Source organism: Sparus aurata, chromosome 1 (genome assembly GCF_900880675.1).
Source record: "Sparus aurata chromosome 1, fSpaAur1.1, whole genome shotgun sequence".
Classification (NCBI taxonomy): Eukaryota; Metazoa; Chordata; class Actinopteri; order Spariformes; family Sparidae; genus Sparus; species Sparus aurata.
This window is the reverse complement of record NC_044187.1, coordinates 16,320,709-16,463,325: the sequence shown is the minus strand read 5'-3', so window position 1 is coordinate 16,463,325 and position 142,617 is coordinate 16,320,709. Positions and strand designations below refer to the sequence as shown.

The 142,617-nt window shown below is 41.6% G+C and overlaps 9 protein-coding genes across 13 annotated transcripts in view; 4 read left to right on the top strand and 5 right to left on the bottom strand.

Moving 5' to 3' along the window:
• Positions 1 to 6,750, bottom strand: part of mogs (mannosyl-oligosaccharide glucosidase) — a 7,810-nt gene extending 1,060 nt beyond the window's left edge. The window contains exons 1-5 of the mRNA XM_030432955.1: positions 6,647 to 6,750; positions 4,255 to 4,618; positions 3,232 to 3,455; positions 2,932 to 3,125; positions 1 to 1,840 (exon numbers count right to left, since the gene is read on the bottom strand). The exon at positions 1 to 1,840 is cut by the window's left edge and continues 1,060 nt beyond it. Of these exons, the coding sequence (XP_030288815.1) occupies positions 70 to 1,840; positions 2,932 to 3,125; positions 3,232 to 3,455; positions 4,255 to 4,603 (2,538 nt within the window). The 5' untranslated portion in view covers positions 4,604 to 4,618; positions 6,647 to 6,750 and the 3' untranslated portion in view covers positions 1 to 69. The remainder of the gene's footprint in view (positions 1,841 to 2,931; positions 3,126 to 3,231; positions 3,456 to 4,254; positions 4,619 to 6,646) is intronic.
• A 133-nt stretch (positions 6,751 to 6,883) lies between these two features.
• Positions 6,884 to 25,382, bottom strand: pdcd4a (programmed cell death 4a). The gene is made up of 11 exons (XM_030420421.1): positions 24,868 to 25,382; positions 16,973 to 17,275; positions 16,747 to 16,844; positions 13,837 to 13,950; positions 13,460 to 13,681; positions 13,161 to 13,258; positions 12,818 to 12,932; positions 11,213 to 11,320; positions 10,122 to 10,232; positions 9,862 to 10,001; positions 6,884 to 8,682 (listed from the first exon to the last, which is right to left on the bottom strand). Exons 1-11 carry the CDS (start codon positions 24,911 to 24,913, stop codon positions 8,631 to 8,633), a joined length of 1,407 nt encoding a protein of 468 aa, XP_030276281.1. The 5' UTR covers positions 24,914 to 25,382; the 3' UTR covers positions 6,884 to 8,630.
• Positions 25,383 to 27,473: 2,091 nt separating this feature from the next.
• Positions 27,474 to 40,729, bottom strand: LOC115582629 (uncharacterized). Its single transcript, XM_030418702.1, has 6 exons — positions 40,323 to 40,729; positions 36,989 to 37,033; positions 36,570 to 36,614; positions 35,657 to 35,801; positions 34,191 to 34,352; positions 27,474 to 34,072 (listed from the first exon to the last, which is right to left on the bottom strand). Exons 1-6 carry the CDS (start codon positions 40,371 to 40,373, stop codon positions 32,976 to 32,978), a joined length of 1,545 nt encoding a protein of 514 aa, XP_030274562.1. The 5' UTR covers positions 40,374 to 40,729; the 3' UTR covers positions 27,474 to 32,975.
• Positions 40,730 to 64,782: 24,053 nt separating this feature from the next.
• On the top strand, positions 64,783 to 90,344 carry mxd4 (MAX dimerization protein 4). 2 transcript variants are annotated; one of them, XR_003984848.1, is made up of 7 exons: positions 64,783 to 65,034; positions 65,662 to 65,761; positions 69,609 to 69,638; positions 81,898 to 82,012; positions 82,508 to 82,655; positions 83,720 to 83,882; positions 85,125 to 85,259. XR_003984848.1 is itself a non-coding variant. In XM_030425097.1 (6 exons), exons 1-6 carry the CDS (start codon positions 64,971 to 64,973, stop codon positions 85,289 to 85,291), a joined length of 639 nt encoding a protein of 212 aa, XP_030280957.1. In that variant the 5' UTR covers positions 64,793 to 64,970; the 3' UTR covers positions 85,292 to 90,344. The 2 variants fall into 2 exon arrangements, 1 of the variants encoding a protein (XP_030280957.1); XM_030425097.1 differs by lacking the exon at positions 82,508 to 82,655 and having other exon boundaries at positions 64,793 to 65,034; positions 85,125 to 90,344.
• Positions 90,345 to 91,276: 932 nt separating this feature from the next.
• On the bottom strand, positions 91,277 to 110,941 carry LOC115591350 (PRELI domain-containing protein 1, mitochondrial-like). Of its 3 annotated transcripts, XM_030433328.1 has the most exons (7): positions 103,535 to 103,774; positions 101,823 to 102,029; positions 100,361 to 100,586; positions 98,291 to 98,404; positions 97,713 to 97,791; positions 96,015 to 96,036; positions 92,578 to 92,697 (listed from the first exon to the last, which is right to left on the bottom strand). In XM_030433328.1, the coding sequence occupies exons 2-6, from the start codon at positions 101,912 to 101,914 to the stop codon at positions 96,023 to 96,025; spliced, it is 525 nt and encodes a 174-aa protein (XP_030289188.1). In that variant the 5' UTR covers positions 101,915 to 102,029; positions 103,535 to 103,774; the 3' UTR covers positions 92,578 to 92,697; positions 96,015 to 96,022. The 3 variants fall into 3 exon arrangements, with proteins under 3 accessions (XP_030289179.1, XP_030289171.1, XP_030289188.1); XM_030433319.1 differs by lacking the exons at positions 96,015 to 96,036; positions 103,535 to 103,774 and adding an exon at positions 110,829 to 110,941 and having other exon boundaries at positions 91,277 to 92,697; XM_030433311.1 differs by lacking the exon at positions 96,015 to 96,036 and having other exon boundaries at positions 91,277 to 92,697; positions 103,535 to 103,770.
• On the top strand, positions 106,274 to 109,659 carry ndufb6 (NADH:ubiquinone oxidoreductase subunit B). Its single transcript, XM_030433341.1, has 4 exons — positions 106,274 to 107,308; positions 108,845 to 108,937; positions 109,238 to 109,282; positions 109,516 to 109,659. The coding sequence occupies exons 1-4, from the start codon at positions 107,129 to 107,131 to the stop codon at positions 109,579 to 109,581; spliced, it is 384 nt and encodes a 127-aa protein (XP_030289201.1). The 5' UTR covers positions 106,274 to 107,128; the 3' UTR covers positions 109,582 to 109,659.
• On the top strand, positions 110,244 to 114,807 carry toporsa (topoisomerase I binding, arginine/serine-rich a). 2 transcript variants are annotated; one of them, XM_030433276.1, is made up of 2 exons: positions 110,244 to 110,439; positions 111,790 to 114,807. In XM_030433276.1, the coding sequence occupies exon 2, from the start codon at positions 111,793 to 111,795 to the stop codon at positions 114,241 to 114,243; it is 2,451 nt and encodes an 816-aa protein (XP_030289136.1). In that variant the 5' UTR covers positions 110,244 to 110,439; positions 111,790 to 111,792; the 3' UTR covers positions 114,244 to 114,807. The 2 variants fall into 2 exon arrangements, with proteins under 2 accessions (XP_030289136.1, XP_030289143.1); XM_030433283.1 differs by lacking the exon at positions 110,244 to 110,439 and adding an exon at positions 110,816 to 110,948.
• Positions 114,808 to 116,245: 1,438 nt separating this feature from the next.
• mtap (methylthioadenosine phosphorylase) lies at positions 116,246 to 129,674 on the top strand. The gene is made up of 8 exons (XM_030433298.1): positions 116,246 to 116,398; positions 117,430 to 117,516; positions 117,939 to 117,997; positions 118,259 to 118,426; positions 122,104 to 122,206; positions 122,655 to 122,894; positions 126,420 to 126,542; positions 128,117 to 129,674. Exons 1-8 carry the CDS (start codon positions 116,375 to 116,377, stop codon positions 128,153 to 128,155), a joined length of 843 nt encoding a protein of 280 aa, XP_030289158.1. The 5' UTR covers positions 116,246 to 116,374; the 3' UTR covers positions 128,156 to 129,674.
• A 389-nt stretch (positions 129,675 to 130,063) lies between these two features.
• Positions 130,064 to 132,853, bottom strand: cdkn2a/b (cyclin-dependent kinase inhibitor 2A/B (p15, inhibits CDK4)). Its single transcript, XM_030433352.1, has 2 exons — positions 132,381 to 132,853; positions 130,064 to 131,170 (listed from the first exon to the last, which is right to left on the bottom strand). The coding sequence occupies exons 1-2, from the start codon at positions 132,501 to 132,503 to the stop codon at positions 130,919 to 130,921; spliced, it is 375 nt and encodes a 124-aa protein (XP_030289212.1). The 5' UTR covers positions 132,504 to 132,853; the 3' UTR covers positions 130,064 to 130,918.
• Between the last annotated feature and the right edge of the window lie 9,764 nt (positions 132,854 to 142,617).

Sequence of the window (142,617 nt, the reverse complement as noted above, 5' to 3'; positions counted from 1 at the left end):
TGTTGTCTCAATCGCATCCAGTTACATGAAGGCCAATATCTTAGAAAAGATGAGATGCATTCAACAGTGTCAGTACTGTTCAGCCATCATTAATACTGTAAGTGCTGACCAGCCGGTGAAGGGGTGGCTTCCTTGGCCCCTGCCACTGCTGTCACTGTACTGTTCCCAGATATACCCTGTTTCAATGTACTGTCTATAAACATTATCTATGATGTTAGTCCTGAGTTCCTCATAAAGGGCAGTGGCCTTCTCTTGGTATGGCCCTTCTGTGTTGCTATAGTGGTGGAGGGCCCTGACTGCCAAGTAGTTGATGTTAATCCATATTGGTCCCCTCCAGTAGGGGGCGTCGTGCTCTGTGTTTCTCTGCATATACAGTTTATCGGCCTTGGAGAGAGAACGCAGGCCATAGGGTGTCCACAGCTTGTTGGAGTCTCTCATGTCACGGAGGATATGCTCTAGTTTGGGAGAGTCTGGTGACAGAATGTGCAGTAAGAAAGGGAACAGGCTGACGTAACCCAGAGCATTAACATACTGCGGCTTGGGGGGCCGGAGGACTGAGCGCACGAGGCGCGCGACAGGGAACTGATGACGAGGTTGTCCAGGAGGCACGTAAACCTTCTCCTTCTGCAAGGCCACCATCTGGGTGTGGTTCCCCCAGTCACTGAAAGCACGAAGTTGTTCTGACCAGTGGAGCTCATTCAGCAGGTTGTTGTCACTGAGCACCTGATGGGAGAGTTCATAGTCCTGATGGGGCTCGCCTAGAAGCTGGGCTATACTTGCCATGATGCCTGAGGACAAAGCCATCCAGCAGTGTAAGTCCACATGGCGTTCCTCTGCTGACGGGTGTGAGGCCCGAGGGTAGTCATCCAGCCCAGAAGTCAGCGTTTTTGGATTGAGGAAAAGATTTGTGTCCTTGTCACGTCCACGCCAGCGATAAGAGTTTGGTCGCGGCCCTTTCTGTGTGGTGTTGTACCATTCAAACCAGGTTTTCAATCTTGGGAAGAGCCGTCGCAGGAAAGGCAAGGTCAGCTGAGTTTCAACCTTCTCTGGATTTGAAGAGAACTGCTCAATAAGTTCCTGAAGGGCTAAGAAAAGAGTGGGTGGGTTGGCATTCTCATTATGCTGAACTACAAACTCTGCTGGGACTTTACTGCGAGCCTCGTCACCTAGGATCTGCTCACGGGGGATCCAGCCCTCAATATTGATCAGGTCTATCCAGTGGGCAATGGCCTCCCTTGTAACCTGTGGATCCCATTTGCTCAGCAACAGCTGATGAAAGCCCTCATCCCAAAGGAACCCTCTGGGAAAAAATGAGCGTGACGGTACAGCGGTGAATAAAGCACCTTCAGGGTACAAGAGTGGGTATTCATTGTAGACTGACTGTACCACTGACTGGCCATAGAAGTAGCCCATTCCACCCAGCATGTTGCTCAGCGCTGCCTTGCCAAACTTAACATGTGCCTGGCTGAAACCCTTGCTCTCAAGCCCAAAGGTCTTCTCGAACCTTGCGTCAAACTCAGCCTTCCGCTTCTCCAGCTCCTGAGTCATGATGGAGCCCACAAGTTGGTTGGGACGGTTGTGAAAGCTCCCAGATTCAAACAAAACTTCGATCTGGAACGGTGTCTGGACGGTCACCTGGTAAACCACAAAATCGCCCTCTTTCCTTGTGTCAGCGGGTTTCTGCTGGTTTGGGTGGTGAGGGGGCTTGTAGGTGTCTACAGCTATGTAATGCCTTTTCTCACCAGAAGGAGGGCTGTAGACAAACCTGCGGTTCAAACTGTGCTTCACAATGTCAGTCAGCTTCTCCAAACCAGGAGATTTAGTCTGTAGATAGTTGTAACTGAAAAGAGAAGGAACTATTGTTAACACAAACCTCACACAAACCCCGAGAGTACTCTGAGAGACTTTAATGACACACAAGTGATCTGACTACACTAGCTATGTTTGTGAAGCCTTAGCATGCTTTGTCATAACCTGAAACTGGAGCATATTGTTTTGATGACTCAGAGGTTGTCACAGTAAAATTCAACTTTAAGCTCCCACTTACTCTTCATCATCCATCTTCCTACAATAGACCATAATCTGAACAGTTCTAATCCTTTCTATCAGTACATACTGTACCTTAATTTTATGCTATGCTGGTCTTCTCTGGCCCTCATGAAAGTGTAAAATATCGGTGCTCCCTGTGAGTGCTGCTAGCAGAGACTTCTGATCCAGCCAAAACAAAAATGCTGCGACGACTGCTCTTTCTGAAGGCGGATAAACACCTTCACTGATTAAATGACAGCTGCGCTGTTGCAGGAAAAGACTATGAGCCTTATGGAAAGGCTCTGCTTTTCTTTGGCTTTTCAAACATTACATACAGCAATATCAGTAAGTTCTTCCTACTATAATGTGTACCACAACTTTTAGAATTAAGAAAACTTAATTCCTTAGATGTTTTACTTGACTGATGAAACAAAAGCTGAAAATCCTGCTTTTGCTGCCATCAAGTGGTTGGACTTTATTTTAAGCTCACTAATAATGTCAGTGATCACACAACTGATTCAGGGAATCAAGAGCGGTGCAACAGACCTCAACTTTTAGGGTCATACAGATAGAGCTTTTCTTCTGTAAAATATTTAGTGATTCATTACGTTTTATGTCACCACATGCACGAATTTGTACATGGATCTTTGGCATAAATGCAGTTTAAACAGCCTGTCTCCTCACTTTTATCCCATATGAGCACTGCAAACTAAAACTATATTCTATTCATCTAAACTATCTAGTGAACCAAATTCTTTGTGTCAGCAGTTGCAGGCAATGCTTAATTGTTCATTTTCTTTGCTGCATATCTAGCAGTTATTCAACAGTATATTCTCTTGTCCTTGATCATTCTCTTTGAAACTGCTGCTGACTTAAATGTCACACCTGTATTCATGCATTTACCTTGCATATTTAGCACCAGATAATTCCCCCGTAACTGGCTTTCTGAAGGTGATCTTGAAGTTACCAAGCTCCTCTGAGAAACCAGTGATGGATGCAAGACGGTTTCTCTCCTCAACTTGAGCCTCCAGTGAGCCCTGTGTGTCTGCTGCTGCGTAAAACATCAGGGAGATGACTGGAGCTTGAGGAGCAGAGCTCTGGTGGGTAAAAACAGAAATAACACATAAGAAATAAGTTTAATTGCTTGTTAAGTTTTTAAAAAAATGGTACACTTTCACCACACAAAAAAAAGTCAGCACTCACATGCTGTTTGGCAGTGATCCTCCACGTCCAGTCTCCTCCGTGATCCCCTCCCATCCTCTTGACAAATTCTGTGGTTAGAGTGAAATCATTGTCTCGGATTTCCTGGACGCCAAAGGTAATCCCATCATGCATCAGCCACCCATAGCCTTGCAATCGATCACCTTGCTCACATGTGTGTCTCAGGTTTACATCCACGTCTGAGAACTGACGCATCCACATCATGCCTGCACAAACCAAAGTAATTACCATTAGTTGTGTAGCACAAAAGATGCACAAATGAATCATTTGAAAAATAACTAGTCAACAGTGCCACACAAAAGGTAAGTCCCAAATCTCACTGGCTATATGCAGCATGTATCCTGCCAAATGGGTTTTGAGAACAGCAGTGCTTTAACTAACTGTTATTGGAAACTGTAGTGCACTCTGTGTCTTCAACTAATTAACAATATTGGTCATCCAAATTGGACAGTCCTAGAAACTGTGGCCAAAATTACTTGAAATTGACGAGTGTCTGGGCTTGTCTCCCACCCTGTCCCCGATCCAAAGCAATTAAATGTTGAAGATTTGATTAACGCAGCAAAGCAAGTATTTGATGAACACAAACGATTAAATACAAAAATGGAAATCCATCCTCAAACAGAATTTCTATTGTGGTATTCCTATTAAATTGTCTTTGTATGATCTACGACAGTATAAACAAAACAGAAAACTGCTGATATATTCACATTTGTACAAAAGTCTTCTAATTCCAAACTGTCTGTCAGTATTATATATTTATGTATCATTATACATATATATATTTCAACTCATTGAAGCGCTATGATATTTCCGCTGAGTTAGGGATGGCACTATGTCGATATTATATCTTATTATGATTTCAGACTATATTGTACTTGTGTTTTTTGTTTTATGATTTGATTGAGGGACCCCTAGCACTAGAAATAAAATACTCTGTGTTTAACTGTTTTGCCACAGATTTATTTGGCAGCCAGCTTAGTCTTGACTCTGATCGTGTCAGCCTACCTGTCACGATCGACCTAGGACTCCGGGTTTTCATCCCAAAGTAGACCTGAGGCCTGTATGAACCCCAGAACCTCGCCGGGGAAACCTTGGCACTGCTGCTGTTGGCATCCAGGACAGGAGGCGACGGGTGCAGGGTCACCACACGTTTGGCAAGACCGGACCGCATGTAGAGGGCGTAAAAGAACCAGATCAGGCTGAATATGCAGAGGCCAATGGAGATGTTGATGAAGACTTTGCCGATATCGACTTTCTTTTTCTTTTCTTTGCGGTGAAATGCAGAGGGCTTCTCATCCTTCCTCGGAGGGGGAGCAGCTTCACCAGTGACCACCCTCTTCCTCTGCCTGCCCATCCTGCTCTTCTGAAGCTAGAGAATAGAAGAGAGGAAGATGTTTTTACTTAATAGTAAACAGTACAGTACAAAACGACAGGATCCGATTAATTATTTCATTTGATATCCCCTACGTATGCAGTACTTTAGCAGAATTCAGTTTAGGTACTTCACATCTTTTGAACTGAATGAAACGCCAACAGCCCTCAACCTTGAGTCTTTCATTCCCATTCGAAATTTTGACGATTAATTATCTGATCTGTTTTATGACTCTTGTGATGGGTTCTATTAAATACAATATCTGTCTGTTGATTAGCAATGAACTCTCTTAAACTGCTCAGTTGACATGTACACTTATCCATGCCAGTTTATTAGGTACACCTAGCAAAAACTATTACACCTAAAGCAACAGACAGGAAATACATTTGAAGAGTGCCGTTTCATCTTTATGGTAATTTTGGAGGTTCATATTTATATCTACCCTCACTCACATAATTAGACTAAACTATCAGGTAGACTAGACATCAGATCCACCAAAACACAAAAATAAAGTTTAATCATAACAGGTTCACAAAATGCTGGATGTTTCTCCTTTCTGGATATAAAAAAAGAGCACAAAACAAGTCTTATCTAAATAGAGATCCATAAGCCATACATATAGTAAAGCACTTTGAGGTACATATATAATTTGTGCTTTTGGCTTTATCATGATGAAACCATCTGGTGAATCTGAATCCATGATCACAACCATTCAGTATTTCAATTTGATGGTTAATCTTTTATATTACTGTATATCATTGTAAATTAGTGGCTGTGCTCTGTAAGATCTACTTGAAATTGACTTTCTTGAGTGCTAGCTGGTTGACTTTAACTGTTTTTCTCTTAAGTCTCTCTTTAATCAGCTTAATCAGACTCCTTGGTGAAATAAAAAATTACACAAGTTGACAAAATTGTAGTTTATTTAGAGCAAAAAAAAAAAAAAAAACAGAAAAAAGGCAGGTGTCCGATAGGGCTAGATGGATACTCAGCATTTTCCAGTTATCAGTATCTGCAATTTTTCTGTTAGATTGCCAATATAATATAAACTAATCTAAAATTGTGCTACTTCTTCTCTGATGCAACATCCTCTCACCGGAAGTCCACAACATTATCTGATTGATAACACCTCACAATTTTATAGCCTATAAACACTGAATAATCTGCCCCCCCTCTCCAAACAAACCACCAGTCATCCCTTGATATGCAACAAAAACACAAACAGGAATAACGTTACAGGTTTAACAGCTTCTCTGTTTACACTTTCCACTAAGGTTACACTCAGTGTCCAGTTTATACACAAGCATGCACTAAACTCATTGAGACTGTATTAACTATTCATTTGTTGTTGTAACAGTTTTAAAGACATATGGATATGACTGAAATCATGTGTGGTGCATCAAGGATGAGGTGAACAAAATATATGAAACGCTTCTTCAACATCTGAACATGTTAAATTCAAAGATAGGAGGATTTATTGCAGCGCTGTTGTATTGGTCTGTTTTAGCTTTGAGTGTAGTTTTTTCCGTTAACCCCTCGCATCAGGAAAAACACTAATATAACTCGAGTATATCCAGTATTGGATTATAATGACACATGAGTTTAGACTATAACGTTACGCCCGTGAGTCCTGAAGGAGCGCGTTAAGTTCGCGTCACCTAGCTTAGGTTAACGCTAACCTTGCGTGGTGTATGATGGCAGAAAATGCGTTAATGCGTCGCCGACCAATTTATAAACTGAGCTCGGCTTCAGTTGAAAGTGTCTCCGATTTGATAAGCCACCACTAGACACCTGTTTATTACCCCGAGCACATGCAGTTCTCGCCGCTACGCCCCGGCGATGCACCGTTCCCTCCGGGCTGCACGCTACTTCGCTAGTTTTAATGTCGTAATGCTAACGTTAGCTCTTTTTTTTGCGAAACCGGCCGACTGCCGCAATATAATATGGCTTTAAATAGTCGGCGGCTGTTAAAATATGGAGTCAACTCGCAGTTCTAGCGTAATGTTCATTGAGCAAATGGTTACCGACCTGTCAAAATACCCGAATCTCAGCTGCTCATTATCCGGTGCTAGCTTGCTAGCTACTTCCTGGTTACTACTCGTTACCACTGACGTGTTCTTCGCTCAGTAGTGTATGTGTGTGACGTCATCAACCCCCTTGCTGCCCTGCTCATCACACCACACAAAATATGTATAATGATTAATATATCTAAATACATTAAAGGATATATTCAAATATCACGAAAAAAAATGCAAATATGACATCTTAGAGGGAAATATGTCATTTTATTGAAATATATAATATGAAGTTCTTATGCAGGGGATAGTGTTGTCAACAGTTTGCTGATCGAAAATATGTCAAGAGTACAAAGATTGACTATAGTAATACAAAACACTAACATTATAGCCTCTATTCGACAGTGGACAGCTGCATGCATGAAAGAATGTGTGAATGACACCACCAATTTCCAAATGTGAACCATATAACATAAATTCCCTCGACCAGTTATTTACACTGTAGGCATAATAAAGCTCTGCTATGATGACATATAGCCAAGTATCTTAGATGTACCATAAATGGGGAGTCAGAGCCTTTGGTGACAAAAAAAAAAAGAAAATCCAACCTTTGGCCTTAAACTGCTTTTCAGTTACAGGTTAAAATGCTTACACCTGCTCTGAACATTAGTCGAGAGAAAGACGGGACATGACACAAACTGACAGGTGAAATATACATCAAAAGATCACAAATGATGACTGATGTTCATCTCTACTACCTTTGCCCAATCACTTATCCTTGTTACCCTTTCATCAGCACTGCTGACATGAGCAAAAACAAAATCAAACAAACAAAAAACAAAAACATCATTTTGTTTCATTATTTTTTCTTTTTTAATGAATGCAATATATTTCTTAGCCACATAAACTTTGGTCAACATGTAAAACTGTTACAGACAGTTGCAAAAAAAAGTCTGAATATGCTTAACAAGTCGTCTTCCAAGGTTGCCATTAAACAGACATTAACCAGATTCATTTTTTCCAAGGTAACTCCATAATAATTCTGCCCTCTACAGAAGGTTTCGCTTTCTATTGTAAAGGTTACTGGTTCAGAGTCATTTATTGACAGTGTAGATGTAGATTAATTAACTGCAAGCAAGATCAGAAATATTGCTTTTTTTTTTTTTTTTTTTAATACATTCCAATTTATTCTTTTTTTTTTCGTAAAGAAGTACATTTGCCAAAATGAAAGTTTCAAATAAACACCAAAATAATTACCAAAACACTTGTTTTGACTGCTTGACTGAAGCAAACATTTTGCGTCAGAGACCAAGAACCAAAGAAAAGAACAAAATAATCTGTTCATAAAGGATCGTTAAGAACCAGTTGAACCAGAAGCTACAAAGAAATTTGAAATTATTTTCAAATAAATTGCGGCAGCTAAATTTACTAAGTGCTCATTGGCTGTACAGTATGCTCTGTCTTTTAAGTGCCATTTCCATTTGTAGTCGCATTGCATGAACAAAAAAAATAAAAAAAAAAAAATAAAATTACAGACATGGCAACAGGTGAAGCAAAGCAAGAGATAAAACACCCTGAATCATCTCCCACACTCCCCTGCCCATCCCCCCCATCATTCTGCCGCTCTGACTTGAATTATTCTTAAGAAACCGGTACAAAGACAGAGGCAAGAGGGGCGTATCAACCCCAGAAATAAAGAATATTCTTACAAAGAAAAAAAAAAGAAAAAATGAGTCAAAAACAGTGATTAACAAGATGAAGAGAACTGAAGGCCCAGGCCACTCTTCAGCCTACTTTCACCGAACGTCAACGCTGGTTTGTGTAATGACAACATTATCAAGAGAGGAACAAGGAAACGTTAGACTGCCAGCATGACCGGTTTCAGAGGACACATGCTGGAGTGGAAACAGGGTGCAAGAACCTGAAGACACCCCTCCCCCTGCTCCTCCTCCTCCTTTTGCTGCCGCTGCCGTAGTTCTTGCTCTTCCTCTTGTCGATTAGTTCTTGATCACGCCTCCGTCGCCTTCGCTTACGAAACGCTTCCGCCCTCTGGTGGAAGAAAAGACAGTTTGAGAGCAGTGTTGGGAAGATTTTGGGTGACTTGCAACATTAGATTTTCCTTATTGTGGACAAATCTAAAATCTATTGACCCGAATAACATGTTGAGGCCAAAGGAACCTGATGTAGCATAAAGAAATCAATTGAAAAGACAAAATGGATCATGGGGATTTTTGCACATATGTATGAATAACTATCGCTTAGCAATTGACAAACAACTGAACACTGACTACAACAGAGAGCTTCTTCTCAAGCTGTTACTATAGTTGCCATCACTGGCAGGATGCTCAGACCTGAGATACACATGATGCTTTAAAATCCAAAAAGGTAGCAGTAATGATAATGCTAGACTGTGGGCAACAAATTTGTGTTAAAAATTCCATAAATCTGCAGGAATGCTAGTTAGCGAGTTAGCTGTTAGCAGCTGGTGAGCAGCAGAGTCCTGCGGTGCGTTCGGCCAACGGAGCTAACAGCTAATGGAGCTAAGCGCACAGCAGAACATGAAGCATTAAACTGAACGGCAGTTCAATGTACAGTACTGTACAGTAAACAAATGTACTGAATTAGTTCAGCTGAGCTTACATAGCAAGTACTTGAAATGCTCATACTTTTAGCTAAGAACGATAGTTGCTAACAAAGAAACAACATTTATGATTTTGGGTCCGTTGACTCACACTCACTTAAGGACAGTTAAAAGTGTTTTTAAAAGACGGTGGTATAAAAAGTTGGTCTGGGGCTGCGATAACTGCCAAAATGGGTGCTGCAGCTTAACTTGAATCAATGCCACATACACCATCTGCCAGTGCCCCATAATATGTATCAATCCACGACTGAAAATAGTTCCCAAAGTGCACATTTTACTCACTTTGAGAGTCAAAAACATGGAACATTCAGAACCACGCTAATAAAATAGTTGTTTTTGGTCTTTTCGGGAGATTGTTGACAATAAGAATAAGTGCGGCCATCAATTATGATCCAATGAGTTATGAGAACAGCTTGCCTTGCACACATACTAAAACATCCAATAACATGTAGACACTAAAGATGTAGATGAGTAATACATAAAATAAGAATAAAATGCAAAATATATAAAATATTCCGAGGGGGGTCAGTGGAAAAAAGGAATCTATAAGAAGTCAAATCTTCAGGTGCTTATTGATGCTAACTAACCTGGAGGGACAGGCATCTCTCAGCTGTTTGGTGATGACAGCCTCCTGGTAGCAGAGGTCCACAAAGGTCTCCATGATGGAGTGGGCATGTGGCACATCGAGGTTGATTTCAGGGAGCTCGGTATAGACACGCTGGAAGCCCTACATTGAAAACATGGAGGAACATGGACAAAAATGTCAAAACACACATGAATTTTCGTTTGAAATGTCTATTTTAAGCTTCATTTCGGTTAAAAACTGGTAAGCTAAAAAGGCACCGACCCTGTTCATCTGATCCACAGTGATGAGGCCCGTCTTCCAGAAGGACTGCAGCAGCTTTATCATCATATGACTGGCGGTGTCTCCTTTTGACTCCAGCACCATCACCACAGCCTGAAAAAAAAAAAAACAATTTAATACTAGAAAAAGACGTGAGCAGCCATCATCTAATAATAAAAAAGGCAAAGAACAGTAGAATCAACAAGTACTGACGAAAAACAACCTGACGGAGACAGCTGCTCATTTCGCCACATGGTGGCAGCGTTTGCCATTTGACATTAGTTTAGACCGAGAGGAGAAGCAGTAGTTTCCCAATTGTGAACACATAAAAAAGGGTTTTTGTTTTAATTTGTGGTAAATTTGTTAGACAATAACAAAGTCTAATGAGAAAGCCAGAAAGTCCAGCCGGGTGAGTTGTTCAGTCTGTGCTGCACATGAACAACAAACAGCAGCAGGCTCCAGAACAACACAGCACACTGTGTACATACAAAATATCAAAATCCAACCGGACATTTGGCAGCCAACTCATCATCTGTTGTCACTTACAAAAGGAGACGTCACAGAGAGAAATGTCCATTTTCTTTACTGAAATTAGCACAAATACATTCATCATTTGATTCTTTACTGAATCACAGAGCAGTGACATTTGTGTGGTGGATGGACAGCTCCATGATTTGCAACGAGATTCGCCATTTTGGATCTATTGATCTGGACGGGGCTCTGTTAATTAAAACGGAGAGCAAATGAGAGAACATCTCTGACACACACACACACACACACACACACACACACACACACACACACACACACACACACACACACACACACACACACACACACACACACACACACACACACACACACACACACACACACACACACACACACACACACCTCAGCAGGAAACAGAATTAATGGTCACCAGTAGGAATTCGTTTTTTAACCAGTTGTCCTCTGGAGTCGACGTGACCGAGCACTAGGAAGTGAAAAACACATCAAAAACTTCCCTTTCTAAATACATAAGGTCCTCTAGTAATATTACTCCTGTACGAATAGGGCTCAAGACTGATACAACACCATCAAGTCTTAAATACCTCATAGACCAGCTCGTGGTGGAAGTGTGGGACTTCAAGGTCTCGCAGACAGCGCTCTGCCTCCGCCTTGTCTCCTGATATCAGGTACTCCTTGAGCAGGAGGTTCATCTGGAACGAGGACACACAAACACAAAGAAAACATTCATTTAGATTTTCTGCATGAACACAGAACTCCTAAACACAGCTGGGATGAAGTGCGACCTGTGACGACTGACAGTGGAGGGAGTTGTTCTGCCTTAACGTCGGTCACATGTCGGAAATAATAGCAAGGAATTTCTGTGAGAACCACGCGGAGAGGCACGTCAAATCTTGGGTCACTTTCTGTTAAAAAGGAGTGATGGTTGGAGGTATGACTATTGATGAAATAATACTACATAAACACACCGTTAATTTTATTTAGCACCGCTGCCTTTATCGAGGAGAAAGACTTTATTTGTTCTAACAGACGCTGGATTAATATGATTGTACTCACAAGACTGGATACTGAGAGTTCAGCAACACCCTTAAAAATACATGTCTCCTAAAACTATTCCATCAAGCCGCTGTACATATGAAAGGGATTTACTCCAGCAATAACCTGACTTCCCTGGGAAATAAAATTGGCACACGTGTCTGACGTGCCTGACAAATGGAAGGCAGCTAGAACATTTCTTCCTCTCTTAGTCGCGGCTTCTTTTGCTAGCATCGTTTGGTTATGTCACTCTCGCTGATGAGCTGCACACACATCAACCATTTTGCCTCAAAATGTATTTATGGCGCAATTACTCATTCCGCTTGAGATTTGAGAGGCGCTCGGTTGATGCAACAAGTTAAAAAGCCCTCAAAGCGAGACCGAATCTTGACGTGAGTCAGCTCTGGGTCTAATTCACTGAGCCGGGGGAATGTGTGGTCCTCTGAGCATAAGAGGGCGGGGACTAAAGAACACGAGGGGGCGTGATATGTTTAGGCAGGGCGGCGACGAGGGAGAGGACGAGGAAAACTGAGAGGATTAGAAGAATCTGCGAGCGAGAGCACAGCAACAGGGCGAATCAGAGAGTCAAAAATGCCTCTTGCAGTGTTCCCCCTGAGGCTGCACACAAGCAGGCAGGAAATCAAAACTGGACAGGAGAGCCCGCGGTCTGAGGGTTACGCAACGCTACATAACTGACAGACCACTCTCCCATTTTTGAAACATGCAAAAAATCCCTTCCAATGTTGCATAACTTACAATTGACAAGATGTGCACTTGAAAACTCCCACACTCACACGCCCACATCAGCACAAATAATTCCAGAAAATCAAGATCATGGAACAATAATTATAAACAAAGACAAAGCATGCATGCATGCATGCGTGTGTGTGCATTTCAGTTAAAGTCCAGGGTGTGTATCTGTGTCAGCCCCTCCTGCGCCCTCGTTTTTTGCTATTCCCATTTCTCAGGGGAGAGGAGCGCTCTGCTGACACAGCACCATAGCAGAGGGCTGGGCCTGCTGCTCTCTACCCAGCATGCATTCCTGCCTTCTGTTTATGTGTAGGACATTATATCAATAAAGACGCGGAGCTTGTCAATACATACGCTCCTCACCTCACAAAGTGTAACGTTCTACAAGTTTGGCCTGAGCTCACCTCTTTGACGAGATGTTTGACAGGTCTCTGGCCTCCGCCCACGCCCCACACGTTATCTAGACGAACCATCTTCCTCTTCATGGTCAGCAGCACGGCAGCGCGATCTAAAGCCACTCTGGAAAAAATATCCACAAATAAAAGTTTGTTTTGTTTTTTTTTTTGCAAGGAAATTAAAAAATAGTGTGACTAATACAAAAATAACACCACAACAGTGATTTGATTTTTAACATTATCAGATAAAAACACTGTCCTACTGGAATAGATGACATCTGTTTCACTGTTTAAAAAGATTGTTTTCCAGAATAAGCTGCTGTATCTGCTAATTGTTCATGTCTTTGCTCACCTGGCATGGTCACAGTCCACCTTGCCCTTGTAACAGTCCAGGAAAGACATGGGGAGGATGTGGTCTGCTATGGCTCTGGCAATGAACTGGCCTAACATCTGGGAGACAACAGGACCCACATCATGTACTTTTTAGCCCAACACATACGGCACTGTGACAAAATATATACATTACGAAACTCCACTTAATACTTCTTTAATAGACGTTGACTTAAAGAACACCTTTTCCTGAATTACGCTTTAAAAACTGAACAATTTACGCAAATCTGTGGCTGTGACTGCCACCGCTGCAAAGTCTACCTGTGGAGCCTCTGGTGTGTCCAGTATGAGTTCCGGCAGCTCTTTGAGCATCTTGTCGAAGGCGCGGGCCATGTCGCTTTGTGACAGCATCTTGCCCGACAGGTCCGACAGCAGGCGGGAGGTCAGCTCCCTGTGGCTGGCCTTGCCTTCCAGGGACAGGGACACAGCCAGAGAGGAAAACTCGTACTTATGTGGGCCCAGGTTGAGCTCCTTCAGCAGCATCTGACGAGAGGGAGGACAAAGTAAACTGTATAATACACAGAGTTAACAGAGCTATACAGGTATGGTTCATCCATCCATCCATCCACCCATCCATCCATCCATCCATCCATCCATCCTGGTCAACAGGCATCAACTGGAGTGAAGCGATCGCTCACCTGGACCTCTTTTGTGTCTCCGTGTTCAAAGTACTCCTGTACAATTGGGTTGACCATCTTTTCCAGTTCCTTCTCATCTACCTCTGGCACAACTGTTGCATATACTGTGTCTCCCTGTGAGGAAAAAAAAAACAAAACACACCATCATTCTAAACTATGCACAAAAAAGTTAATTTGCATTACTTATTGTAGGACTTAGTGGCCACTGTAGGGGAGGGGTGTTCAGTTGGTTGCAATCCTCAACCACACCACTGGATGCAACTTAAATCGTACAAACTGGACCTTTTCATTTGTTGCATTTTCATATCCAGAATTCTTCTTGTTTTTACTTCGCAATATTTAGCATTCCACATCTTTGTCTTTTCACTGTCTACTAAAATTGAAGCGCTGCAACTCAATTAAAAAGGTGCGATTTGTAGAATATGGCGAGAGTTCAAAGGTAGCTGCAAAGACATAGGGGGCAGCATATAACCACAGTAAATTCCAACTGCTGCTCTTTGCTAGCTATCCTCGGCTGTAGCTAGCTGCTGTCGGCTACCGCGGCTCACTGGGAGAGTGAGGAGTGTTTCGTAGTAAGTAAACAAGTCAAATGAGCGCGTTTAAGTTTGGTATAGAGAGAAACTTGAATTCAGAAGGTTGTAGAAGATATCATAATTCATGCCGTGGGATGCTGTGAGGTTTTTTTGTTCATTTATTATGCCAACATAGGGGTTATCAGACCACCGCCTCCTGCTAGTACAAAGTGGTTTTACGAGACAGGTTGGGGCAGGGCTAGCTCGTTAGCATGCTAACGCAATACACTATATACATGGACGTACATTCTTTAAAGGTTTTAAACTGAAATTCTGGCCATTTAAAGGAGCACAAAACTGCTCCTTTAAATGGCCGATATCAATCAGAGCCATCTCTTCTCAAAAGAGCAGAAAAGTTACAATTCACACTATCAAGATTTTATGGTGCTGGATAACAATTTCAGAATTCTTTAACTGAGATTTCTTTGATTGTGCCCGTTGTTATCGGTCCATTTTCTACCCTTCTGTGATAGTGTAACACAGACTTTTCTCTTTCTTTCAAACACTTGCATCATCGCCTTCATCAATTGCCAAGAATGTCAGTACAAACCTGACCAGTTAACTTGTCAGGTGTGGTTCTGCTAGACCTGGAGAACAATAGTGTGCATTGACAAACTATTAATCTTCGCACAGATTAGATAGATTATCGGCCTACAAACTATAAAAAAAAACGAGAATAACTGCTTTGACTTTTAACGTCCTGTCAAAGTGAGAGCATGATAAATAAAGAGTAAATTGTCTCGACCTATTCTGAAAAGCCAAAGTTCATGCAACAGGAATACAAATATTAGTAGAAAGAAGGGCTGTAGCCAAGAGTCCACAACTCTGATTCACTTCCTGTTTTCTGCTCATGTTGCATGAAGGTGTCTGCAGACTGTGAGGGTGATGCAAGAGAACCAAAACAATCTTTTATGGCCAAGCACAAGCAAACAAATGAACTTCCTGCGCAAGATCTTTGTTTCTGATTCAACGCGCAGGCCAGTTATAGTGAAACCAAGGATCGGTCAAAGGAGAGCAGGAGGGTTTTCTCAAGCAAATTTATTCTTGTTATTCTTTATTCTTCTCATTCTGATTCAAAGAGTACCGTCTGCACATGCTACTTTTCTGTACCACTCTGACCCAGTTCCCTGATAACACACTGACCTTTTTCCACTACGCTCCCTCAACATCCAAGGCCAAATCACACCGGCTTCTCTGAGCCGTTCCCCAAACCATTATCACCTTCTTACAGACAGAAGCTCAATTCCCACTCCAGGAGTCGGACAGCGCAACAGGAGACAAACAAACTTATGCATCGCTCGGAGCGTTTGTTTGATAACGGGGTTAAAGATTGAAAAAACTGTTGATTGTGATGGGACGGAGCCATCTGGATGAATCATACAAGTAGGCGTTTTTTTTTTCTTCTTTTTTATGAGCTTCAGCCAGATCATGTGGACTTTGATAAGAAACACATTTCCCAATATAATAACCACACGGTTTAATTACAAAATTGTCTTTGATCTTATGCAAGACATTCTGTTTGTCGCAAGAGAGTAACACACTTCGTGAACCATTACAGATGCAGGAGTGCATACGCTCGCTGTCTGAGTGTGGACAGTCATTATCTTGTTCACAGAGCGAAGCCTCGTTCATATTCAGTGTGTTTCAGCAGCAGCCCTTCAACATCAGCACGTTTGTTTGACACAAGACATAAAAGCTGTGAGCCAGTCGAAGCGGCTTTGATCAGTGGGCCTCTTTGGAACAAAAAGCTGCGGCGCACACCAGGTCAGAGCAACAACAACTGCCACAAACTAACCTCTGCTGCTGATGCTGTTTCACTGGTGGCGAAAACAGTTTGGAGCAGGTGTGTGTGTGTGTGTTTGTGTATACACAGGTTGCTGATGCACAGGTAATGCAAACACTAAAAAGAAGACCTTTCCCTTTAATATGTTGAGTTGTAACGATAAATCGATTAGTTGGTTATAATCTGCAAATAGTTTGATCTATTCATCTCTATTCTCATTTTTCAGTCTAAAGTGAACAAAACAAGCAGTTTGAAAATGTCTCCATGGAAAAAAAATTGCATGACCCCATGATCAATCAATTAAATGAGAGAATAAGTCAAGTGGATTCCTTAGCCTGAGAGCATTACAGTTTAAATAAAGCACTTTCCAAATGAGACTTCTGGTCCTCACGAGCGACGACGCCACCAGATCACATCCCAGCAGGGACCTTTGTTGCATTCAGTTCATCCCTTTCTCTCACCCCTTGTTTCCCGCCACCCCTCTAATTAAGAGAAAATGGATAAATTACTCTATGAAGAGATCAAAATCCAGACTGGTCTGCTACACTCACTCACCTGAGCAGCTTCATCATAGTTTGGGTCCCGTACATCAGGCTCCTCGACTTCATAAACCAGCCCAGCAGCCCCCCAAACTCCTTTACCACCTGCCCCACCTGCACACAAGCAGACAAATCACCAATCAGATACTGTCACGTAAGCTGCTTCTCCTTCACTGTAACTGTAAAAAAAAAAAAAAAAAAATCTGTGGCAGAAAGCAGAAAGCTGCATACAGCAAACATACCTTTTTTGGGAAGGCCTCGGCCTTTGCCCGTCCTGGACTTGCGGTCATTGGTGTTGACCTTGCCCTTTGGACTGTTGGGGTCACCCCCTGCCACATCTCCCGACTCGGAGAAGGACTCGCTGGTAGAGTTGCGGGACGAGGATTTGCGGAGGCGGCGCTTGGCTTTGGCTTTGAGGCGCGCCTCGTGGAGCGCCTTCTCCTGAGGCGTCCAGTTGCCGTTCACCTCTGCGTCATTCAGCGCATCTTCGTCACCGCTGTAGGCACGGTTAGGGTCTGCCAGTTTCTCGTCGAAAGAGAACATCCCTGCAGTCAGAAAATAAGAAAAGATTATGTTTGTTATTATACTGTCATAAAACTGTGCAAGTCAGTGGAGACATCATTTGTACACTGTGTGGCTAAACGTTGACACAACAGCAACAGTTTCGGGAACAAATAAAAATGCCATCACAGACTATGTTTAGTCCAAAAATAAATGTTTTTTGGTGTGGAAGAACCCAACTGTCTGGCTCACAGCACTGACCTCCACCCCATCCAACGCATCTGAGGTTGTGGTCATGATGAATCAGCTGCGCTGGACCTCAACGATCCTCTTAAGGCTGAATAGGAGCAAATGCTTTTGGCCAGTTTTTCAATCTTATGGAAAGCCTTCCAGGAAGAATGGCAGCTTTTTCAGTCAAATGGGTGTATGTTCAGGTGTTCACATAGTTTGTGTTAGGGGTCTGGTTTTTGCCTTATAGTGTATACCTACACTGATCAGCCACAGCATTAATAGGACTATGAGGCAACTGATCATCTTGTTACAATGCAGTGCTCTGCTGGGACACCTTGGGATGCCACAAGCAGACCATGGAGGCCACACCATGGATTGAACTTGGCTCTGACCCATCAAGACCTGGACGCAGGACCTCTATGGGTGTCATGTGGTGTCTAGCAGCAGGTCGTTGGTTGGGGATGCTTATAGTCCTGTAGGTTGGGGAGGGGTGGAGCCTCCATTGGATTGGTCTTGTTCTGGCACGTCTCACAGATGTCTGATCAGAATGGGATTTGGAGAATTTGAAGGCTGAGGCCTTGAGCTCTTTGTCATGTTATCTGGGCCATTTCTCAGCAGGTTTTTGTGGTCTGGCCAGGACACATTGTCCTTAAGTAGTGCTGTTGTCGTAAGGGGTATATTTGCTCTGCAATGTCATTTGGATTGGAGGTGCATCCAAATGAATGCCAGGAAGGTTTCCCAGCAGAACACTGTATTTAACGACATGATCACTGTTTTCCACTTCACTGGTTAGTCCTTTTAATGTCATGGCTGATCGAGCCAAATGGCGTATTTAGTCAGAAATGTGCGCATTACTCCCAGAGATAATTTTTTCTCCATGTATAAAAAATAGTTATAATTAGTGGTCAAATAAGGACTTGGATCAATACCACACTTTTTCAAGTGTCACACTAAACCGACATAAAATGAACTAGCTGCGACAAAGGCAGACTGGTGCGTTGCCTCACGTCTCCTGTATCTCAACCAAAAAGCTGCACATGAACAAACTGCAAAGGCTAAAGCTGTCGGCCAACAAGCTTGTACGTTCTGCGCCTGTGTGATAACAATGACGTCCCTGCCGATATACAAACAGTTATGACTTAGCAGCTTTTTTTTTTTGACACCAAGTTGCCACTGGCGAAGAGGCAGAGGAGGAAAATAAGGACAAACCGTGCTCAACAGGTGAAATCATGGATGTTTCAGGACCTTTAGTCCTGCATTCAAATGTTAATTTAAGCAAAAGTACAAAAGTATTAACATCAATAGATACTTGCTTGTCCAGAATGGCCCATTTCATAATAAGGTTTACTATATTATTAGATTAAATCTTTTCATGCATTAATGAGTTGAAAAGTGCAGAAAAATGCAGAATATCGGCCCTGATAACCGTCTACCCCCATAAAGTAGCATTAAATTGAAATACTCAAGTATACCCAAGTACCTCAAATAATAGAAATACTACATTATTTACTCCAATACTGCTAATAATCTTAATTATATTTCAGATGATCCAGAGAGAGACTTTATCTCATCTACACTAGTCAATGGATTTCAGAAGTTTGCCATTTTTACCGCTTCTGAAACAGTGACCGCATTCTGCATATTATTTCTGTACATTAAAACATTCAGCTCTTATCTATGATGACACAACTCTCGTTTGTGTTCAACAAGCTTATGTTGTTTAGCCTTGATCATCTGCACCCACAGGTCTTCTCAGCACATTCAGCACAACTGCACAAAACACCTCCACACAACAGCAACACTGGTTCAAGGTGTGACAACAATGCTGTCCCACTGCATGTGCTCCAGCCGCCTCCAGATGTCACGGCCATGTTTTGCACGTCGAGCCAAAGGTCGCATAGCACCCGCAGCATAACACAAGAAGATGGCAGCACAAATTCACACATGCGTTCTTGTGACACTATCAGCAGGCGTTATAGGTTGGACAAAGTGTCAAGTAACTTTTAACAAAACTTTTTTTCTACTCTTCTGTGGGCGTGTAGAAAACACTGTATTTATTCATAAAACGGCTACCCAGGTGGCCTCTTACAGAGACAGAAACAACAACAAGTGGCACTGGAGCGCTCCTGCAGGCATGGGAGGAGGCAGAGAGGGAGCAAAGGGGAACACATGGCGCAGAAATGCTGACACCACATTTTTCCCTAGCACTCCTCCGTCTTCTTGCGATCGCTCCGCGGCGGCCAGAGTGGACCTGACTACATATGGCATGGTTGGGTCCATGAGTGGTCACATGACACGGGGCTGTCGGAGAGAGGGGAAAAGCAGGAGGAGGAGGAGGAATGTCTGAGGGTGTAATGAATACTTGCATGGGCCGCAAATGGCAGTTTGAGGAGTTATGGCCCTATAGATTACAGGACATGCAGAAAACACACAGAGCGAGGAGAGGGGAAAAGGTTTCCAAGCCACGGATAAAACTAAAAACCTGAAGAAAAAAAAACAAAAACAAAAAACCAGTCTGTGTGCTACAAACATTACAAGAAGTGTTAATACTTCTGGCATACTTCTGGTGTAGAAAAAGAAAAAGTAAATCTCCTCAACAGATTTCAGACTTCAGCTCTGGTGATCAACAAGTGAAAGGAAGCACCTTTGAGTAAAAGCAGGATGCCTCCCTGCATTAACCTGTCGCAGTAAGACCAGCACCACACCCTTGGCCTTCCCAATCTGTAAACAGGCAACCATGTGTCATCTCCCTCCGCTCCTCCTCTTCCCACCTAAGTAGGCCACGGTGCCAAACACACAACCGGCCAATCAGGAAGGAGCAAAAAAAAAATAGAAAAATGGGGAGGCAGAAAAAGTCAGGAGGTGTTTGCCAAGACAAGGAGTTGCAAAATAAGCAGAACAAAATGCAGCCAAACTTAGTTGCTATCGTGTGCCTCCGTTACGCAGAGCTCGCTTGCGACGCGTTGTTGCTTTAAGGGCTGTAAGGGCAAAGTTTCTTATAGCAGCAGCGACAAACTCACTCTGCTGTCTTTAACCCTGCACGCCCACCACAGCACACCAAAATGAACACCAAACCCCACAACGCTGTCACGATGGTTTTCAAAACCGCCCACACAGTTAACCAGCTTTTCAAACACAGTCAGCTGCAGACCAGCAGGGGACCTCTGGCCTATATGCCGTGTGGGAGCTCTCCACAGTGTGTCAAGGTGTTTCGCTTCAGGTCCCCGTACAGTAGCAGCGTTTATAAGGGAGATGGAGGTCAGTGGAGCACATTCCTCCTCAGGTCCAGGCCTAGTCTACAAGACTGTAACAGTATCTTTAACTATGTAGTGTTCATTTTTGGGTGAATTACTAAAATTCAGCAACATTTTTTGTCTCTCCATGATTTATGAGAAGAGCTTTCGAACTTAAACTTACTTGTCCAATGAACTACTTTCAATGAACTAAAAAGTTCCCTCAGTGTGTTGTTGTCATCGTTTCCCCCACAGTGAACAACGCTGGTCCATTTGTTATATGCAACTGGTTTGAAACATCCTAAAAGCTCTTACACTGTTTTAAAGTACTCCCCCTCCAAACAGGGATTTTTTGAAGGGTTAAATAATGTCCCTGGAACTCAATTTAGATCCTGGTCTTTGCGGAGGAAACGCAACAGTTCCCTCCTAAGGTTCCTCCTTGACCTTGGATAGGTCAGACATAGTGAAATACTTTCCTTCTCGCGGACGGTCTTGTTTGCTTATGTAGGCCGTATTGAGGAGTCAGTATTAAATTGAGATTCTTTCATAGATAGTTAATGGACTGGAGGATTTCGATTATTACGCGGATGAGACAACATTGTTTGGCCTTCTGTCAAAAAAAACATACTTGCAAAGTGCTTTGATTTAGATTCAGTCGGCTTTCGAAATCCCTGTGCATCTCAACAAATATCTCACGAAACTGCCAGCGACTTGGGCAACAGATCAACTGTTGATGGGATGTCTGTGTAAACTGTTTAAAGTTAGACGTTAGCAGTAAGTGATCCGACTCGCACAGACTGCAGAAAGTTGTCTGCAAGGACGTGTTGTACCATCGTAGCTCAGACACAACTCTCGATCTCAGTTGATCATCCTGGTTAAAACAAGGGTCAGCGGGGTAAAACCAAGATCTAATAACAGAGATCCTGCTCTGTCAACCCACGCACAGACCCAACTTAAGTACAAACATGTGTGGTGTCCTCAACGGTCAAGCGAGCATCTGCACAATGATAAGGGAACAAAAAAGAACACAGCCCTGCTGCATGTGGTCCTGCGGTGGTTAGCTATCAAAGGAGAACAGGGTGTGGATGTCTCGGGGGGGGTTTAACTGTCATTTCATTTAATGAAAGGAGACTTAAGGCTTAAAAACAAGGTTCAGACGCACCACCTTAACTCGTGCGCATGTGGTGATTAAGCGTTTAAATATACAAGGGTAAGATGAGCCGAGGAAGTGGCCACACACGCGGGGTTGCCACATATGAATCTATCTCTTTATGCCGTTTTGCTGACTGTGCTCCTGTAGCAGCTGCAAACAACAACACTGATAAAAGTGCATACAAGAGATTAGAGCCACGCAGATAAAGTGACTAGCTCAGGTCTGATAACATGTTATATTTTTCTTCATATAAATCAGCCATCGCACCGCACGGATGCACTATAAAACACTGCTATGCACGGGTGGTTTGATTGTTTTTTCCCAACTGAAGAACTTAATGCAGGCGGACGGTGTGAGCAAACACGTTTTCATGAATGTATGTGGGAGGGAGGAGGTTTGAACAAAAGAGGAGCGGGGCCAGAGACCATAACATAATGTGTACTCAGCAGGCCACGAACAGATCTGGCTTGACATTTACTTCCGTGGGTTTTCTTCCATGATGCTCTTAACGCATGTGTTTACTGAAGGAGTTATGCAAATGCTCTCACAGGTGGGGCTCTAGACAGGCTTTAAATCTGCACATATCGTCTGTTTATCAAAGAACAGACCCGCTCTGTGTCGCTCTGAAAATCCACCGAGGCCGAATAGGTCATCTGTGGTGAAACGTACCTCGATAAGTCAATAAATTATGTGCAATTTCCGAGACTTCAATTTGTGCGTCCTTCAAGTCAAAATACAGAATTTGCATCCAAAAATAAACTCATATTTGTAGGATTTTTGTGCTTCTAACGGCAAAGAAAAGTATCATAGTCCTGAACAATGGGTACCAAGGTACAACTGTATGTCAGAACTATGCAACTACCCATCAGGGGCTTGTTATGTGTTGGCAATCAAGCAAATGCCATCTACTGCAACACCATGTAATTGCGAGTGATTCTGAGGAAAGATTGTTGAGTTCAATTTCCCAGGTTGTGAAATGCCAACAACTCGAAATGGTAACTTGGGTACATTTTGGTAAACTGGTGAACCGTCCCTGGCGTACCACGCAACCAATGTTAGTGGGGATTTTTTTTTTCCTCCAGGCGATACTTCTTATAAATCAAGGACAATGAAAACACTATATTTGGTGCCAAACTAATATGTAACTCTTTGTGTCAACATGCGATGGAATAAACCCGAGTTCTGTCCCTAAGAAAAATGTGTCAGGTGCTTTACGTGGGCATTTTCTTCTGCTTAATACTTCCTCTACATTTAGTTTCTAGTCCCTTTGCAGATTCAGATTATTCAGTGTTTACAGGCTATTAGCTGTGACATGTTACTGATCAGATGGTGTCGGTGGGACTTAGTTAAAAATATCTGATCCCTAACAAACTGAAAGGTTTAAGTGAATTCGGTTTATTTTCTGAACAAACTTAGCTTTTACTTGGAAGTTTTAGGAATATAGTTGGAGAGGATAATCGGGACAAGGATCTACATTTTCAAGACATTGTAAGGTTTACATATTTCCCACACTGTTGAGTTCAGCGTCCAGGCTTGCCCCACAACATATGGAGGAGTTGTTTGCCCCCTTTTTTTTCTCCTCCAGGACAAAAGAGTCTTTGACAGCGTGTGTGTGTGTGTGTGTGACCACCTCATCGACACGGACAGCTTGATCAAGCGTGGGTGACCTTCCTTGAGAAACGGGCCGGCCGAGCTTGTGCAGAAAAAGCCCATCTGTGCAATGAAGCATGGGCTGGCTTTTTCTACAACAACAACACACACACACACACACACACACACACACACACACACACACACACACACACACACACACACACACACTATGACATCCCAGATACCATGCGGTGTGCGTGCGTGTGGCGTGCACAGATTCACCTCTGTGTCACCTCAACTGAATCTATTGCGGGCAAACACAATTTAGGGCTTAATCCCACATGTGGGATGTCAGATTGACACATCAGGACAGGTTTCTAACTATACACTTGTGCCACTTATGTAAGCTTTAAATACACAACAGGGCAGAGATTATGTAAGGCTTTCCCATTGGCTCTTATAGTAGGCTATACATGTCGACGTCATCGCCAGGCTCTCTGAGAGAGAGAGAGAGAGAGAGAGCGCACGTACGGAACTGAGTGTGCTGTGAGCTCGGATGTCAGTCAGGAAGAGCCACTGTGGCACGGTTTTGCGCATCACCCTCACACTGCACGCATTAAAAGACGAGTGTGTAACAAGAGAATCGATCCACTGCCGATCATTGCCGCCCATTGCCACCTTGATCCATCGAGTTATAAATCGAATTAACACCCCATTTCTTGCGTTTCTCGTCGGCGAGACTGGCTGCCCGTCTGTTGTGTGATGGAGGCGTCTGCTCGACAAAAAAGAGGGGCGTGTGGTGTGATCCTGGCTGCACAGAAGGCTTCACGACGGCTGACAAAAAAAATAAAAGTGGTGACACACAAGTATGTGATTGAGGAACAATAACACCCCCACCAGAAAAAAAAATGAAGAAAAAAAAAAAACAGGAAGTAAAACAGCTCAATCTCACTCATGCATGTACACAAGAAGTGAACACATAGGACAAGTGCGTGTGTGTGTGTGTGTGTATAAGAATGCACTCAGCGTGCACACACACACAGGCGGAAGTAAGCGTTATGTCCTCGTCCAATCAGAAACGCGAAAGGGTTAAATGTAGGGGCAGCACAACAACAACACACATCGAGCACAAGCTGCTAAAATGCCACAAAAAGCAAATGGAGTTCGGCGCGAGGTGCAAGCGCTAAGTGCAAAGCCAGCGGTCCGCGCGCACCGATTGTTGCTCCAGTGCTCGATGTGTGTGTGCGTGTGCGCGTGCGTGTGTGAGTGTGTTTTTTAGCAGAGCACATGGTGGAGCATGGTTAGCTCTGCAGCCCATCCCATGCAGGGACAATGGATCGCACGCCAGCAGGCCCAGCGGCAGCTCCGTGAGACTTCACGCCGATGCAGGCTGCACAAAGCGTGAAGGCCGAGTTCAGTCACTCACCGTCGGCTTGTGGCGCGGTGGACCACGTCTCCACTTCGGTCGCCATGGCTCTCTCTCTTTCTCTCGCTCTCTCTCTCTCTCTTCCGACGGCTCGAATACAAAAAATCCTCCTCGCCGTGCGCTCCTCCTTTTCCAGCAACAAATCCCCCCCCCCAGAAAAAAAACAAAAAAAGACTGCAAGTCAAACGTCTGCAGAACGAGATGTTCAGAGATCTTTTGACAAACAGGAGGAAAAAAACGGGAGTCCTCACTCGTGTTTTTATCGTACAGCTGAAGAAAACACACACACACAAAATAACGCTCAGGTTGAACTACAAAGAGAGCAGAAATGCTATGTGCAGGAGATAAATGCAAAAAAGGAAAAAGAAAAGGTTTCACGCTCTTCTCCGCGTGGACGGCCGGGAGAGAGTCGAGGCTGAGGAGAGACAGCAGGTTAACTGGTCGGAGGGAGCATGTCAAACAAACAGCCCTGCAAGATAAACAAAAGTCTGTTTTTAACTTTGCAAGAAGCGATCCGAGTCACGTGGGGGCGAAACACGGACGGGGACTGGTCGGGAGAGGGGGGTGGGTGCTGGTCCCTCCCGGCCAATCACAGAGCAGGGTAAACCTGTCTGCTGGAGAATGAAAAATACCCTCAAAATGTGGAGCGCCTCTGTTTGAATGACCTCATTGATGGTCCGATATGTTTGCTTTTACGCACCATATGCCAGTTTATGTCCCCGAACATAGTCTTTCATTAATTATTGATTGGTGGAGCTGAATGGAAAAAATACTGCTGTTGTTGTCCAACCACCTTTAATTTGGGCTTTTTCTCTGATTGATCATCTCATTATCAGCGCTTTCTTTTCCAAACATGACCCCTTAAATACCCCCCCCAACACCACTTAAATTTAGAGCTAGATTTGCTGTACATTTGAAAACCTTGTAATCCTCATTGAAGTATTTTTGTCATCCAAAGTCTCACCACCAGGTGGCGCTGAAAACACATGCAGCCGAGCAGCATTCAGGTAGTAACTGAGCAGCCTCAGCCAACTCTTTATATTTTAAAAAAACATTGTGGAAGCTGCTTGGGAAGCTTTACTCTAAAAGGTCTGCAGAAAGTTTACTCCAGGCCCCTTGTGGACTGTATAGATGGTGGCTTTCGGACAGAACTCGCAGACTTCACTCAAATTAAGCCGCAAAGTCTGTGAGCGAAGGCCGGACATTTGAATTCAGCCAAAGGCATAAAAAGACAACTTACTAAGTGAGTGAATATGCCACTGAATGCACCAAAAACGATGTTGAAAATATATTTGGGCAGTAATTAATTTACAAACTGTGGCATAAATTCATATTTTTGTTCCTTTGCGTCTGTATTTCTTTTAATTGTGTAAAATTTCCCCTAATTTATTTACTTTCCAGTGTAATTTTCCACTTTATTTCTGTGTTTTATTTTTGGGGATTTCATGTGTGTATTATTTTACCTCACCCTTTGAATGCCTCATATTAAAAAAAAATCACTACATTTAAAAAAAAAAAACCTCAGCAACGCGTCTGTCTTTCTCACAATAGATTCAATATAAATCAAACTGTATGAAATCTTCCTTCATTCGTAGTCGTTATGAAGTTGTTCTTGGTTGTTATAATGTGAGGAACAGAACAGAGTGTAACATGGTGCATGGCCCCAGCAGGTGCTCCAAACAAGTGTGTGAAGTGTGGCTGTTCACTTAAAGGGGCAGTATGTGGTTTTGAAGTGGAAATTCAAATTCAGAAATTGAGCATTTACAATATTGATGTGGTGATAATATAAACTCAGAACTCAGTATTTGTTTATTTATTCCATATTCCATGACTGAATAAACAAGCTGTCCTCAGAGGAAAATAAGGTCCCCAGAACACTGTTTGAAGCTAGACAGGTGGCAGGGTCCGCCACATATAAACAAAGTACAACAGTATAAGGATATGTTTTCCTTTAAGGTCAGTTTGTTTATTTAGTTAAATTCTTTTAAATGTGAGCCGTTTGTCATATTTGTATCTCACAGGGCTGTTTGACGACTCTTTTGTTTTTTGGGAGGGGGGGATCATCAAAAAGGTTTCTTTAATTAGAGGCCTTGTTTCTTTTCTGAACCTGAATCTGTCTTCTTAACCAGGCAAACTCGAGGATGCACATTTCGGCTCCACGTCGTAACAATAACTAATGGTTCTAGGGAGACGGCAAATTCTGAGAGTGAGAGGAACGGATTCAAACAGACGGGTCTTGTCGAGGCATCTGGTAGCAGGTTGGTATATAATGAGAACGTAAGACAACAAAAGACGGATAATCTTCTCGTGTTGCATGTTGTGATTGTTCCCACTGATACACACTGCTGAGACAGAACTTAATCTCATTTTTCCCCCGTGGTCTCCTCCTGAAAAGATGAAGCTTTCAGAGTGGCGAGTGGTGCCCGGTGATTCATCCTGAGTCACAGTGACAGCTACTCATGAGTGGGTGGTTTTTTTAAGCTCGTTTTCCCTGCTTCAATCAAATGTGAGTGCCGTGTTGCAAAGCAGAACATTCTCTGGTACCGGCAGACGCTGCACATACAGATGTGTATAAAAAGTTGAGAAAAAAAAAGCACAGACATGTGTTTGGTAGCACTTGTTTAGCATTTATTTTGACACAAAATCCACAGTTTCTTGTCGAATAAAGTAGCGTCGATGTCCAACGTGGCGGAATCTCAGTGAAAAAAAAAACCTCAACTGGAAGAAAACCTAAATACAACCTCACCTCCTGGGAAAAAAACAAAAACAAAAAAAAACAGAAGCACCTGGATATGTGCAACCAAACAAAGGTTTAAAAAGTGTGAGAGCGTCTCGTTGTTTGGAGTTTACATCAGAAATCTCTATGCTATACACCGAGATATAAAAAATCAACTTCGCAAGGACATAAAAATGTTTGGATATTCATATCGACAAGTATCATGTTAACAAATACCAACGACAGTCAACTTTGGCCTCATAATAACAAGCGGCAATGATTTAACACCACGACAACACGGCCGACGATAAACTCTCTCACACATGCGTACGACACACTGAAGAGCTGCAGGTAAGAATTGCACAAGGATACCCTCAAAGAACACCACAGTTTGTAGTAATATTAATCTGAACTACTCCACATACAATCACATATAGATTACCCTTTTTTTTTTTTTTTTCTATAAATCCTGCTGCCTCGTAGCTGCAGGAGGAAAAATGTGAACGCTTCGTTTCCCCCGGGGAGTCGAACAGTCGAGAGTGTTTTGTTTGTTTGTTTTTTCCCTGGCAAAAAACGGAGTTCAGCTATGCCGATGTGGGCTCTGTGAGTTTTTCTCTTTTTTTGTTTTCTTCTCAATTCTTTAATACTTGGCATTACAAAATAAAGTCAGTACAAATATAGAGTAAATACTATCTGGATAAGGAGAAGTAAACAGTCCTTTGCAGTCAAAACTCAGCGAGGTAACAGTCTTATATCAGGCCTTGGCCTTCAGTGGCATTGAGGGTAGCGTTTGGGGATTTTATCTGTACATACTAGCTGCTGACAAGGAAAAAGAAAATCAAACCGGCTGTATATACACTGAACTCGGATCAGTTTGGCTTCTATGTGAAAGCAGAGTTTGGAGTGGAACTAGCCTCCGTCTGTGCCTCTTGTGTATCGCGGTCTTTGAAAAAAAGGTGATTTAACTACACTTTCAGACTCCTCGAGTGACTGTTTAAAACATCTGGATACACAAATATTCAGTCTGCTGCATGAGGAAAAGGTTCTCCTTCAACTCTCTCCCTCTTTCTTAAGTCCAGACTTAGACGAGCAGGTTCTCTAATGTTTAGTATTAACAGTTCATCGTTATATATCATAAATACATCCTAAAAGATGCTACAAATTCAATAAAGATCACCTTAAGAATGCTGCTTATACATATTCAAACGAAAGTCTCAAAGTGCAGCGACCAACTTGAGCTATTTTTGAGTTTTTTTAAGCTTTCATGTCTATAAAAAAAAATAATACAAATAATAGTCAAATACTAACAAAAAAATGTAGAGGAAAAATCTGAATAAATAATGATAAGATAATCAACCCTTCTTTTTTCCTTCTGAGACAAACTCGACGCAGCCATTCCATTTTTAATCAGCTGGGTAACTTCATAATATTTTCATGGGTTTGTGGAGCCTTTTCATGTTTCACTGAGACTCACATATCTTCATAGTGTCTACAACACGAAGGGAAGCGGGACTCACTTCCCACTTCCCCCAAATAACACTACTGACTACTCAGATGTTATTTCTGAATGTGCATAAACACGACGGGACATATGACTGAGGGTCAAATGATTAAATTCTCAGTATGAAAATATAAACAGTCGGAGAGAAACACCAATATAGAAAAATCTAACAAATAATGGTGCTTTTACAGTTTGGCTCACATCGTACACGTGGAGAAAGGACAGGAGACGTTATCTCCAGCTTGCACCTTTGAGTGCAAGAAAAAACCTTTTACATCAGCAGAAGGATGTTTGGTTTTATCCAAAAAAAGTCTTTAAGGAACCTGGAAACACCTACAGAACAGCGGTAAGTGTCGTCCCTTCTTTTTTTTTTTTTTTTTTTTTTTATGCTTAACTCTGTGACCTGAACGTGATGTTAACACATGAGAGGCACAAAATGAGGCTAAAGTAAAAACCAGATCATCCGAGTTTGCACTTGGGAGAAACCTTAAGCCGAAGGCATTTAAAAATGCAGTGTTATGTACAATCACAGGCCTCTGCCCAGCACAGCTCACAGATCAGTTGTAAAGAGGTAAATGTCTTTTTTTTTTTCACAACAGCTAATTTCCTATCGACCAGCATCAACTAGAGTAAGGAAAAAAGTGTGAATACTATTGCTAAATACTATTTTTGCAGGTCTCACATGTACTACATACTGCGTATATTTTATAAAGAGACTGCTAAGCACTGCTAGAAAATGTTTGCCCGTTTCATGTACGACTATACACAATTTACAGAAAACACGCACGCACGCGCGCTCACACGCACACACTCACATAGCAGCAGTAAACTATAGATTGCCTAACAGAAAAGTCTATTCTCATCTAGGCACCATTTACTTTGAGAAACACACATTAGCGAGACCCCAATGAGGAAAAAAAAAAAACAACAACTGTCCATTCTCAAGCCAAAAAATTGTACAGGAGCTGAAAAAAGCCGTTCCTGACGATATGTTCAGAGGATAAAGAGTCAGAGCGTTAGTTACCTCTGAGACACACCGTCAGTCGTCGCAGAAGAGCTTTGAGCGGAGATGGTCAGAAGACGTCAACGTGACCTTCGTGACCCCACAACACAAACCCGTCATTTGTCGAGCATCTCGATTCAAAAGTGTCAGGACGCTGTGTGAAAACGCCACACGCTAACCTGCTGACCCCTAAACTCTGTCATGGTCTCTGTTTTCACTTGGTTATTTCCTGGTTTATTTTGTAGTTGTATCGTCTTGTGTCTCGTTGTCACTTTCTACTTCCTGCTCACAGTGTTCCCAGTGTTGTCTTCCTGCTGCTCTCCTCCAATCTGAATCTCCACCTGACACCTGTCTCACACCAGCCTTGTTAGTCTAGTCTGTATTGTTGTTCCCTCACTCTTTGTCGATTCGTCCGTTTCCGTCCACACGTTCCTCATGTGTTCCCTGTGTTCACAATTTGCTCCTTGTTATTTTTCTTCTTCTCCCTCAGTTTTGTATCTCTCTTCAGTTTTTCTCCTGGGACATTCCTTTCTTTTATTACTTGCTTTTTTGGATTTTGGTTTTTGGACTTTATTAGACATCAGCTCATTAAAGCTCACTGTTTTTTAACTTGCCTGCCTCTCTGAGTTCACATGATTGTGGAAAAAAAAAGAAAAAAAAAGGATATTACTAAATTAGCTCAGGAACACTTCTTAAAAGGTTATTTGCAAATGATTGTATTCTGTTTCAATGTATGTATTACACAGCGTCCCAACCTTTTTTTTTGTATCTGGGTTGTATAACTAATAAAGGTGTTATGGAGCTGAACCAAGAGTTTTCTGTCCACACAACTCTAAATGAGTTGAAAGCTTTGCCTTCAGGCATTAGACAATTAAGTCGGCTCTTTGCTGAGTCAAGGACACGACAAAGTGGCCTCTACATGTACATAAATGTGATGCGAGACATTCTTTCTTTCTAAAACTTGTTCTATGCTTCAGTACATTTTGTACTGTGAATCAAATACAAGAGAGTACATGTGTGCTATTCCCACGACCAAGACCAGGAAGTACAGAGCATCAATCAAGGGCATCGACCGGCTGAGGCAGAGACTTCTCTCGGTGTGAAACGAACTGTAAAACTGGACATCGACTGACACGTTACTTCACATCCGAAAAACAGGATCAACCAGGACACATTTAGAGAAAAAAGCACGTGTGACCACATCTTTAGCCACAGCGAGAATTAACTGCATTATCCTGACTTTAAACCCTCACTCCAAACATTTCGCAAGCGTTTACTCAACTCAGACGGACATTACAATGGGCACTTCATTTCAAAGTGTCTGCTCAAAGCCTGCACTCAATGCAGTTTTTGGACACTTTTCCAGAGGTTCTCAGTCGAGCGTCATGCTATAAAAATTCTCCGTAAACGATTTAAGTATATATATATTTTGTTGCTGCGATGCATAACCTTTTACATTCATTATCAGTGATGAGATTAGGCTTAAAGTTTCTGCCTCGTAAAAACTCAACAGTCCGTCTGTGGAGGAATCAAGGTTTACATTGCCTTGCAAAAAATGGCAACAACCAACCAGGGAGCGTGTTCAGACACCTCAAATCCAAAGTCAAACAGTCAGTTAATTAAACAGCATAATCATGTAACAATCTGATACATCAACGTATAATCATTACACCATCGTAAAGCTTTGCCCCCTACACATTTTAATCAAAGTTTGTACCTCCTTTTCTGTAGGGAGCAACATAAGACACAATGTATAAAACACACTTATAGTAGTTGCCTTTTTCTCATGATTCCCTCTGATGAACAGAGAGAAGTAGGCTGGTGAAAGCAAAAATTCACCCCACGACAACAAAAAGGCCACAGGTTAGTCCTGTGACCTCCAACCATGGAGCTGTAATCCCCTTTCAAGAGTTAAAAAGTAAATAAAGTGATCCACGCACACATCTGTTTGAGCTGCTCTTTTGAGAAATGAATTGTTCAGCAATCTTACTTCATAAACTCCTAGAATATATATATATATATATATATATATATATATATATATATATATATATATATATATATATATATATATATAAATATATATATATTTTTTTTCTTCACCTCAAGAAGATGTCAGTTAATGGTAAACAGTCATGGTCATTTCTGATTCTTGTTTATGCTAAATCAGGCGGTGGTTCCCAACCTTGTTGCTGTGTGACCCTTTAAAACGAAAGGACATACTGATGTGACCACATCACGCATTGCATATGTCAACACCTTGTGAGCAGTTCCCCCAAAGATTGATTTCCACCTCTTAGATGATCAGATTGTTTCATTTGAATGTCCGAAGAGGTCAGACAATCCATAATTAGATTAGAGAAACATCAAAAAATGAGCATGTGATTTTGTTCAAGTTAATCATTTAACTTTGAATCCTCAGACGGGTCCTTTCTCAAAGGTTGGGAACCACTGGCTATAAGGAAAATTCATTTCAAGAGCTAAAATGCGATTTCAGCAATGTTGCGTCATGCAGACAGCGAAAGGAGAGATCAGAAGTAAACGGGAGAGGGTTTGTAGGGAGAAACAGATTTGGTCAGCACATGGGAAGATGGAGACAGAGAAAGAGAATCTCGTTCGCATTTTCATCACGCTAGAGAAAAAGATATGCCTTCTCCTGAACCACAAATAAATTAACTACAAAATAGGACTTTCAGGTGTCAGCTTATCTGGAGTTAGAATACAGAGAAAAAAACAAAGAGGACGCATTCCTCTTTGTGTTTAAGACCTACAAGACTTTCCTTCAGTGATTCAACTTTTCACCTACTAGTCTTGATCTACGTGGATGCTATCAAGCATCAGCATCTCACCATTTCCACTTGCGCGACTACATCGCCCTAGCCATCAGCTTACGAGGACTCCACAGTGATGATGGCCTCGCTTGTCTTCTGGATGATCCCGGAGGACGAGGAGTCGTCCAGGAGTGGCGACTGAGCGGCGACCTTCGCTCGGAGGGAACAGTCCACGCTGTCGTGCAGCATGTCTGCCCTCTCCGTCTCCTTCACAGCCTCTTTCCTTCCTTTACCAAATGGCCCCTTCTGCAGTTCCTCTTCCTCTCGCTCCTCTCTCTTCACGTGGCAGCGGCACACCTCGATGCCCGAGTCGCCCGTTAGCCGCCGATGCCGGAAGTGGTCCTCCTCGTCGTCGTCTTCTTCCTCCTCCTCCTCTTCTTTTTTGTGCTCCTCTTTGTTGTCGCAATGCACGAAAACTGCCACATTTGAGGAGAAGAGAGCTTGCTTTGGGGGAGACAGAGCGGGTCTGGGGATCGGACCGCAGAGCGAGGCCTCTTCTTCCCGCTCTTTCTGGACGGCCACTGCTCCGAGCGGGTCTGAGAGGACGCGAGGATAGATCTGACCGGTAGGGAGGGAGGACAACAGAATGAGAGGAGAAAGAGGGAGACGAGAGGGGTGTGGGGGACGAGAGTGTAAAGGAAGAGAGAGTGGTGGAGCCAAGGGTGAGACTCCTTCGCTGCCACTTGAGGACCGTCTCTGTACGGGTATGACATCAGGAGTCACTGCGGGTATGACATCGGGTGGAACTTGTGTCGGTGACGTCGGGGAAGGTGTCGCGGTGAAGTGGGCCACACCCCTCGGCAGGACAACGCACTCGCCCCCCGCTTCGCTGGGCGTGGAGATGTGGCTGCTGTCGTATGTTTCGTCCGTCACCTGGACAGAGAAGGAGGTGCTGCAGGGGGAGGTGAGAGAGCACGACTCGCAGGAGCAGCTCGTGTAGTTGTCAGAGCTCTGGGAGGAGGTCAGGGCACTTGGCCCGGGGCCCAGATAGGGAGGGCAGGGGTGACGGTGGTGGTGGTGATGGGGGTAAGCGGAGCTAGGACCTCCCATGGCACCTCCCTGCAGGGCGAAGACGGAGCTGTAAGGCGGAGGAGGGGTGCTGGGCTGTGCCGCCACCTCCTCATAGGAGGGCAGCTTGAAGGAAGCCAGAAAACCTGTGACGAAAAGACGTATGTCAGGTCAAACGTGCAGTGCGCTACTTGGCTCGTTAAAGGAACAGTTCACCCCCAAATTATATGTAAATAAATAAATATGTAGAGTAAGTAAACGCACTGAGGTCCAGCATTGAGGAAGGGTAGTTGCAGGCTCCATTGTAGGCGATCAGGTTGATCTCCCTCTGTCTCTGCTGCTGTTGGATCCTCAGCTTGGCCCGGCGGTGGCGATAAGCACAGAAACAGCTAAAGAGGATCAGCACCGTCCACAGCAGCCAGAACCCTGCAGCAAACAGGAAACGAATCCATGAACATGAACCCAGCATTCATCATCATAAAAAACTAATGTTAAACTGTTGACCTGATATCTGAATTACACTCTCAGATCTACTCAAGACTACATTCAGGCTAACGCTGTTTTAAATTGGCAGTAATGGTGGTTTTATATAAAGGGACAGGTAATTCATTCCAGCCCATAAGTTGCTGCTTTTATTTTTTACCATATGTGTGCATGGTTGAGGTCTCGTCTTCACTAGCCAGACACTTGGAGGAGAGGCAAAAATAAATCCTTTAATGTCAAACTTAACTTTAATCTTATCTGGAAATGTCTTTCTTTTTTATATGATCCTCTGATCTGACAAAGAAAAACAAACAGTTCCAGATGTGATTTCAAAAGGGATTTGTAAGATCTAATAATCAGATTCAATTAGAGAGTGTTGCAACATGTAGCCTAAAACAGTTGTTTGGTGCCTCCTAGTGGTTATTGAAAATACTTGACCGTGGCAGTACAGTATTTTTTTGTTGTTGTTGTTGTTTAGAGTTAAAATTAAACAAATGGCATGCAATGATGGTAAAGCGCAAAAAGAGCTTATTCATCACTTACAATTAAATGATTGGATGCAATATTCAATATGTCAAACACTGACAGGCTAGAAAAAAACAAAGTCATGTAACAACCGTTGATGTCTTTATACACATGCTCTGTAAAATGTGGATTTCATTATAACCAAATGAGAAAACGAGTTCCATATGTTCAACGTCACATCCGCTACCTCTTTTACCGTTTGGAAGAATACAAATTTTGTCTAACGAAGAAGAGTGAATTTCTAGAAAAAGGGACGCTTAATGATTTTGACATCGTCCCTCTGTGAAATTCCTCCTCTGCTTGTCTGCATATTATGTTTCATATAACCGGTCACACTGACTGAAATCAAATCACGAGGCGAACCAAAACACTGTTATAAGCTCTTCTCAATATGGAGCAGCAATTTAAGTTAAATATCATCTTTGTCTGGACTCAAAGTGTCCTCAAGATTCAAGATTCAATTTACTTGAATTTCTTTGTGTACTTGCATACGGAAAAAAAAGCCCATAGCAGTGTGATGGACCAATACATACCTAAAATATTCCTATCTAAAAATGGTACCACAAGGTTGGTTACGTAAAAACACGGCAATTAGCAGCACAGTGTTTTAAAGTGCATATAAAGTCCTGGCAGCACTGCACGATAAATGTCACAAATTACAGCCTTAACCTCGGGGAGCCCGTCTATGCTGCAGAGGAGAAGAAGTCAGTCGGGCGACTCACACCAGAGTTCATAGTAGTAGGTACAGCAGCCCGTCTCTCCGCAGCAGTGCCCAGTTTCACACAGGTAACCTGGATTGTTCACCCCAGGACAGTACTTGGGGCTGACAACAGGCCGGCTACCAGAACCCCCCTGATGCTTCACCACCTAGTGGACAGAACACAGCATCACACATCACCACAGTGAAGACAACAGGCTCAGTGTGAGTCTTAAAGTTTGTTCATGACCCTCGCAAAAGTAGCTTGACAAAATACTCGACTTGACTTGAGTGACACACTTGACTTATGATCCTTATCTTTTATTTAAAGGTTTTAATCCGGATAAAGCAGAAAAGGACACAGACATCTCCTCCCTCCTCACCTGTTATCATCTGACTGAACTTATGTAAAGCACAAAATCTGTATTTATGGCACTAGAATTTATTTGGAGTCCTGTTTCTCATATTGTGTTTTAGCTCGGTTTAAATATCTAGCTGCTCAATCCTTGGTTGTGAGCTTTAAAACCAAAATTTTGAGATTCAAAAGGCCAATATGCTCCACAGCGGGTGATAATTCTGTACAACACATGACATACTTAATCCATCTGTAACATAAAAGTATCAATTAATGCAGGGTTTAAGGGTTGACCTCTTGGCAAAAATGGAAAATAATATTTAGAATTACGTTTTCTTTAGTGTTTAATCGTGCGAAATTGAGAACTGTTGTGTTTCTGCAATAGCCAAGAACTAAATGACACTAGAATGACTCTAGAGGAAAGTCGGATGAGGGGTGTTCAGTTGGTTGCAGTGTGCAACCTCACTGCCCGATGCCACCAAATCCTACACACGGGACCTTTGAGGTCATTTTGTCGGATGACGGTATGTTTGTGTGCAGCCACATGTTGAGGTTAAATGTGGGGGAAAAAAAAATCTTGCACCTTATTAACTGTGCGCATGTCAGCTTCCTTCTGAGGAACCGCCACCTAAGAATGAGAAATGAAAGGACCTCTGAGAATTTTTACAGTGACATCTTAAATCATTAGCAAGTCAGTGCGAGGGCGAGAAAGCAAGTGGTGAATCAAACGCCGACGTTGAGAGTCGTCACACTTCAACGCTTGGGGAGAAGAGATAGGCACCATAAACTACGACAGTCATGCAGCAAGAAGAAGAGGTTTCTAAATCTGTTATGTACATAGTTACCACACATGAGGCTGAGAAGTGCTAACTAATAATTATGCATTGCCATGACAACCACCGCGGTTACGCTCTGAGGCTTTTTTCTACTCGTGTGGACAATGCTTTATATTATCCAGTGGTATGAAATGTTTAGCTGTGGTTGAAGGTCGAGCTCCCTTACCGTAGCAGCTTCAGTCCCATCCAGCCCCTGCAGGGACATGGTCATCTGGCCAAAGACAGAGACGCACAGTGATAAAGATACAGCAGGGGAGAGAGTGAGAAAAATGATACAGTGAATAATAAACAGAAGATCTGCGCTACGTGTTTCATCTGACAAGGGCACCGGCTTCACAAGAAACAAATTACGCTGCCACAATCAAGCATGACGAGAGAAAAAGGCCACTAAAGGCCCCTGTTCTCTCCAGCCTGAAGACGCTGGCTCTTCAAAGAGATGGGAAGGTCAATGGCTTTTTAACAAAACCCATTTCTCCTCTGTGGGTCGAGACGAGCAGACAGAAAAGCGCCAATTCCCACTCACGCTCCTAAAACCTTGTCAGCTCTCTCTCTCAGAACGCAGGCTAAAAGGTACCTCACCTCTGAAACTGAATCCAACCAGTCGAAGGTTGCAACGATGGATCGTTTTCATTAGTGATTTGTCTCCGGACTAAACGTTTAATCTGTGAAAATGTCTGGAAAATGGCCGTGCACTCTCCAAGTCCAAGATGTTCGAGTAGCTGGTTTTGTCTGCACAACAGTGGAACACTCACAGATCTTCATTTAACGATTCGAAACGACAAAAAAAAGAAACAGAAATCTCAAACATTTGTGAGCTTGAAAACGGACTCATTTTCTGTTGGCCTGCCAATCGACGAGGCTCACACACACACACACACACACACACACACACACACACACAAGCATGAAACATCAAGTCATTTTGACAAAAAACTCAAAAACTAAAACCAAAAATTCTGCGTGTCACTCACACCTCTGCAAATGTCACTCAGGCTCACTGTGAGTAAAAAGGGGAAGAAAAAAAATGCCAGTGTGTGTGCTGCTGGCTGTGAGGCCACCGTCACAAACAATGTGAACACACACACACACACACACACACACACACCGAGGGGCTCGCTGGCTTGTTGCGCTCCAGGCCCGCAGCAATGTAAATGAGACCTCCTTTGTTAACAACTGGCTGCTGGTTATGTACTCTGCATGGGGAACAATGTCGGCCCTACAACTGCAGTGTGTGTCTGTACATGCATACAAGCCAGTGCACACACAGCTATTAGCAGGTCCAGGACAAAAAAATGTAAAAAGGGGACAAAATTCAACAAGCAGCCAAATCCACGCACTGCCCCGAGGCTGTGCAATGTGCAAAAAAAAGTAGCTCTAAGTTAGCCTGAGACAAAGACATCCACTGTGGTCTATCACAAACAACTATATATGTACTTATTTAACAGCTGATGCATCCACAAGGTCACAGTTCCATATATCGATTTAAATTTCGTCATTCTATGCATTTTTTCCCACAAATTCAACCTGTTGAATTTGATATTTCTGGAAAAGGTTGGCACCTTGTATAGAATTTGAGATTATTTCCTGTGGGTTTTGAAGAACGCTCGTCCACGCAACCTGCGGCTGTAACGACAGAGCAGTCGTGGGATCCAGCGGGGTTATGGGGTTTTTAACAATGTCGTACTTTTATTTAAGCAACAACGATTTTAAATGAGAGACCATCTGATCGAAGAATAAGTGGAGTTCTGACGATCTACTTTTAGCTTCAAGATTCAACAATTAAATCAGCTGATACTCGCTTTGTCGACTGCAACCAGCTTATCGGCGAATAAGATGACAGATAAACATCGACCAGTAGCAGTGGCTGACGTTTATCTGTTGTGACGCATCAATTTCCCACGTCGTGCCGGCTCGTTACACATCAGCAATGTAGCCTATGATTTCTTGGTTTTCCGTGGCACAACAGGGGGAATAAACAACCACAATAAACATTGATATCAGCCAAATGGTTATTTTAAACATCCGTTTCAGTATTTCTCATTTACACTGCTACTGCGAACTCAGTCAGGAGGGGAAGTGTCGCTATCGAGCTGAGTTCCTGTGGTTAAACCCACCACACAGCGCTGAAGACAGGCACAGCGGTGTGAAGTGATCATTCAGACTTCCCCAGAGACCACGGACCAAACCACGAATAACTTCCACCCTCCCCCCCCCCACCGGGTCCCAAATGTATCCAGGGGACCGCCACACACACATATACCTTCACTATACCCCTGCTGCACAAGAGCAACGAAGAACATGATGCTAGAAAGCGAGACAACATTAGAAAAAAAGTCCATATAGATGTAAATTATAAAAACTAACAAGAATATCAGTTTATATTTTGTTTAGGGGTTAAGACTCCTCAATCTGAGAATGTTTTAGCAAACTGTTGTCGTCCTGCAGGTTCTAAGAAATTCAATTTCAGCGTCAGATTCGATTCAAGACGACAAATAAGTTCAAAAAACAAGAAGTCTTTGACTAGAAAAAAAAAGCTCGGGGGGGGAAAAACATCTGTTATGTCCTCAAACTGTCTCTTTCTTCTTTGTTGATGAAATATCAAACTCGAACTGTAAATCTAGTACCACCTGTTTGGCATTGCAGTGCTTAATCATGGTTATTATGCCACTAATGCATATTTCGTAGTGGCAGAGGCTTTGTGGTCTATGTTGTGTTTTACATGTCACAGCAACAGGCGGGACACAGACGTCTCCCCGACTTTTTTAAAGTTTCCACATTGTGAGTCATCGCCATTTTTTCGCTGTGGTGTCTACATACTTACAGACAACAAAAACAGACTTTAAGTAGGAAACATTATCTTCCAGCGCTGAATCAGCAGTATTTTAGTTCTTGAGCCAGACAGGAAATTGTACATTAGATGTATTAGGCTGTAATGATCTGGCAGTAAAAACCTACTTTAATGCATTATCACCGACTTTCAAGGGATCCACTTGAAATCAAATTGCAGCTTCAGCAACACAAACCAACAAGTCACAACTCCTGAAGTCCTCTTAGGGCAGCAATCTGGTTCATTTGGGAACAAAATGAGTATTCCCATGATATTCTTTTGGCATGGTGACAACTCTACAACTTCTCGCGTGTTCTGCATCGACTACAAGCATCCTTCCACTGAGCACAACAGTGCAAACACAAACCAAACCTGGCTGACTTTAGTGCTCACAAAACATTTGCTGCAGTGGTGATAAATAAATAAATAAATAAATAAATAAATAAATAAATAAAACAAATGCACCCATCGTTTCCAAGAAATATATCAACAGATTGCAAAGACTAAGAGGTGAAGATGTGAGGAGACAGATGGGAGAGCCCACTGTTTGTCGTCAACAACAACAACAACAACACAGGCCGAGGGGGAAGCGTGTTGCTCTGCAGGAGAGCTGAAGCCCAGCTGTTGGCCAGCGGTGCGTGTGTGTGTGTGCGCGTGTGTGCAGCGCATTTACCTCCTCCGCCTTCAGCCCGAGGCAGAAAGTCAACGTTTTCTCTGGATCCATGGCGACAGCTGAATACCAAGCTACACAGAGAAAAGGATGAAGTGCAGAGGTGGGATGTTATTCTGCTGAGCCCCCATCACCGCTGTCCCGCTCCACAGACACGGTGGCCTCCCCATCCGCCATTGCCCGGACGGACAAGACGGACGCCCCTCCCCAGACTCCGCTGCGCACACCGGGGGGGCGACCAGCGCGGTGTTTTTAACGGATGGCGGTGGGGATGTCACAGTGCGGACGGTCCCGTCGTCGGCTGCTGTCTGCTGTAGTGAGATGAGGTTGTTTCACGCTTTGTTTTCGCGGAGAGGGTTGGAGCTGTGCATGATGTCATGCTCCTCCAGCCCCCAAACTACTTGTACGGGAGCTGCCGCGGCTTTGATTGGCCGGAGCTCCCAGCAACAGCCGCACAGAGGCCTCCTCCACCGGGCTGCCACACACACACACACACACACACACTGTTGCTTTATTAACTACAGCCAGGACCGCAACACGTGTCTGTTGCGTTAAATGTAGTAAAAACACAACCATGATGTCTGATAGTGTGTGTGGCTTTTACAAACGTCAGCTTTGCCAGGTAGTGATTTGTAAAACGTAGTCTACACTAAACTCTGGATACATAATTCACACTGAATAATGATAATAATAATAATAATAATAATAATAATAATAATAATAATAATAATAATAATATGTGCATCTGAAGCTGAGATCTTCATTCAAGTTTGGATATAGTTGCTGGTTAACAGAAAATAAACAATGATCCTAACACTTAAATTACCCAAATTAAATGTGCATAAGAAATGAGTGAGCAGGTGGCAGAAACAATCAAAGGTTACAAAATAAAATCAACAAAAAATAGTACATCTTGTGTTTATAATTAAAAATTGTTGAAAAACATGGTTGCATTATGTACACATCATATTTACTGTTGCAAATGCTAAGATAAGTGAAGCTAAGTCTGAATTTATTAAGTTGTTTAAAAATACATTTTATAAATTGATAGATAGATAGAATTACTTTAATGATCCCAGACTGGGAAATTATTTATTATTATTATATTATTATTATATTATATTATTATTTAAATTGGAATCAGATTTGGATTCCTTTTATACTTTGATTCCTTTTTTAATGATTTTTTTTTTTTTTTTTTTTAAAGTTACCCTGCTGGGAAAAACCAGCATAGACAAGCACCAAAACACAACATATGCTGGTCTTGCTGGTGACTGGTAAAATATGTTGTGTTTTGGTGCTGGTTTTGGGTATCATTGCCCTCTGAAATACACATTCAATATAAACTAGTTACTTTAAAACTGGATGTAAACCAACAGACTTAGATGGCAGACTTTCAACCGAAGCAGTGAATAATTTAAAAAACACTATTGTTTAAACAAACTTGTGTATCATCATTAGTTTGCCAAACAGCCTCATGCAGGAAGGTCTTGCGAGCTAATGCTAACCAGCTTATAAAGTGTCACATCTAGAGTCACACCTCTGATCCTGGCCCTGGAGTCGCCAACGTCCTTTACCTCAGAGCTGAGCCTCCGCTCATCCTGGACCTCTGCTCTGACCATGAGTGTTTTTCCCTCAGATGTTAGCTGTAACGTCAACTCTTCATTGAGGATGTTTTAGTTGTGGAATCAGATTGGTTCTTTGGAGCTTCTCAGTTCTTTGTGGGGCTCCTGGTTGAAGGCCTCAGCATGTTGTTGTACAGAAATGTTATAGGTTGTTTCCTACGCTTTGAAACATAGGCCCACTGTTTTATGTTTTTGTTTTTTTTAATGTTTCTGAACCTTTGTGTCATCGTCAAAGTCACTGTAAGCTAAACATTTAAAAAACAAAAACAAATCCTGGCCAATTGATAGCCTATATATTTATCCATTCCAAGCCTGTATGTGCTCATGCATAATATCTGATTTTCCATGATTTATTTTGCTGTCTTGACCAGGACACAAAAATTAATAAATCGCTGAAGTACATTCTGAAATATAGGTGTAATAGGCTTTATTATAATCATTATTTATTATTTTTGTCCTTCATGGCATCTACAGGAAGTGGTTTACTGTCATGTGTCTTGATAGATAAGCTAAAACCTACCAGGGCAGGTTCCAGCATCATGCATCAGAAAACAGTTATTAGTGCTCGTCACAAGAGGGCAGCAGACTACACGCTTTTGAACTTGCTTTTTAGAGTCATTTCACTGCACAAAGGCCCTGAAGTAGCATGAGTGACCCATAGTAGACACATAAGACCTGAACATAGAGTTACAGTTGTGTTTATTTATAATTATTAATCTATATCTCATTAATTAACTAATTATTTAATCATCTGTGTGTGTGTGTGTGTGTGTGTGTGTGTGAACCCCTCTTCACATCTAAGGGGAACAAGGAAGCTAAAGTATTTCCACCGCCCCGCCTATTGTTTTCCCCACATGTCTTGCTCACCAGTTTCGTTTGTGCATTTGAGGGTCAACCCATTGAACCACCTGGATTAAAAGGAAACACAAATAAACAGGGTGTGTTAACAGCTTAAAGGCATTGTGGTTAACTAGCAATTGGTGTTAATTGGTTGGCAACCATAACACGTTGCATACCAGGTCAATGAGCCACATGGAAACAGGAATTTAGAAAAGAACAATTCTGATGTGTGGAAAAAGCTGTTTGGTAGATTTTTCACTGACAGTTCAATGATCAATGAATGCGATTGGGCTGATTCAATAAGCTGATGTACTGTAATTTTCCGACGCATTAGAGATGACACGTGTGGTCAACTTGTCTGCTCGCCCACGTAATGACACAGTGTGACAAAACACACTTCCTCTGACCCGTCTTAGCACGTACACATGCACGCCCGCGCGCAGACACGTACAAACAACCGACTCAGTAAATACTGTAAATACAAGCTGGCGACAGAAGTTTCTATTTTTAAATTAGTTTTAGTTCAAATTAAGTGGACATAAATGCACTAGGCATGAGAAGAGAGCCCATTCTCTGCAGTGTAGTTTAGAAGAGACTTAAAAATGAGGCTCTTTCTATGTTGTATTTTTCCTTCATGTCATCTATGCAGTAATGAATTCAGCTTTGCAATCACTCATTTGTAGCCTTAAGGAATATGTAGGTCGTGCAAATTGCATGCTGGCACTGGGTATTGTGAGATGTGGCCTTGCAGCACGTCTCTGCCTCTCTCTTATCTCACATCACAGTCATCTCCCTTCTTTGGAGCCACAGAGAGGGAGTAGCTTCAGCAACAGCTACACATCAATAAATACATTAAAACGTAAATGACATATAAAAATGTTTCATAAAGGAGGTTTGTGTGTGTTTTAGGGTTGCTCTAACATTTGTTTTTTGTTTTTTTACTCAAACAGATACTATTCAGGGGGGGGGGGGGGGGACAGTTTAAAGTGACAGTTTAGGGGAGACTTTGATCAAAGTTTGTTTGGCACCGAATCCTCCTGAGCCAGCAGGCACACGTGACGTTCAAAAGGCATGGTTACAACCACCAAAGCATTCTCTTGGCACGGGCTTGATATATTTTCCTCTCTCCAGAAAAGCAGACAGTGTCAAGAGCAGTCGTTAAAGTGGCTCAACATATTACGGACCTCTAAAAATAAGTCATCGCGTCCTGTAAACTGAAAATGAAGTTGCATGAATTTTAATTCACCTGTAGTAATATGACTTAGTTATATGCACAATGTATTATTCTTGATTAGTTTGTTGGTATAAAATGTAGTTACATATACATTATAGTAGACATGCGTCACTGTTCTCCAACTCCGCCTGAAATGCTCTGTTTTAGCTCCTGTCTCTTTAAGCCCCCCCTCTCTCCTCTGATTGGTCAGCTCACACATGCCTGACCCAGCATAACTAACTAACTAACTAACTAACTAACTAATGAACTAACTAACAGAGCAGCTGCAATAAATCAATTCTTAAGAGCAAAAACAACATTAATTCTACACGTGTGACCTGGTGACGTAGCGTGATATCACAAAGTCACGGAAACTAAAGGCGGGACTACTGACGAGGCATTTCAGGAGCAGTGCATTCTATAGGAGAGAGGAGCTTTAACCTTTTTAACTTTCCAGATCTTTTACATGCACAAGAACATTTATTAAGCACCGATGGAGAGGAAGAAACCAAAAAAAGCACAATAGGTATCCTTTAAAATACGTTAGTTGCCTCTTCATTCCACCTTCTGATAAAATCTCACCTGCACAGCCAACATACTGTTAGCGCTTGTATGGAAATCCACTGTCATATCTACAGCTGGGTGTGGTGGGTGGATGGTGGGATGACAAAACACAGGTTGTTTTGTGAGAGATTAGCTGCAGCCTTTACCTGAACTCAAGAGTTCATGGAGACTTTGACACAGTTGTCAAAACTAAAGCCCTCGCAAGACAGCAAAAGAATGTTTCCTGTGGATACGTTGTTGCTTAAAACCTGTCCATCAGACGATTCACGCACCAACGTCTTTAAAATGATGTCAGTCTGGAAAAGCTGATCAGGAGAAAAGCAACTCAGCACTTCCCTTTTCTCTCTAAATGCCCAAAAAGTCCACAAATCAGCCGCCAAAGCTTAATGATTTGCTAATGCCGGGAAATGCAAAGTGGTCTGGTGCTGCAAAAACAGCACGCATCTGCCTGCACTTACCACACTGTCAAGTCACATCCTGTGCCTCGTGGACATGTGACATTTAAAAATGCCACTGTAAATGACAGCACAGCGCACGATGGGTCCCTGAAGGGGAGAGAAAAAATTCCATATACTTTGCGTTATTACCAGCCATTTTCCAAGGCGCTGAGGAGCACGGAGCTTTTTATGCACATCTGCATATAAAATTACAGCCACTTATGTGTGTCTTTTTTTTGTGCTCGTCAGAAAACCCTTTTTATTATCTGCTGGGACATAACCTCTGTTCTCTTTATGTTGCTTCTTCCCCTGCGTGGAAGCCTGATTTGCACTGAATTTGACTTGGTACTCTAAAGCATGCAAAGCGAAAAGGTTATTTATTTACTGCCAAGCGAGAGATCTCCAGGTAAAGATTCAAATCAGTGTTGAACTCCAACACACCTCGACTGAGAGTCAACAAAATCTTATTCTACGTCTTCTGTTCTTGCTTTTTATAATTTTTTTTTATCTTGAACGAATTGCTTAACCGCCCTAAAAAGTAATTTTCCTAATCAGCTTATAATAAATAGGCTCTCACATGAACACAACATTGTCTGTTAAAATGATACCAGTTATTTTCAGATCAAATATTTCCATATATGTATTTATTTTATTTTATATATTTGTATTTGTCTTACTGGTTGAAGAGCCCAGGACCAGTCAGAATGCAACAGTACGGGAAAAAGACAGATCTATAGATGTGGTGAGGACTCTACATAAATCTGAGGCGTCACCAGAGGATTAAAACGATAAAGAAAGTAAATTAAGTCAATTTCTTTTCTAACTTTTAACTGCAAAATTCTATTTTGTAATGTTTCAGGGCATTATATGGTTCTTAGATTTCGAGTTAGAAGTAATTTAAGTGCACTATATAGTGAACAGGAAGTGATTTCATAAGACGCGTAAGCATAGGAATGTGAGTTTTGTTTAGGTGAGTTGTTTTGTCGCCGGGGAGATGTCACTGTTGTCTCTGTTTAAACCACGCCCACACAGTCCTGATGATGCAGAGTCTTTGAGCGCTCACAGTACAGGTATAACTTGTAATGTTTTCACATTCAAATGTCTAAAAATGACTTGACCTTTGCTCTTTATCTTGCTGAGTTTTCTACTCACATTGTCCAAAATGTTTGCTATGTTCAACCCCACAGAAATCTGTACCTTTATTCTGTCAATGGTGCAGCCCTTCCTCGCCAGAAACACGACTGTATGTTGGTCGTCTTTGCCAACACCTTAGGCATATATTGACATACGTTGTTAGGCCACGACCTCCAGTAGCAGGAGTAATTATGAGAAGAGAAAAGGAGGCAATTAGGTGACATATAGCGACAATGTCTGTGCAAGGAAAAGTTGAGGTTGACTGGGATTTTTAAACTAAGGTAACATACGTAACCTAGGCGAAATAACGTAACTGAGATATGTTTTATATGAAACCCTAACCCTAACCCTTATAGATTTCAGCCCAAACCATGAGCTTTTCCTAAACCTAACCAAGTAGTTTTTGTGATTGAACCTAACCAAACTGTGGCCGTTTCAATATATTCACCACGTCTTATGAGAACCGTCACGTCTGTCATCCTGGTAGTCATTGACAAGCGACCTATTCAGTCGTTTAGGTATAAGGACGTGTTGCAACAGTGTTACATCCCGGAAACAGGCAAAGGAAATGTGTGTTTGTACAGCGCCAGTTCACAGCAAGTCCCCTCATGACACTCTCCAAATTTAGCAGGTCTAGACAGTATTCTTAATCTATTAATCTATTTACAGAGGCCCAACACGATGTCATTAAACTCAATCACATGCTGTGCATTAAACTATTGTGTGTGTAGTCTGTATCTGGTGTTATAAACTACTCTAATCTTTTGATCATTGCTTTAAATGTTTTATAAAGATAAAAAACAAAAGTGCTTTAAACCTTGTCAACTACGACGTGTACTTAGACACATCGTCATCACTTGCCCCGGCGATCAAGCCCCTGCCAGTGATACCTGACGTCCAGCCTGAGGCCTTCACATGCCCCCTAGAAGATCCCTCCACCAGCTGTCACTGGTTAAGGCGGACCAAGTCACTGGATCAGTGTCTTTGGCCTCTTTTGTTTGAAGTACGACTGCAGTGTGTTATCATCAGTGTTGTAAATCAGCTGTCCGTGTGCTAATATACTACAGCTGTCAAACAGAAAGGGGACACATACACAAAGCTATTCCTCTGATGTTTGTCGAAGGATCACGCGACTAATCCGGCTGCAAACATTTGACATTATGAGGTGCAGCCCTACACAAACCGCACGCAAACCAAACACAGGAAAAACACAATGCGGCGCTTAATGTCAGTACAGAGAGATGCGACGGGGCCTCGCTGCTCACAGGTTTCTGCTGTCCCACTTTATGATGCATCGTCATGTGAGCAGACATCATGCGATATTCTGTGGGAACCGTGTTTTAAAATTTTTTTTGCTGATGTGTGCCCAATCAATGTGCGGTATTTTGCTTCCACAGAGACATGACAGTTGTATCAATGTGAGTCACTATCCGTCCTGCTAAAAAGTGCACACTGCTAAATAATGAGCCGCTGGTGACGATCTGCTGTTCGCTGGACAAAGTTCTTCCCCGACACAGAACAAAGATGTCCTGTCCTAATGTTTTTAAAGTTCCTAACCTGAGCTTTTGTTGTTAATAAAAGTTTTGTTTTCAACACGAGAGCGGTCGGAGCAAAACGTAACATATTGCTCACGAGGAAACAAACTCTGGTTCCCACTCAGACAGAAAGCACATGTGACTGACAGGCTGTTTTGCACCCTGCTCTCCTGTTCCTCTCTTTGACAGCGGATTAGACTGACTGCCCCCCCCCCCCCCCCCCCCCTCCTCTTCCTCCTCCTCCTCCAACCACCCCAACACACACACACACACACACACACACACACACACACTGTCTGGAACCACAGGACAAACAGAGGTTCATGACAAGTCCTGGCAAGTCATCCGTAGTTAACTTAATGAGGGTAGTAGAGCCCTAGATGCACACACACACACACACACACGAGCACTTGCCATCAAACATGATTATCATGCCGTTGAGTGAAACGACCAAAACATCATATGAGAAGGCTTGTATCAGGTTACCTCACGCTGCTGCTTGTAGCTGCACATCGGAGGATGATAAGCGAAGAACACAAGCAAATGAGGTCATATTGATAACATTTTTACGTAGGCAAAATATTTTTTTAAATAATACATCTACAGAGCTTGTGGAGAGGTGCAAGATAAAATCTCTTTTCATCAAAAACATTATTATGATTACTGAGGATTACTTATATTAAAAATGTTGTCAGGTCTGAAACTGGTGATTGTTTTTGTTTATGTCTGTGTAAAAATTCTGACGGCTGGTTCCAGCTTCTAACAAGGTTTGTGAGTCAATTGTATGACGCCATTGCTAACACGTGGTATCTGTGTTTTTATTAGTTGCCAGTTTGTGGGAAAAAAAAACTAAAAATGGCTGATTTGTACAATATGCACCCAGCATGCTGTACTGCCCTAACATTATCTGTGTCTGAGAATTCAAAGGTATCTCAAAAAGCATAGGTGGGCAGTATATCACCAGAGTGACGGACAACAGCTGCCCTTGCTGTCTAGCTATCCGTAGCTGTAGCTAGCGACCAACCATTAGCTAATTAGCTCATGGCTCAGTTAGCCATGAAGCTGATAAGTTGTATCTTTCTGTTTAGTAAGGAAAATAGTTGGAGCAGGAAGTAAGATTATTTATTTATATTTCATTTTCTTTGTCATTTTGTGAGTTGAAACAAAAAAAAACAACGACAAAAGTGACATTAAGAGACAGGAGAACTATGGCTAGCTTGTTAGCATGCTAACTCCTGTAGACATTCCACATCTTCCTCTTGCTAATGTTGGTTTTTCCATTTGTTGTTTTGGCCATATCTTACAAACTGCTCTTTTAAATAATAAAAAAAAAAACAACAACAGTAGTGAGTAACAGTGGAGGTTAGTTTGCAAGCAACACAAACTAACCTTCATTGCTCTCCATTCATGCACTTGCACGAACAGAGAGCAATAATGTTTGTGACTCCCTGATGTAATAAAGGAGAATTAATGGTCCCATTAGATCTATGCTGCTTTTATCCAGTCTATTTCTGATACAGTCTAATGTGTACACAGCAGTGACACAAACAACAGTGGTTTACCCTGCTGAGTGCTGGAGAAACACAATATATCAAAGACAAAGGAGATTAAACCAGCCATTGGAATCAAAGCTTCCATCCCTTCCAAATGAATTACCCATGGAGGGGTCAGACTTAGGCCCAAAAGTTAAGACTCTGGTTAGAATAACTTAAACACTGGACGACATGCGGGCAGGGAATTGAGAGAACCACAGAGGAAAAACAAAGGAGAAAAATTCATGAATAAGTAAAAAAAAAAAAAAAAGCCTCCATATCAGCACAGTTCCTCCCTTTATCCCCCTGCTGATTCCACTCCCTCTGCAGGACCACGGTGGCTTTCTTTGGTGTTCGGTGCTGCTGCTGACACAAGGCTTTTGTCTCGGCCCGGCACAATAACAAGAGGAACCCGGAGGACCATCAGGGCCCAGAGAGGAACAGAGAAGCACGAGCAGGACAACAAGTGCAGCAAGCCGAGTTGCACCACCGACCGTCAGCAGAGGAAACTCCAGCACAAGCGGAAAAGCTGGTTCCCAGTGCATGTCTGCAATGTGTCTGTTTCCCCATCTGCATGTCCTATTTGAGTTCAGTGACGCTGTTTGAAAGAGGACCAACTGATTCAAGTGTCTGTCGCCACAGAAACATGCACGAAGAGAAAAACAAGTTTTCTGTTTTCCACAGCCTGTTGCATCGTGAGAAGCTGTTAATATGGCGTCTATAAAAAGGGACTGACTGATACTGAAACATGCCCCTTTGTGCTATATTGCAAACAGCTTTTTGAGGCTTGCACTTTTCTGTGTCACACCTGTTTTGGGTGACACAAGATGAAACCCTGCGTACGAGGAGTGACGCCTCTGCAAACACTTATTTGTCATTTTCTCTCATTCTGACTCAGTAAAAACATCTCTCAGCTAATGCTGTGCTTCGTCCTCGTCCTCGTCCTCTCCTTGCGTATTTGTTGCTGCACATTTCAATCCAGTGAATAGTTGGCTGGCCGGCGTCCACCACTGACTCTCTCTCTCTCTCTCTCTCTCTCTCTCTCAGTTTTCCCTTCTCCTCTGCTCTGCTGCTCTCTATTTTCTTTCTTTTTTTTTTCTAGAGTCCTGAGACACAGTGACCCACTTCCAGTTCCTTCCTCTCTCTCTCTCCGTAGCGGTGTGTGTGCGTAAATGTTAAAGCTAACGGTTTTTGTTTTTGCAGCATTTTTTATTCCGAAGCCCCCCCACCCCACCCCTCCCATTTCTCTTTCTCCCATACAACGCACCCACCCCCACCACTCGCTCGCACTCTCTGCGTGACCCAGGGAAGCGTCCTGTTTGCAAGTGGGAGTGGATAGGGATCTTTGCCATGAGTCATTACCAGGGGACCCCTGGCACTCGGGTGTACCCCTCCTCTGCATGCAAGGAATGCTAGCTAGATGCACTCCAGCCTTAATGAAAGGGGGCACTCATTCAGATGCAGACAGCAGAACTTTATGAAAGTTTGATAGACAGCAGGGTGTTGACAAAGAGAAAGCAATTTTGAAAAGATGAGGATTTTCCGAGTGTTACAAGTCCATCCAGAGGACCAGAAAATTGATGGTCAGGCGTTTTTTATGAGTTTTTTTTCCCCCCTCTTTTTTTTTTTTTTCTTTTTTAGGTGTGCACAGCTGCACTTTAGGGATGTGGAAACATTCGCAGGCACACACAGAGCTTTGGCTCTCCGACAAACTCTGTCATTAAACATGCATGCACGCCACACAACCCATGTCAGACCTGTACCTGCAAAATCCATTACAACATAAAGGCAGAAAAAGAAAGTAAAAAAAAAAAAAAAAATCCTTTTTCTCATCTTTTTTCCCTTGTTGTTTCTTTTACCCCTCTTGACTCCAGCCTCTCCTCCCTCTTGTTTTTCTCCCTCATTCCCTCTACCTTCCCCCATGGCTGAGTCTAGCAGGGCCACGGGTTCAAAGACGTGCAAGCACCAGAATGTAGGTCAGCCATCGGTGCTGAGTTACCGATTAGAAACAGCTGTGCGTTTGTGGGCCATTCTCTCTGTCTGCTGAGGCCAGCAGCTATCGCAGAGCCTTACTGGGCTCGAACTGAATGCCGTTCAATTGCCCCCCTGCTCCGAAAACCCCTGCACTCCGTTCCACTTTCCTCCTGTAAAAAATGATGAATAAGGGGATTGCATGAGGTCTTTTGGTCAGCTCTTATGAAACACACTCCGAACAGATCTTGTGAATCCTGTGCATCACTGTTGTCCCACCGATCTCTGTGCATGCAGAGGACTTTAAAAAAAAAAATGCATTAGCATGTTTCTGTCTTTCCCAACATGCATTTTTTCCTCTCTTGTTGCTCTTTCAGTTCCTTCATAAAAACACCCCTGGAGGTTCATTGCCCTCCTTTTCTCCGAGCCCCTTCAAAACAGCCGGGCATATCTGTGGTTCTGCCTATTGTTTTCTGATGAAAACATTGCTCAACTACAGAATGTGTTTCCCTCCTGCTGCTCCGAACAATAGCTGATGTGTAACATGAATTAACCAGCGAGTGCCTGAGTTGAATTCAAAGCCGCGGTGGTCCTGAAGGTGACACCATTCCAGCATGTCTGGATTAGCCCTCGATGCCCCTCCAGACCTGCCCTAATTGCCAGCGCTGGTTCTTATATACATATATACACGAACAGCACCTGGGGGTAATTACCTGCCCCGGCCCACGGGGACACCACCTGTCAGGGGCCTTGCCATGTGTACGGAGGGAAAGAAAGATGGCTTATTTTTGTGGAGTGGAGCGCCGCACGCATCAATCTTCACATTCAGTATTACACAAGAACACAAAGAGACCCCTCCCCAAAGCCGGGGACGAAACCACACAAGCATGAAAACACACCACTGAAGTTGTGCGAGCCAATGGAAGAGTGCAGCAGGAAGAGAGGGCCGTGATGACTCTCCTCAGCCTGGACCCTTTAGCACCCCTCCCTCCCTCCGCTGCCAGCTCAGCACCGGATATGAGCCAAACCCTGTACCTTGCAGCTGCGGGCCGAAAATGCCAGATGGGCAAAATAATGCACACAGACTACATATAACACACTCACAATGCAAGTGTGCGTGCCGGCACACAAAGAGTATAAACAAAGCGTCACATGCAATCATTCACAAAAACACATGTCACGCTATATGAGAGATGGTAGTAATTACAGTGGCGTGCTGCCTCTGACATTTGTCCCTGCCACGCCCTTTTACCACTTGTGAGCTGTCTGATGAGAAGCTTAAGCTCGACATTCCAGCAGCGCAGGTATTCACACACGCACGCATCCAGTTATTGGTGGAGCGCGTGGGCACATTGCTCTCTTCCAGCTAAGAAACTGAGCGAAACTTCAACCACAGTTTCTCCAAAATAAAAATACATATTTTGTGGATGTTTTAATTAGTGTTTCTCCGTGTGATGACTGTTTTGCGTGACTGAATTGTCTTGTTGTGATGTTTTAAAGAGTATGTGTAATTTGTTTCTCAGGCCTGCAGCATATTTAGCCATATTTAGGCGAGAACGTTGGGTCACGCTGCAGGAGTGGTTGGAGAAGTTTGTCACATTTTCGCTCCCTTGCTGAGACTTACAGGTGTAATTCGTAGAATACTGCCAGAAGTTGAAGGGAGCTCCAGATACACAGAGAGCAGCGACAACTGCTGCTCTTTGCTAGCCATCCTCGGCTGTAGCTAGCTACCATTAGCTAATTAGCTCATGGTTCAGTTTGACAACAGTGGATAAAGTACAGAGGTGATTTACAGCAGCTCTGACCAAGACTATGACTTTGGGGACAATTTCTGAGCTGTAGATGTCACTTATGTTTTTTTTCTGCATTCAGTCTCTATGCTTATATTTAGGGCTATAAAATCTTTAAACTCTGAGTGATGAAAATCCAAACTGACCACTGCTACTGTTTTTCAGAAAAACTCCAAAACTCCAAAGCCCCCTTTCAAGTCTCCAGTGGCTGATATCCAAAGAAGGATTTAGGGTGGAGTAGCACGTCCCTGAATGCACGGAAATGCACAGTAAACAAGGTTGGACGCAAAGGCACGGCAGGGATTTGTAAATCCAGACATCCTGACAAGGACTCTCAGTGGGATATCAGACTCGAGTCTTAAACCAGGACTGGGCCTTCACTTGTGCCTCTTGTTTCATCTGGAGAGTGCTTTCATTTTCTAAAATTCATCCATTATCAGAGGAGAATGACATCCATTGGTGGGTGGTCTGTCACCATCCTTCTCGGCTGCCCACCCACTGGAGAAGATAGGCCTGGTTTGCATATTTATAGGGAGGATGTTTGTTGTTAGAGACCCGCTGTTTGAGTGTATGAATTAGCTTAAGTTCGCCAGTTGCCATGGTCACGGATATGGTTGTTTTATTTGAGCCCATTCAACCTCACATACACACACCCCTGCCCCCCTTCAGACTTCAGACAGAGTTTCAGTGGCTGCACAGCTTCTTTTTTTAACACGGTTTTGGGTGTTACCTCGCTAGATAATCAGCACTAACACTGAAATTAAAAAAATACAATTTTTGTCACTGACATATATAAATGCCCCATCGGTCATGCTTTATCATCACTTGAGTCGCTGGTCCCATGGAGGACATATGCCACAGCAATATGGTGTTGTCATGTGGCATGTTGAGCACGAGAGGGGAAGAAGCAAGCGACAGTTGTTCTACCGTAGAACCCATGCCAGGGGGCAGAGGGACTGAGGAACTCGGGGAAACTTGGGGAGATTCCAGGTGACCAGTGCCAGACCAAGAAATCAGTCCAGGCTAGCGCAACAGAAAAAATTCTGGACGACGAGACTGAAACGGTATAGTATAGACGGATAGTTTGCCACATTTCAGCCTCTCTCTGTGTGAACAGCCGTCAGCTCTGTGGGCAGAACCACACCAATCTCGAAAGCAGAACAGATGGGTGTGAGAGAAGGAAAGAGTCTTTTAGATGGGCTTTATGCACATGCACAGACTCGGAACACGCTGCTGTGAGGGTGACAAGTAAATTACGAACAAAGAGATCGGAAGATGCTAAATCAGCTGTATGCAAATTGCAGAAGCAAAAATTGCAGTGCACAAAAATTGTCAAGGAGGAGTCTCCAAAATAACAATATCAAAGAGAAAGATAAGGGGGTTATTATTACTGGTAGTTGTGTTTCCATAAACATCATTCTATGGGCATTTTGAAGTATCACCAAGGGAAAGGTTGATGTAAATGGCTAAATCTGCTTTACACTCAGCTTGAGATTGTTTTTTATCCTTTTTGTTTTAAATTGTATACGTGCTTTATGGGAGACAGACACGCAAGTTTGAAGACGAGGCGAACATTTAACTCCCATGACCACGGATGAATAATGAGAACTGGACACCGCATTGGAGGTGTAGCCCTGTTCACTGTTGTGAAAGCTTCTCAGTGCATGAAACCAAAAAACGTTCGACGTCGTGTAAAAAAATGTCCCAACATCCTCCCCACTGTGGTAGTCTATTCACCCTACAAAGTGGCTAAGGGCTAACTGGTTAGCATGCTCACTTCAGTTGCTGACAACCAAACACAGGGCCGTACTTGATACAATGTCAAAAAACAGTTATTTCTTCACACTCTATTGCAGCTCTCCTGATAATGAACTCATTATTTTTAGCTCAAATAAATGTATCCACTGTTTTACCACGGCCCCTTTCACGTTGTAATCTTATGGGAAAAACAGTCTTTTGGGCCCCTGTGCATCATGTGATGATGCAAAGCCACTATGTAAAATCAGCTTTAAGGCCCAGCACACTTCCTGAGCTTTTGTACACTACTGATAAGCTATTTTTCACTCACTCAAGAAGAAGAAGAAGAAGTAGGAGAAGAAGCTGTTTCTGCAAAAACATGGCTGCTATAGAAACAAGAACGTGTGGGCCAATGAGGGGGCCAAATGATTTCTTGTGGATGGCCAAGATAACTGGTTTTCTTTCTTCTTCTTCTTCTTCTTAAAGCTTTATTGGGAGTTGGTTAAAAACTGGTTTCGATATCCGGCCTGTGACCTATTTTTTCTCTGTTTATTACAGCCATCATTACAGCTTATACCTCCAACTTCTGGTGAAACTAAGTCTGGCGTAGTTTAGATAATCACTCCGGGATAAAAACACGCTTAACTGCATTTTCTTTTTTGCGATGTAAGAGCTAGTGAGATCGATTTAAATTTTTTGTCTACCCCTCTATGTCACTGAAAACAAACCCAGCTGTGACCTAAACATATCTATCGTCAGCTCATCACACAGGCTGAGATAAGCATGGTAGATATGCTTCAAACAGACGAGGCAGCCAGCATGTGGAAGCTGGGCTGTGAAAGCCAACAGGGTAAATATTGTTGCTGAAAAAAAGAGGGCCTTCTGAAGTCAGCTGACAGGGACACCACTAAATGTTGCTGCAAAACATAAACATGAAGATCGACCACAGCGATTGTGGAAGGAAAATGTCTAGACCGACGGCGACAATATGTGCATGTGAACGTGCGTGGGCGAACTGCCCTTATACATCTGAGATATTCTGGCTGAAAGAATGATATTAAAGCCCACGGACTGAGGTTTGAAGCTCCGCGACATCAAAGCTTTCAGGTCAGGGCTAAGATGAGTCTCAGGCTTTACAGAAGTTTCGATATGTGACGCAAGCTGCCAGCTTTACCATAAGAGCGCCCTGCCTTAAAATCTAAATAAGATGATGCAGCAGGACTACACAGAACCTCTTTGTGCTCTTCAGGGCTCAAACATTCATTCGCTGTGACGGAAAAATTGCTAAAACAAATGATGGACTTTCGAGGTTAATTTCGTGTAATAACATTTGAGCAGTTTCAGTTGAACACTGAAAGGCAGATAACCTAGCACACACTGGATCACGCAATTGGATGTTCGGATTACGGTAGGCACACACACCCCACCTCGCCCTCTAAGAGCATTTCCAGACGGTTAACCTGTCGGTATTTCTCTGGTACGTCACCACCTATGACACATAGGATGCACCTGAAAACACGCTGGCGGGAGGGGTGGGATGATTCGAGGTGTAACTTCAGTGACTAATGTGTCAGTGTCTGCGACGCAAACCGCATGGTGTGTTGCATCAAGCAGAAGTTGAATGGAAAAATTGTGGATTTGCAGGTGTCAGGAGCACCTTTTTGTCACGGGACGTATAATTAGTCCTGTGAGCGCGAGATTGTTGTTCGGGACCAATCAGGCCGTGCTCTCGTAATACGACGTGACCTTGTTCAGTATGGGTATGAACGCTGGATTTCTGATCTTAGCCTTGTAATAGGCTTTACCTCCATCAGCTCAGGGTTTTAGCATCTATTTCAATGCAGCGTGACCTAGGATAGGCTTGATTTGTGTTTAAAAAACATTTTTTGAAACGCTTTAACAATAATCTGATCATGGGCCTGTGCGATGCAAAACTTTTGCCGTTCCTGCAGTTACACTATAGGGGCATTAATGGGCCTAATCCTGCTTACATGTGAAGCCTAAATGGTTGACAGCAGCCTACAGTAACTGACCTTTGGCCTAATTGATGGACAGCATATGGGAGGAAGGTAGACAGTAAACGATCAGTGTCAACAAGATACACAATCCGCAGTCCCTCCTCCCTCGTCTCTCAATGGCTTCCTTCATCAACAGTGACTGGAGTCATATTAGCACAGTGTACCACATCTTGGCATGCTTTAAAGGAGACCTATTATGCTTCTTTTTTTTTTTTTTTTCTCATTGCCGTCCGTTCTTGGGCATGTAAAGGGTTTTGAAAGTTGAAAAGCCCCAAGTCTGCCCAGGCGGGAGCTCATCTCTCCCACAAAAAATGTCCGTGGCCTGAATTGCCTCGTCAGTAGTCCCGCCTTTAATTATTTGACTTCTCGGCATCACACAACATCACCATGTAACACACGTCCATAATTTCATGGCAGAAGTTAAGCTACCTAGAAGCTGAAAACACGACAAAACTGACCAGCGACAGTGCAAACAGTGCTGGATCAGGCGCTCTGATTGGTCTGCTCTAACCAATCAGAGTGGAGTGGGTAATCAAGTGGAGGCCTTAAAGAGCCAGCAGCTAAAAGAGAACCTATTCTAGTAGCAACCCAATATATTATGATCTTGTGATTATGAATTTGTCTCAGATAGTTAGAAACACTGCAGTAAAAGGGTTTTTAATATTGATGTTCAGTCAGTGGGCATTATTTCACCATCATGTCAGAAAGCTATCATTGCAATACGCACATTAAAGTCACTCAGGGTCTTCATTGAGATGGTGGTGATTAAGATTTGGTTTTAAGAAACAATCCTTGTTAAAGACACAAACTGCTGATGACACACATTGCATGTCCGTCCTGGCTCCAGACTATTTACTGTTGTCTTATATAGACTATAAGTCTTGGGTAACTTCTGAGTCTCCAGACCGTTAACTGGTGAAGGTTTTATGAGCCAAAAGCTCGACTGTAAATGCAGAGCGACAGAGGAGTCTCGTGTAAAAAAGGAACCACCCTCCAGTCGCATATTGAAAGCATTTGGGTTATTTCCTGAGAACATCACTTTGATTGGGGGATTATCACTTCGAGACCGCCTGCTGTGGCTCAGGAAGCAGAAAACACATGTTGTTGATATTTTGTTCCTCGGTTATGTCTAAAAATGGAAATTGAGCAAAACAGGAGAATGAAACCTGACATTGTCATCTCATGAAGTTGACTCCTTTTTATGATTGATGAATACTGCACATGCCTTAACTGTAAATGTTTTCCATTTTTTTTCATTCCTTAATTCAGGTATTTTTCATTTACAATGTTTATATTTAACATTCAAAAATAGCTGTGAATCGGAGAATACATTTGTTATTATTGTTTCATTTCCTAAAAAAGGGACCTTCAGTAGAGTCTCAGTTCTTGTTGGTTACACGTGGAAGACTTCTGCAGCATTGCAGCACAGGCCTTAGTGTGGTGTGTATTAAATTTAACTCAAAACAGTTTGCCTAGTAACATACAAGTAAACAACGGAAAAGGGAAATGAGAAAATTATGATAGCGCCTTAAGGCCATAATGGAGCCTGCAGTTTCAGTTGAGTCTAAAATATATATATATATATTTTATATATATGTTTTATGCTCACAATTAACCAAATATAAATATATAATAGTGAAGAGTGGTGCATGGTAGATTGCATACTTAAATCTAAATACTAAAATGCTAATCCTCGATATTCAATATTCAAATATTCATCAAAATCCCCTCTCACATCATATAATGACCTTCATTTTTAAAAGTATAGTCACAATGCGTTTGTTTATGTTATATATCGGGTCACTGGTTACCAGCAGGATCGACAGGGCCGAGATGTTTGGCTAAGATGGACCGATAGATGGAGGAAAACAAAGAACGAGTGGAGAGAGTAGTCATTTGGCTGACAGGCCCGAGGCAATGAGCAATGCAAGGCCTGAGCCACTCTGATCATAGAGCATGCAGATGATAAGTCTATAAATAGAAACATGCAGCAGGAGGGACAAAGGCTATTTCCTTTCATATGATGCAATGGATGGCTGAATTTCAATAATGTAATGAGCATTTAAGAGCATGACCTGTCATCATCGCAATTTGTTTTTCTTCTACTTTGCCTAAATGACATAAAACATGCAAGCATGATGACTGTCCATATTATATTTAAATGAAATGTCACAAGATTAGTTAGCTACGTGCTAAACACACATCACCAGCATATGAAGTGATGTGTTTACTCCAAAAACTGCAATATTTGTCAGGGAATATTATTGTGCCAATAGAAAAACATGAATTAAAGCATCCTGGAAACACTGCATAGAACAACCGCAACCATGAATATAGATACCAATAAAATTAATGTTCCATTTAGCCTATGATCGGGCTTCTTTATGGCGGTGAAAAGGCTTCTGCTGATCAAAGATGTCAGTTGTACATGTCAGTGGTACAGATTCCATTAAAGAAGATATTATCTGTTATATTAACATTCCATTCCCAAACAAGATTATCATTCTAAATCGTCATTACCTTTTGCATTTTAACCATTAAAACTGTATCATGATACATACAAAGCAAGAATTCTAATAAAGGACCTACATTCATAATGCTCACTGTCTATTACATTTGTGATTTAAAGTGATTTAATCGATTAAAATGACTAAATTTCCATTGTTCAATATCTATAAAAAAAAATAAAAAAAAAATTGTACAGTTGTTTAGAGCCATTTTCCAGATCTCAGTATTTACATGGTACAGTCGTCAACTGCGAGAGACAAATACATTTTCTATCCAGTTTGAACTGTGCCATGAATTACAAATGATGTTTGTCAATTAAAGGTCATACTGATAACATTTTTATGTCACATTTTGTCTCATCCAAAAGGACTGTTTTGTTTACCTTAGTTGGTTCCATCAAAGGTTTTGTAAGTCAACAATATAAAGTCATTGCTATCATGTATCATGTGTTTGTGAAAAAAAAAGTTCTACTATATACATACATATATATATATATACAATATCTGCCCAGCATACTCTCGTTAGCTAGTGTTACTAACATTAAAGCAGTAGAGTATGCTGTTGTATGTTAACGTTATCTAGCTAGCGCATTACCAATGTTATCATTTGCTAGCTTGCGTTAACAATGTTGATGTAAGCTGGCAGGCATTACCAATGTTAATGCTAGCTAGCTAACATTAACAACATATGTATGCTAGCGTTAGCAACATTATAGTGCAGCAAACCCCCTGCAACTTGAGGGGAGGGAAGACAGTATTTGTCCCTAGCCATTCACTACAGTACATATTGTTTCTGGAATATGGTCATGAGACCTAGTGAGGTGTGATCTTAATTTGAAATTGAGAAGAAGAAATTCTCAGATATATTGCCAAATAGTAGTGCTTTATAAACAGAACTAATCGCTGTTCTCCTCTGGCTTTCTCATATAGTGAGTGACAATGTGCTCCAGAGCCATATCAACCAAAGGGCAGAGTGATCGACTGTATAAAGAGGAGGCAGCAGAATTTATGTAAATGAATGAAGAGTAGGCCTGAGTTTTCCTTCATGCCACTTGATCAGCATTCATCAACCGTACCAAGCCCTCTTCTAGAAGACTCTTGGCAAAAATGATTGCTGTAACTGAGCTGATTGTCAAAGCAAATCAATGCAGGGAAAAGACTTTCTGATGCGGTCCACTTAATGAAGAGAGGAAACGGGTCTTCTAAAAGCAGTACAGGGTGAATAAATAGTCTTGATGGACCACGTTCAAGATGATGAATGCCTGCTTACATAACAGATCTATGGAGGGTCAAGGTCAACTTTCTCATGACCCCGGGTGAGGTCAAACAAACGCTCACACAACAAAACCTGAAGAGACGCTGTGTGACTCTATAAACCTGTGACCTCCTGCGAAGCTTGAAATAAGCTACAGATGTACAAAGTCCAGCTCAGAGCAAATCAGCCTGACTGCATATGTGGGCCTATGATAAGAAGTGCACAAGTGCCATAAAGTCTCTGTAATTACCCAGGGTAATAGTCATGAGGTGTAGTCCTAACACAGCATCAGGCTTGACCAGAAACGCAATAGCTGGGCTGTTGTGAAATACTTGCACTGTACATGTGTCTGGGTTATATTCTCGTTATGACTGTGCAGCGGCTGCACGGCTTCAAACGAGGATGTTGTGCAGCTAATTTGGTCTCCTGTTGACTGTGTCTTCATAGCACCATGAAGATCGTACACGCAGACACGAAAAGCAAACGGTATTCTCCAGTGAAAAGCTGTCATACCTCCTCATAAATAAATCATTGTATTCTATTGAGCTCGAGGGAACAAAAGCAAAAAATAAATAAATCTCCCCTATTCTGATGAGAACATAGTGAATTAAAACTGCACAGAAGGAGAGATCATTAATCAATTCACTGGCGAGCAGCTCAACCCCCCTATAAGTGGGTATTAAAAGGACAAACAAAAGATACCTAACACAACATGATCCCAGTCTGCAATCATGGCAACAACGAATAATTTGTGATTTACACAAGGAGTTCAACAGAAGTTACCGCTCCATTCAGACGACACTTAAATTAAGTCATGCAAAACGAAGGCAGGCCCAAAAAAACAGGAAATAAAAGCCCCTTGATGTACATAAATTCATTTACAGTTTCTTTTGCAGCTGAATGTGGTTTCTGCATGGCTTCAGCTGGGTGGACCAAATATAATCACGATTTTCTGTAAATGTCAAACCATCCACATTCACCTGCATCCTGAATGTCTTTTTCACTCACATTTAACATTCTAACTTGTTTATTCTGTACAGCCGGCTAAAAACAAATGCAGTATACTACAAGAGTTCTGCAATTAATCCCGACCTTTGTCACATTTATAATGTTAAGTCTGGGTCAAACCGTTTCAGAAAGATGTTAATTTGACTTTATGGTGAATTAGAAATACTAGAAACACCTCTGAGTATAAAGGATTGGCTTGATGTAAATAAACTGCCAGAGATTTCTATGTCTTTTTTAATTATAAAGCAGGTGCTACATAAACACTGTGAATGTATCAGAGTGCTTTATCCACAGTTTAATGCTCACAGCTCTCATTCAGGAACTGTGGCTTAAAACAAGCAGTCGTGACCTCTGCCCATAGCCATGCCCCCGGCACAGCTGTGGTTGCAAACACGTGATCAGAGTGAATGCAGAAACCATCCACTATAAAGAAAATTGTGCCAGAGTGGAGCTCAAGGTGGTACGTACCAGTTGTGGAAATCTTGGCAAAAACACGGAAAGAGTTGGAGCATCTGTAGAGCTTAAGTGAGTTTAGTTAGTTAAACAGGCCCCATCTAGCTGGAAGGTTTCCAAGCTAGCTAAGGCTAACAAGTTATCAGTGCATTAATACAAAGAAGCACATTTTTGCCTCACGTTTTTTGAAGAAATAACGCGAGGCGTCTTATAACCAAAGTGAAGCAACTTTTTGATCCCAAAAGTTTGTTAACTCTGTACTCTCCTCGACTTTGCGTGTTTATACCTCCAGAAGCTACAGGCTCTACCCACACCTATCACATCAAGAGCTTACCAAAACACCAGCGTCTGTCCCTCCATCCCAGTCTGGTAAACAAATCAACCGCACAGAAAGCCATATTATTTGTCCAATATCTGCATTAATAATTGTCCAAAAGGCATCAACACCACAGACACGGCCAAAAAGTGAAGTTCAGTGACTGAAATTAGCTGAGTGGGGACTTAAAGAGACAAGATATAAGATACTGGATACAGTACATTTTTAGCTGCACTAATCTATATTCCCCCAATGTTTTTGTGGCTGCTAGTTGCAATCATAGACCGCTTTACACACTTCAGTTTTTTTTTATTCACACATCCCACTTGCAAAATTGCTCACTTGTAAAAAGGCTGACAGCAATAAACTTAACCAGCAATTTGCACTGACTGAAATCTTGCAATCTATGATCAACTGTCTGCAGTGCAGGTCCCACTGGGATCCTGTGTGACACTTATTACCAAGACACTACAACAAAAACAATGTTTGTGGCTCTGGTCCTCAAGGGCCTTTTCCTTATCACTCATACTACAAGTCACTTCCCTCATTGTGACGCCTTTGTGATTTCTTCAGAATACACTCCAACAATCTGCGACACAAACATCTGGCTGTGAGATATAAACAGCCCACATTTAGACTCTTCAAGCACTCCTGCTAAGATATTCATAACCCTCCCATTGCTCTTGCAAAGTGACATGTTTGCTCATGACCACAATTGAAGCATGATGCACAGTGAAAAAACAAAATGAAGCAACATTAGGTTCGACTCTGCTGGGATTGGTCCTCTGAAATGGAGCACTCGTGCTAAATCCGGAGGCCAAAGTAGCTGCTTACTGAGGTGTAGACTCGAGTCACATGACTTGGCCCTCAGTTATACATGAGTCATGAATCTGATGAAATTATACGTTAATTAAACATTAAAAGGACTTTGACCAAAACCCCAAACACTTACAACTTCAATTGGACTTCAGCCTCTCAACTTCAATTGTCCTACATTCTACCCAGGAAAATAAACAAAAACTATTATACCATGCTAGTGTTGTATTTTGTCTGCTGTGATTTCCTTTACAATGGATACTGAAATAGATTTTTATTTGCCAAATGTGCCATGTCAAGCAACGACAACAGATAAATCCTCGGATTATCACATTTGTATGTAAAGACTCTGCTGTGCTCAACAATAAATGGATGGCGACGTACAAGACGTGGACAAGAAAATAGTTTAAAAAAGGGCATCACAATTTTCTGAAGCTGAAGGTGATTTATTCAAACAAGTATTTACATTCAAGGGGCTGAAACTAGAATATCTTGGCATTATGTAAGAACCGGCCACCCATTGAATTTATATTCAGCAAAAAGGGGACATCATATCACCAGAGTAAAAACTGACTGCTGGCTAACTGAGGCTGCCATTAGCTAGGAAACTCAGTTAGCTGTGCAGATAGCATTATTCTTTTACATTCTGTTGATAATTTTCGTTAAGTTTTAAGTATTTTTAACCAAAATTCGTATATAATATATACATATTGCACCTTTAAACAAGTGATCACTCGCTAAAATTGTTGTAGATGAACCAATAAAGTGTTTCAGTTGAGTTCTGTGTCACAGTAGTAACATACAGTACCGAGACACAACTAAAGTTTTGCTTTTAATTGTTCAAAGTTGTGTTTTGAGTACTGAAAAATATTTTTTTAGAGCACTTATTACCCATGCAAATATATAATTCTGTTTAAAATCATAAAATGGCATTACTTTTTGTGAAAAATGCTTAATGACTAGCAAAAGACTAGAAAAAAAAACTACGTTTAGGACTTAATGGCAAAAACCTGAAACTTATTTGTGAGCTGCAGAACAACAGCTCTGTCCCAGATCTAGATGTGGTTGTTCGAAAAAGTTCAAAAGATCAAATGCTGCAACCTCTATTGAAACTGCCTCTCCAAATGAGCTGTGTAAAATCTACCTTGCAAGTTTTCCATTCTTCTGTACATGCAACTAGTGCCTTGGCTCATCTTATACCTGCAGAGCTCACAAACCAATTCAGTTTCTGCAGCCTCACACAACACTTTCATGATGAGTTGGACAGGAAGTGAATACAAAACACAAACCCTGTGGGTAATTCTGCCATGTCACACTCTCTTATGGGAAACAGCTGACGTATATTGTAACAGCCTTGCTGTCTGACTGGCCGCTGAATATAGTTTACTCACGCTCCAAATCCAAAAGCGTACTTTTTTGAGAAGTTATCACATTTGGCAACTAAACAACACCCCAAGTTCGACTATGACACACGCCCGGAATTCATCCCAGCCAATCAGAGGCCGCCCTTGTCCGTGTCAAACCACTCAGCTGCGGAGGGGGCGGGCCGCTCGGGCTGTTGCTAGGGTATGTCCCTGATGACTTTTACACTGTCAAGCCAATCAAATCGCGCCTCACCGTTCTCAGCCTGCTCATTGGCTGAGACACACGCGGAGAGCCCGCCCGCAGGCTTTTCTTATTGGCCAAAGGTGCGATCAGTCACCTCCCCTGAGTTTTAGTTAGGTGCTGTTGATACTGACTGTAGTTTGGAGTCATCAAGACTCAGAACTGAATATAGCAGCGCTCATACATCGCTGTGACACAGTTTTTAAAACCTCCATTCCATTACTTCATGACGTGTACATTTGTGTAAATAGACTACTTCTATTTTTTTTTTTATATATAACGAGACAACTACAAGATGGAACTTAATTCTCTTTTAATTCTGCTGGAGGCTGCAGAGTACTTGGAAAGAAGAGACAGAGGTATTTCAAGCTTAACTGACAAGTTGACAGCATTTCTAAGCTAACGTTTAGTTCGTGAAAGGAGCTTTTAAGGATAGCAGCTAGCTTAATATTCTCTCTCTGTGTGTGTATGTGTGTAAAGTTTTAACGTGCCCGGACACAGTGCAGGTATGATGTCACTTAACAGACAATGGGACATGGGGCAGGCGATTGGGAGCAAAGTGGACCTGGTAGCCTGTATGCTAGAGAAGCACAGCTTTATTGTAGGGATTGGAAGCGTGTCATGTGTTTATGAGCTGTGTTTGCTGCACGTCTGACACGGGACGTGTGTTGTGCTCACTCAGAACGCAGTGTGTTTCGTGCGTTAGCTCGTCGGAAATGAGTAAACAAGAGTGACATTGAAAATACGAGCCTGTTATCGAAATGACAGATGCTTCAAAAATCAGCTCATGTGGCCTCGATCGTGTGAAATAATAGACAACGGGTGTAGGCTGCATGGATGTATTGGAAGCGATTATTGGTGATCGATCACGTTTTTCGCTCCTCTGCGCCTCTCCCAGCCATGTCATGTTTTGCTATGTGACTCACTGACAGCTTTATTCTGTGCACAGTGCATTTACATGTATCTTGTTTGTTTTCTCTCCATAGAGGCAGAGCACGGTTATGCGTCTGTTTTACCGTACAGTAGCGACTTTTCCAGAAAGAAAACGAAAGCCTCGCCAATTTCCAGAAAAACTCAGAACAATAGGTAAATATAACTCTCACTGTCTCCCCCCCCCCCCCCACACCACCACCATTTGATTCACCTTATAGGGTAAAAAAAAAAACACACACAGACACGCACATAAGTGGAACAGGAGTGCTGTTTTCATGCACACTGCCATGTCTCTGCTGCCTGCCTGGGCTGGGCTCTCTGTTTTGGTCTGTCCAATAAACACTGCCACGCGTACACTGTCAACTCTGCTGCTCCCACTCTCTCTCTGTTTCACACTCACACAGACTCTCTCTCTCTTTCTCTTTCTCTTTCTCTCTCTCTCTCTCTCTCTCTCTCTCTCTCTCTCTCTCTCTCTCTCTCTCTCTCTCTCTCTCTCTCTCGCACACATTCACACACCTCAAACCCTCCCCTAGCGAAGAAAACACACATGGACGTATAATAACCTTTCATTTCTGCACCCTGTCTCACACGGTTATCACTCAAACACCAGAGCAGAGCTTTGAAATGCCTTTTTATTTTCATGTGGGTTTTGGTGTGTGTGTGTGTGTGTGTGTGTGTTGTCAGATGAAAGTGTCCCTCCTCCACCTTTTTTTTAGATTTGCACCATTGCCACCTCAGATCGAATTATTGCTTCTCATTCTCTCCTCATTAGAGTGCGGTTAAGGCGGAGTTCGTGCAGAGTTTGACCCCATTCATGTGCTGTTACAGCCTGCAGATACTGCTGCAAGGCCATAAAACAATACAGGAGGACATGAGTTTCACTTTCGGGTTGGGATGGCTGGTTAAAGGTTATTAAAACCTCCGCATGTTAACCTTTTAATTGTAAACATTATTGACTAATCTGCCAATTATGTTATCCATGAATCAATTCATTGTTTTGCCCATCAGGTAAAAAAAGGAATTTCCCATTCAAATCCCTTGATTTGTCCAACCTTCAATCTAAAACGATCTAAAAATATTCTTGGCTGACAATCATGCATAAGTCAACAATTATCTTACCATCTACTAATTGATTAAGCCTTTCTTTCACTTTGTTTTTCTTTGAAACTGATTGGATCAATGTTGGGCGCGACCTCATCATGAATCCCTTTTCTCTTGAAGTCACATGACCCTAACATGGGGACTTTTACATCCTAGGCTACATGTAAATAGCCATTCATAGGATTGTTTCTCATCTCATTCTTCCGTCAATGTTTCTTTTCGTTGAAATTCTCCTGAAACATTTACGTGAAGTTTCATCACCGAGAGCTCTAGCACGTCAAGGTCTGATGAAAAAGACAAATCTCCTGTTGGCTAATATTAGTTTAGGGAAGCACAGTGTATTTCCTCAGTAGTGAGTTACGTCAGTGCGCGTACGGCATAGTATCACTATTGTCATAAACACTCCCTTTAAAGGCGTAGACTTTTGTGAATTTGAAACTGATATTGTTATGAATGACGATGCAGTCTCCTCCACATTCCTTTCATTCAGTCTCTGACAGAGGAGCACAATTATTTTAAAGTGTGTGTTTGTGTGTGTGAGGGTGTGTGTGGCGATGTGGCAGGTGGGTGTGGTGGCTGAAAGAGACACTTACACACTGTGACACACACCAGCACCAGGCCTGCTTCCCCCCCAACTTCTTCTAGTGACTGCTCCAACGGCAAATTCTCCAATTCCCTTTATGCTCTCCTGCAGTTTTTTTTTTTTTTTTTTTTTTAAACATCAACAGGATGCTGGGAGAAGTAAAGTAAAAACACATTTCATGTTTGAACTTTCAAAGTATTTTCAGCTGAACAGGAGCTGGCTGTTGGTTGAGTAGCACAATGCTTCGCTTTGTAGATGCCAAAACTGGTGTTTCAGCATTTGATGTCATGATTTAAATCTGCAAATTAAGACAGATAACATGTTTTGCCATGGTGCAATATTCAGAGCATGTGGAGAAAAAAAAAAGTCTGCACACAGAGAGAAGAAACCCTGCTGGAGATTCCTTTTTGTTCCTACTTGTAGACTGCTCTTAAATCAAAATGTTCCTTAAAAAAAAAAGACAGACAGAAGTTTTTCTTCTGAACCTCCTTGTCACGCTAGATATGAAACTAAAAGTATAAATAGAGCAGATGACTTGAAAAAAACCTGCTTAGCTTCTTTTGGATCCATGAAGTCCTTCACTGCCAATGTGGGAGAACATATGCGAGGTACTCTGAGGACGAGCAGTGTTCCATAAAAAGGCTGATAAAAGGCTAATTCACAGGCCTTTGATCAGCAGGGCCAAGTTTATGACAGCAGAGACATTTGCATGCCACATCATTCTTTTACATAACATGTAAAGGTGTGTGTTAACCATGTGCATTCTCTTCCTTGTCAATCTGCTGTATGATTTCCTGGTCATGCCCTGTGCTTTGACTCGGGCGTTTCCCCAATTAGGGAAAAACGTTTGAATAGCTAAACTTCCTGCATGATGACATAAAGCTCACTGTTGCCCTTTTTGGATCAAGTTTATTCGCAGCAGTGCGACATCGCGAGCGCCTTCTGGGATGTTTTTCGGCAGACGCCACATTAAATCCAAGTTGCACGTTCAACTGTAACCTGCCTTTTTATTTTTTCTCTGCCGTGCAGAAGTCTCCTTGACACAGCTGTGGGAACCACTGCTTCATGAGCACAAGGGCTCTCAAACAGCGGAAAAAAATCTGAAAAGGCTTGTTGTCTGTCTGGCCTTTTGTTGTTGCTGTTTTTGTTTTTATTGCCGTGGTGGTATCCATGGCGGTCTCATGAACAGAGGGCCTGTGTCAGATGGACTGCAGTGCCCTCGCTGCACATCAGGACAGGGGGCTCTCCTCGGAATAGCCCACACGCTGAGGAATTCTGCAGCGTCTCGGCCTCCAGACGTCTGAGTGTGTTTTTATCCTGCGTCCACGCTGCGTGCAGCAACACCAGCTCTGTGTGTGTGTGTGTGTGTGTGTGTGTGTGTGTGTGTGTGTGTGTGTGTGTGTGTGTGTGTGTGTGTGTGTGTGTGTGTGTGTGTGTGTGTGTGTGTTGTTTGCGCGTGTGTGTGAGAGAGAGAGAGAGAGAGAGAGAGTGTGTGTGCAGGGTGGGGGATTGTTGTGCAGTGTCACAGATACTGCTCTCTCTCTCTCTCTCTGTCTCCCAGGGTCATTTTTGCCCTCTGCTCACACTATCTGACAGATGTCACACAGACATGGAAAAAGATTTAAAAAGCTCTGTTTTTTCCACCCTTGTCCTGGGTGCTTGTGACCTTAATTCTAGGGCAAGACCAGTACTTTATTTTTAAGGCCTGATAAAAATATGTAACCGAGGCAGGATGTTTTACAGTTTAACCATAAACCTTATTGTCAAAAATGACACCAGTGCATAGACAGAGTGAACGTTACAGGGAAAGTCTAAGTGACTCCAAACATCTCTCCCAAAAAATATATATATCTGTGCATATCCAGCAACATATACACCAACAGCGTTATATGTGTGATAGGCCAATATTGACCAACAGATACATCGGTCAGGCTGCACTTTAATCCTCCGCAAATCTGAACGATTGTGCAGCATATAAAACCTGTTATTTAAATTTTCTCTCAGGGTAAAATTTATTTTACAGCAGCAGCTTAAGCAACATTCAAAAGCCTTGAAGCCTGAAGCCCAGAGACGAATCGACACAGTTCTTTGATGTCTTGACATATTTTTTCCCAAATTAATCTCAGGTCTCCTGTTTCTTTCAAACTTCTTACTTTTATCTGTCTCATCTTGAGATCAAAACATTAACTAACCAGGCCTCTCACCTTGGGATTATTCATCACACCGCATCCTGACTCTCATCTGAATTGAAGTTTTTGTGTAGTATTTTGGTGCACCCAACGCTAATCCTCGTCCTTTGTCTGTGTGTCCTTTCAGATCGTCGCACAACGAGCTGGAGAAACACAGGTAAGGTGAAATCTGCGACCCTTTGAGCTATCTCACGTTTGTCCGATTTGCATGCGCCCAGCACCCTTTTGAGTTCCTGACATTTCTGAGCGCAGTTAAAGAGATTTAATCAATTAATTCCTTGTGTCTGAAAATGGATAATAAGCTGATTTCAAAGAGCACCCTCATGTTGATTAGATCTGTCTTCATCTTTTACGGATGAAGCTCGTTAACCTTGTATAGAGAGGGAATCCTGTCAGTAATGTGATAATCCGGCCCACACTGATGCCGTGAGCGGAGGCAGGACAAATCTGGCCCTCTCCCATAGACGGCACGTGCGCACTCATGCATCTTACTCCAGTTCACAAACATTGTTTTTTTTTTTCAGCTCGTGGTGATGTGATATTCTCGCTCATTAAAGGCAAAGACGTCTGTTTTTGCTCTGTTTTGACTTCACCAACAGGGGAGGTGACTGTACAGATCTAAAGGGGTTTCTTGTCAGTAAGCAGAAGCCCGTCTTTGATACAAAGAAGCAGAGCTGCTTTCAGAAAACAGGTTTTTTTTTTTCTTTGGTGCTTTTTTGCATCAAGGTCATTCAAAGCTTTTTTTTTTTTTTTCTTTAACTGCCAGTTACAGAGGATTTAGGAAACAGCTGATGTGACTATCAGCATGTGAGCAGGGGCTGAGAGGGGCGTGTCAGGGCCGTGTGTGCATGACACACTGTCAACCACGTCGAACGATCAGGGTTTGCCAGTCACATGTCTGTGAGTGAGTTATGGATGTGTTGTAGTGCAGAGAGAAACAAGTACGGACATATTCCTCCCTGACCTGAGAGACAGAGAAGGCCCCTGCTGATTATTACACACTGCAGGTGTTGAGACACGACAGTTACCTCACCGTCCGGTGACGGGTGTGGTCGTAGTTACCAGCAAAGTGACGTCCAGTCAAACTGACAAATGCAAGTGCCAGTAAATTCTTCCATAATCAGGTTACTCACTTCCTTTGCCATCACTAGCCACAAGTTTTCAGAGAATACTTTTTTTTTTAACATCTGGCACTGTGTCATGTAAAAGCATGACTTCTCTTATTTGTTCACTGTTCCTTTGGCCATGATGGAAGCATTTAAATAAGAATACAAACACATGCAGGTCACACTGCACTGCTTGCATGGCAATATTTCTTTATTCGTAATGACAGACACTGACACTGGGATCCAAGTTCCCCAAATGGAAATGAATCGAACATAATCTTAACATTATTTTCAAGCAAAAATTAGTTTGGTTTTATTCAGCTCCTCAAATCTGAGTGGTTTTCTTTGCAGATTACCTTAGTTTTGTATGAAGTGTATTGAAGTCTTTTGGTTTTGTGATCTTGGTTGAACAAAACAAGCACCCAAAGGATGTGCAACAGGCCTTTTTCAGTGTGTTGTTACAATTTAGTTATCAATAGAGCTGCAGATGATCAAAATACATTTAGTTTGATAATTGACTAATCATTTGATTATTTTTTTGAGCAAGTTTGTCAAACACTTGCTGCTTTTTAAATGTGTAGATTTGTTGCCTTTGTCATTCATGACAGTAAATGAAGAGTGTGGGGGTTTTTGGACCATCGATCGGACAAACGAAGCAATTCGAGAGACGTCACTTTGGGCTCTGGTGAATTGTGATGGGTGTTTTTCACAATAATTTTGCATTTCATATAATGATTATTTGATTTATTGTGAAATTAAGGAGCAGATTAATCAATGACCTAAAAATGTGTTAAATGCAGCCATAGAGAGCAAATTATTGAACATCGGAAAAAGTGTACAAGAGAGTGATTCAAAGTGAAACATTTGATTTGTTCCGGCCCTACTGGTATGGTACTCAAAGGAATTTTCAGTATCCTCGGTTGATCTCTTTTCGTCTCTTGCTGATTCATAAGAAAAGCTCTGTTCCTTTTCTAGCCGTCCTGTTCAACCAGTTTAAAGTGCATCTGCTATGAGCTTCAGCCACGTCTAATCTACGGCAGTTCTGGTATCGTTTCCAAAAGCTCGACCTCCCTCACGCCCTCAAACACCACTCCAGGGAGGTGCTGCTGTTTGAGTCCTGACTCACTGTCTTTGTTTGGTCATGTGTCGGTGTGTTTGGTTCACACTTGTGCAGCACAGAGCCATCCCTGTGTTTCTACGTTCACATGGCAAACAAGGTGACTGATGAATGTCTGGTTCAGGCGCCAGAAGGCCCTGACCTTATTATGAATAGTCAAATAGTGGCTTACGAATGTTGTCCTGCATGTAAGGATGAGTGTACATGCAGCTGATACCAGATGTTCTGTGTGAATATCAGAATTATTTCAGAAATATCATAATTTTTCCGACAAAGCCTCTTTTCTTCTAACAATACAAGCTGAAGTTTGTCAAAATTCACCAGACTTTCAATACAGTCTTTTGACACCCAGCCCTCCTCTGACTCATCTGTCCATTTTAAGCCGGCGTCAGTGTCTAATGTGACAGCTTTCATATGTTTTCTTGCCTAAATTTATCTTCTTCCTGTGGACATCAGCCTCTTATGCATGCTAGGTGTCGTCCCATGAAACTGACCGCTGCCTTGGCAGCCGTTCAGGAGGCGCCCTGCATATATTTGTGCCCTGCTATCAGAGTGAGACGTCTGGTCGGGTGCCAGCAGCGTCCCACTGGGTCGCCTGTCCTGACATAACCCGCTTATCTGCTGCAGCCCAAGTGCGGCTGTGACAGCTCTGTATAGACCATCTCGAGGGTGACTCTGCTGCTTTTTTATTCTCTTGTTATTGCATCGGCTGCACAGAATCAGCTCGACGTTTCTGTGCAACCAATTGCTACTGTGTGGTTGTTCTCGCCGGCATTGCTTCCTTCCCATTTCTGACTTCAACCGCTTTCGATCGTGCCTATGACGACTCTTCCATGCCACAAGTTTCCTTCTCTTGAAACGCCAAGACATTATGAAACTGCAGAGGTTTTGTTTTCCCACATATCACCTGTTTACAGGAAACCTGAGTCCAGCCGCGTCAGGCCTCGGTATCTGGTATGTTCGTGCTGCTTCCCTCAATTGAGAAAAGGATTTAGGGTTTCTATTTTTACCTCTCCAGACACAGACACCGCCTATGGCTGTCAGGTGCTCTTGGTTTCATTTCTGAGATGAGCCAGAATGATGCTCAAAGTTTGCAAATGTATTTCAACAAACAGGATCCTCTTACAGTGTGTGCCAGACGACCGATAATGTGCAGCAACTGCGTGACACCTTTCGAACTTAACTTTAGATTTACATGCACTTCATGGCCACAGGAGCAGGCACTCAGTTTGTCACGGTCTAATCTTCTCTCTAATTAAATTTACTCTCCCAGTGTCTCGTACTCCCAGCTGTGATGGATGACTTATTTGGCCTCGAGGAACTCCTTCCCCTCGAGTGAAGCTCAGCTCCTGTGTGTGTGTGTGTGTGTGTGTGTGTATAGGCCGGGCACTTCACTGAGCTGTTTGAGTTATGACGCTGTGTCGGTGGGAGGGAGAGCCGTCCTGTTACTTCACCTCCATGCCTTCTCTCTTTGTCTCCGTCTTTTTCCGGAGACCACATCTGTTTTTTCTGTTATTTTTTTCCCCTCCTTCTCCTCATTGTGGCTCTCTTTTCTCACCCCCTAAAAAGTATCTGAGTCAGCAGAAACCTGAGGCAGTAAGGAGGAGAAAGGCAGCGCTCGCTCCTCACAGAAGGCCTTTATCGCTCTATTCTGGCCCTCCTGCCAAAACTCATCTGTGCCCGTTTCTCTTTTGAGGTATAAATCTTCTTTTGTGACAGGCCGGGCTTTGATGGGCCTGTTAATCCTGTTAATCTGCATTTTAATGTGCATTATAAACTGCACAACTGTTGTAAAGTCATCTGAAGTTAAGGTCATACTGTGTCAACATCCTGCTTTTAAAAAACAAAGGCATTCTTTAAAGAGTTAAATGTCACATTTGTCTCTTACAGACAGCTATGTAAACAAAGTAGAAGGCTTCTTTATTCCTTCCAGTTTGGATTTTTCGGTGTGGCGTTCACATGATTGCACGCATGGTTTTGTAGTTCCTCAAACGCCACACTGTCAGTTACATTCCTCACGTGTGTGCGCGGTGACCTGGAGTCATTAGTGCCTGCATAGGCAGTTTATAATCCAAAGTGATGAATGTTGTTCTGTACATGCTCGGATCATGAAGGCACATGAAGGCCAGGCAGTAATCTGTGGCGACACGTATGTTTCACATGAAATCAGTGAACTTCAACTAAAGTTGAAGTCAACTTTAGGTGGCCATATGGGTACAGTTCGCTAGCAAGGTATATGTACTTTAATATTGAGATATAAATATAACAAAAATAATACTAATTCTTACTTTTAGCTTATTAAGCACACATAAAGACATGATAAAGAGTATTATATTAAATCCCTGCCAGTAAAGCTTCTTAGGTCCTACACCCTGGACCTTTAAATGATAGCCTTGATACAAGGCTAGCTCGTGTGGAAAAACTGGTCGGCACATTTCTATCCTCTCCTCATATATTTCGTCATATTGCCCAACCTTACGTCAGACTGGGTTTGTCCAAACTGTTCTTGTGCGTCTACTGAAGTGGGTGGACGTGGCCTCAGGACAGTCTGGGCTGTAACTCTTGAGAGGCTGCTGTATATGGACAAAGAGTCGAGAAACCAGCCACAGCTGGAGGTCAGCAGCTCAGGTCACATGTGGAATTTCTCCACCCTAAGGTCACCGGGCGCTGAGAAGCTCTCTTTGGCTTGCTCAGGTCACGCCCGGCCACGATCTCAGCGTGGCTGCACGTATGTACACTGTCTGTTGACGATTGTGTGCTTGCGTAAGGCCTGTGGAGGATCTTCACAGGCTATTTGTTCGCTCACGCTCAGATATTTGAGAGCGTAGACCTACATTTAGGTGAGAGCGCTCCTGCTCCCTCTCAGGTGTTGCCGCTGCAGGGTGCTGCACATTTCTGTGTCAGTAAACTTGTTTCAACGCCACAAAGCAGCTGATGCTCCTAAAAAAAACAAGAGCACAGGACACACTTTTAATAACAAAGTGCGTGCACAGCTTTGGGGCAGGTTTGAAGGGTAAGGGAGGACAATTAGAGAAAGAAGCAAAAAAACGGTTGGGGGTCTCTCAGGTCTTGTGTGAGCCTGGGGAAGAGGAGACATTCTTGAGCGTTGCCGAAGGGAGCAACGGGAGGCAGTGTAGGACGTGGCTGCTCTGTGTGTCGAGCATGCAGCCTGAAATTCAGGTCAGCGGAGTATGCACACATACGCTGGAATGCAGAGTTAAGTAAGAGAGGCTGTTTAAGGGGGAGAGTTGGTGGGTGGATGGGGGTCACATAACTAGCGGGCCGAGCTGAATGCCCCGCTTCCACGTTCGGCGCTCGCTTGTGTTTTTGGCAAGCGGGGAGTCACAAGCGAATATTTGTTTGATTATGCATTGATAGAGCGGATTAGAGCTGCAGGCGGTCTGTCACTCGTCAATCTGTTTTCGCCTCTGCTTTTATTCTGTCTGGTTTGGTTTTAGCTTCAAATACCACAACAGCAGTTTGTGAGCTTTTTGGCTCACAATCCGGATAATTTAGCGCAGCCGAAATGTTTCCTCTTCTGTTTTGTATCGAGACTCTCAGACTGGACCCCACCCCACCTCCTCTCAGACGTAAACAGACAAACTTTTACACTAAACATGGAAGCTGGAAACATCCTCTCATGCCACCAGATTCCTACATGTTAATCACTGACAGGGATTCATAATAGAGCCCGAGCTCCCCGCGTCAGGGGAATGTGTTTATGGAGCTCGCTGAACTTGTCTCTGCTAGTCCTTCCGACGTGTGCAGATGTACTTTTCGGTGCACACTCAGCGGAAGGCAATTAATGTCCAGGTCTGTCATTTTGACATTGTGTTGAAATGATTCAGAGATGCACAGGGAGACCTTTCTTCAGCCCTCCCTCTGTTTGCTCACACGCTCGGCTCTTTAAGTTCTATCTGACATCTGTTTTTCTGTTAACACCAGTGTAAACCGGCTGTGCTGAGGAAGGGATTTTGTAATGATCCGCTCTCTCTCACAGGGGATCGTTTCAGTACACGCCAAAAAACTCAAATGAATCTAATTGCTAGGCATCCCCCTGCATGCCCAGTGGAAATTCCAGTTTGTTTTGTGGAAATACTACTACACCAAGTGCGCTAACTAATTCTGCAGTTTCCTGTGTTTAATCACCAGGAAAGCACGCTCGTTCGAGTTGTGAAGTAAGCAGGCCCCTCCCTCTGCGTGCTGCTGCTGTTGTGGTTGTTTGCCGCTTGCGTGTGAGCGCAGAGTCATGTGAGAACGAGCTCCATGCTCCTGCCGCCAGGAGAATGTGTTTATGGGGGGGGACTTGTATCTGTCTGTCTCGCCTCACAGTTGTCACTGCACACATTAGGTGGGTGCGGCGTCCTCGACGACAGAAAACAAATACAGCTCGACTTGCATCAGCGTGAGAAAAGCCTCTCGTGACTCCCTGTGTGTCTCCGGTGTGTCAGACGACGGGGGCGCGGCAAACCGCTTTGCCAGTTTCGTCTTCTTTTTCTGCCCTCTGACGGCACATCAGAAATCTGTTAAATGTAAGCATGTAGAGGGCAGGGCAGTGACTGATGAAGGGCTGCTGAAAGGCCCTGTGTGTGTGTGTGTGTGTGTGTGTGTGTGTGTGTGTGTGTGTGTGTGTGTGTGTGTGTGTGTGTGTGTGTGTGTGTTCTGTGTTTCTCGGCCGGCCCCTGGGTAGGGTCCCTCCATCTGCGTCGTACTCCCCCAGGAACCTGCCAGACAGATGTGGAGCCACTTCACTGGCAACCCCAAATTCCACCACCTCAAACTTGGTGATCCACACTCACGCAACGCAGCCCCCACTTTCACTTCACATAACGGAGCAGCGCTGTAAACAGGCAGCCAGATGCATAATGTTTTTTGCTCTCGGGGAAGCTGTTTCTGGATCCTGCCGAAAAGTCAAGTGATAAATGAAAAATAAAATAAAAAAACATTTGAATAAAAAAAGTGAGATATTACTAAAAAAGGTGAGGATTTCTTTTTAAGGGAAAAGAAGCACCATTTTTTCTATTTCTATCTGTAACTGTAAGACTGTACTCACCAAGTTAATTGCTGATGTCTAGAAACAGCAAGTCTGATGCAGCCAGATGTTCATGCAGGCTCTGAACCAACTTAGTGGTTAAAAAAGAGCATGTTCGGAGGTAAGACTTAAAGTGAAAACATCCGAACTGCAAGTTATCCTATAAGTAGGAAAATACAGTAGATCAGACGTCTTTTTTTTAGCGATGTTATCGTGTTTTCTGATCTCTGGCCCAAACTTTAAAAATGGGATCCACATTGCAATGAGCCGGAATCCTTTAAGCCCTTAAGAACACAGTTTAAGGGCTTAAAGTAATTTTGGAGATGTCAAATGACAACTTGATAGATTGCATTTTTAGATTAAGTCACTATTGTTCCTGCTTAAAGCCGAGCAGGCCAGGCAGTGAATCCCTCACGCTGGTGTCTCGTGGGCTCGAGTCAAAACAACACCAGGGGCCTGGTATAGCATTTTCTTTTCTCTAGACTCAGTGGGGAACAGACCAAGTCAGCTCTGGCGGCGAGAGGAAACATTGCCGTGGTGTTGCTGATGACCTCTGACCTTAGTTTAGCGGCTTTGGCTCCTCGCCAGACAAGCCACTCGGCCCTGCGCGTATGGGTTGAGGAATGCGCCGGGCTGCAGCGAGCTCATTAAACAGTGCAGTGAGCGAGGGGTGAAGGCCCGTTGTTTGCACTGGTTTGCCTTCTCAGGCCCTGCAGCTCATTGTGTACCAATGGATCTCCAATCCCAGATCTGTCTATGTGTGTGTGTGTGTGTGTGTGTGTGTGTGTGTGTGTGTGTGTGTGTGTGTGTGTGTATACTGTGAAAACTGGTCACGGTCACCTCTTTTCACTGGTGCAGAACACATAACTGTCCTTTCATTATACGCAGGCTGCTGCAGATACACTGCTCGCTTTTGACTTAAGCAGCAAAACAAGATATTTCACGGTTCTCCCAAGGCCCAAAGTGTGAGCAGCACATCTGTGAGAGTCGTGCACCCAGTAACCTCGGAGCGTAAGTCAGCAGTTTAAGCAGCTCGTTCCAGTGTCAGAAGCGTGCAGCTTTTGGAGCAAAAGTTACTTTCTGTTGCTCTCCCTCTCCTCTGCGTTCGCTTTGTTTTGGCACCGATGGAGAGGGAAGAAGAGGGGGGAGGGAGGGAGGGAGGGCCGGAGATCAGACAGGAATCATCCCGTGGTACTCTGCACGTGAGAACGGTCAGGTGGTCACTTCCCTGCAGACACGACTGCAGAGCAAATCAAATTGCAGATTTACTATTAAATCCTCAGCTGCGGAGAAATTACGGGCTGTTTTGTTTGGTTGTTGTTTTTTGCAGGTTTTAATTTCTAGCAAAGTCACAATAACTTTTCAGTGCTAAAATGCCGCTTTCGCTCACAACAGTGCACAAGTTTTTACTAGTGTATCAGAAAATTGCCTTAAAATGAGGACTGTTTGAGTTTTAAAAACACCTATCTTGAACCTTTCTGTCCATTGTACATTGTTGACTCACACGAGCCAGGAATCTGCCTTCACTACAAACCCTTGTGTGACTCCACACAAATAGTCCCGCACTGTGACACTATTCATGACTGTAATATGAAAGGACCGTCCTATTTTCAAGCCAGACAAATTGGAAAATTTGATGTGATTCAGAACCACGTGGGCTGAGCGCTGCTGTTCACGTTCATCTGGTGCCACACTTTGCACGGCTGTTTGAGGCAATCTGATAAACATTGCGTGACCAGGGCTCGGCTCAGGAATAACAAACGTGAGGGAGGGAGGGTCCTGACCCCCGGCTCCAAATCTGCTGTGTGCACTCAAAGGAAAAAAAAGCGAGTGTGTCTCCCTCGACAGGGGAACGTGTGCTGCTGGGAGGGAGCTGTCAGGGACACACTGCCAGGTTTAACCGGGTCCTGTCTTATTGATATGCATCAGAAACATGAAGCTTTTGGATAGAAAGGGAGATGTGTTAATGTGTTAATTCATCTGCAAGAGAAGCTCAGCCTAGGCTTGTTGAAACTTAAGTGACAGAAATGTTTAAGTAGATCAACAATTAAAAGAAAGAGCTTGTTGACGTCGATTCAGAAGTTGCAGTTTGGTAGCAGGGAGAGAAAAGTGCCACTAAAGAGTTGGTATTTCTATTTTTAATATTTATATTTTGGAAACTAGTAACATATGACCAAAAACCAAAAGCAACATTTGTCGTACTGTACGCCACATTTCCACGACGTAACTTTCCCCAGAAATGAGGAACCTCTGGAGTATTTAACCTTCCAAAAAGTCCCTGCTCAAGGGTTAGTACTTCCAAACCGTACAGGATTTTTTATGGGGGTGAAGCCTACCGCTAACTCTGGCGATGCGCTGCCACCTATTTGTTTTGAGTATGAATTTGATGCAACATCGATGGTGTAATATAGAAGAATTGTCAATGTCTTTTTTTCAAATCATAATATCGAGCCATTTCTCTCTAGAGGCTCAATCTTATCCCACCTTTTTAGCTGGCCAGAAGCTACATTTCCTTAATCGTGTAAACTCCTTAGTGTTCCTGAGATACTTTAGAGGACAGCTGTTAGGAATGGCATATTCCATAATATCCTTTCGGTTGGATTTTAATTGTTCTTGAAAAAAAACGTGGGTATGGTTTTCCTCCAGGTCGCCATGGCTGTTGAGCAGCAAGTTGTCTGCTTTTGATTTAAGGTGTGATGAAAAGAAGTGGTATTTTCTGCAGGCTTGAATACCAGACAGTGCAGACATTCATGTTTGTTTTTATGTGGTAAAAGCAATGGTGAAAGTGCATCTGTGCACATTTCTGTCCCTCTGCATGCCAGGTAAAATATGTGGTGAGCACACAGGTGAGGCCTGTGATGAAGAAGTCCGTAAAAAAACGCCAGAGTTTTCTTGGAGGGGAGGAGGGGAGTCAGGCAGAGTATTCAGGGGAACGCCTTGTTTTTGTTTTTCATCACAAGAGAGGGAGAGCGGGGGGAGCAGGGTGCAAGATGGTGGCCCGTTGGCTCAAGTTACCCTTTGGATGATGTGTGTGGAGCGCTGCCTGGTGCAGCTGAGCACACTGCACTCAAAGAGGCCTTTTTTCAACCCAAGTGAAAGTCATCCACGAGCTCGGACCCCGCTCCCTTCCAAAAAAACACTCCTCGCTCTCCCCCAGACCCCCAGCTCCTTCCTGCCCTGCTTCCCCTGGCCAGAGTCCAAGTGCTTCATGTGGCTCGACTGGGGCAGGTTGGAGGTGGGCCCCCGCCCCTGTCCCAAGAAGACACTTGTTTTCCAGTGGGATGGGGGTGTGTTGGTGTTGGCAGGGTGGAGCGGAGGGGTTCGGCTCATGCCCCCTGGGAGAGGAGGAAATAAAAGACCAAGAGCACTGTCACACGCCCTGTTTTTGGGAGCGCCTGTATGCACCTGTAGAGAGGTAGAGATAGTTTAAAGTGCACTTTTGTTAATCCTCTTTACATATATATATATATATTTAAAAATCCGGTAAATTTTTATAGCTACAGCCAAATCCCAGGAAATGAAAGATGCAAGTATCATTTAAGGATTATGATATTTAGTCACTGAGACTCTCCTGTTGCCCAAAGGCCATCTCTGCTGACCTCTAACTGAAACAGACGGGGCTAGTGAGAGGGTCCTATTCTATGTGGGAAACACAGGCGACGCCCTTCCTGAAAAAGGAACAGGGAAAAGACTTTGTGTGTGTGTGTGTGTGTGCATGTGTAAAGAGTGTGTTCTTGTGTACTCTCTGTGTTCCCCCGTGTGCTCTGCTCTGCTGCCGGCCCCAGAGAGCTTCATTTCTCTGATTAGGTTTATTGTGCTTGCAGAGATGGCCAGTGGAGACCTTGCATTGTTGGAGTTTGTTTACCGTTCAGACAGAGTTAGCCAAAGGAACGGGAGAAAATGGGGGAAGGCTAGCTCAGAACAAAGGAACGGTTCATGGACAAGCTTGACTAATGGATGATTGAAAGGCCTTTATGAACAAATCTGAATGGACCAAGGACAGACGGGAGGGTAATCTGCTGATAAAAATGTTGTAAATAAAAAGCAGTCCTTTGAAATAACACGCAATATCCATGCAGAGTTAGTCAGCGGCTGCACCGGAGTTAACTTGGCCTTCTCGTCGCTATCACTGAATTAAATGCTGCGTCCAGGGAGCTGTTTACTCGTGAGGGTCCAGGGTTGTTGGCCTGCAGGACTTTGGCAGGGACGCAGGGTTTGCCGAGGCCACAGTTTGCGTCTTGAGCGACCAGAGCGGATGAGAAACTTCTCATGGCTGTCATTTTGGTCAAAAATGATTTTTGCACCTGGTCGCTGTGGGTCAAAGGACTCTTCCTCTGTTGCTTTGAGGTCAGTAGGTTGCACTGAGGCACCTGGCAACTACAAACCCCCAATTCTAAAAAAAAAAACTGGGATGATGTGTAAAATGTCAATAAAAACGGAGCGCGATCATTTGCAAACGAAAGCCCATGTGGTAATCATGTGTTTCTCATAGTGGTGAACCACGCCCCATCCTCATTTACGAACGACTGAGTGAAAATGAAGAACTTGAGTTTTCAGAGTCTCCATAACGTGTCCGATTTATGAGTGAGATCCTGAGTCATTTGTTCATGTACAGAAATTGAAGCGGCGTTTGGAAAGGCCCCTGTTGTCAAATCTCTGTCCATTCTGCAGATCTAAATATCTCCCTCAAATCACGCTGCTCTGAATTAAATAACATGGGATTCAGACTATTTATCCATTGGAACTTGTGATATGATAAAAAGTAATTCAATTTGAAGTTGAAAAGGGAAGATGGAAGAGTAGGAAAACTCTCACAGGGATTTAAAACGTGGTTCGCCGGAGCCTCTGCAACGCTTTTGAACATGTGTAACCAGCAAAACTCTTGATTTCCCTCAACCCGTTCAACGTGCAGCTTCTCACACACAATCCTCAGAGTCACAAGTGAAACCAGACCAGCAAAGCATCAACCCAGATCATGTAGTACTCAGTTTTCCATCATAAGAGGAGAATACGACACTCAAGAGGGTAAGAGGAACAGTATTTGTTTCTGCCCTTCAGGGACATAAGGGATAAGCTCTCGACAGTCTGTTTGTGTAGGTGCCTTCTCACTTTTCTGCTGGTGGATGTCTGCTGACTCACCCTTGTGTTTGTGTGTTTGCAGACGTGCCAAACTACGGCTGTACTTGGAGCAGCTGAAGAAGCTGGTGCCTTTAGGTCCAGACAGCACGAGACACACCACACTGAGCTTGCTGAAAAGGGCCAAGATGCACATCAAGGTACTTCAAACAAAACCAAAGAAAAAAACCCAAAACCCCAAAGCCATACAAAAGAAAAAATGCTCGAGACATATCTGATTTGAAGTTAGCCTTTCAGAGCCGTGATTTATTATTCGCTCACTAAAAAATGTCAAACATTTGCTGGCTCCACCTCAAATCATCCTCAAATTATCTTTATATCTTTGGTTTCTTTTTCAAGCAAAACAAGCAATTTGAAGATGTTCCTGTTATGAAGGGCTCTTTACTACTATTTTCAGACGTTGTCAGACCTAAAAAAAAATAAAAAATAAAATCCATCAATGAAATATAATTTAAAGAGGCATGATAATTGTCAGTTGCAGCTCTAGTGTGAAGAAAAACGAGATAAAGGCCCCCTCGGAAAAAAAACTTCACAAACGGCAAACTCACGCTCTGCTTCTCCTGTTTCTCTGAGCTGTTTGGTTTTTCTGCCTTGCCCTCTTTAAGTGTTGTATTGTTGTCTAATCTTTCAATCAGAGCGGTTCAGGGCCTGCCAGAAAAAAAATTGCTCCCAAGACTGAAGGGGAAAAAAAGAAAACCCTAACAAACGAGTCAACAAAGTGGAATATGCAGGACATTTGGTGGCTGATCTTCAGATATGTGAAAGCACATAATTGGATGTTAGGTTTGTTAAACTCCTCCTCTCTACGGTTCATTAACTGCTGCAGCTTGCTCACATTGAGAGACATGGGAGACACTTTTAAGGGCTCAACAAAACTTTGAACATCAGCGTTTGCAGAGCATTATCTGATGCACAACGTCACACAGAGGATGGGCTATAAATCTTTAGTGCAGTTTAGGACAAGCTGTACTGAACTGGCTGTTTACAAGCAGCAACAGTGCGGTTGGTGGAAAATCCAGACGTAGCGAGTTTTAACCCTTCATTTCCTGTTTATCATGTGTGTCCCCTCTGCTCAGACAGATTCCGCTAATTCTTGTAGCTGTTATTGAGTCTTCTCATTTAGAGAGGGGTGAGGCCCCGCTTTGATTCACCACCGAAAACTTTCATATGCATAAATCTAGTCCCAAGTTGAGTCAAATCTTCACAAGATTTGATGTTTATTTTTACCCTCGAACCTACAAACGTCACGCAGCACCATGGCTGCTTCCTTAGTATATGTTGTAATTTGCTCTCGTTTGTGTCTTTTAGCAGGAGATGATAGAAAACAAAAGCGATTTCATAAGGCTGTACATTTATAGGTCGAAACACCACAAACAGCACCTGGAATGAACTCCCCTTACAACAGAAATGATTCTTCAAAAACAATATGCTAATCTTCCCTCGTATTCTTGTGCTCACTTGTTGTCTTTTAATGTACATCGACACTTTTAAATGGTGTTATTACAAAGAGTTTTATGGGAGGATAAAGTGCCCAAAGTACAAAAAAATTTGGTTATATATACGTAGGTAGTTTTTTCTGGTGTCAGCCTTGTGTGTGTGTGGGTGTAAAACATGTCTTTCTTTTGTTTTATTTTGGTGCAGCGATAAATGTAAGTGACAATAACGTGGCATAAACTTTTTACAACTTTTTCACATACGCGGCAGTACTCCCCAAGACCTTTGAACACTCTTTAATGTGTAAAATTGGTGGAACCCTTCAAAAGAGAAGAGAGTGAAGATGGTGATGTCTGGGCACAGCGAGCTTTATCGCTGATTCCTCTCCTTCATTTGTGTGTGTGTCACGGCAGAAGCTGGAGGAGCAGGACAGGAAGGCTTTAAACGTGAAGGAGCAGCTGCAGAGAGAGCATCGCTACCTCAAACGCCGCCTGGAGCAGCTTTCTGTGTCCGGATCCGTTGAGCGCATCCGCACCGACAGCATGGGCTCCACCATCTCTACCGACTCAGAGCAAGGTACGCTGACTCGAATGTTGAAGTAAAGCGGACTTTAGACGGCGTGCCATACTTTGAAACACTTTAAACGGAAATGTAGCTTCAGTCAAGAGAAAGGGTTGTCACTCAAGAAGCGTTCGGAAATTCACCATGTGCAGCCCGTGCTGTATCACGTTGACAGCCCTGGGCATTGTTGTGGTCAGACCTTTATGTGACTAAGACATGTAAATCAAATGTAAAATCTTTTGATGCAAATCAGGAACGACCAAGGTATGGCTCAGGTTGACGCGTACACTGTATACCCTGCAGCTACAGTATATATGGAAATAACTGCTATTCGGGCTTTCACATCCAATGTAGACCCAGTCAGAGCTGTTTGCTTTTTGAGTTCCGCTCGCTGTCCCCTGATAAAACCCTGAGGCTCACTGTGATCCAAGTGAAAACAACTCGATGATTAGCCACGGGCCTTGTTTGCAGGCGATGCCCCGGGTTCAGAGGTTAACACCTCGGACTGCAGGTGAAGAAATGTAGCTCTGCCCTTTAGCTACTGATGACAGGAGGCTACATTTCATCTGGTCTGCTGTGGGCTGGTGCAGGTTGGCCGGAATCTGTACTGGCGAGTAAACGAGTCCTTGCACTGATCAGACACCACGTAATTTATTCATTAGAAACGAGACCACTCTACTTCCCAGAAGCCTTCCGCGCCAAATGCGTGCCACGTCGATATCCATAAACTGCTAGCGACTTGTACAGGGTTAGCAGGGTACGGTTTTAAAAACATAATATTACATTTTCGGTGCAGAAGTATCAGATCTGTGTCGGCCAATACTCATCCTGCCTCACCCCTCCACGATCGAGTGTGGCTGTCAGAACGGCTACAAACACTTCATATGGTCGTATGATCCACTTCCTTTTGACCATGACCTGAGCTGGAGGGGTGCAACGTGCTGCACACCGGTGTCACGGACTCCCCTGATGTGCTTAGCTCGGACTGTTACAGTATATTTACTAATCCTGGACGAGGTAAACACACATGCAGTTGTTTATCGATGGATGAGGATTAGCCGTGGGAGCACAAAGATCTGCCTGTTCGCCCAGAGTTAATGGCTGCCTAAATCCGGGTTTAATCCACAGGCGCAGCGGGCTCCCTAATAAACATGCCCACAGTTGGGTGGAAATAAACATTTCCCCCCTTCTCTTCCGTTTTCGAGCAGTACTGGAAATAACCTGGTGTATTTTCTTTTCTTTTTTTATGGTGTGCAGAGGTGGACATCGAGGGCATGGAGTTCACCCCTGTCGAGGCGGACAGCGTGGACAGCATCAGCGACGGCGAGGAGGAGGAGGAGGACCACTACAGCCTCCAGAGCAGCTCCAGCGACACCAGCTACACAGCCACACATTCCCACAGACTGCAGCCGCACCACTGTTAAGACACCGCGCGGCCATACAGCTTCCATCCCCGACCCCGCGCTTCCCTCCCCAACCATTTGCAATTGCCAACGCTGCCCACTACCGACATCAGACCAGTCCACGACGGCGGTACACCTTGAATCTGTTCCTCCTTTCCTGGCCCCGGCTCTCCAGGAAGCACATGGGGCTCAAATGCCACTCAAGCCTTCCTGACCCTCCTGACCACTGACCCTACCTCACCCTACTGTATCCTGCCTGAACCTGCCCCTCCTGACACGCCCTGCCCTCCCGCTGCCCTCACAATCCCTACCTAGTGTTGCCGCAGGCTCAGAGAGAGAGAGAGAAGGGGGGGAGGGTAGAATTTGTGGTTTTGATGGGGACTTCTGTGGTGTGGTGTACAGCTTTGACTTGTTAATCAGGATTTTTTTTTTAAAGGGATGTGTGTGTGCGTGTGTGTGTGTGTGTGAGAGAGAGGGTGTGTTTGAGTGTGTGTGCGCAAAAGAGAGAGAGAAACCAAGTGAGTTAAAGAGAGGTCAAAAACAAAATATAAGCTTCGTGTCTTCTCTATGAGGCAGTAACACACAGACAAGGCTTTTGCACAACGTTTGTGATGTAGAAGGTAAAGCACTTCGGTTTGTTCTGCAATAAATGCAGCAAACAGTTATTTACATCACACAGTATCTTTCCTTTACACAAGATTAGCGGGAGTAGCTGTGGACAGTCTGACTGCTGAGAAATGGTTAAAGATTAAAGGAACAGTTTGGCATTTTCGGGAAAAATGTATTTGTTCGCTTTCTTGCCGAGAGTCGGATGAGAAAATCACTACCACTTATTTGATGCTGAAGCTGGCAGCCAATTAGCTCAATTTAGCTTAGCGTAAAGACTTCAAATCGGGGGGGGGGGGGGCAAGCCTGGCTCTGTCTTTAGAAAGCTCGCAAATTAGCACGTTATAGCTTGCTTGTTTGATCCGTAAATAAATTGAAGTGTAAAATCTACAAGGTGCTGTTTGACGGGAGGTTATGAGGGAAGTCACTGCTTCTGGCCAAGAAACAACTGGGCGTGTAAACCTCAGTTAAATAGCCAACTTTAAATGGATTTGTATGGATTTAACAAACAAGATATGACAAGACACATGTGGGCTTTTGTGGTGAATTCGTTTAAATCTTGGACAGAACCAGGCTGGACGTTTCCCCTCGTTCCCAGTCTTTTACGCTGAGCTTCGCTTGAACAGCTGCTGGCTTTAGCCGGATTTGAGCAAACAGACATGAGAGTGGCGACAATCTTATGAGCCAACTTCCCAAAAATGTTAAAGTATTCTTTGAATTTCTCCGCTCTTTAGGACTGTGTCCACGTAACCGGAAGTGAGACTTTTCCAGCAGCTACTTCGGCACACGTAGTCACGTCTTTATCACCAGATGTGGCCGACCTTTGGCCAAAGACGAGCTGAAAAAGTGACAGAGCTGTAGCAGAGAAGACAGAGTGTAAATAGATGTACAGTTACTGTCCAAACCCTCACGTCTCCCCTCTGGTTGGGCCGCCTAACCACTACGCCACACTACTGACCACTACACTATACCACCCTATGGTGTGGATGGACTACTAATCCAAAAAAAAAAAGGAGTTGCCTCAGAACTAAAACTCTACTCCTGAAGAGATTGATCCAAATCTTGTGTTTCCTCAGTAGCGAATTGATGTAGCAATAAATACAAGGGGAAGGTGCTTCCTCTGAGTGTTTAAACGATTCTGATGGACCACGAGGTGTCATGGGAGACTTTTTTCTTTGACTATTTTTTATTTTTTTTTACCCTGTAGACGGCGCCCGCGGAGAGCGGACCTGCAGAAAAAAGGGGCAGTTCTCCTTTTTCTATTCCTTCACTAATGGATCCCTTCTCTGCGCTCGCGACGCCGTTCACCCACAATTTGCATCTCTCTGCAGCTTCGTTGCTTTTTCATGCAGCACTCACTCATGTGTGTCTGGATTTAGTTTTTTGTTCCGATCAACAAGTCAAAGCTGTGAAAGTGGAGAAAAAAATGCGAAAAGAGAAAGAAAAAAAAAAAAGGTGGTGTTCATTGTAGCTTAGTTCGCAAACTAATCGCAGTTGAGCTTTTGATTTCTATAACGAGGCGAGTGATCTTATTTTCTCTCTGTTGCTTGTTCCCGGAGCTCGTGGGCGCTGTTGAAGACCAACGTAGGTTGCAATTTCTTCTCTAACTCGTCTGTAACTCATGCACAATAGTCACTGTTGACGGAGGAGGCGCTTCTGTAGCTCTCTGACCATTTAATAATCATTAAGGCCTCAGTCTGTGGCAGTTCTTTGAGCTTGGCGCCCCGACACAAACCCTAGGGCCGGTCCACCACGGCAGGTCTGACCAGAAAAAAAAAAAAAAAAAAATTCAATAAAAGACTCAAAAGAAAAAAAAAACAAAAAAAACTTGCATACAGAAGAAGCTACGCGTCACTGAAAGTGATATAAGCCAGTGTAGTCTATATTTCTTGTATTAAATTTTGTATTATATTTTCCTAAATGTTCTCTTGTAATGAAAAGACAAAAAAGAGTGAGTATATCTATCTATATATATATACAGTATATGAATAAATATATATATGGGAGACAGACAGACATGAGGCCAGGCTTGTTGAACGGAGAGTGGGGGCAGGGGAGCTGATACACTGGCCCCTCTCCCTTTGGGTGACTCTCCTGCTGTCATTCTGTGCCTTGGTGAGCCTTCGACTTCCCTCCTCCTCCTCCTCCTCCTCCTCCTCCGCCTCCTCCCATCTCCCTACTCAGGTCACACTCCCCCTTCCTCCTCCCCCTCGTCCCTCTTCTCGTCCTCTGGCGGGGCTGAAAGCTTCCATTTCGACCCCTCACCATGCCAAACACTTCCATGAGCAAGGAAGGGGGGGGGCACTTGAAGAGAAGACCTCATTTTAAATAAAGTTTTAAAAAAAGAACGAAGACGAAAAAAAAAGCCCCCTTTGGTCTCTACTGAGAAGCCGCTGTTGTAGAACACCCTCATCCAGGCACTCCCCGCCCTCTTGACGCCCGCTCGTCTGCCAGTGCCGCCTCTGTCGCAGAAAAAAATCTATTGAAAAAAAACAAAAAACACACACTGGTAAACTCCCATGGCAGCTTCCAGTCGCCCCGGATGGTCACCGACGGGGTTCAAAACTTCTGGGCTTGAAGCGCATGTTTGTTTTGTTTTTTTTGTCATTTTACTATTATTGTATGTTGAGTATGTGTTTGTTCAATTGGGAGTCACTGGGAGAGGAGCGATATAAAGAATAATCCAATCGATGGCAGCTTAAGGTGTTATCCTCCGCAGCTCCCGGTGGTCCGTCCCAGAAATAGTGTTACCCGTTGATCAGGGGACCTCTTGAGACACAGCAATATTTACCATCGTGTGCTTTTCTGAGGGGGAGGGTGGGCGGGCAGGGTTTTTTAAAAAAAAAAAAAAAAAAAAAAAAAGACAAGCAGGTGGTTTTGCTTTTGACTCTGTGGTGCATTTTATTTTTATTTTATTTTTTTGCGACCAACTCGATATTTTATCTTGATGAATTTGACCTCCTATCTGCACTCTCTCCACACACTGCAGGAGGGCAAAAAAAAAAAAAAGAAAATCGAGATTTCTTTAGTTTTTTTTATTTGGAGAAGCTGTTTTTATTCTTTTTCTGTCATTGAGAGTTTACATTCATGTCAAAGGATTTATACATGACTGTTTGTAGCAACAACAAAAAAAAGTCCTTTTTCAGTTTGGCGGTCAAAAATGAACAACTCGGTAAACACGTATCAATGGCATAAAAGTTATTCTCTTGCACAGAACCTCCCCAGCGGAAAAAAAAAGCAACAAGAGTGAATGGGAATGAGCCGAGGTGGCCAGATATGAGATTATAATTTTTCAGTGGCGTCATTGAAAAGTGTACATAGCACAAAAAAGAAAATGCTCAAGAATGAGCTGACTGGTAACATTTAGTTTGAATGCTGGACGGATAGTGTTTATGGAAATTCTTTTAATGATGTGCCTTGGAAAAAGTTATTTTCTTTTTTTTTTTTTTTTTAAAGCAGAGATTGTACCAATTATTGGAGGCTGTTTAGTCTGTCAGAGTTGCTCTTATTTTTTTAAAAACACCTGGAAGAGGCAACGGAAGATGTTACCGCTTCCTTCTTTTACTGCGAAACATTCACGTCAAGTAGCTGAAGGGACATCAGAGAGATTGGGGGGGGGGGGCTCGGTTTAGAGATTGTTGACTTCAGACTGAGTACAGACGAGGTTTGAGATTTACTTTCATGTCGCTGTTGCACAGAGATTTTTACTTTATGTGTGCTGTTTTTTTTTTGTTTTTTTTTTTAGAGCACAAAAGCACAGTGTGGTGTTTGGGGAGAGAAGTCAGCAGGCCGAGGCAGAGGAGGAGGGGCGGTGGGGATGAAATTGGGTGAAGCGCAGACAACAGGTTCAGGGCGGAGAAGCCTGTGCACACAGATGAAATCACACACCTTCCATTGCCTCAGCCTGCTGAGTGACGGTGCTTTACAAAATCAACACACGGACTTCCAAGAAATATTATTCCTGCCAAATAAATAGTCACTTTTAAAACCTTCCACGCTGAATGATTAGTTCCTTTTATGTGATTTCAGATGATAGCTTTAACTACTTGTAGGCTTTAGGTCAGCTTCCCTCTTTCCGGACTCCAAGCCTTTAATGTCTTTTTCTCCTTAGTTTGCATCTTTGTGTATCGGGCGTCACACCAGCATTACGGTTCATCGTTTGTACCAGCGAGAACCCGGAGGTTGTAGAGGAGGGCGGGCTGGCTAGTTGAGAAGGAGGACGGTGGGGACTTTGTTTGGGGGGAGTAGGGAGAGTTCTGTGCCAGAGACCTGTGAATATGTTCCTTTTTAGTGGATGTGTAATATGCATTCAGAAGATGTTATATAAGTTCCTTTTTTTTTTTTGTTTTTGTTTTGTGTGTGAGCGCGTGTACACGACTACCTGGTGCTGGCTACATTTGAGCAAACACTTGAAGGTATTGTGTATTCTCTCATTGTAATATAATTAAAATGTTTTATACATAAAGTCGCTGCCGCCTGTTGATTGTCTGTTAAATGATGTATAGATTTACACGCTGCTCCTCGTGGGGGGGAAACGGCACCGTGACAGCCTTCAACTGAACAAAGCAGCAGGGATATGCAGATGTAACACGGCTTCCTGTTTGGTTTGTGCAGCTGTGAAACTGAGCTGTAGTCTGGAATATTAAGTCGTTTTTAAAGGTCAGAGTTCATCTACTGACACTGTTATGGCAGAGAAAACACTTATATAATAGTGTATAACATAACCATTATTGGTAAATGGTACATTTTATTAAATAGTATTTTATTTATTTAGATAGATAGATAAAAATAAATACATGATTAATTGGTATACGTGGAAAAATAGTAAATGGTAAATATATAAAGAAAATGGTAAATATATTAAAGCTCCTGTTTGTAAGATGGTAAAACTGACGCTTTGGGTTTCCCAACTCGTCAGATACTGACGCTTTAGGAGTGTAGGTCGGGTCGGCCACCATCTGAAAGCGTCAGTATCTGACGAGTTGGGAAACCCAAAGCGTCAGTTTTACCATCTTACAAACAGGAGCTTAAATAATTTTTAAAATGTTCTATAGTTTATTTTGAACTTTATAAAACCTCAGTTAAGATATTGAACTATTACCAAACAATAAAATACTTCATTAAACGATTGCTTATTGTAAAGTTGCAACTGATGTTTATAACAGTTTGTAAATAGTTAATACTGTGTAGTTCATCTATAAACATCTGGATGGCCGTTAGAAAGTTGCAACTGATGTTTATAAACTTTTACAAATCGCTTGTTAAATGGTTTATTAGGCATTTCATTGTTTATTGACAGTAAATAAACTATGAAAGTTTATCTATCTATAAATGTCTAATTTTTGAAAAGGTTATTGCAGCGTCACTGAAATATAAATTAGTGAAACCGACAAAGCAACATTTTTATCAATAACTTAACACATTTTATTAAAGCTCAATTTGACACTGAGAAGAAATCACAAGACACCAAACACTTGACAGAAAAACATGTTCATCTCTTCAACAGAAACTCCAGTGGAAATACATTTTGTACACAGTCCTTCAACATCTAACTACTGACTGGTTCAAATAAATCTACCCAATACCTCATATTAAAAATACTTAATGCTAAATAATTCTTCAAAATACATTTTTTAACTATTATTCAAGTCTTCGTTATGAAAAATCCAAACAATTCCATCTAAGAGAGAATGCAATCACTTAAACGTTTACAATATCATCTTCTTCACAATATCATCTTCTTCACAACTTCAGCTTCACGTCAGCAAACTGAAATGATCTAAATGATTTTCACTAAACACTCCTCACTCAGTCACTGTGACAGTCATACTGTTGAAGGCTGACCGCAGCACTGAGCTAATCCGTGCACAGAAATGAGAAAATGTCACTCAAGCTGACTGTTTTGATATAAGTCACTTTGGTATGTTATGATTATCAACAGTTCGCTCACTGTTTAAATATCATATGTGTGCGCATAAAACCAAAGGTAACACTGTACAATAACCATCATTAATAAACAGTAAAGTTAATAAAACTATAATGACAGTACTATAAACTGTTTAACTGTGAAATGTTTAATTAACCATTTATTAAGCAATTGTAAAGGTTCACAGAGATAATCTTCAACTTAATGATAAGCAACTGCTTAATAAATGGTCTATTATGCATTTCATTGCTAACAGCCAAATAAATATCAGCAAAGATTTAATTATTAACTATAAATGAATCATTTATCACTGATGGTTATTATAGAAGTGTTACTCCTTCTGTACTTGAGTGAAAATAAACCTATACAGTCACAGTATAATGATTTGGTCTACTGTCAACGTGTTTAGGCCGGACCAAAACCTAAAGCATAAATATCATACATATTGAATTGCTGATTAATGTCACTTAGAGTTCTATAAGCATGAATATAAGCTTACCATATTAAAATAGACGCATTAAATATATTGTAACGACACAAAAATGTGCGTTAGTTACAGCATTCGAGGGTGCTGCTGGTCACAATCTGAAAGATTCCACAAAGGCAATATGTCTCATACAAAGACTCAGAGACCTGAGATGCAGTGAAAGCAGAGGGAAGACAGAAAGTTGAGAATAGTGAGAGAAAAAGAATCGGCGAGATCCCAGAAATCTTCAGTCCAGTCAAGATGATCTAAAAAGGCATTGTGTTGAGTTCATGTCGCGCCGTCCCTGTCAGACGTACTGCTGGGGCTTCTGTGGGACAGCAGCGGCTGAAGCCAGGCTCTTGGCCGCCTCCTTGGCCTTCTCTGACGCGTCCTTCACCGTGTCCCTGAGCAGCCGCTGGGGCGTCTCTCCTGTGTGTCCAAGACAGAATGAGGGTGACAGGAATGAGGATCACAGTATGTTTTCTTTAACGCGAGTAAGCAACACTGCTGGCTTCATCAAGCACAACATGACGGGACATTTAAAAGGAAATGTTCACCCAAAAACGAAAAATTTGGTTATTATCTACTCGCCCCCATGCTGATGGAAAGTCAGGGGAAGTTTCAGCTCCACAGCAAAACAATGTTACGGTAGTCCCCTAAACAACTCAAGTAGGCAGGGACAATAAATAAATAAATAAATAAATGAATAAATGAATAAATGAATAAATGAATGAATGAATGAATGAATAAATGAATGAATGAATGTAATTCACGTCTCTCGATAATAACATCTTATCAAATCGATGTGGACTTGATTACGCTCTCTTTTTAAAACGAGTCCTCATCCACTTCACTTTCTTAGGAGAATGCCGTTTTGCTGTGAAATGCTTTGTGGACTATGAAACTTCACCCAACTTACTGTCTGCATGGTGGTGAGAAGATAATGACTGATTTCCATTTTTGGGTAAACTTATCCTTTAAGAAAGATAATTAGCTATTGGTGCACATGCAATGTAGACCCCGTTAGAAATGGATGGATTTTCACATGTTGTGTCAAAACCTTCCTTAGTGACGACCCTGTTTCTCTGTTGTTTATTTTATAGTGTCTGACGGCACATAAACAGGCTAGAACTTATTGTTGAGTACAGTGTCAGTACAAAGTGTTTCTAACCCATTTTAACCTGGTGGTACTGCAAAATGGGGAAAACCGATCTGAAAATCGGCCCATTCAGTGTTTTATATTAGATTAAACTGCTTTTCTATAGGAGATGTTTACAGGACATTAGTATAATATAGTAAGTGTTTTTCCTTGAGCTTTTGCAACCTTTTCATTTATCTGACTAAATTTGATTCAGAGATGTGTTGAAATTGTTATGGATATATGGCCTGCCCTGCCTGGTGAAAGCCAACATGACTTCTATGTAACATCGGCCTGGCTGCCTGCTCACACACGTGACCCATATGCAAAGTCACCGCCATATTTATGTCTAAAGAGGCTTTTTATAATGCCACACCAGATGGAAACATTACGGCTCTTCCTCTAAAAAGAGAAAATTTATTTTTTTAAAAAGTACTGAAGTGAGCGCACCGATATATGTCTGCTGTTCCAAAGTGCCTCACATGGGATTCAGTGCCATGGGCTAAAGAGTCTATTTGCGCCCGACCTGGCTGTGAACCCTCAAAAACCCTCAAAAACCCTCAAAGTACCCTCTGTGAGAACAACAACCAGAATCATAATACCACAGAGCAGTTTCCCCTCAACTGTGAGAGAGACGGGAAGAGAGCAGAGTCGAGCGGTTTCCTTCACATTCAGCTGCTTTAGGACAGAGATAAGTGGTTTTCCTGGGAGGGTGGCAGAGGGAGAAACCTCTTCATGTTCGGAGGCTGACAGTAACTGGAGGGAGATGTTGGGAATTTATAGCGGCCAAAAACAAAGGATGCCAGCGTGTTAAATGTTGATTTATACATCTTTTACACGATGAAAACAAACAAAAATAAGGGTGAATTGGCTTGAACTCCCTGAGCGATGTGATGTCTTTATGTCATCACCCACCGTGCGTGTCGGCCCGTACTAAAAATAATTCACCAGGAGGTAAAGTACTGGCAGCAGATTTCACTTCTAACTGTCAAACTGGTTTTCACAGGTTTTTCTTTTCCTCATTTCAGTTGAGTTTGACTTTTAGTTTGTGTTTGCTTTGCCGACGGCGTGACAGTCGGCTGCAGCGGCTCCACTAACCCTTCCTGAAACTGAAAGGTGAACTCACAGCCGATATGAAAGCACCATACGTTTTTTTTAAAAGTTCATACCCTCCGTTGGGTACTTTCACCGCATCAGAAAAATAGCAGCATTCCCACAGTCGATATTTGGCTCTTTGCTAGAATTATCTGCTTGTTGAGCTGTTAAAAGGTGTTTTAGGTGTTAATTTCACTCTAAAGAAGATTGCTTTGACACCCCTGGATTGATTTTTGGTACATTACTGTTATCAAAAGTACAGTTAATAACCCTACCCCTTATGTTGTGCTATACAAGAGGTTTATATAGAGTTTGTATTAATTATGATATTTCTCCATCCCGACCATTAAATTGTTTTGTTTTCAGACGGCATTAAAATTGTGTTAGGAAAGATGTTTTGGATTTCACTCTGCAGTGCAACATAACAGTTTAAAGGAGCTTACAATCACCTTAATCAAACAACTGTCTCCTAGAAGTTTGGGATTTTATAACATCATGAGAAACAACTTAAGTGAACTTTAATTTCAAAGTTTTGCATCAGCCTTGACTCGGGGCGTTTCTCGAAGATGATGGCACAATACCACGTAATCTACAATTTATTCATAGCAGAGATCACAAGACGGCTGCTCAGCTAAATGTTCAGATGCTGTATATGGACCTGTGAGTTGAGTTTTGTATCTGGCCACAAATCTTATCTATTCTATTCACTTGACAGATCAGACAAAAATGACTCTGCTGTCTCCAACCTCCCCGGTCTCACACTCCATGCTGTCCACACTGTTGTCTTTTAATTAAAGACAGATAATGTCTTAAAGGCATCAAAGCAACAACACAGGAGGTCCGCTCTGTACACTTTTCATTGATTATACTGCCATACAATGGCAGAATGCAGTTACTGAAGCCATTTTTTGCCTCTCGCTACTGTATAGCATATGATTTGTTTTTACTAATGTAACATGTGACTTGTCTACAAAAGTGGAGAACGTGCATTTTGATCCATGTCCAGGATTTTACTTTATGCTGGTGTTTAAGTAGCATACCCGCGGCCACATGTAAAAATATAAATATATATTTATATCCAAATATGTACACATTCTTATTGAAATGTTTGTTTTCATATATAAGTGAGCCAGATCATAAGTGAAAAGATCGAAGTTATGAGATTGTGATTAAAAAATATAAAAACAAAACACAATATTGTTCCTGCAGTCATAAGAAAACTTGATGATTCATTCGTTATCTGGTTATTATACATCATTTGTGACTAGAAAGAAAAGGTCACGACTTCAGTTCATCTCGAACACACTACTGAACTACAAACTAATTCTACTCCAACTCCACATGAACTTTTCAGTCACTCTAACCGTGTGTATCCGCCTACACAACACACAAAGCGAGACAGTCACTACCTCTGCTACACACTCTACTGTGTGAGGCTCATTTATGGCATCATGTGACAACCCTGGGCAAGGCCCGGGATGGCAAATTGATGCCCCTCTGCTACCATACTCACCACAATGCTCAGATGCCAATCCCTGCAGTGCCATCAACAAAGGGGCAGTGGGAAAGAATCACAACAGTCCTTTCAGACAACAGTACGCTGCGTCAGCACAACACACAGTTTGTAGCGTTACACAATCCTCACTGATCAGGGCCCACTGTCCAACATGTCACAACCCTTTTCACATCGAATGGCTTCCCTTACTTTAGATCATCTCCCTGATGGTTAGAGTTAGCTTTTAAATCTTAAATATTTGGTGTTGTATTGATTTGTCTGCTAAATGAAGTTTAAAAAAATTAAGTCAGCCAAAAACTGTTGCTGAAAGTTGTCACTGAGTCTGATGATGGACAAAAGATTTGTGCAGGACCAATAAAGGGTTGTGATGAGAGCGGAATTAAAGTGGAAACAGGAAACTTTTCTGCCGTAGCGTTCCCAAGTGGTGTGATTGTTGGCACTGCTGTCACACGATTGTTTCTGTTTTCCTCAAAGTTTCAACAACACAGGAAAACAGGCGAGTTTCTTCATTCAGTCATTTATTCTTTAATTGAGAGAGAGAAATAAATAAAAATGGTACCCTGCTGCCAGCCTGACTTTATACCTCGTGTCTAACCAAATAACAAAGTGATAGTGAGTTTTATAATGACACCATCTGTATCTAAATACAGATGGTGTCATTATGTTATCGCCATTATTTTGTGAAATCAACATTTACTTCATAATGATAAGTTAAAGCAAAACATTGGTCTTTTGCCAAATGAAGTGAACCAAAAATGCCAAAAACTTCTTCCAGCTTAGAAATATTCAGATTCTGTGGTTTTCTAGCTCATCTTTGAGATAAAACTAAATACTGGACAAAAAGAAATGTGAAAAGGTTTGACTTCGCATTTGGAAGACAGTGATGGTACTGTTTACCATTTTCTGACATCTAATGGACCAAGCAAAATTGGACCCAAATTTGTTCATCGATTATTATATTTTTACGCCTATGAGCTCCTTGGTATCTATTTATGTGTCTACTTGTCACTGTTTTTTTTCTTCTTGCGTGTACATTCCTGATGGGTTTAATAAAGTTGTTTGAAACTGCATCATGTCTATGTTATCAGGTTATTAGAGTTTTTGTCTCATTTGTCTTTCAGGCGATTTGCTTCCTAAGTGCCTTTCCTGCAGTATTTTGTATGTGCAGCACTGACTACATAAATAATTTGGGTCTGAGCCTAAATTCGGAAATCCAAACGGTTTCTCACTGCAGTTGTCATGGTTTCATGTCTCCTCTCCAGTCACATGTTTTTTCCTGATCAACATCAAGGACCTTTTAAGCATCTTGAATTAACCCAGTTCCAAGACAAACATTTAGGCAACGCTGAGGTTTAACTGAGACAAGTTTCCAACTCCAGAGTAAAAACTGCTTCAAGCCATTCGGTTACACTTCAGCGGATTTTGCACTAAAAGAAAGTGAATTATTTTTTATCATTAATGTTTCACAAATGTTCAGTCATGTCTCCAAAGCGCAGAAATGTAAACATTCAGCTATAAATAACTGAAATCTAATGCATGATGTGTCATAGTCTGATGTTTGGAGGGAAGAAAGCCCTAGTTCTTGTGTGTTTTTTCATTTCCAGAAATGGCAACGGTTAAAAATAAACTGTTCTGTTTCCCCTTTTCAATTTCCCTTGCACTTTCCTCTCATCTCTGCTGCTGAAGTGTACGTACCCTGTAAGTTGGACAGCGCGTATTCCAGCCCTTTCATGGCCTTCACCTGGTTGCTCTTGAAGCGGGCCAATCCAAACTCCTGGGAAAAGACAGAGCAGGAAATGGCTTTACATGGGGCGGGAGACGTCTGAAAAACAACGCTTAGCTAGCAGTCCTCTCCCTCCTATTCTCCGGGGAAATTAAAGCAAGCCTGGCATCTTCCACATCTAATAACAATTTTAGGTTGACATATTTTTGGCACGGTTTTCACTTCTCTCCTCATATCTCCAACTTCTTTATTTTGGCATTTGCACACGGGCTCCCACGTCTCTGCTGCTCATACTGTGACCCACAAATCAAACTAAAGCTTTGAAAATAGGACTCTGTATGTTCACTCTGGATGATAGTAGGTTATTGGTCTTACTCCTATAAAACCTCTATATTAATGAATTTTATAAAGATAATGTCTATTTGTAGAAATCAGAAAGACTTTTAAAAGGGAAAAAAAGAATGCAAAGGGAAGAGCACTTTATTCTAATGTACGTTACCCTTGAAAAGATCATGGGTAATTATTCACTGTAAAAAGAGGGTAAACGTACCTGAATCGGTCTGGAGAAGCCATAAACTCCTGAGGATATCCACGCTTCCCGTTTTAGCAGGGTGGTGGCTGGTTGCTCCACCGAGTCCCGGAAAATACAACGCTCCTCCACTGACTGACATGGGAGAGAGAAAAGTGACAGCAGGTTAAGGTAAAGGAATACAGTTCAGGAACAAATGTGAAATAACATTTTTATGAGCATGTAAGGCGTGTTATAGCAAAAACACATGCTGGAAGCAAAAAAATCCACTTTTCTTCTCTTCTTCATGATTTCATATGAATGTGGCCAAGATTCTTTGTTAGGTTTAGCTTTAAAACATTTGAGAATACATTTTAACTTATATAATATATATTAAACATACGAGTAAGGCCAAATACAGGTGGGAATATCTGGGAATTTTATCATTTCATTTGAATAAACATGGTCATAACTGGATCTAATTAATTTCTCTAGTGATGCACGATGCATATTGGGAAATTTACATTATTGGCGACATATTGGTATTAGTGAAACTGAAGCCAATAAATTGAGTAAACAGTATGAAGTCAAATTGCTTGCATTGCCTTTAAAAGCGCAGCATCTGCACACTGATGCAGTAGGGGGCAGCATGCTCCTCTAAAGTGGGTCTGCAGTAGTAGCTGTACTGGCAGTAGTGCAGCCTGCGGTTGTCGCGCACATGAAATCAAGACTGTCATCAAGCAAGTCGTCAAGCAAGTCGTCACCAGTGTGGACAACATGTTCCACAAGAGAGGTCTATGAATTTTAACACAACAAAATCTTAATAAAGCTGTGGAATATCAAATCATCCATTACTGCTCATTAGAACTTGGCCTTTCTTACCCTCAGGTATGCAGAGGCCACAGGTTATGAAGTCGTTTTTTAAAAATATAATTTGTGAAATTATTAGTTTGGATATCAGAATCGACTGAAAGACAAAAAAAAAAAAATCCATATCTTGCATCTCTAAATTTCTCAATTTAAAATCTATTTTAACTTTGAAAAGTCTGCTCCCAAGCTTTATCATTGTTTTTATTAAGACACCTCCCCATTTGTCTTGAAGATGCTACTAAATAGTTTCCATAACCCTTTCCAACAGAAAATAAAAAAAAACAGATTCTTCTTGGCTGAATTTGTCAATGCTTTGATCACACGAGTTAGTTGGACTAACTTCCAGTTATGTTTCATGCTGCAGTAGATTAAAAGATGAGTAAAATAAATCCCTCATGCTTTAGCGTAAGGGATACAGCAGTAAGAGGGAAAACAGCACATCTTAAAGCTGCATAATGTATAACTCATGTCAAGGTCCTTCTTCCCGAGGAGATTATTACATCTGAACTGTGTTCAAACGTTTGCCTCCTTTGAACATCAGGCTGGATTAATTAGTACTTCCTCCTCCATTATGAGGTAAGCAGCTACATGTGACTGCAGTCATGGCACACAGTTCAGTCTTTTCTGCTCTGCCAACATAGTGTACAGTGTCAAGTGAAGACAAACTGCAATACTCATGGAATTGACTCCTTTTTACATTTTTAACTGATTTTGAGTTATAATGTTTGCAATACTGCATCTACAATGGTATCCAACAGTGATGTCAAACACTTTTTCTCTGAAGCAGAATTTTAATTCTTAAATCCGCAATAACTGAATTTTCAGACCATTTGAGGGTGTAAACCAAATATTTTCTCTGTTTAAGGTTTGTCTCTACACATTTCTGATGGAAATATCTGTCTCTTTATCTTCTAAATGCTCCACTATCATCTCTACACTAACTGTGTCTGCCTGCTGTTTGGTGCTGACAAGTTAACATACAGTGGGTTTTTAGAGCAGTTTAGCTGAAAACAGCTGTCTGCTGTGGCTGAAAAACGACACTATCTGAGTGCAGAGTGCACCAAAACAGTAAATTTACGACCAGCTGATAAAGCTCTGCAAAGCTGAGAAGAACTTAAGATTTGGCTGATAAAGGCATACATAGCTCTAGCAGGTTTTGCAAAGGCTTTTGGGAAACTGGCAGCAACAAAAGCTCAGATTTTCCCCTTAAAGCAACAAACCACAGAGAATCAGACACCTCACCATCAGAGTTGTGTGGTTGAGGTTCCAGGTGTAGGTGGTCAGGCTCCTGTTCACAGGATCCACGATAGAGTCCTCAATGATGTATACAGAGCGAGACATGCCAGTGGGGAAGAGAACCTCTGCCCAACGAGGTAAACGATTGGTCTTCATCAGGAGGCGTCTGGAGAGGAGCCGGTTGTCCGCAGTCACCTCCCGGTACACAACGTCCTCTGTGAGAACATGGGTGCTGATCAAAAAAAAACACAAAAGCACACATCCATGTCAGACATTTATTTGCTCATGTTTTAGGATCGGATCACATCACAATTTATTTTACCAAAATGTTTAGGTGCCCTGATTCAACATTTGTCCCGTTAATTCTGTCCATTAAGAGTTCACTTCCCACCAACGAAAGTGATGGGAGGAAGAATCTCAACTCCTCATTTTGTGCAAACAAAATATAAGTTAATGTGAAGCCTCAGCGGTTTGGGTTAGGTTAGAGATATTATACCTCCATTGCAGCTTAGCAAGTAAACCCTGTGTCTGGAAATGGGGAATTCTATACTAAAACGATTAACTTTGACTCACAGTTCAACTCTGGAACATATTTTTGCACAGAAGGAGAACAGTGGATTTTGTCTGGAGGCACTTCATCTGAATGCATGTGAGGAAGGGATCTCTTTATGGCCAGTATGAATATTAGGAATGATTACAGCAAGCACAAAAAGGCATTTAACAGCGCTCATGTGCCCATATGTAAATTCAAACAGACCTGAGAAAATGTGATCCGTTAACTTTCAAGTTTCGTATCAGTTTGTGATTAATTTCACTTCTGTTTAGAACAATGCTTCCACCTGTTTCAAACAGTCAATTCAAATAAATTATGTTCAGTGTTTTTTGGCCCCGGTGCTACATTTTTTTCATTAACTGCTACTGTTATGTTTGTGAGATGTAAAAGGACACAGATCTCTAGATTGTGACATTTGTTAGGTCAGGTCAAATGTAAATGAAAACAGGTCGACCACACAACTATTAATATGCTGAACTTAGTTTTACTTCTCTGACGCGTTTTCTCAGTTCTCTATCTTAATCGTGACCAAAGACTCTTTTTTGTTCTTGGTTCACAAATGCAAAGCAATGTAGATAAAGTTTACCTACATTGTATAGAAGGACTCAGCAATAGACTCCATTCCATCTATTCTCATGCAATGTTATAACTAGATACCCGTAGCTCTATGAAATTGAGATTTTAATGGTGTGAGTTGTCATCCAAATCACATTGTGAAAGTGTCACAATCTCAATTTATCAATAAGAATCAGAAAATTCAAACACTGTTTATGATTAAGTTGTTAAATATTTGTTGCTGGTGAAAAACAGATTAAAACACAAGAATATCTTCAAGACTGTGTTGACTTTTGACGCCAACACATTCACAATGACCTTCTATGATCAAATATTGACAAGAAAAAAATACTACAATACCTGAACGGATTAGGGTACCTCTGCCAAAAAGCAGAGACAACATGGTCCCACGTACTCCTGATGTCTGCGGTGTTACAAAAATACTTGACCATTCTTCCCTCGCTGATTTACAGGATGGCCTGAATCATGAACCCTGAGGTCCCTCGCTGTGACTACACAAGAAAATGAAAACCTGGGTGCTGACTCCATTCAAAATCTGGCACGGTCCTGCAGAGGTGAAGAGAAAGGGATTTACCAAAGGTATTAATCTTCAGTTAGACGCAAAATAACATTAGTTTAAATTCCAGTGTGCAATAATGTGTAAATCTGAATGTACATTATATCCCTTTCTTCTCAATTACGTTTGTTGGTATATTCAGCTACCATTGGCTGCATATCAATAACCAGAAACGTTTTATGGCACCATTAGATTTTTATAGAATTTTTGTTTATATATGATAAAGTACCTTTATTTGCTATATATTTAATTTTGCAGTTCTATCTGATTATTTTATGGATAAAAGCCTTTTCCTATTTCTATTTTCAAGAATTTGTTTTCACACCGTCTGTACTGAGATCACAACATAAAATGATTTATACCATGACTGTTTTTTCCTGATTGCACACCCCTGCTGTACGCCCATCAATACATGTGTGTATAGATTAACCTATTACATTAACAATAAATAGTTACTCCAGCATTCTCTACACACCGCCATGAAGTCATGTAGTAAGTTGTTTTGTGTTTGTACAACATGGAGCATGGCAGACTGTAAATGCTGCTATTGTGATGTGATGTAACGTATCTTTTCCCAATAAATTAGCAGGTACCTGTTATTAATGATGATCAAAACGTTTTAGAACATCCTTGGCGCTATATATATATATACCTTTACCTTCACAACAGATCTTATAAGATATAGGCTACCTCCCTGCCTTTAAAGGTGCACTTTGTTGTGTTGGGGAAGACATTTTAATCAGAAGAGAAATAAAGTCATTGACTTTTTTTTTTTAGGGCTAAGTAAACTAACCTGAATAAATGTACTGACCTTGAGGGAGGACACAATTTCATGCCGTTTTATCTTGTTTATATGTGGCGGACCCTGCCACTCTCTAGCTTCAAACAAAGTTCTGGGGACCTTATTTTCCTTTGACAACAGCTTGTTTATTCAGTTACAGGAACAAAAAAAACTGAGCTTGAAAAATTACCTCTTTAATTTTTTATATATTAAATATCCTGAGTTTGAAATTCTTTTCCAACACAACATGGTGCCCCTTTAAGTCTCAATTCTTCCAACAGCCCGACAATCACTTAAACAAACAATTATTGATTATTACGGTCTCTTGCGCAAGTTGTACACATGTCACCTTGATTTATGGCTTTACATTGCCCTACAGGTGAGGTTGCGCCTTGTTATTGCAAGCTGGGTGGCTTAAAGTCACAGCTGACAACATGTGAGTTCCTTGACAGCTAACACTTAGCTAACTAGCTTCTTGAAGCTGACTCATAATGCTCAACTAATTTAACAGTTTTGACGTGTTGCAGTGGCGATGACACTGAGCAGCAAGCGTTGCATTACTTATTTTACAGCACAATCCCGACTCTAGAGAATTTGACAGCTAGTTTAGCATAACGACAACTCAACTGAGTTTAGCTAGCCTTAACGCCAAGTAGAGTTCAACACAGGTGATGTTTCAAACGCTTTGGGTTAACGAGAAACACGAGCTCTTACCTGGAGTCACTGCTAATGGAATGCTGAGCTACTACATATCCGCAGACACTCTGCTTTTTGTGCCTGTAGTAAATAACCCGACAAAATTATCTAACGTTAGCTAATTACATCCATTATCCTACGTTTGACCGACAGGGCAGTGAGGCGGAGGGTCTTCTTCTTCTTTTTCTTCTTCTGCTGCTGTTTCCTTCTTCTTCTTCTTCGATTGCCTTTTATTGGCGGTTGGCAACCAGCTTTTAGGTGCATTTACCGCCACCTACTGGATTGGAGTGTGGAACATGAGATGGTCAGAGCTAAAGAATAATGAAGAAAGAAAAAAAAGAAAAAGAAAATAGAAATGATCTTTTATTCCCTATAGCATATATCCTATACCTGTGTCCTTTAGGTATTTCGAAAAAACACTCAACCCCTTTTTGATGTACTCCCTAATAAATTCCTTAAAGTCAATTCCAGCTTTTCTTTTGTCAGCATGTGGATAACTTCCTGTCGTTCGTCCCTGTGCTTACTACACTCCAGCAATACATGCTGGACTGTTCCCGGTCGTGTACATTGTGAACACAGACCTGTTGGATGTTTCCCTATTTTACTGAGTGTGTGTTTGAGTCCTGTGTGTCCTATTCTGAGTCGAGTTAAGATAATTTCTTCCTTTTCGGTTCCTGCCCTGTATTTAACTATTTTTGACCTGTGTTCATACTATCCCAACTTTCCTGCCAGATTTTGTACATGCGTTTACTGATAATAGATTTGATTTCTTCTCTGCTTAATGGTATTTCGATGTTTATTGTGTTTGATTTTGGCGCTTGTTTGGCCAATATATCTGCTTCTTCATTTCCTTCGACTCCTACGTGGGCAGGAACCCAGAGGAAAGAAACATCCACACCTTTATTGTGTAATCTGTATATTTGATTTGATATTTCCAGTAAAAGATCTTGCCTGCATGAATTCTCTGATTGAATGCTTGTAAGTGTTGAGATACTATCTGTTGCTATTGTTACTTTGTATTGAATACTATCCTCCACCCACTGCAATGCTAATATTATCCCCATCATTTCAACTGTATATACTGAGAGATGATCCGATGTCCTGTTTTTGATGCTTATATTAAATTTTGGGATGAAAACTGCTGTTCCTGTACGTCCTGCTTCTGGGTCTTTTGATCAATCTGTGAAGATAAATAATTCATCAGGGTATTGGTGATTTATATAGTTTTGTACTATTGTCCATGTCTGTATTTTTTTGGTATTGTTTTTCTTCTTCTTCTTCTTCTTCTTCTTCTTCTTCTTCTTCTTTGGGGTTTTACGGCAGCCAGCATCCAAAAGTTGCATTGCTGCCATCTATGGGACTAGCACCTTAGTGCACTATATCCTGCTATACAGACCAGTGTCTATTAAGAATTGGAAAAAAACAGAGATTTCCCCTCCCTTGACCCTACTTCTGAACTACTTTTCAGAGATACTTCTTCCAAGCCAATTTCTCGCAATTCTCGGAGTAGATCTTGTCTTTGGCGGTCATAGTTTTCCTACAATAAATAAAGTGCTGTTCAGAAACGTGTGACCGATCCTCATTCCAAAAATAATAACCTCTTCCTCACGTCTAATCCCCCCTCTTTTACAAATGTTAACTGAGTCAGTTACCCTACTACATACTGAGAATAGGTGGCTTCCTTTGTTTTCTTGCTCCCAGAGCTGAGGCCTTTTTAAAATTGTTTCCTGCCACACAATACTTTTACCCTCCGCCTTTGATAGATTTATGTTGACATCTATGGTTTCCTTTTGAGCAGCTTCCTTGGCCAACTTATCAACCTTTTTATTTGTTGCAATACCTACATGACCCATACAAATGATATTTCTACCCCTCTCCTTTTCACATCTCTAATTGCCAGAAGAACATCATATACAAGGTCTTGTCGACTCTTTGATGACCCTTTCACAATACTATTGATAGCTGACAGAGTCTCTACATATCAACACTTTATGGTTCTGAATCTGTTCAGTCCATTGCACATCAATACACATCTTTAATACTCAGTCTTATTGAGTACAAAATGTACAGGAAGTTATTATTTAATAACTTGAGTGTTGTTTGGAATATCAAAATTCTTTTAATACATTTTTGGCAGGAGGGTCCACAGATGCTGTGTGCAAAGTTTGGTGCAAATCGGTGAAATCACCTGGGAGGAGTTCGAAAAGTAGGTTTGCAACAGTTGGTGAATTTGCGTAAAGAAACGGTAGGAAAAGGGGCGTGGCCTATATAACGAGATTCACGAGGATATCTTTTTCTGACAGTGCCCTGCCACAGTCACTCTCCCTTGTATCACATGCTTTCTGTTAGCCCTCAAACCCAAGATGAGATAACCATGATGACATCACTTTGACATCATCCAGGGATTATTTTTGTCAGACATCAACTGTTTTTAAAGGCAGTGGAGTACTAACCAAGACTAGCAATTATGACATATGAAATAACTGGTTTCAGTAGTCAGTATCTGGTGTGACCACTATTTGCCTCACACAGTGCAACACATCTCCTTCGCATAGAGTTGATCAGGTTGTTGATTGTGGCCTGTGGAATATTGGTCCACTCCTCTTCAATGGCTGTGCGAAGTTGCTGGATATTGGCAGGAACTGGAACACACTGTCGTATACGTGTCGTATCCAGAGCTTCCCAAACATGCTCAATGGGTGACATGTCCGGTGACTATGCTGGCCATGCAAGAACTGGGATGTTTTCAGCTTCCAGGAATTGTGTAAAGATCCTTGCAACATGAGTCCGTGCATTATCATGCTGCAACATGGGGTGATGGTTGTGGATGAACGGCACAACAATGGGCCTCAGGATCTCGTCACGGTATCTCTGTGCATTCAAAATGCCATCAATAAAATGCACCTGGGTTCGTTGTCCATAACATACGCCTGCCCATACCATAACCCCACCGCCACCATGGGCCACTCGACCCACAACGTTGGCATCAGTAAACCTCTCAACCACACGATGCCACACATGCTGTCTGCCATCTGCCCTGAACAGTGAAAACCGGGCTTCATCTGTGAAGAGAACACCTCTCCAAGTTGCCAGACGCCATCGAATGTAAGCATTTGCCCACTCAAGTTGGATACGACAATGAACTGCAGTCAGGTCGAGACCCGGATGAGGACGAGACGCATGCAGATGAGCTTCCCTGAGACGGTTTCTCAGCATCTTGATATGCCACACCTGTGAGGTGGATCATCTCGGCAAAGGAGAAGTGCTCACTAACACAGATTTAGACAGATTTGTGAACAATATTTGAGAGAAAGGTCTTTTGCGTATATAGAAAATGTTTTAGATCTTTGAGTTCAGCTCATGAAAAATGGGAGCAAAAACAAAAGTGTTGCGTTTATATTTTTGTTCAGTGTAATTTGGAGAATTTAAAAAAGTAAACCTTGACACCATTACTCCTCCGGTCCAGTAGATGTCGCACCAGAATTTGTCGGACACACTTATCTGTGACACGTTTCCTGTTGTTCTTCTTCGTTGGTGCGCTTGACTGCTAAGGGAAGTGTCCTCCATGGTGTCATTGTAGGTATCCCGAGGTTGAATATCCAGAAATAAGCGATGTCTGGGTACACACCAGACGAGAAGCTCCGCGAAGAGCAGCTCTCGAAGCTCCGGAGACGGTGGCTGAAGGACCAGGAGCTCAGCCCGAGGGAGCCCGTGCTACCAGCCAAAGCTCCCGGCGCCGTCGCCAAGTTCTGGGCTGGTTTTCTGGAGCCCAAGAGCCTGTGGAGACTTTACGTGAGTCCTGATAGACAGCTAATGCTAGCTAGCTAGCACAACAAGTACTGACGATGACAGAGTACATCCGATACACCAGTAAACAAACTAAACAGTTAATATGAAGTGGATACTGTCAGTTTGAATAAAGCTAACATAACAAGAGCTACACAGCTAAAGGTTCATCTGCCCCCAATGTGGTGAAACAGCTAGCCTAATGCTAACCCACCTCAGACTGCAGCTGTCTCTGTTTATAGACTCTCAGAATTGTCATTTTGAGTCTCTGTCAAATTAATAAAACATCTGCGTGTTGTAACTACTACATTTAGCAGTTGACTATTTAGTACAGAGGGTCTTGATGCTATATTGCATTCTGTTGTGACTTCATATGGTTAGATAAAGCAAAGTAAACCTGCTGCTGTTTGACTGAACAGTTTAAGCCAGTCAGTCTGTGTCAGATGGATTTCTTACATGCGAGCTGCATGGTGGCCTGTAATTCTGTACAATTCAATGAAAGAAAAAACTCCAGATCACTTTTATTTATAAGGCCCCAAATCACAATCACTTTCCCTTAGTGAGCTTTACTATATGTACAGTGAACGCCACATTATAATCAGGTACAAAGGTCCCAAGTTATCTTTTATTCTAGATATGAATGCCATTTTAGAGAATTTTACGTCTACAGAATATTAATAACTTCCCCTATAAAAGGTACATTGTTTTGTCCAATATCACAAATGTGCATCAGCAACTTTAAATAAGTTAGCCTATCTATAATGCATAAAATAACAAATATTTTGTTTTTTGTGAATTTGCTGCTTATTTCATTTTTTACATCATTTTTAACTAATTATGGTTCACTTTTGGACTGTTTGACAAAACCACCAACAGACCTTTTTCTTACAGAGAAAGGAATAAATCAATCATATAAAATGTGTGCCAGACTAATCTCTAAGGAAAATCTGTAGTTGCAGCAGGTATTTAAAAGACAAATGACTTGTCGTGAAAAATTGGAAGCCATAGAGTGATGTTTGAATCCAACGTGCCTGGTGCACAATTCACTGAGATAATATCTTTTTATAGTCATTTGTAACAGTCCTACCTTGTGTGAGTTGCTTGAGTCCATGTCATGTTTCAGCACAAGTCCACAAAACAACAGCTATTTTGATTCAGTTTCCTTTTTTAGCGTATCAAAACTGAAGTATTTTAGAGCTGATTATCTAACATGCAGGGCACAAAATTGGCACCAGCCTCCAGCCAAATGCTGATAAAATATGCAAGTCATTGGTTCATCTCTCAGTGGCCAAGAAACAAAACAAAACACAAACATTGGCAATCTATTAAGTGGCTGGTCAAAGAAGAACATTCACTAGACATTTGGCCAGTGGACAAAAGAGTTCATTTTGAAATCTGCTTACGTACATAAACTTATTGCCTGGCTCCATTCATGTTGAAGTATGTGTTATTTGTTTGAAACATGCAGAATAGACACTGTAATTCACTATGTGATTCTCTTCTGTGAATATTTCCCTGCCTCTAATGTGTATCTCCTTACAGACCTACAAAGCATACAGAGGTGGAGTTTTCACATTAACACGCCTCCTGCTACCTGCCTGGGCTGTTCACTACTACGTGAAATACCATGTGACTGTAAGTCAACAGAATTGTTTCACATTTGTAACATTAGTAAAAATATCCAACAAATGTGATACATATCTGATAGACAGGATTTTATGACTTGGTATGCAAGACTACTGAAAATTGTATGCATTGTTTCTGAAGTGTTTGTCATTGTTGAGGTAACATGCAAGTAGATAGACATGCAAATGTGGCAGTGGCTTTATTTCATGTTCTTTGATTCTTTTGCATTTACTATCAATAGATAAATGGTCATGTGACAATGTATTAATCAGTAGTCATACTAAATAACAAGGTTTTTGTCGCCCACAGCAAAAGCCATATGGCATTGTGGAGTTGAAACCCAGGTTGTTCCCAGTAAGTATGACTCACTTATTAAATCTACCATAATTTTTCCCATGGTCACTGTAAAAGTTCTTTGCATATTTGTATGTGCAGCTGCATATTAGCTTGCGTTACCTGTCATAGCAGGTCATTCCATGCAAACAGGCCAAGATGTCTTAAGATGCTTTGCCAGTAGCCCAGAAGAGCTGCTCTCTGATTATTATTTTTTTTTAATATATATTTCTGTCCTTGTTCTTGTGTTTTAGGGTGACACCATCCTGGAAACAGGTGAAGTTGTTCCGGATCTGCCTGAGTCCCATGGTCATCACTGAAGTCGAAATGTTTCAATCATTTTTGTGTTGTAAAAACTGTGTATATGCCAATAAAATATTACAAAGTCATTCAATGAATATTAGTGACTTGAAACATTAATGTAAATGGTGACATATTGATGCTTTCACAAGTCAGAAGGGTTGGCTGAAGTATTTCTTTGAAATTCAGTTAAAATAGCTGCAGAATGGTTGGGTTGGGATTTAATGTGAGGAAACAGCATTCAAATGTGACACAATGATAAATGTCTGTTGAAAGAAGAATATCTAACTGCAGGATATTATGTAGGACTCCTCAAAATGTTATTTTGGTTGTACATTAGAACATAAATCGACTTATATGTTTCAGAAATGCCGTAGAATACTTTGAACTGGATTTAGACCCCTCATCTAATAACTATGAATGTACAATATTTTGTATCATGTCACATAAAAAACAAGGCCTCAGTGACACTTATTCTGTTAACTATCCACCGGAAGTGTGCTTCCTGCGGGTTACAATACATGAAGTACATGATTAAACGGATATTATCCCTAACAAAAAAGATGGTTTTAAAAACTGTTGCATCCCTATAAAATATCCATTGTTAGATTTTGCGTGTGATAATGAACTTTGAGGTGCTTCTTCACAATTTGAAGACGGCGCTTTTATTCTGAAGGGCGGTAGTGGCTTTTAGCTTGTAGCTGGATGAATAGAAAATTGCAGCGCAGGTTCCGACATGGAAGGATTGTTATGAAGTCAAGCTGTTGGACTCCTTAACAGTTGCTCCGGAATAACATTTATGTAAAAATGACTGGGCTCACGCAAAACGGAGGGAGCATATCAGTTGCCAGCTGTGTACGTGTTTGAGGAGGTCAGAGGTAAATATTACACAACTTTTCCCCTATGTTAGCCCCCTTAGCTACATAGCTACAACGCCCTAGCCTAGGCTGCTAAGCTAGCTTGCTAACTTTAGCTAACCAAGTTCATCAGTTCGCCACTTAATAATATAGCAAGTGTTCGCCGTTTGGATCAGTGGTAATGTAAAAATACTTTCGACAGAATATTCTTTGTGTATGTCACGGACTGTTCAATGCATATTAGCCCGTATTTCGAAGTGTTTACTGACACTATCGTTTCTCACTTTTGGGAGGTAACTAGGTGCTGTATTAGCCGAACCTGCTAAGCTAACAAACCGAAAACAACAACGCAGTTCAAGGTGACGAAGGACCAATACGAGTATCAAATCATATGATAGGTTTATACTTACGTGTTTTTTTTAAGTGGTGGCATGTCTGTCAATGGTAGCGATGGATGAGTAAGACATTTTCAGGGTCTTGCATGGACAGCGACCTGATATAACGTCAGGACCGTCACAGTACCAGATAAGGTTATGTATCATGGATTATCATAACGATGTCACATATACGTTGTCTATTCGAGCTCCAAATGTATGTAAATTTCTATCCTCTCTTCACCGTGACAAGCATTAGGTTACTTAAAACACGATTTTCTTGTCGTTATTATAAGGTAGGTCACATATGGAGAGAGTAAGGACACACGATGATTTGAATAATGTATGTTTGTGAATTGTTTACATTTGAAAGAGGAGACTATAGTAATGTTCTTGTAATGGAATGAGCTGGTGTATCACAAAAAAATAGACAGAACAGTTTTGTCCATAGAGAAACGTATATGATGTGTAGAAAATAATAGTTTGAAGTCTTTTTTAATGTTATGTGATGAGAAAATGTTCATGATAACAAGAAAGATTACCTGTCAACAGCAGCAGGTCATAATCATCCACAAAGAATCTGGTGCATGTTGTATTTGAAAAAATAGCATATTTGTTTCCATGTGCAGAGCAGGGGTACTATAAGTAAAAACAATAAAAAAATTAAAAATAATTGTTAATATACTCTACTTATACATAATATACTATACATAATATACTGCTCAAGAATGCAGACCCTTCTGTTTCCGTATAAATCTGTTGTGTCAGATAAACCTGAAATGCATTTTTTCCCCATAGACTGAATGAGGAAGAATTGTATGGATAATCGTTAAATTAAGCTTCTTAACTTTACATATTTGATTTTGAACATAACTCTTTCACCTAAATAGTACCTCCTAGGTAACTCTGTGGTTGCCCTACTATTCTGATTGGCTATGTTTTGAAATGTTCCCATTTCATAGAAATTTAAATTCTGAAATGTTTTCTTCTTTGTCAGATCATGTCAGCAATCAAGATTGCCCTGCAGCAGAGCCAGAAGAGGGGCAGAAGGAAAACCTCTGAAGCAATGTCTGCAGAGGTGTCACCAGACTCCAAGTGTCCCATCTGTTTGGACTCGTTCAACAACATTTCTTACCTGGACCTCTGCCTGCACAAGTTCTGTTTCCGCTGCATTCATGAGTGGTCCAAGAACAAAGCAGAGTGCCCTCTATGCAAGCAGCCGTTTAATTCAATCTATCATAGTATAAAATCAGAGCAAAACTTTAAGAAGTATGACCTGAAGCCGGTGGATAATGGCTCTTTTGGGACTTTTGGAGGAGTGCGTTTTAGATACCGCACAACTGTCACTGGAGTCCATCGACAGATGCAGGGAAGGACCTCTTCACCTCCAGACAATGGAGTGATGTTTGAAGCCTCAACAAACCTTCCCCAACAGCCACAGGACCGTTACATCCGGCGCATGATGATGAGGTTGGCAGCCAAGAGGAAAGCGGCAAGTGAAGGGAGGGCAGTGAACCGCATCAGAGAGCAGGAAATGGTAAACTTCAGGAGGGAACTGTACCGACAGGGGGTGAGGGTTCGGAATGTACGCGATGGTGGACGCTGCCGAGACACCTCAGCTGAGTTCTTCAGAAGAAATCCTGCCTGCCTGCACAGACTGATCCCCTGGCTAAAGAGAGAACTCATAGTGCTATATGGGGCCCACGGCACTTTAGTCAACATAGTTCAACACATCATCATGTCTCGCATTACACGTTTTGACATGGAGGATGGAGCTATTCAGGAAGAGCTCAGGCCGTTCCTCCAGGGGCGCACAGAGCACTTTCTGCATGAGTTCATCAGCTTTGCAAAGTCCCCCTACAATATGGAGGCCTATGACCAGCATGCTGTCTACGACTGCCCAGCCCCTTCCTCTAATGAAGACAGCAGCTCTAACTCTTCCGTAATAGCCATCTCAGAGGATGAGGAACACTTGGTGGAGTTGGATACTCCAGGAAACTCCACATCTACTCTGAGCCACTCTGTGTGGGATGATGAGACTCCTGGGCCATCATATTCTACGACAGCAGAGCAGAGCAGAGCAGAGTGTCTGTCAGTCCTCGACTCGGACTTGGACAGCAGTTCAGAGGAGGAGACACAAGAGTTTGGGGCTTCTCCACAGCAAATTAGAATTTTAAACCAAACAGATGTGACTCAGGCTGAAGGTCACAAAGATGATTGTTTGTCTTCTGACAGCGATGACTGTGTCATTGTAGGTTTTGTTAAGCCGACATCAGAGCGTACTCCGGAGCTGGTTAAGCTCTCCTCCGACTCTGATGAATCTGCCTGTGAAGATACTAAAGAAGTGCCGCTGCTACCTCAACACATTCGCTTCTCCAGTCTCAGTCCCGTAGCATCACAGAGTAGTGATCGAAGTGGTGCTGGACAGACAGAACATGTAGAAACAGGCCGCTATCATCCATCGGATGCAAAAGAAAGATGTAGCTCCTCAATATCTAGCAAGCACAGGAAGTCCAGTAAGTCTGACAGAAAAGACACAGATAGAAGATTTGATGGTAATGACGGATCTAGAGAGAGGCACTGGTCAAAGGACAGAGACCATAGGAGAAGAAGGTGGTCTAAAATTGGAGAGAATTGGCACTCAAGCAAGAGCCCAGCAGTCTCCCACAGCAGCGTCAGCACTCTGTCGAGAGAGAGTGGTTTTTCTCACTCTAGTGGCAGAGACTACTCAAAATGTGATAGTAAATATAAAAGCAGGGATGGTGATCACAGCTATCAGTCATATACGCATTACAGCCAAGGGAGAAGTGATAGTGGGATACATTACACAGAGAGACGGTCCTATTATTACAGTAGCCGCAAGTACTCAGATCAGCACTCGTACTCTCGCTCCAGGAGCCGCAGCAGGGATTCACGGAGACGGGACAGGAGGCATTCCCGATCTAGGTCTTATTCCAGCAGTCGTTCCACTTCTGCAAAAAAGAGATCTCACCATGACAAGCCTGGTGGAAAGAGGAAATACAAAACAAGGCATTTGGAAGAACCGTCAGAAGACGCACCTCCCAACTCAAGGGCGGAAGGTCACTCCCCCGCGTTGTCAACAAAACACAAGAAAAAGAGCAAAGAGAAACGGCATAAAAAATCCAAAGAGAGGTCAAAGACTAGCAGGAGCCTCAGTGTGGAGCTCGTCAACGAGGGAAACTCGAATGAGCGAAGCAAACGTCACCATAAGAAAAAGAAGAAACACAAGAAGAAAAGCAAAAGGCACAAGAGTAGTGAACGCAGAGAGAAGGGCTCACCCTCTGTCATTACCATTGACAGTGACAGTGATTCTGTTGCTAATGACAGTGTCCCCCAGGCCAGCAGCACTAACAAGGAAAAACTGATGGACAATACCATGGATGACCCATTGGCCCCTGCCTCTCCCTCCTCCAATGCAGAGTTAAATTGAAATTCCTGCTGTGTGGGTTGGGAACTGATGGCTTTTCCCCGAGCTGCTAATGCCTGCAAGCAGTATTTTAGATCAAAGCAAAAATTGATATGTCGAAGTACATCAGACCTTTCTATCCTTTTACACACCACCATAAGTGTTTATTACTGCAGCAGTCCTTTAGACGCTGATTTTCATGACACAAATATCCATTTCGACTGGAGAGTAAGGACCGTTTAAGACCATCTAGGTTGAGTTTCTTGACTGTGAGAATTTTACGTTCAAAGTGCCACTATGTACATGGACTAATGGACTAATAATGTTCACACATCTTTTTTAAGTGTCAATAGATATTCTTGAAAATAATTTTTCTTTAATGGATTTATTTTATTTCTATGGTGCTCTCAGGGATATTGTTGATTATGGTGATTTTGTTGTTGATATAAGTCAGCTATATTCTTGAGACAATACAATTTCTACCTGCGGCTCACCGAGTAATACCTGTTATGGATTTCAGAGTGGGTTCTTTTGTAATGGATTTTATTTAAAATAAATTGTCATGAGCATATGTGATGTGCCAATTAATTAATGTTGGTTTTTTTTTCACATAGGTTGTATTGTTGATTTCATATTAATAATAACCAGTTGGCAAATTGGCCATACATTTTCTAACAGTTATCGGTATTCAGCTCGACTAAAGCTTTCTTCATTGTTTCAACTGCACAAAAATTGCAGTGAAGCAGCTGTAATCAATGAAATTGATATCAATATGTTTAATATGTATACATATAAAAAATGTAAAAATGACATTCAAATGAATTGCGATCGAAGACATGAAAAGTAAGAAGTTCAATGAGAGAACAGCTTGTAAATTATATTATAATAAGTATATACTGTAGTGATGAATATATATCCTGAGATATAAAGAGGTTGTAACAGGAAGCAGGTGTAGACAGTACAATAGAATATGATTGTACAGTAAAAGTAAGTATATTTTAAGTGTGACAGTAGTAGCAGCACTAGAATGATGTAGTCAAACTTGCTGGTTGCATAACAGACAAATGTGCCTGTATACTGTTCTTTATATATTCTGTACTAATAGAATTGCTGAGGATTGGTGTTTCCACAAAGCACACAGATGACATGGTACGCTGATATTTTGATACTAAACTATTAAAAAAGTTGCTATAGGGTAGTGACAGAGAAAAGAGAGAGGGGAACAGTGGCAAAGGCCTTACCTGAGTTTTTGATAGGTTAGTATGATACTACGAATCACGTACCATTCTATTTACAGGGCTACAAATCATTTCAGAAACATCGTCTTATGTTTGGGATTTCACTGTGCTTTTTTTCTACTTTCCAGCATACATTTTTAATGTGAAATGAAAGTTAGTTATCAACTTGGTTGAGACAGGTAATAAGGACACAATATACGTTTATTGAAGTCTCAGGTTGGTAAGGTAAATGTTGTTGGATGTGCAGAATAAGCTGTATTCTTCACTTTGGTACTTCGCTACAAAAATACTCCAGAAACGTTCTGTTCCCTGATGGATCACAGGGTGTTTCAAGCATCGAGTGGACGTACTGTAGTCAAGTGAATGTAAACCAGCAAATTCCTTTTATGGGGCACTATGTAGTTTTGGAGGAAAAAATTGAAACTCTGATTTTTTATTTTACACCATTAGTGAGATGATAATACAAACTCAATATATCATAGATTATAACTAAAATATAAATATTTATTTTGTCCATAACTGAATAAACAAAGAGTTCTCAAGGGAAAAAAGGGTCCCCAGAACACTGTCTGACTAGAAAGGATTCAAATATAAACAAAATAAAATGGTATGAAACTGTATTGTCCTTTAAGGTCAGTTTGTTTATTCAGTTTATTCAGTCATGAAAACAAAGAGAGTAGTTTTATTAGGTATAATAAGAAACACCTTTCTCGTCTGATCGAAATTTCTTCCCAAAAACTACATAGTGCACCTTTAAGGTAAATAAGTTTGTTTTGGAGTACAAGTCATGCTCTTATTTTGAATTCGAGCAAATCTAACAGGAAACGGGTGCTGACGGATGTAACGGGTGAGGCTACAAAGCGCCTTCCTCACAAGTTAGCCAAATTTACAGTTTTACAGGAAAGAACAGTTTCAACATGGCCTCCGCACAGCCTATTAAGGTAATAACCTAAAATAGAATGTCACTCGAGAAGTCTTACTGTCGGAACATGGTGCGTTTGAACAGAGGGGGGGCAGAGGGGTAATCAATGCGAGAGCAGCTAGCTAAGTAAGTTAGCGTACTTAATGCCAGATGTGCAGCTATGATCAACCTGGAAGTGCTGGAAAAGCTCTTAGCTCTTAGCATAGGATTAGCAAAGCTGTACTCACAATGTGCAGCCCTCAAAGAAAACGGCTATGGTTGAATAACACAAGCTAACGTGTCCATGCTAACTGCAGGGCTGCTGTAGTTGTACTGTAGAGAAGCCATATGTGAGCCACCTCAGGTACTGTTAATTTGGCACGTGGCCCGGTACAGTGCAGGTTGCAGCTTTGACTGGCTCCAAGTGAAACCTGTCAGCAGGTAGTTAAACAGTGGTGGGGTTAAAATAACAGCTCCACACCTTACACAAATGCACGTATGATCAGCAAAGTGCTGAAGTAGCTTAGTAGCTGAATATATATCCCGATTATACAAGACGTTTGGCTCTTGACAGTTTTACCATGTTTTCTCTTTCTTTTTTAAACAAATGAAAATTTACAATATTTCCCCACAATGGCTTGAACGAATAAACATTCACACAAACAATGCACGAACCCAGCAAGGTGCCATCTATTTATAACCTGCTTAAACTACAAAAAGGTTAAAGATGTTTAAAAAAGAAAACAAGCAAATCATTAAAAAGTGTGTGAGTTATGTGAATAGATAATTGTGTAAATAAATTATAAGCAGAATTGGAGGTAAACTGGCTTGGACAGGTTTCTTCCTGTCTAGAAACACCATAAACGATTTCCACATTTCCTGAGTAGCCTATTTATTAATTTAATGTTTATTGTCATGTAACATTTGTTGAAGTCTGTAACAAACCAACATGTTTTCTACATCTGGAAAACGGGATATGTGAAACCGGGCATCTCTGGAGCACTACACGCTTTGCCAAGTTGTGATTCATGTCATAAACTGTTGATGATTTTCTCACATTCTTCCTTTTAGATTGGAATAATCGGTGGTTCAGGACTCGATGATCCCGATATCTTGGAGGGAAGGACTGAGCGTTATGTTGACACGCCGTATGGAAAGGTCAGTTTTGTTTTGTGAAGTCTTCATTGGTGATAGCTGAAGTCCAGCACAGTCCACAGTATGGAGTTTGGGCTGGTAGCTGGAGAGGTGCCAGTGCAATGTCTGGGCACTTCTGTGTTACCCATGAGCAAGGCACTTAACCTCTAACTACTTGGAGCACCAACTGTGTGGCAACTCTGGCTCTACAATTACTCAACAATTGATGCATGTCTATATTTTGTGACTGTGTGCATTTGTATGAACAGTATTTGGGGTCTATGTGTCTGCAATGAAAACAGCAGTTAAAAAATTTAATTTCCCCAATTTATTTTTGCTTCAAGGACTTCTTCTAATATCTGTCTTGTCAAATAAAGCGGTGTGTATTGGCTTACTAACAGTAGTGTTTTTATCTATAATTGGATTATTCTGCTCTTCTTGGACAGCCATCCGATGCTCTTATCCTCGGGAAGATAAAAAACGTGGAATGCGTGCTTCTTGCAAGGTGAGAAATGGTATATATTACAGTTATATAGTTATAAATGGTAATTATTTGGTTTTCTACCTTGCTTTAAAATGTGACTTATGAAAATGTGAGCTCTTAGCACCATCTAGTGGAAAAACCTTACCTTAAAACTTACAGAGCACTATTCATTCACTCAGTCTAATAGCAAAGTGCAAGTTAAATGCATTTTTATGTTTCTGACATTGACCCAAAAATCAATACAAACAATGTATAATGAATAACTCTTTTCCCTGTACTCAGGCATGGGAGGCAACACACTATAATGCCGTCTAATGTGAACTTCCAGGCCAACATCTGGGCACTGAGAGAAGAGGGCTGTACACATTTATTGGCTACTACGGCCTGTGGCTCACTCAGGGAGGAGATTCAGCCAGGAGACATCGTCATCATAGATCAGTTCATTGACAGGTGAGTGGGCTGTGACCACAACATATAATTTATGTGTCTTTCCTCGTACTCTAAGAATGTATATGACACAGAGAATGTCAAAACATTTAATCTGTGATCTTAACATACTTTTATGTTTTAAAGTTATTATCCTTTGTTTACAAAAAGCGGATATATGCTTTTGATAAATGTACAGGTATTTATCATTTTTTTCGTTGCCTATATGTGAACAGATTGTAACGTGACTTTAAAAAGTTTTACCTCTGCTTCTGTCATTTGCCTACACGAGCCTGTGGGTGATTTGTTTAAGTTGCTTAAAGCTGCTGGACTGTGGACACCCAGCTTCTAGCACAATACAAAAGTCCCACAGAGCCCCTTTAAGCCCATCCAATTGCATTTATTTCTGTTTATACAGTAGAAGACCCTTAAATCATTTATCAGCCATATTTTTTACTAAATCTGCAACCTTTAACCACACCACTAGATGCCACTAAATCCTATACACTGGACCTTTTTAATGTGTGCCCAAAAATTGTTTTATCCTCTGTCAAAGGTTTGGTTGTTACCTTATGAAAATTCTACAGGAGGTTTCTTGTGCAAATATTCAAGCATCTTCCCACACATCTCACTGACAGGATTCAAATTACTGTGTGACAAGAGTGTCCAGATGTCTGAGTGAGGGAGGGCTTGACTCACCACCGTTGACTTTTTTTATCAAAGCCAATATGTGTTTACTATCCAGTGGGAAGACTTGTTAACCCCTATCTGATGTTTTGTTGAGCTCTCAAGTGTCATCTTTTGCTTGGTGAGAATTGAGACAATACACATCAATATATAATGACTTTATTTTCTGGAGCATGAACTTTGCAAAGAGAGATTGTTTTGTGTAAACATTCAGGATTCCTTCCTGTCTGTCTCAAGTTTCATTCAATGTATCACTTTCACTGAGTTGTTGGAATTCCGGCGTTCAGTTCTCATTCAAGTTAACTCCCACTATCACCTTGGAGTGGCTGTAATGTAGAGCGCTCGTTCACACAATGATATGCTTTCCGTCCCTAATTTTGGAGTTTATTATTAAAGGTCACATTATGCTCATTTATAGTCAATCACCTTTGTTGGGTTACTACAAGAATTGGTTTAAAATATTTAGTGCTCATGAAAGCCCTGCTCACCATCTCTCTGGTCTGCTCTGTTGCATTTTCAGATACCAGTTATCTTCATTTTTACTGTGAATATTCAGCAAATGTGTGAGATGGCGAGGAAGTGATGTCAAGAAGAAGAGTTAAAGGCGGGACTGCTGATGAGGTGTTTCAGACATGGAGCAGTGTTTTCTGTGTGAGATGGGAGCTACTGTTGTGGTTACTTGGGAATTTTACATGCCCAAGAACCAACCAAGGAAAAGGAAAAACGTAAAAGGTCTCCTTGAAGCTCTACAAAATAATGATTTAAGGGTGATATTGAATGTGGCATTGTGGTTTTGATACTCAGAACTGACCCCAAATTAACTAGCTTGACTAATTCTTTGACATCTGTAATAAATACCAGCCACAGCACAACCCTTGTAAATAATCTTGTATTTCTTGGTTTTAATCACCAGCAAGTGACACTCAGAGTTAGTCACACTTGCTGGTAAACCCAAGAGTATGTTTCTCATTTATTGACATGGGAAAACTAAGCAGTGTGTGCCCTCCAGGCAAATGCATATATACTTTCCGTGTAGCATGACCCTGTGGGAGTGTTGTGCTCTCTGTTAGCTGATTGCACAAATTCCTTTAAATGACTCGATATGTGCGGTTTAAATAGGATGGCTTATTTTGTTACCAATGAGTTGGCACCCAGCTGGTTAAGCTGCCTTCTCACAGTTGTGTCACTGTTTTCTCCAGTACACTTTTAATCGCCTCCGTCACGCTGCCTGTGGTTATGCCTGCCTGTGTTGGTGAAGCCGATGAATAGCTCAACTAGTACCTACATCAAGTGAGCACATACAACATCTATTTATCAGAGATGAGGAAGTTTCTTGTTGGGACTTGTTCAGACTTGTCCAACAGCATGTGACAACATGTTTTCTGAAGGCCTAGCTGTGATGATGTCACAATTGTTATGCCAGCTCTGGCTGCATACTTTTTCTCAATGTCAACAAGTTAGTGCAGCTGACTTTGTCCAGGTTGTTTTTTGTTTTTCATATTAACTTTGTTTATTACCAAAGTTAATCTTGATGGTAAGCCAAAAATGATCTGATCTATTCAAATACTTCTCATAAAAAAAAGGAAAAACTCTTTATATGCTTGACTAGGATATTATTGTTATTTTATTCTGTTCTAAACACCATACACATAACACTCTTGATTATTGGATTATGCAAATTGATCTTGGAAGTTTCCCCATATGGATCTTCTTGTTATTTTTCTGTAGCAGATCCTTTTTGCATTTTAGGAATAATGTGACCAGTTGATAATGATAGGTGGTGGGAGCCATTATTTGCAACAGCCATTCTGAAATCGCATTACTAATGAAATGCCAGGATAACTCGATTTCTATAACATAAATAGGCATTGTCCTCTGCTCATAGTTTATATCTCACACACTGCTGTTCTTGATTTTTTTCTTTTTGCAGCAGGGTGGAGCTGCAGCTGGCTCAAACTATTTAAACACTGAGTTAAGTCTTCTGCTGCCAGCGTTATGAGTAAGAGATGGGGTTGGGCATCAACTTGAAAGATTACCGTCAATGGAGAGATTCATATTTTGGATGTTTGAGATAATTGTGGTATGACTAGGTAATCCCTGGGAAAATAGAAGAAACCCAAAGATATGCCATAGACAAGCCCTTTTTTCTCTCATTAATTTCTCTTTTGGGGGAGAGTTTTCCTTATCCATATCGATTGTCTGAGGACAGAGGGTGTTGTATGCTGTACAAAAGACTTTACAAGACTGAATTATTTTTGATTATGCAATGATCTACATACCTTTACAGAACTGCACATGCTAAATATAATTCAGTTTGTAGCAAACAAGCTGAAGAGATGCAGGCAGACACAGAATCTTGAATTTTCTCAGGTCACTGGGCTAATTGAGTCAGTCTCTTGTGGTCTCCCGACCCGTCTCCATACAGAACTGAAGGGAGGCATGCTGGCGCCGTGCCTGGTGGAACTCCACTGACTCAGCAGAAATGTGAATTGAACAACCATTGTTGCCGAGGTGCAAGAGACCAGGCTGCTGCTGGTGTCTGTAAATGCTTTCATTATAGCCCTGGAAAGCTGTGAAAGGACTGTTCATAACATGTTAAATAGAATAGAAATTCATCCACTCTGATAAACCTGCAGTCTTTCACTAAAATTGTGGCTGCTTTAGAAGATTTTAAACGGGCAAACTGTTTAGATTATGATTGTGACATCAATAACTATTACTTAATGCTTGGTTCTTGATATCAGTTTTAGTCTGTTAGTATTTGAAAGTTTTTTAACTTCTTCAATCTGACATAAAGTTACATGTTTTAAAAGAAATAAAACTGTAGAAATGTGATTTATTTATCTGGACAGCACCATAATTAAGGTTGAGATTTGCAAAACAAATAAACTAAACTGCAATTTCATATGGATTTGGTTGATCCACAAAAACTTAACCCAGCTACGTCTGCATCTGAATTGTTGCTCATGTTGCCTTGACAATAACTATCAGTGCTGTTTACTTCTTTTGTCCAGGACTACCAAGAGAGCTCAGACGCTGCATGATGGACAGCCTACCAGTCCCCCAGGAGTGTGTCACATCCCCATGGCTGAACCCTTCTGCAACAGAACCAGAGAGGTGAGTCTTAAGTACCACATATCCCTTGTCGTTCAGTTGCTACCCTGACACTTTGTACAATTATTTGTTTCTATAAAATCAGTCTCAAATGAAACTCTTAATCAGTTTCACGTGAACATTGCACAGTAACGTTAGAGCAAACGCAATAATTTGATAGAAATGATGTTATGTGAGTAAACACTAACCTGGATGAGATGCAGGTCATTGTTGTCATTGGTGTATAACAATCATTTGGAATTGATGGTTAAAAACTCGAATACATTTTTTAAATAGAGCCAACTGAGATTGCAGTGGAGTGGATCCATAAAAATAAGTTTTTATTCCTTCCTTCAACACAGCAGGATAGAGTTTGTTATGAATGCATTATAACTGTGTCAACAGTCCCCCCCCCCCCCTCCTCTGTCACTGGCCTTAAGGAGACAGTTACTAACTCTCTGTCCTGGTGCAGGTTTTGGTGGAGGTGGCGCGGACCCTTGGGATTAAGTGCCATGTGCGAGGGACTATGCTGACAATCGAGGGGCCCCGCTTCTCATCGCGGGCTGAGAGCCTGATGTTCCGCCAGTGGGGTGCCGACGTCATCAACATGACCACTGTGCCAGAGGTGATCCTCGCCAAGGAGGCCGGCTTGTGCTATGCCAGCATCGCCATGGCAACAGACTACGACTGTTGGAAGGAACATGAGGAGGCGGTGAGTGGCAGGCTAGAGGTCCTAACAGGCGTTTTTTTTATTACTTTGATGTCTCTGCTGTCCTTGTTTGTTTATGCCATGTGTGAGTCAATGTCAGCGAAGGGTGATGCACGGTGGCTGCACTTTAGGTGATGTGCCTTCCTTCCTGTTCCGTTTGGACTGTATTCCTGAATATAGTTTACTCCCTTTGGCTTGACAGACAAAGTATGCTGAAGCACAAGGATCAAGACAACACATTTTATTCAATGACTAGTGTTTCGATGCCATGTGTGTCTTCATCAGAGTCAGAGTCTGATGAAACTTTAGTCATTGATACCATCCAAAGGTATCTGTTCAGTATCATCAGAACTTGACATAGTTAACTTTATATGTTCATTCCATGTTATTATCTCTATACTGGAATTGCCCTCCCTATTTTCCCTTTTCCTCCTAATCAGACAGCTCATTTTCTAAACTGAACAGCAGTGGCCAAGGTCCCTTTAGCCAGTGATAGGAAATAAGGTCCAGAAACCCCTGAGGATCTATGACACATAACCACTGGCTCTGCAAAATAATCTCTTCAGATAAAGTTGTGCTGAGCCATTAAAATGTGCAGGTGTTGGACACTTGTGCCAAAGTATGCAATAAAACAATTATTGCTCAATTATCCCCTGTCCTCCCACGTTTACTCAGAGTTGGTTCTGTGATTGCAACACAGCACATCACAGTAGTAAGCACTGCTTTTTATTTTCTTTTGAATAAGAATAAATTCATTTTTGTATTTTTTCAAAACCACTGATAGTCTTTGGCGCTTTTATGCATACTATAATAGCCAGCTTGTTTTTCTCTTCACTTTCTTCAAATGGAAGATTTTCTGAGTTGTGCCTATAACAAAACGACCTTGTTCACTGTAATCTGTAATGATCAGTGTGCTCTCGCAGCAGGAAACGTTTGCGTGCATGATGTCCTCCTCACTTTATGCTTCAGAGCGTTCTATTTTTGATCACTTTATGCTGATTTATTATGGGGGAGTCGTTACTGCTGCAGCCCAGGCCCTTTGCTGCAAGCCATCCTCTCTCCCTCTTCTGCCTTCCTGTCTCTCTAATATCATTATCATGTAAAGCAGAAACGTCGAATAGAATAATCTTTGCAATGAATAATAATAATTTTATAAATACTTACACATTGTTTTGGGCATTAAGTCATGTCCGAGATGTCGACTTTTCGTATGCCTGGCAGCCTTTTTCTCTAACCCATTTCTGCGATCAAAATGAGACAATGTCATATTTTCATGTAAAAATCAGTTGGCAATAATAATAATGATAACAATAATGATAATAATAATGATAATGATAGCAATGATATTGAAGTTTAACTTTTCCTTCTTGCTTTCAGAGATGGTTTGCAGAAGTATTAAATTGTTGGTGAGATCAAAATAACAAGGCCTCTTCCATGATAAGTTTAAATCATTTTAAGTAACATTTTGGTACAAGTTGGTACGTCACTAAAACATTTCATTTTTAAGAACAGAATAACTAGATAATTAGATTTCTATTTGTATGATGTGTTCTCAGCAGAAGTGTTTACCATTTGCGCTCTGCCAGCAGACTAGAGTATCTGTGGCTTCCAATGGCTTCCGAGTGACCTATGCTCTGTGACAGACACTCTGGATAGTGCAGTTGATATACTGCATGTGGGCGAGTTTCGGCTTATTTGTCACGGATCCAGCCAAACTCACAACTCCACTTCCGAGTTCCTGCAGCTGACCTCTTCCCCCTCCTGTTGCAGAACGCTCGCCACATCCTTCCGCCCCCCCCTTTCTGTCTACTCTGTCCCAGCCTCATACTACCTCCTGCCCCCCCCTCAGTCAGCTTGCCTGCCAGCCTCCGGTGGAAGCCCTGCCAGAGGAGGTTGAGTCACACTGAGTCATCAGCTTCACTGTCTTCATCCTGGCAAACACCACAAAAACATGAATCTAGTCAGCGTGTTTGACATGAAAACAAAGCACTTAAGGAAGGAATGGGTTAATGAAGGTTAGCGGAGGTAAACACGAGCAAAGGACGGAAGTAATGTCGTAACTTACTGTGCTGCACACACATGTCTGGCTGAGTAGTTATCACATAATATAATGCAGATAAACATATCTTGAACAAATGACTCAAGCCTTTGTTTAACAGCAGATGAATAAACATGCTTATTGCAATGTTTTGATTTTTATTTCCCCTCTCTTTGCAGTGCTGAATAATATGAATACTGGTATGATTGCCAGTGTCCAAGACATGGCAGGTGAAAAGGCTCAAGACTAAACGCATCATTAATACCACATAATGACATGAGTCATGTGGAGTACAAGGCACAGCTGACTACATTAAAAACAGTATACTGATCCTCACATCTGCACTGATGTGAATTGTTTGTTTTTTTGACGATTGTTTGTGTGGCTGAGATCTGGTTGTGATTTGGTGAAACTTGAGATTAAACTAACAAACTTTCACCGACCCATTTGGTTGCCCATGACTAAACTGGAGTTCTGCTTGACATCTGTGCAGTAGCATGTGCCTTTTCTCTACTTTAAAGTTGGCCTGGGTGATAAATCAGTATTAATGTTCATTGAATTTTAGAGTTTTCAGACTGTGTTATGTTGTACAAAAGTCTAGTTTAAAAAAGTGCATTACTCCTTAACAGTTCATTTTGCAATTGAACATTGACTTTTTTTAAATTTGCCATATTTTGTACTTATTATATATATTGATGTTGAATAAATATATCTTTTAATGCTGATGTGCCTAACACACAGTACACAAGTTTTGTTACATCTTTTGATAAAATCAGTCAAAAGGTTTCACCTTTATTGTTGTGGTATGGAACACGGTATTGAATATCATTTTTTTTAAAGTCTTGTTAAGAAATTAAAAAATTCCAGTGTCGTGACAACAGTCGCCCTTCACTAATTCAAGTATCATTCAGCCTGGTAACATAAAATGATATATGAATAACACACAAATGTCTCAAGTTGTTTTGCTTATTATCACACAATTTTTTTTTGCTTCCTATGTCATTTAAAATGCATTTCTGACATGCAAATGTCTCACCCAAACCACAAACTTTTTCCTAAATCTAAACATGACCTGACTTTGACCATTCCTGCATGTCTGAAAAACTTGCCGTGAAATGACTCACTAAAAGCTTGAATTGTGTAGACATGACAAAATGGCGTGCTATTTCTGCGGCATCTCATGATATCACAGGCTACTGGATTGCTGTTACAGCGTTCCCTTTAACTCCCTGTAAAAGTGTAAACTTGTAAACTGTATGTTTTGAAAGATGTATAAACACATCTGATATTCAGGTCCAATTTTATGATGGTGTCTTCCTTCACACCATACATTGCTGATTCCACACAATGCGAATCACAGTGCAAATATTCTTTCAGATACATGTGAAAGTACATTTTCAGGAAATACAGTGTGACCGAGTCTTTATAGGAAGTGAAATTTGTGTTGCTGAACAGGATTCTGAACACACGGCTGCTTTTTTCCCCCCTAGGTCTGTGTTGACAACGTGTTGAAGACGATGAAGGAAAACGCCAACAAAGCCAGCAGCATCCTGCTAACTGCAATACCACAGATTAGTCAGATGGATTGGGCTCAGACAATGAAGACCTTGAAAGTAAGTTGTCAGCTTTATGATGATTCATTTCCATTCAGTAAGTCTTCGGAAAGGTTGTGAAAGAGGGTCTGTTTACTTTTTTCAGCTGGGTATCTTGAACTGAGATCTAATGTATAATTATCCAGCCACCTCCTTAAACTGTGAGAATAATCAGACCGTCTGGAGCATGACCGCTCTCTAAACACAGCCTTTTTATGAAGGTGGTTATTACCATTATTTTCATGAGGCACAAGTGAGCTGATGACAGTTGCCTCCATGAGCGAGGCTTACTCACTGTCGTTGTGCACCTTTTTGTGCTATTAAAAAGTCAAACTCAGCTGGTTTAACTTTGAGTTCTGTATTTGACAGAACTGAGCATGAAAACACACATATTACATTGTTGACTCATTATATTTAGCAATAGCATATAAATGCGTAATTAAAGGATAAGTTCTTCCACAAATAAAAATGTAGCATTATTTACTCACACTTACGCCAGTAGAAAATCAGGAGAAGTTTAGTTCGAGTTTGACAGGAAAACTGTGATGTAGCATTCTCCTAAATAACTGAAGTTGAAAAGCAAAATGAAAACAATCCTAAAATGGCTCCATACAGCTGATCCGATGTAATCTGTTGTCCAGATTGATCTGAAAAGACTTTATTTACACCCTCGACACAACTGAGCGTGTGCACCCACTTTAGACAGGGCATGTGCTAACACTTTTAGCTTAACAGCTAGTGAAGGTTTCAGCTTCAATAAGGTTGTAAATTAAGTCTTTTTAAATCAATTTGGAATCTCGGGGCTTCTGGACACTTGGATTATGCCAGACCGGATGTATGGAACCATTAGGTCCCTTTAAGTTGTTTTTTTAACACTTTAAAAGAATTCCCCATCTACTTTAGTTGTTTAAGGGAATGTTGCAACGCTGTTTTGCTGTGAGGCTCCAGAAATGTCTTGTAAAGCTCGAAACTTCACTCAGCTTTCCATCAGCATGAGGGTGAATAGATAATGACTAAATTACAGGTAGGGAAGGCAATTATGGAGGAAAATAGTTGATTGTTGAGACTCATTCCCAGGTTGTCAAATTCTAATGCTTTCGGCCTGAAATTCTAACCTGAGGCGATGGTATTTGATAACCTGGAAACTATCTCTCTTAAGAATTGTCTTCCCTAGCTTTAACCACGAGTGGTTTTAGACTGGGTCCATTATTTGCATCAATTTTCAACAATAGTTTTGAACATATTTGAAGTACTTTGAGGATACAGGAAGGTAAGTAATTTCATTTCTATTCAAAACCTTTTAAAATGTTATAATTAATTTGTTGCATTAATACTTGCTTAGTATTTCTGTTTTCTGTGTTTTTCTATCACTAACACATTAGTTTTATATAAAACTTTTGGAAACAGATTTTTTTATTATGCAATATGTTTTTCTCATCGACTGTCTAACCAAATTAACTTAACTTCTGGAAGCTTTTGGCCCCGGACTGCCCTGATACTAATGCTAGTCAACTTTAACATGATCTGTGTAGTTACTGTTGTCTTTTATGCTGGACGTACATGGAAAATGAGCTGTCTCGTTTCTTCTGTTACAGTCAATGGCACAGTCTTCAGTAATGTTACCAAAACACTGAGAAAACAATGAAGTAGAAAACGTTCACGGATCCCAGACACCTCCTGCACCAACACGGACAACAGACTCAACCCTGCCTGTGGATTTGTCATCAGTGAATCACAAGAAAGTGCCTCACATAAATAATGCATGTGCTTTGTCTTCAGCAGGACTTTCAGTGTTTTTTTGGACTCAAAATACTCGTATAACCCCCCCTCCCTCTTTGTACTGATTCACAGGTCACGACATTTCTCCGGAACCACTCCTCAGTATCATCAGTTTCCTGATGCTTTATGTACAAAACCACTTGAGAGATCAAAAAAGATTTTAAGTCTATTAAGAGTATATTAATAATTGTGGATTTATATTTTTTGTGATCTTTTCAAGTTTCTATTTGCTGCCGGTAAACCACTGGTGTCTTTATTGCCGTTAATGCAGGTTTCAATTCAAACGCTTTGCAAGTGTAGCACAAGAAAACTTTGTGTACAGCCTTAGCAACAACTCATATACTTCTAAATGTCAAATCTGATGTCTTGAACGTTTGTTGTATTTACTCAAGATTTATCTCTGAAATGACTGGATACGTTACAGCAAAATATAGTTAGGCTATAAAATCTTGTTATTAGCACTGGCATGTTTACATCTTTCTTTATTCCAGCGCAATTTATTTTTATATATTGTACTTTCATTTTTGTCTTGATTCATTACTGTTATATGTGATCCATGAATTAAAACCCAACAGTGTTTCACTTGTTATACACATGTACTGACAGCATTTGTCAACACTGACAGAGGTGAAAGACTTATTTTACCAGCCTGAAATGTTTTACATATTGCAAGATGAAACCTTACCATCTCAAGTCAGAATTCAATCAGCCTTGTTTTTTTTTTTAAAAATATCCTGTTGCCACTCATGTTTGCTGCACCTCAACTCACCACACTGCTCAGAATCTAAAAATGTGGTTCTTTTTGTATTTCCTCTGAGCTACAAACGACACATTTCTGACGTGGTCTCCTTTAAGAGGAAATACAAAAAGACCACGTATTTATCTTCTGTTTGTCTTGTCTCAACATCATGACACAAATTCACTTAATGAAAACTGGACATTTAAAGAGATGTATGTTATTATTTTTCTTAGGTACTGAAATCTACATGTTGTTTTGCAGATTAGATTCTGTGCTAAAAAGATTAATGTGCAATAATAGGAATTGGAAGGGAAAAAAATAGGTTTACAGTAATGATGCGTTTATGTCCCTCGGACATGAGAGTTCAGATTTGAATTTCTGGTCTTGAAGCATAAATGTCTTTAGGGAGATAAGTTTTGTCAATGATTTCATTGAACAATGTCCTCCACATCTTTAGTGTTGAGATAAACACGGCCTGTAAAAACTCCCTCTCAACGGAGACCGGAGTGTAATTTACGCCCCTTGTGGTTTTGGGAACTTTTCTGCTCGTCTCAAATCTTATTTTGGTTCCATGAAGCCATAAAAAAAACGGCTTGGTTCAAACTGAATGAATTAAATGTTCAACTAGATGCACATCCTGTGTTATGAATCGTGTGTGTGTGTTAATTTTCCTTTCTCTCACGGTGGTTCGCAGCAGTGCGCTGTGTGCTATTAACTCTTTCATACCTGGAGAATTCAGTTTTATACAATGTTATTCTACTAAATAAGCTCCTGTCAGCTAAACTCTGTAGATTATAATATTTAAAGTATGTACACGCATGTTTTACTCTCATCTGAATTGACACGTCGCCTCGAACATTTCACAGAGAATAAATAAATGATCACATCTGCACTGATCTTATTTGTGTGTTTAACTGAAGTTGCCTGCAGCCTGTTTACCGTGCAGAGTTGAGGAAATACACTTGCCTCAGTCTCTGTCAATAACAAAAACCCATTTAATAACAAAAGCAAACCCAAAGAGAAGTCAGCAAACGGAGAGTTTTTAATCGTCGCCCGGGGATGATTTCTCTCATTCAGGCGTTCAAATTCTCAACTGAAACAAACTCAAACGATCATCGCTCGATTTCCTGTTTTTTATTTATTTTATTTTATCTTTTTATTCTCTGGTACCTATCAGCCTTCCATCCTTTACACAATATATGAAGCACAGTAATATAATCTCTGCGTCTAACCTTAAAACACTTTAAAAATAAATCTTACCATCTTAAATAAATCGCATCATGTCCGAGCTCTGACTGTCACTTTGTACAAACAGGACATCGGATTCAGCAAAATAATGCTTAAAGAATAGTGCGTCAAATGTGCAAAAATATTTTTGAATGGCTTTTATGTTATTTGGTGAATTATTTAACATTGATAGATATAAAAAAAAAAAACACCTCATAGGTTTATGATGACGATCGCAATGATTCTATTTTAAAAATAGCCTACAATATTGTAGAAACACGACAGTATAACTTTACACTTTATAAGTGAGATTCCTTACAGGCTTATCTGAATATTTTAGTGGTGAAACGGAAGATGTAATAACAATAAATTGTACTAAAGTCGTTGTAGAAGCAGGACTGAATGATCCGACATCCTCTCTTCAGATCATCATCGAGGCTATTTTTGTCAGAACCTCTCATATCCTGTAGATAACCCTGATTTCGTTAGAAATAAAATAATGATGTCTATTCAGCATAGAAGACAAATAAATAAAAACATTTCTATACAGCAAAACAGTCAAATGTGCATAATTGAGGCTGCAGGCCTCACCAGGCCCCGTTTTTTTCCCCCCTCAGAGCTCCGAGTTCAAGACCAGCAGCAGGAAACGATCTCACACACACTCCAGAAAAGCGACCACGTCTGCGTGGCCGTGTTCAGCGGCCAGATCCACGGGCCGACAGTTCGCATTGTCCCTGGCCTGCGGGTCCGCCTGGTACTCCACCAGCAGCCGCACCGTGTCCAGGTAGCCCGTCCTGGCCGCGTCGTGCAGCGGGGTGGTCCCGGTGCTGCTGTCCGCCACGTTGGGATCCGCTCCGTGGTTCAGCAACACCTTCGCCACCGGCGTGCTGCCCATCATCATCACCTTTGTTACAACACAACAACAGGTGCACATAACATCTTAGAACAGGAAAAAATAATCACTCATATATAGTTAATAACTAATATTATAGAGGAGCGTTTAGGTGCAGAGAGTCGATGGTAAAAATAACTCTGACCAAATCATTAGTTGATTGTCACCTCTTTATTAATGGGCTCGTCACACCAGAAGGACCGAACCAGGGCTAAAAACAACAGGGTAACGTGTTACACTCCAGTGAACTTTACCTGATCTTAGCCTATATTTCTGAGCAGATATATGAGAATAAAAAGCCACTGGAAGCGTTATGTGTCACACAAAACAATACGTGCAGTACGCAAATAAAACCCCGTGTGTGGACATAAAAGGGGTTCGTTATGACAAAATGTAGTTTCGTTTTCTTGAATCATAAAGACAATATAATATTGTATGAAAGTGACATGAGAGAGAAGGAGGGTTGCGTGTTTTCCTCCTTAAAGTCGGATCACTTGAAATTGTGGTGCACAGACGGCGCTCTGACAGCCTCCCCAATAAAGTAATGTAGAATAAAAAATAAACACATAAAACACAATTTTCTTGATTCAAGATCATGTGCTGTGTTGCAGTAATGTCATTTTGTAGAGATAAAGACATGAAATGGGGAAGAGGATTTAGCATATTTCCTGAGTGAGTTATGATGATCTTGACGTGTTATTATAACACGAATATTCCTACTTTCAATACAACCTATTGTTAACACGGCCAATCTCCCGGATATTATTCAAACAGCTCGATTTAAAAATGGTACCAAAGCGAGAAAAACGATCAATACGCAGCAACAACATTCAATATCTGAGGTGTGAGCTGCTCAGTCGTCTTAATGGCTCCAAACAAACTTACAGTTTCGTTTCATTTAGCTTGATGAGATTTATTTTTAGCGCACATTACCTCTAAAGTTAAGCTGCTAAGTGTTTTTATTTTTTTTATGTTTTTATTTTTCCTCATTTAAACAAGCAGAAGTTTGATCCCGACGGAGCTGCGCGTCATTTTCCACATGCGTATATAGTTTTCTATAAGTTATTAAAACATGTTGTAGTCTGGTTTAAAATGTCTCCCCTCCAACTTTTGTCTGTGCGTATTGTCATCTGAAGAGGTTGACGATGTCGCGAATCCTTTATTCTTGCGTGTAAACTTGCTTTGTCTCGGCTCGATGAAGGGCGCATCTGGTGACACTGACCTGGAGAGCGGTTCGTCCAAAACAGTTCGGCCCGTTAACTTCGGCTCCGGCCCGCAGCAGATCCTCCACATCTGCGGTGTTCCCGGTCGCCGCGGCTGTTGTCAGATCATCCTCCAAAGTCATGGTCAGCCTCCCCGCAGATCTGCAGCGATAACCCCGTGTAACAGATTGCTCTGACAGGTAGCCCGATGATGCCTATTTGAGGAACAAGAACGGCTCTAAAAAAATAAAATAAAAAATAAACCAACAACGCGCCGCACTGCGCGGTTTGAACAATCACGGCTGGGTGTCGGTGCGCTGCCTCCGGTCTTCAACCATCCGAGGATCGTCAGCTCGTCCGGGCCAGAGGCGGTCTGGGTCGCAGAAGTAAAGCGGGCTTACATCGCCTTGTCCAGCGCTCCTCAGTCGGTGTGTATGCCTAGACTTGTCTGTGTTTTGAATGGGTGACGTCATTTGGCGCAGTGGCGCGATCTCGCGCATGCGCCTGGCGCTTCCCCCGTCCCTCCTCGGCGCTCATGTTGTGTCGCTGAGGTGGAAACAAGCCTCCTCCCGATAAATGCGGAATAAACGCAGCTCTCCGTAAGTTTGTTTTTTTCATTCAGAAATTCAGCTGCGCACGTAAGACGGCCAAATGAATGCCTCAACTAATTCAGAGTCTTAAAGAGCCATTTTAATCCTGGAAACAGAACTTTAACTCAAAATAACTCACTTGAGACCAGTGTTGTGAAAAGTCCCTAGAAATAAAGACATCATTATAAAACATTACTTAAAAAAAGTGATACAACATACAAATAGACTTACAACATCTGATATAAAATGTACTTCAGTATCAAAAGTCATTTTCTGGCAATAAATGGACATGAGAAAAAAGTACAAGTAAAAGTAAAATGCATATATGCATTTTACTTTTACTTGTACTTTTAATAATCGGTTGACTCATAGTATATGCAAATATATATATTTGTATAAACTATGAGTCAACCGATTATTGAACTGGCTGATTATGGAACCTGATACTCAGCATTTTTTTTATTATTGGTATCAGTTTTTTAAAAAATGTTTTGGTCTAAACTGGCTCTGAGGCAGTATGTAAACTGCAAAGTATCTAATAACTAAGCTTTCAAATAAAGGTAGTGTAAAAAGTGCGATATTTGACTCCAAAATGTAGTGGAGTGGAAATATACAGCCTGTATGTAAATATATGATCATTGTGATATGTATTTCTGTGTTTGTGTGTGTGTGTGTGTGTGTGTGTGTGTGTGTATAAGTATATGTATTTTATTCTATTTTATTTTTTTTATCATTGTATTGTGTTGTTTTGTTGGTGCTACGGACCTCTCACGAGATGTGTCCCTAATAAAGTTTGAATTGAATTGAATTGAATATGAAGTATACTTTCATACTTTATACTTTATACTTCCCCTAACCCTTTCAATACTCCAGTAAAGTACAGGTACCACAAAATGTTAGCTACTTAACTACATCCCATCACAGCCAAAGGTCAATCTTACCCATGCATGATATTGTCAAAATATTATATTGACAGATATTGTGATTGCAGTATATTTTAGTGATGTCACTCGGTGGTTAAGTGATGCATTGTGGGAAATGTAGACGGCAGGTTATATATGTGCATCTGCTGTGTTTGATAATTTGTTTTAAAGTTGTCCATAATGGGTCCAAGACCAGGGGACTGCCTTTCAAAACATGGTGCTTACATTACACGCAATGCAATTTAGCCAAAAAAGGCTTCATACTACTTTTTCACATATGTAGCATTTCTCCCCTCTTAAGACATGTTAACACACGTAGAAATGTAGAACACTGGTGGATTTGTCCTTTAAAGCCTTGATCAGTTCTCTTGTGTTTTCGTGCTGCATATTTATAGATACATTTTAATTTAAATTAATTAAAACAAAGTGAACACATACAAAGCTTTAGTCTTATGTGGACCCCTGGGTTCTTTAAAAGATTAATTTTGTCAAAAGCATTATAAGCTTAAAATGTGATTAAAAATAGCTTGTATCAAGTAATGCTAACTAGCAAATGAGATGAAATGAATTATGAACCACCATTATGTAATGCTTTCTACTGCAGTGATTATCTGGCCTGACCTCATATGATCCTGTCAAATTCCATATGCTGAAGACCACTTAATATATATTTGTTTTTTTCTATTGAAGCCCTTCTATCTCACTTGATTGGTAATCCGGACTTGATGGCTGCTCGAAAATTTATAAAAAAATAAACAAACTTCAGAAAAATGTAACACAACAGCTGTTTGAGGTCAGCTGTGACAAACTGAAACAAGCACAAGTTAAAAGTGGGTCTGTTTTTGCTGAGTAGACTGAAATAGATTTTTTAACAGGGCGCTGTTTATAACAGCTAGGCTGAGAATGCCTGTCCGCTTCCAGGATGAAAAAGAAAGCAACCAATATGTGTCAATCAGTGTTTTTTTTCTAATGTCTAACAGAAGTAAGACAGCGTGTCATACATGTCGTCTTAATAAGTCATAACGAAACTGTAACGTAGTGATTCTCTGTCGTCTAACCTGCTTGACCACTGCTGCATGAGGAATTTTCATTGTGTGATCCCCAGTAATTACACTTGGACACCGGAGCAGTGTGCGTAGGCCTGTGTTATAGGAATGTGACCTATAATTGATCAGTAAATGGAATGTGTGTTGCCTGAGGTGAGGGTGGATGCACTGATTGTTTGGCATGGATGGAATAATGGCTGCCTCTGTATCAAAATAAAATGCACCACGTTTGCCATCAGATTGAATGGGCGGTGGCGCTGGGGCGGCGACCGAGGAAGTTTAGTCTGAAATGTGATTCACTGCAGCGTCTTCCTTTTTAATTAAACAGGATTTAAAGTCAGTTCAGGATTCATTTGTTTAGTCAGACCTTCGCTGGTCGGCCTGCACTCGGTGTGTCTGCTGATCTGAAGCGTCAGGCCATTAGTCATCCCATTTTTCGTCATTACAAAGCATACCGAGACAAAACTTATGACCAGCCGGCAAACTCTTTCGCATATAGTTCCTTAGGAATGGAACACATTTTGCAAGTCTCCAAAGTATGACACACACAGTACCAGTCTTATGATAAGATGTATGATAATCATTTATTTGTTGATTATTCAGCATAGTTGTGGGCGGCTGTGCACTTCCTGATTTTCTTCCTCGTATGAATAATGTGTGGTGATGCTGCGTTCAGGGTCACGCACAAGAGTAAAACCAAAACGGAAATTTAAAGTTATGTTTCCAAGTTGCAGTAATGACTTAAGTTGGATATTTTATATAATTCAAAGCTTTAAATTCTCCATGTGTAGTCAGGTCAATAACATCTGAATGTGATGAATTATTATGGAAATGAAATGAAAACAAAAACCTCTGAAGCATCTCTCAGAAAACAGATGGTAAACTCTTAAATGACCTATTTTTGTTTTTTTTATTACCAGTGGGGGAAACAGTAATGAGATCCTTTACTCGAAGAGACACTATGTAGTTTTGGGGGGCAGAAATTTTAAGAGAATAGAAAATTCCTCACTTTTACAACTGCATTGACTAAATAAACAAACCATCCTCAAAGGAAAACACAATTTTAAAACATTTTACGTAGTTTATATTTCAACATGGCTATCTGTCTAGCTTCAACCAGTGTTCTGGGGAGTTATTCCCTTCAAAGATGGCTTGATATGAAAATATATAAAATATATAAAATCAGAAAGTATTTTTTAGTTCTCTTAATACAGCAGAAGGTTGATGGTTGGTGTCACCGGATGAGAATGGCTGAAATTTGGGACAGGGGTGTTTGGAGGTGGTTGTGGTGACGGTGGCAATGAAAATTAAAACACACCCCAAGCTAAAAATGTATGTCATTAGGAAAAAAACACAATTACTGTGATGTGTGTAGGCCAATTCACCAGGATTGTTGGACACAAGGCTCGACAGATGGTTTAATTTCTTTGTAATATTTTTAAAAATTCAACCACATCATGGCGTCACCATCGCATGAGCCATAAGTCATGTAGGATAAGAACTGCTGGAGCAAATGCAGAGCCAGCTGCAGGGTGACACCGAAAAAAAGTCTTTTGCAACAGTCAGTATTTGATGTTTTATTAGCTATACAAAACTCTGGTTTAGTCTAAATTTATAAGAATTTTAACAAGTCAGAGTTATGTCATGCATTGTATTTTAATTGGATAATTATAACTGACGCATTGCTGCATTAATAGCATGCTGCTGTTGTAGCCAATTTTAGCTACATGTGTTTCATATGCTGGCTCCTTCACACATATACAAAGTTATCAGCTCTTGTAAGATGTTCATATATTTTGTACATAAAAAATGTAATGCGCAAAGTAATTAAAGCTGTTAAATAAATATACACAACTTCCCTCAGTAGTAATATAAAGTAGCATTAAACGGAAAGTGTGTGTGTGTGTGTGAAGGCAATGAAATGATGCAAATGGTTATTGATCATCACATGACTTCCCCCCCCGCTCGCCGGCAGCTGTTGACTCAACTGATTGTGTGATGAAGCTGCAGCTGTAGTGTGTTTGGTCAGACAGTAACAGAGTGTGGCAGTGGTCGTGTGTGTGTGTGTCAATAGTCTTAATTCTCAGTTTATCTGTGTAAATGTGAGCAGACCTGTGTGGAATGTGGGTTCGTCGCGGGGTTCACAGCCTGTAGCGATGGAAGGTTTGAGTGTGGGTGGAGGTGTGTTGGTCTGGAAGTCCCCTGGGTGCGCACGCATGTGTGTCTGTGCTTGTGTGTTTGTCTGTATGTGTGTGTGTGTGTGTGTGTGTGTGTGTGTGTGTGTGTGTGTTTGGTGTGAAAAAAAAGGGCACTGTGAATGATTACAGACGTTATGGCTTATGCCTTTTATGTTCTGTTTAAAGTATGGAAGAGTAAACAGATCACAGTTTTGAACAGTGAAAAAAAAAAACGGGAAGGACTTTGTAGGGGACAATTAAAGCTTGCTTTTAATAACAACCAAGGCCATCATCAAACATGTCTTACACGGTGGTTTTTCTTTGTAGGGCTCGACTTCATGACATCAGTGCATTTGGAACGTTCTTTTGGTCAGGAAAATGCTTCAGGAAGAAAGTCCTCCCCTTCATTTCTAAATTTAGCAGCTCAGTTTGAAGAAAAGTGGTCAATAGTGATGTGGGCATCATTGTAATCTGTCAGAGTCGGATGGTGTTTCCCACAGAACCTCCTCTGAGTTACATACCTCAGTTGGTTGCTCAGTATTTTAATGTTCCCAGGATATGAATGAATGAAACTTTATTTGTTTTTTTAAATTTCCTATCATTCACGCTTCGCTCTGTACTGAACCACAATTTGTGATCCAACCACTGTCCCCGACAGCCGAGAAGGGGAATACCTTGCTCTGATTCCAGGCAAATGAAATCACCTCCTGCTGAGTGCTCTTTCAAAATCCCCCTTTTACTACTCGTTTTAAATGGTTTTATTGTCTGCCTTTTTGATGGGCCTAACGCTTGGCACATCATTGATTTACACATAGAATTTTTTACTCTAATTACATGCATCGGCGCTCGATCCAGAAGAGTCTGAAGTGTCCGAAATGCAGCAACGAGTCACATTTAGCTCTTTTTAACATGCATGCACAGGCTTTTTTCTTTTTTTTCTAGCTCTGTTTACTCTCCCTCTGTCATTTCCACATCAAAGAGTGGGCTTGTGCATACAGAAAAAAAGCTATTTTTGCACAGCACCTTTAGAAGTTAAAGTCAAATCAAATAGTCTCAGTCAAAATGTTATATTTCAGCCCCTTTGGAGAGGCCTTATGTAAACAAATGTAACCAATTTATCCAAAATAAGCCAATAACTGTCATATTTCTGCTCGGTTTTGCCTCCACCCAGTGGTATGAGCGGACACTATGGGGCTAGCTTTCCATGCAGAGACACACGTCTATTGATAGCCTCTCATTGCTGCTAAGCAATTCGACACAATATGTGGTATTTCACCATGCTGTGAAGGGCGCTGGCTCTGCCCTACTTGCACACTGGCTGTTCACATTGTTCTGTTTTTTTTCTTTTATTGCCTGATGTCATTTGTGACTAAACCTACTCTGACACTTCCCACAGAATTAGAAATGATATACAGACTGTTTCTAGACCTGTGGTATCTCAACAGTATTCAAACCGAGGTTAAATTGTGCAAAAGTTCAATGAGGTTCTTTGTTATCGTGCAGTTTGACTCATGTATCCTGCACAGAGACATGCTGTGAAATGAATTAACTGACAGCCATTAACAAGTAACTCACCATAGAAGGAAATAACAGTGTTTTCACTGGGCATTTATTTACACTAACAACCATGTAACTGTAAGATAAAACGTCCTTGTTTCCGAGTACTGCTGTGTCTTATACATATCCTGCGCTGTAAGTAAATCACTGTGAAATCCTAACAATAAACTGGCAGCTGATGACTTACTGTAGAACAAATCACAATATTTGTATGTTATATTGACAGTAACAACCATGTCGCTGTCAGTTAATTTCTATGTACTGTAAACACCGGCCTTCTACATTGTTCAGTTTTTTAATTGCCTGATGTTATTTTTGTTGCCAACCTATTCTGATACTTCCCAGGAAATTAAAAAAATTATTAATACAAATTGTTTTTTAGGCCTGTCTAAATGGTCTTCATGCCAAGGTTTAATTGTGCAGAAGTTCAGTGGAGTTCTCCGTTATGGCGCAGTTTGACTCACGCGTCCTGCACAACAATCAACTGGCCGCCATTGACAAGTGACTCACTGTAGAAGAAATTACAGTATTATATTATATGTTTTTGTTTACAGTAACAACCATATAATTGCAAGATAAAACAGTAATTACTACGTGCGGTGTATTTCTGGTCACAGTAGCAGTGTAAAAAAAAGAACATACTGAATTTCTGTCACATTAGTCGTGTTGTAGCTGTAAGATAAAACACAATCATTTCCATAAATTCCACTCTGGCCTTCTACGTCGTTCTATTTTTATTGCCTGATGTTATTCGTCACTCGACCAACTCTTCCGAGGAAATTCAAAATGATTTATACAACAAAGGAATGTTTTTTAGACAGGTGTTGTCTACTCGGTCTTCGGGGGTGAGGTTAAATTGTGCAATAGTTCAATGAAGTTCCCCGTTGTGGCGCAGTCTGACTCATAAATCCTGCACAGAAAACACGCCGTGAAAAGTGATTAACTGGAAGACATCGACAAGTAACTGGCTGTGGAGGACATCACAGTTTTCTCCCTGTGTTTTGACACAGTGACAGCCGTGTAATTGCAAAATAGAACTCATCAATTGATATGTACTGTACTTTTGGTTACAGCAGTGGTGTTGTACCTATAAAGTAGACAGACAGTGATCAATTCCCTGATGTTATTTTTGTGTCAGTTCACTCTGATGCTTTCCTAGAGAATTAAAAACGATGAATCCAAACTGTTTTGAGGCCTGCGGTGTCTCAGCGGTCTTCTCACCGAGGCAACATTGTGCAGCGGTTCAATGAGATCCTCTGTTTTGGTGCAGTTTGACTCATGTGTCCTGATGTGACCTCTACACTGCTAAAGTCACTCATCAAAGGCACATCTCAGACCATGACGTAGGTTAAACACACACAATTCGGTGTACTATTGCTGATAAAGCCTTTGTTATGGTGGCAGTTTTCTGCTTTGAAGTCCTCCTGTCAGAACACTTTCCATGAGCGGAGGGATAACAGCCAGACACGGGGAGGGATTTGCTTTATCCTTTTTTTAACACCCACATAATTGGTCCATTCATTCAGTCATAATATGCAGTTTTGTCTTGAATTCTTTCCTTTTTATTCATCTTTGCTCATTTGCCCAAATACTAACAACAGCTAATATCAGAAAAGGACTTTCTCACCTATTTAGATTTGCAAAGCCATTGCACTTCTCGAATGGTTCTAGCAGAATGAAAACAGTTAGTTGAAGAGGAAGTGGCTTCAAACATGTTCCCCAATGAGGCAGGTTTGACCTATGCAAGGCCTTATTCTGAGCTCAACCGCTGTCCGTTTGATTGTTTATTGTTTGGCAAAAGTGACACATTTCTGCTCGATATTGAATCAGAGGAGAAGACTCAAATGCACGCAGCAATCTCCTTGTATTTAATAGCCACACTACGGTCGTGCATTATATTTGAAAGGCCTCCAGGCAAATCAATCTCTAACCAGACATGTCTAAATCTAAATCTGTCCGCAGTGTGCTGTTTTGTGTTTGTGATGCGTCACATTCTAATTTAGGCCTCCTCGAATCTAAATAGGAGATTCATCCCATGCTTCAGATTTTTTGTCACAAGACAATTTAGAGCAATACTGGCATACTTTATGGCGAATCAGCTCGAGAATTCGCTGCATGCCCGGCGTAAGTGACACAGACACGTTTAATACCCACTGGAGGCTTTGTGCAATTATTATGTTGTTTTTTCCCTGCTTATGTCGAAGTGTCGAGCAGGATGGAAAGGTTATCAGGCCTCTCGGTGAAAGCTGAATCATCCTCTCACTGTCGCTGAAGTGGTTTCGCTGTTCGGCAGACATCTCCAACCTAACATGTTCTGTTGGCGTGACACATGAAATGTCACTGATGGTTGGCTGGAATTTTTTTTTTTTTTTTTTTTTTTTTTTTTTACTTCTGGCAAAATAGGCCTGTTATTATCGTGTTCATGAAAGTGAAAGCTAGCCTTTAGTGGTGTCTCTTCAAATGGCTTCTGCTCTTGTTTTCTCAAGAGTGTATCGACAGTTTTATGCTCATATTAATTCACAGTGCTGACGCGGTGTAGCCGCCAAGTGTGATGTGTGTGCCACCCCTGGTCTCATTTCATCACACACACACATGATATCAATAAGCTGTTTGTGAGTGTGTCAGAGGCATTTGAGGCCACAGATTTTCTAGGACTGCAGAATGAGAGCAGAGCGTGGAGGGAGGGAGGGAGGGAGGGAGGGAGTGGAGGGCACTCAGGCTCAGCCTCGGCTGCCGTTTTCTTGTTGTGCCAGTCACATGTACACGGAGCAGCCACCGCCCACACATGACTGTATGACTGTCTCGAGCCACTGGGCTGCCTAGATAGTAATGCTGTATTAGATAGACCCACGGAAAGAATGAGGTAGCAAAAAGGGGAAAGAAAGTTTTTACAAATCAAATCGTTGACTAAGTTTGGCTCTGACAAGGATTCTATTGTGACTGAGGTCAGAGTCAGGGCACATGCTAATATTGCAGTTTTGAGTTTCCTTTATTCTCTCTGGAGACATCAAAACGCCCTGTACAGTCAGTTAACAGCTGTTTATTTTTCCAGGATGTGGACAGAATGACAACACAGCCCGGGTAATAAAGGTAGCACACGAGTACCTCCGATGGTTGGACAATGATTAACAAGGAGGTGACATCATCCCTCCTCATTATGACAGGGATCGCTCGCACAACTCAGAGACATGCTCAAGCAAAACAACAAGCAGCGGCTTTCTGAAATGTGTGTAACCTCATGGGGGATTTTTGGGGATTTTGTCAGTATGCTTTAAAGCATCCACCAGTTTTTATTATTCAAAAGGAAAAACTGCACCTCTCTTATGTTTTATATGTGATACAGCAAGCAGTACTGAATAAATACTTTCAGTCACGTTCTGTATTTAATAACAAATTTGAGGTACTTGTTCTTTGCTTAAGTAGTTCCATTTTACACAAGTTTAAACTACATCCAAAGGTGGCAAAAGTACACACATGCTTATCTCAAGTAGAACTACAGATATGTGTGTAAAAAAAAAAAAAAAGACTGTTAAAAGCAGAAGTACTGAATTAACAGCTTTACTCAAGTAAAAGTAATAAAGTACAGGCCCTGAAAAGTACTCAAAGTATAAATATATAAGTAAAAAATATCCCTCTCAAGGATACTTCTCTGCAAAGCTAGTTGAACCTCATGGCGTATAAATACAATTCAAAGGCTATTAAACTGAAAGGTAGAATCAGTAGGATTTGTCCGAGCATGAGAAAGAAAGATGATTGTTGAGTTGACGATTTGGGTTGGTCAATCGATCGATGAATAATCGATAATTCTACTTTCTGATTCTGATTCTGATAATGCTGTTCTGAAAATGCAAGAAGTAGAAAGTACAGATTTTGTGTTAAAGTGTCAGGAGTGAAAGTAAAAAGTTGTCAAAAAAATAAATACAAGTACTATAAATACTAGTCCTAGTACTAGTAAATAAATAAA

Bases quoted from the DNA above. Each gene is read 5' to 3' on its own strand.
- ndufb6 (XM_030433341.1), top strand. From the start codon at position 107,129: ATGTCTGGGTACACACCAGACGAGAAGCTCCGCGAAGAGCAGCTCTCG. The intron at 107,309-108,844 runs GTGAGTCCTGAT...ATCTCCTTACAG, and splicing joins AGAGCCTGTGGAGACTTTAC to ACCTACAAAGCATACAGAGG. The intron at 109,283-109,515 runs GTAAGTATGACT...CTTGTGTTTTAG, and splicing joins TGAAACCCAGGTTGTTCCCA to GGTGACACCATCCTGGAAAC.
- LOC115582629 (XM_030418702.1), bottom strand. From the start codon at position 40,373: ATGGATCCAGAGAAAACGTTGACTTTCTGCCTCGGGCTGAAGGCGGAG. The intron at 37,034-40,322 runs GTAAATGCGCTG...GTCTTTGGCCAG, and splicing joins TCGGGCTGAAGGCGGAGGAG to ATGACCATGTCCCTGCAGGG. The intron at 34,073-34,190 runs GTGCGTTTACTT...TTTTCGTCACAG, and splicing joins TTCCTCAATGCTGGACCTCA to GTTTTCTGGCTTCCTTCAAG.
- toporsa (XM_030433276.1), top strand. From the start codon at position 111,793: ATGTCAGCAATCAAGATTGCCCTGCAGCAGAGCCAGAAGAGGGGCAGA.
- mtap (XM_030433298.1), top strand. From the start codon at position 116,375: ATGGCCTCCGCACAGCCTATTAAG. The intron at 116,399-117,429 runs GTAATAACCTAA...TCTTCCTTTTAG, and splicing joins CCTCCGCACAGCCTATTAAG to ATTGGAATAATCGGTGGTTC. The intron at 122,207-122,654 runs GTGAGTCTTAAG...GTCCTGGTGCAG, and splicing joins TCTGCAACAGAACCAGAGAG to GTTTTGGTGGAGGTGGCGCG.
- pdcd4a (XM_030420421.1), bottom strand. From the start codon at position 24,913: ATGGCGACCGAAGTGGAGACGTGGTCCACCGCGCCACAAGCCGACG. The intron at 12,933-13,160 runs GTGAGCAAAGAC...TATTTTTTCCAG, and splicing joins GTGGACTGTGACCATGCCAG to AGTGGCTTTAGATCGCGCTG. The intron at 10,002-10,121 runs GTCGGTGCCTTT...TTTTCAATGTAG, and splicing joins CTGTGGATCAGATGAACAGG to GGCTTCCAGCGTGTCTATAC.
- cdkn2a/b (XM_030433352.1), bottom strand. From the start codon at position 132,503: ATGACTTTGGAGGATGATCTGACAACAGCCGCGGCGACCGGGAACACC. The intron at 131,171-132,380 runs GTCAGTGTCACC...GTTGTAACAAAG, and splicing joins TTGGACGAACCGCTCTCCAG to GTGATGATGATGGGCAGCAC.
- mxd4 (XM_030425097.1), top strand. From the start codon at position 64,971: ATGGAACTTAATTCTCTTTTAATTCTGCTGGAGGCTGCAGAGTACTTG. The intron at 82,013-83,719 runs GTACTTCAAACA...GTGTCACGGCAG, and splicing joins GGGCCAAGATGCACATCAAG to AAGCTGGAGGAGCAGGACAG. The intron at 83,883-85,124 runs GTACGCTGACTC...TATGGTGTGCAG, and splicing joins CTCTACCGACTCAGAGCAAG to AGGTGGACATCGAGGGCATG.
- LOC115591350 (XM_030433319.1), bottom strand. From the start codon at position 101,914: ATGGTCAAGTATTTTTGTAACACCGCAGACATCAGGAGTACGTGGGAC. The intron at 100,587-101,822 runs GTATTGTAGTAT...TTTTTTGATCAG, and splicing joins AGGTACCCTAATCCGTTCAG to CACCCATGTTCTCACAGAGG. The intron at 92,698-97,712 runs GTACGTACACTT...TTGGACACACAG, and splicing joins CGCGCTGTCCAACTTACAGG to GAGAGACGCCCCAGCGGCTG.